This window comes from Candoia aspera, chromosome 1, assembly GCF_035149785.1.
Source record: "Candoia aspera isolate rCanAsp1 chromosome 1, rCanAsp1.hap2, whole genome shotgun sequence".
Classification (NCBI taxonomy): Eukaryota; Metazoa; Chordata; class Lepidosauria; order Squamata; family Boidae; genus Candoia; species Candoia aspera.
Window position 1 is genome coordinate 238,404,444 of NC_086153.1, and position 144,179 is coordinate 238,548,622.

A 144,179-nucleotide genomic window follows, 5' to 3' on the forward strand; every position below is an offset into this window, starting at 1 on the left:
CTCAGGCAGAAAAAAAGCAAGATTATAAGTGGGAAGGCAAGAGGAGAATTTGAGGAGTGCGGGGCCAAACAATGTAAAAGGGAACAATAAGAACGTATTTAAATATACCTGAAGCAGAAAATCAGTCTTTCAGCAGTATACAGGTAGTCCTTGTTTAGCAACTGCCTTGTTTAGCAACCGTTTACAGCTACGATGGTGGTGCAAAAGAAACTTTGTGATCAGTCCTCGCATTTATGACCTTCACAGGTGTGTAAAGCAAAAGAAAGCTGAAGTAAGATCATAAGTACAGTCATGGTTTTACTTAGTGACTGCTTTCCTTAATAACTGAATTGGTGGTCCCAACTGTGGTCACTAAACAAGGACTACCTGTAATTACAATCTTCACTAAAGGCTACTTCTTGCTAGACAATCCTTAAGTACCTGAAATCTATTGTATACCAGAGAAAGAAAATTCCCATTGTAGCCACAGGTTACATTAATCTCATTTGTACTAAAGCTCAAATTTTAAACAGAGGTTTGAATGAGTACACTGAAGCAAAAGCTGACCTGTCTTTACCTAATAAATAGAGTGAATAATATTAGTAAACATGTGAAAATAAGATCTAATTGTTTATATTGGATAGGTATCAATAAATAACTTGAATAGAAACCTGGGTATGCCCACGCGCACAGGCTTTTGCTCCATTATGGAAGAATTATCAAGTACAGATGGAACAAACAATGAAGTAAAGTTATTACTTTCTGAAGGCTGTTGGATGCATAATAGTGCATTAGAGAAACTATATAAAAAACTGAATAAAAAACAAGGGAGAAAAAAGAGAAGTAGTGAGTACTGCATGATTTTTTAAAAAATCTGTTTGATCACGTCCAATTCTCGGAGACTACTTGGACAAGTCTCTGCAAATTTTCTTGGCAAGATTTTTCAGAAGTGGTTCGCCATTGCCTCCTTCCTAGGGCTGAAAGAGAGTGACTGGCCCAGGATCACCCAGATGGCTTTGTGTCTAAGGCAGAACTAGAACTCAGGTCTCCCAGTTTCTAGCCTGATGCTTTAATCACTACACTAAACTGGGTCTCTTAACTGCATGAATAATAAAAACTAAATAGTATTGATTTGTTTAGGGTTTTATTTGCTTACAGAGATACTGCCTTCTAAAGAGCACAATATGGAAATCAATCACTGTTAGGTAAATGTGGCTTGATTAATATATTGCTGGCATATTAGAAAAACATTTAAATCTTCCAATCCAAGTAGCAAAAGCATAGTGTGCATGTGACACATTAGGAGAATGGAATTAATAACAAATATGTCCTTTTTCTTTATTTTGAAATTGTGGTTTGATAAGTAGAATGGCAAGGAAAGCTTTTCACTGCTTTAAGATAAATGCAACATTCTACTAACTCCAGCAGACCAAATCTGTTGAAGCTTTACAGACCCAATTTAAAAGTCAACAAACCTAGAGCACGTTTTCAGTTCTCATCTTTTTACTAGCTGATGAATGAGAACCATCTTTTGCTTGGCACTTTTCTCCACACTTGTTCTACGAATAAAAGTAATAAAATGCTTTCATTGGCTTTCAAAGCAATTCATCTAAGGTTCATACCAAGAAGACCTGGGTGGAGAGAGAGGCATTCAACAGGTCCTAATAGGTTGTGATTTAGAAGGCATCTGTTGAAGCCCACTGTCACCCAGGTCTTCTCTTAGGAATTTGGAGTAAATAGTTCCTAGTTTTCCATTCTTTTTCCCCTTCTTTTTACTGGATATATTTTTAAATTATTTTCATTATAAAACACTTTGTGAAGCCTCTTTAAATAGATAGTCTCTTTAAATAGAAAATGGTATAAAATACATTAAATAATAACAACAGTAATAACACATTCTGATAGCATTTGTGTAATAGATTTGATATGTATTGCTGATGCAAATGTCATTCATCATTCCATACATCCATGGAACAGAGTGTAATCTAAATACTGTATTTGCCAACATAGTAACTGCATAATATAGATTAAGCTGAAAAATAAGAAAGGCACGATAGCTCACTGGGTAAGCCATAATGTGGTGTTATTAGGTATTCTGCCTGTCATCCCTTTTGCCAGAAACAGAATCTACATTTACAAGGGAAAGATGGCAATTGATCTGTAGGAACAGCTCCTCCCTTTTTTCTGGAGATAGGAACATTCTGAATCCTTTTAAAATCAGGCAAAACTTCTTAAGCTATGGAGTGAGACAGAGAAAAAGAGAGACATGCCCCAGAGCTGCTGAATTAATTGAGTTTGGTGTGACTTAATTGAGTTTGCTAATTGAGTTTGGTGTGCCAGGAACCTAGGAGATGTCCAGGTAATTGAGACAGATGGAATATCTGTTTTAAGGGAATTCACATTCTGGAGTAATAGATAATAAGCTTAGACAGGAATCTGCATTAAGATTTATTTTAGTGTGTGGAGTTACCTTCTATCTTTATTTTGTTGTATAAATTATAGAATTGGGTGTTTAAAATTCAGTCCTTATCCATTCTACAAGCTGGGCATGAAAGTAATAATGTTACCTACTTGTAATCTGTAGTAATTTCTTGAACCCTTTCCAATCTGTTCTTTACAAAGAATTTAGCAGGAAGAACAAGCCTTTGTAGTAGACCAGCACCATCTTGTGGTCTACCCAGTGTATAACAGTTGCCCTTTGTATTTTTTCCTTTTTTTTTCCAACTGATTTTTAAGCTGTATCATTGTGACTGGAACAGCTCTGTTATTTAGCTCCTGACCTAGTCAGTGTTTGCCTTTTAAGATTTTAAAGTTAAAAAGATGTTTTATATTGTTTTCTTTAGTAAAGTTTGATTGTTTTTATATCTTATGAGATTGGTCTATTTCCCAAAGTGCGGAGGAAGGGCTGGCCTAGCTACACACCTTTAAGCTATACATTGTCCTGTTCGGACTAAGAGACAGCCAGGCAGATTACAAAAGGAAGTTCCTTATTTACAATTAACTATTTACAACAGATAAGAGTCCATAAGTTAGACAGTACAGTTCAATCAAGTCCACCCAGGCAGTGGAGGAAAACGAGGCAAGGCTGCAAGATCAGGAGTAGAAGGAGTTTGTGGCAACACAGCAAGGCAGAACTCATGGCAAGAATGAAGCTTGAAGTTTGACTGCAGGGTTCGGCAAGGAGACGAGGCCAGGCTTGGCGACAGAAGCAAGGCAAGATTCTGCTGGAGCTACAAGGCAAGGCTTGGATCTGGAGGCAAGGCTGGGCTCAGCTGGAGTGACAAGGCAAGACTCAGACCTGGAGACAAGGCTGGGCTCAGCTGGAACGTCATGTCCTGTTCAGACTATGAGATGGCCAGGCAGCCCTCTGTTTTACATACACTGGGATTAGGGAGGGAATGCTAGGTGAGGCACTCCTTGGAAGACGGATGGTGGTAGTGGGAATTATCAAGCTGCTATTCCAAGGCAGGAGGTTGGAACCAGGGTATGCAGAAGTAGAGAGTTTCTGGGACAGGAGGATTGAGACTTCCAGCCTTACTCCCTACCAACTCAGCCATGGAACTGTCCAAGGTTGGCTTAGTTCTGATTTACCTCAATGTCTAAACCTAGGTATTTAGTTTATAACTTGTGGTGTATGACTTAGGGTATGGTATACATTCAGCCACAGTAACCAGCTAAGAAAAACTACTGAGATAGCTAATTTAGATCTTCCAGTCCAGAAGATCTTCCTTCCGTTCTCTCCTCTACTACTTCCTAGCCTTCCATACAGGTGCCATTCTTTTCCAAAAACAATGCTTAGGGAAATTCATAGTGGATTTTGGACATGATTTGACTTGCTCCAAGAATTCTGCTAGAACTCCTGAAACACTTATTCTATTTTTATTTTATTTAAATAAAAATATAAACTGCCCAATAGCTGAAGCTCTCTGGGCAGTTTACAATAAAACACACTAAAAATACAATTTGGATAAAAACACATACAATAAAATAAAATAAAATGCACTATGAAAAACCATACAAATGAGGCAGCAGCATGGCAGTACTTGAAAATCTGAAACAACATGAATTTAAAATTTAAATTTAATTTAAAAGCCTGGGAAAACCAAAGGATCTTCACCTGGTGCCAAAATGATGCTAATGTGGGCAACCAGTCAAGTGTCTCTGGGCAGGGAATGCCATAAATGGGGTGCCACCACAGAAAAGGCTCTCTCCCTTTTATAGACCTACCTCACCTCCTTTGGCGGGGGGGTGGGGGGAGACCTGGCTTGGAAGAGGGCCTCATTAGAGGATCTTATGGTCTGGGTAGTTCCATACTGAAGAAGACACTCCTTCAGGTAACCTGGTCGCAAGACATTTAGGACTTTAAAGGTCAAAAACAGCACTTTGAATTGGGTCCAGAAACAGACTGGCAACAAGTATAGATGGCAAAGTACTAGCCTAATACGTTCCTACCAGTCAATCCCAGTGAGCAGTCTAATTGCTCTGTTTTGAGCTAACTAAAGTTTCCAGACTGTTTTCAAAGGCAGCCTCATGTACAACACAGTGCAATAACCCAACCAGGAAATTACCAGAGCATGAATAGCTGTGGTGAGGCTGTCTCTGTCCAGGTAAGGTTACAGTTGGTAAATCAGCCCAAATATGTTTAGTAATCAGTTGGAAGAGTCTGCCACTGCTTCTTCACATTCAGGCATGGCAGACAATTTGATTGCAACCTAACAAACAAACTGTGAGAAGTGCTAAGGAATGACAGTCTAAGCTCTATCCGCACTGCCACTAGGTTTCAGTGATACTGCAGCTTAACCGGAAATGAATTGGCTCAGCGCCTGAATACAACCAACGCTCTGGAATTACAGATACATGAAACTGACACAGAACGCTTGTGTGGAAGTACCAATCATTAACTGTGCTGAAGAACCTTGATTTTGAAGGGCTAAAATATCTTTGGCTCCTACTGTTAAATCAGTCATCCACAGCATATATACATTATGTAATAACCGATCAATTTCAAACTAAAAAATATTGAACTTTAGGGAAATGAAACATTATCCTTAATCAGCTTTTCATTGCCACATTATAAACTGATCCAAATCAGCAGATGCTTGGATTCCTTTTTCTTTGAACTCTAGGAAATAATTTCAGTACTTCCCCCTTAATTCTCTGCAAAATTAATCCCATAATTGCAAAATTCTACCCGAAGCATACTTTGCAGAATTAGCATTGATGAGATTTAACATCGATCTATACTTAATTATACTTATAATTAATATTTTATTTGTCTTTAGGGAAAGGACCCTGCAATATAATTGTACAGAAATGGGGTAACATGTGCGTGAATGGATATTAATGAATTCAGAGCTTTGGGGAGGCAAAAGTGGTGTGAAGAATTCCTCACATTTTTAAATTAACTCTTAAGTCCTAAAGAAAGTTTACATACACATCGATAGATGCTCACCAACATCTTGGATTTTGCCAAATGAATAATGTTATAGTATATAATGTTATAATGTTATAGTACATAAGTAATGACTATTTAGGTTGGGGGTTTTTTAACTCCAACCCTCCTGAAAAGCTAGCTATTGAAATGGCGGTTTTTTGGTGGGAACGTTCAATGGCTATGTGTCATGATCACCGTTGCGGTGGTTGTGACATCGCAACGGCTCGCATGACAATACAAGATTATGGGTCCCTGGCTGACAAGGCAAGGGCAATAAAGAAACACAAAAAGCAGTAATGGGTCTAAAGAAACAATGTAACGACCGAGGGCGGCAGCCCAGGAAGCGACAGTAAAAGGAAACTGACATGAAATTGATTAACAACCGAACAGGCGAGGTTCGGAAGGGCGCGCCCGGGCTTTCGAGGAATTAGGAGCCTGATCACCCGGCAATGGATCGTTACCGCACAGGAAGGCGATTGAGGCGATGCCCGGGGCGCAGGGGGCTGGACGACCTCTCACCTGGACGAACGGTTGGGACTCGTGGGGCGCACCTGAGGTAAAGTGGGGTGGAGTGCTGACCGGCGCGGGCTATTTAAATCCCGTTCCGGCGCGCTCCCCTCACTCTCAGCTTTCTAAGGGCATGCACTCTAGTCCTGAATAAAACCAGAACCTAAAGTCTACTCTAGCGTCTGAGTTTTTATTGGGTCTCAGGCAGAGCCTGACACTATGCAGCATTGTCTTGAAGCAGATAAATATCTTCCTCACTTTCCCTTCCTTATCTGTGGACGTGTAAACCCAGCTGCACCTAGTAGAACAGATCATATAAAGTAAGCGTACTTTCTCTCCTGGTTAGCTCCAAATGTAAGACCTCATTCCACGTATGCTTACAGAAGGATGATTGCTGGTGTAATCAATCCCAAAGAAATATCGTAACAGTGAAGGGAAAAAATAAAAGGGTTCCAAATAAAGGAAGGTAACAACCGGACCCTTGAATAAGGTACAGCGATTATGTGAAGTGATAGAGTACCATGCATTCATGGATAAAATATCTCCCTCCATCCTGATAATGCTTGCTGTAGAGTTGAAATCATATGGACACCAGAGAATTCAGTAAATGAACAAGTACAAGGAAATGTACACTGTGTCTGGGTCCAACCTAACCCATGGTTTGTTCAACCACAGTTTATTGAATATTTTTAACGTCCCTTCATTTTGTATTCTTTGTTTTATTTGGTTTTTTAATATCTTTCACTGTATTTATTGATTGTTTTTAGTTCTTCGTATGCCGCCCAAAGTCACTTGTTGGTGAGATGGGCGGCTATATAAAATTGAAAAATAAATAAATAAATGAACCAGAGTTAGCTGGGTTCACACAGTAAGCTAAACAAAAACTTAAGAAACCACAGTGTGTATGTCTTAGCAAGATATGGAAGCCCAATCAGTGTTCAGGTAATTAACTAAAGAAGAAAAGCATCCTTCATATGAATTAATTGCATTCAGATAAGGAAAATGGGTAATGATTGCCCTTGGCTACTAATGCAGAAGAAAAGTTGTCTGCAGATAGTACGTATTATAACGAAGACATAGTCCGCTAAAATATTTTTACAAAATGACTACCAAAATGATAGCTTTATCTAAACTTGGTGCTGTCCTAAACCTTTTTGCACGTTTGCCATGAAACACAGTCCTGGATGACATCATATTATTAATATTCCAGGGGAAGAAAAGGAATTTATCTCAATAGCCCTAATTTATCAGCTGAAGGGCCAGTGTCCTCCCCCATTCGTTTTGAGAATTCCACAGCTGAATGGCAGAAAAAGATTTTTTTCCCAACAGAGTTACTTTTGGGATGTTTTAGTGCAAGAACTTTAAAATGCCAGAAGGTATGTCTTGCATATGAGTGATATGTCAAATAATAGAATCATAATTACTGTTGTGTTCAAGAAACACTTGAGGAAAAGGAAGTCATAAGTCGGAGCATGTTGAAAAATAGTAAGGCTGCAGGTGTTGATAGTGCCACTAAAGAAATGTTAAAACATGGAAGGTTTACGTATTGAGTGGTTGTGTGACTTGCCTACCCTGTGTGAAACCTTCACCATGCAGGATGATTGTATAAGGGAACTGCAAAGGCATTCTTCCAAAGAGAAGTGTAAGTAAGAGTAAGTGCAAAATCCATAGAGGGATTAGTTTGCTAAATATGTCTAGGAAAGTATTTGGCAGAATTGTGATTAAAAGGTATGAGAAGTGACAACAAATAAAAGTACAAAGTGGTTTTATGTTGGGCAGAGGAGGTGCAAATCATAGTTTTGCTGTCTGACAGATGATTGAAAACTGTATGTATTTGATAAAATGTATTGCCCATTTGCTGATTTAGAGAAAGTCTATGATAAATCTCATAGGCATGAATTATGAAACGTCTTGTGAGAATATGATGATGTGTGGTTGCTGAATGTGATGAGTGATAATTGAGGGAAGTAATGCGTGTGTGATGTTACAAAACTTCAAAGGATCTTGTATGCTATGTTAGCCTACACCAGAGTGAATGTCCCATCAAACAAGCCAGGAGCACGATTGTTTTCTAAGTACCTGATTAGAACACATTCTGCAAATACCTCCCCCACACACACTTTATACTTAGCAAGAAGGAAAGGAAGGAAGGAAGGAAGGAAGGAAGGAAAGAAGGAAGGAAGGAAGGAAGGAAGGAAGGAAGGAAAGAAGGAAGGAAGGAAGGAAGGAAGGAAGGAAGGAAGGAAGGAAGGAAGGAAGGAAAGAAGGAAGGAAGGAAGGAAGGAAGGAAGGAAGGAAGGAAGGAAGGAAAGAAGGAAAGAAGGAAGGAAGGAAGGAAGGAAGGAAGGAAAGAAGGAAGGAAGGAAGGAAGGAAGGAAGGAAAGAAGGAAAGAAGAAAGGAAGGAAGGAAGGAAGGAAGGAAGGAAGGAAAGAAGGAAGGAAGGAAGGAAGGAAGGAAGGAAGGAAAGAAGGAAAGAAGGAAGGAAGGAAGGAAGGAAGGAAGGAAGGAAGGAAAGAAGGAAGGAAGGAAGGAAGGAAGGAAGGAAGGAAGGAAGGAAGGGTGTCCACACACCAAAATGGAGTTGGGAGATTTCAAAGAGCTCTTCATCCCAATGAAAGGGAGATGAATGTGAGTCTTTCTTTTTTTTAAAGATTTTATTAGAGTTTCAGAATACAAATAAAATACAAAGTATAGAAAAGATTGAGGACAGAACTAAAAGAAAAAAGACAAACTAAAAAGTGCAAAATAAGTAGAAAGAAATACAAAAGAAATGACTTCCAACCCTCTTCAACACAGATATAAACACAAATACATAATACATTAATTTCTTACTCTAAATCAAACCTTAATAAGCATTACTTCTATAAGCTATGAGCTTAATCATCAAAATCCAAAATCAAAACATTTTTTTTCAGATACAAGCAAAAAGTCCAGAAGCAGTTTCTACTCAGAAACAAATCCAGCCAAATTATTTTCTCTTATCAATTCTGTCAGGTTCACCATCTCTGCCGGTTCCATTAAAGTCACCATCCATTCTTCCACTGTGGGAAATTGTGTGTCCCTCCACCTTTGCGCATACAGAAGTCTTGCCACCGTTGTCATATATAAAAACAAATCTGAGTCTTCCAATACCATGTGTCCATCGTTGTCACAGCTTCTATGCTGGTTCTCACAATAAGTGTTAGTTTTCACACTTTGTACTGGCCTCACAGATTTCTTTCCTATTTCTTTGGTTCCTTTCTCAAGGAAATAAAGCTTTGTTTACTAATAGTACCCATGGAAGAAAGATATTTTCTTTAGCTTGCTTCTGATGATCAGCTCTGGATGGTGCCAGCTGATAGTTAAAGTTTGCATTCTTCAGCTCTTTCAATCTTCAGAAGGAGACATATAGAAAATCACAAATAAAAACGATATAGAGAATATAAAAAACATATATTTCACGTCAAGGAGCTAAATACTTAGCAAATAGTTCCACACTGAGCAGGGAATCAGACAAAAATGTGTGATATCTCCTCAGTTTTTAAATTTATAGATAATTCTATGAGGAACGCTTGAGATGATATTAAAGGGGTGTTGGTCTGGGACATCGGTGTGTGCACTTTTTTATGCAGACAACACTGTACTCTTGCTTGTTGACTGAGTGCTTGAATGATTTGTATAGAATGTTAAAGAGCATACAGGATACAACAAGAGGTATGAACTTGAAAATTAATATGTCAAAGACCAAAGTAGTTCTGTCAGGTACAGGGAAAATAGAGTGCAAATGGAAGTTATACATGAATGGCAAAAAAAACAAAAAACAAAAATTAAAAATTAAAATTAAAGCAAGTAGATGGATTTAAGTATCTTGGTACATTTCCCCTTGGTAAAAAGGAAATAGACAGAAAAATTTTAAGACATACTGTTGGTGGGAAAGTAGTAGATGGTACATGATCTGTTGTGAGGAATGTATGTCAAAAGAAGCAAAAATTGCTGTGCATATGAATGTGTATTCTTCCCATATTCTTATATGAAAGTGAGAGTTGGGTACGCCAGAAGAAACATAAACACAAATTGAATGCAGTAGAATGGATTACTTAAGAAGTATGTGTGATAAAATAAGAATAGATAGGGTCAAAAATGATCAGGTTATTAATGAATATGGACTGAATACAAGAGTGACCGGTATGAAAAGAACTATGCTAAGATGGTTTGGGCACACACAGCGAATGAGGAGTTAATCACTAAACCAATATATGAAGGAAGAATGGATAAGCTGAGAGAAGGGGAAGACTGGAAACATCCGAACTGGGTGGAATTGGTAAAATCTCAGAAGAAGAAGGGTAAGAAATTTAAAGAACAAAAAGCAACATTTGAAGTGGTATATGGGTGATGGAAGCAAGGGTGATTTGCAAGCATTAAAAGGTGTAAAGAAGATTAGTAAATGGTGTTGGTGTAAACTAGATTTAGTTAGATTTCCAATTCTTTTCTTTTATCTCTTGGCTTTAATTTCTTTCATTTAGAGCTTCTTTTAGCCTAAGAGTAGGACATAGTGCTGTACAACATCAATAAAAACAACGCAGTATCTAGAGACCGTTAAAATGATATAATAAAGCAGCCGCATTACTATATTTCTAAGGATCCTGGCCCACACTGGCTGCTGAAAGACCTCTGAAGTCCCATGAAGGCAACGTCATGGGAAAAGTAGTCCTTTAGTATCCTGATCTGATACCATAAAAGGCTGTTAACCCTAGAAACACAACACAAGGCTAGGCCATCTCTTTCATAACAAAGTCACCTGTATGAATATAGTGTGTGGGTGTGTCTTGCTACTATCTCTATGTTTATTGCTCCTATGATTATTATCAACAAGCTTGTTGGTGAGTCCTGGAACAATGACAGTTTCCAAGTTGTCTCCAGATATAGCACACCATCCAAACATAATGCAGCCAAGTGCGCATTGTTAGTTAGATTTGCAGAGTACAGCAGAAAGGCATTTACACATCCAGTCACAGTTTCAGCCATCAGCCAAGCTCTTCCACAGGATATGACATTCCACGCTTCCTCTTCCCTTCCCAACAGACACCAAATGATTGATTTTAATCCTCATTGGGGGAGGAGGGCACATTGTTTGCATTATTAGTTTTGACCCATTATTGTTTTTCTTCTGAAGATTTTTTAAAAGCCCTTTTCCTAGCAGAGATTAGATATGCTTCATTCAACCTTCAGTTGGGTTCAGTAGTTGGTCACATATTCAAACCATCTTTCTATGATATCTCCCAGTACTTGAAAATGTGTACCAGCTTTATGTCCAACTGAACGCCCAACTGTCATATTCAAATTGCACAGCGAGTGAAACAGAATAGCCAGCAGTCAGAGATAAGCATATTCTTTATCTCAATTAGTGTCACAGTGTACAGAATACATGGGATCGGGTGATGCTGGATGTGGGGAGGCTAAATAGTTACTGTACTGATTTAGCTGTTATAAGCCAGATGTTGTTACTGGCAAATTTGATTAGCTGAAGCAAATGCTTCAGCAGAAAGTAATCTATCTCCCTACAAATCTTTCCCAGCATTAAAGCAGGAGTGTAAGCAATATGATAAGCAACTAGGGGGTTTACAGGGCACAGTGCCATTTTCACACATTTGTAATTCATCATTGCAAATGCCCGTAACTGAGCTTTTTTATCTATATCCAGACCTGCACATATTGTTATGCTATCCAATTTCCTGTTCATTTTGTAAGCCCGGATCTTTTACAAGCAATCACTGAGTCAGTCTCCCAATCTCAAAACAGTATTTTATGAAAGGACCAACTGAGTTTGTGGTCACAGAACCCAGAAGCCTGAAAACCAAAAGATTTAATCATTTTAAAAGCCCACAATTTATGGCATAGGCCGGCCCATAAATCATGATTTATAAAGAACAGTGGCAGTGGATACATGTGCTAAAAGCAATGTGCTAAAAGCAAAAAAAAAAATGTTAGAACTTCTGGTATGGGAGCCCAACAATTCTGTTTGCAAATATGAGCAATATTAACCATGCTTGACAAATTCCAAAACAGCTGGGTAGGATGAAAGCTAGAATAGCCACTGAAACTTTTAGGGGTAGAATTATCGTGCTGCTTGCAGCCCGATTCCCCCACTCTATGACAAAAGGGAAAATAAATTATTGAAACTTATACTTCCAAACTATTTTAAATCGCAGATTGTTTACAGGTTCTCTTGACTAAATTGGTAAAGAACTTCTATAATATTTAATAATTATTTATAACAGCATTTTGATTGGTATTTGCTGATTTAGTATCTCTAAAATTGCTGTCCCTATATGCAGACTGTTTCTAAAGTTAGTATACAGTAAAGGATTATTCGACTTTTTAGTTTCTTGCCAAATATTTCTTAGATAATATTTTGCCTCATTTTGGCAATTTCTATTCATACATCAGCAACATTTAATTAAAAAATAGCAGGCCCTGGGGTTTTGGGGGGGAGGGGCAATAACTTTGATCAAAAATCATAGATGAGCAGAAATAGCTGTGGTAACTTTGCCTTGAGAAAAAGAACATCTGTACATGCTCAGAAAACACTCTTTTTTATTTATAGCACTTAAAATAAGTTTGATCTGTTTCATCTATTCAAGGATTATTGAACCACCGGGTGAGATCATCCATCACCCTGAAATTAGGTATCATCAGTATGCTGATGGGGGATCCATTCGTGGTAGGCAGCCCTGGGGTTGGTTGGCTCTCTCCACCTTTTAGTTTTTCTCTTTTAACTTTCTTGTATTTCTTGTTCTTATAATGGTTTTTATGACCTTTTATTTGTGAGCCACTCAGAGTCACTTCCATAGTGACTATATTAAATAAATAAGTAAGTAAATAAGTAAATAAAATATTACACATTTTTTGCTTTATCTTCTATTTATATTGAAGTTTAAAAGTATTGTCTCTTGAAATTGCTTAGATAAAAGCAAAGAACTTCTGTAAGTGTTGTTCCTAAATGCTCAGGAGATTGTGAATGATATGCACACACAATACAATAAATTCTTGTTATACTTAAAACACTGAATTAATAACATTAAAATATAATCACAGTTGTGGGGAAAAAATCAGTAATTCAGGTTTAAAATATTAGTAGAAAACTAATAAAAGATGGGTGAAAAACTAAAGAGACGGAAATTTTGATAGAAATTCAGCAATATATTCTATAACCAAAGACTCTGTGCTCCAAATCCGCACCTGTTTGCAACTGAATAGTCTGCTTTCTTAGTGATACCAAACTGATATTTTGCTAAATGTGCCAACTGCAGCTTGATTCTGGGTTCAGAATAATGTTTTTAAATATATGTTTGGGTTTTTAAAGATATGTCTGCAGTCTTTTGAGGAGGAATAGAGAGAAATAGAAGTTGCATAGAAACATAGAAACAGACGTTCTCTTCTATTAGAAGTTGCATATAACCACATCTGTTGCTGACATGTTTGATTTGTTGACGTTTTTTCATAGGACTTGTTTTAATGCATTTTGAGTATTCCAGGTAGTTTGCCTGATTTATATAATCCTTCTTAACAACTGGGTAAAGCTTTGTTCTAATGCCAGTCTGCAGTCACAAGAATGTTAACAGGCTTCTGAGAGAGAAAGGGAGGGAGGGAGGGAGGGAGGGAAACACTCATTCCTTCATCTCAGGCAGAATCAGGACTGGGGGAGGCATGACTTCTGTCACTGAAAGCAAAGGCAGATGAAGCAGCCCCTCTCCTGGATAGGAAAAAGCTTTGTTCTTTTAAAATCAGAGGTAGAACTCCAGGGAAACAGAGAAGGAAGTTGCTGAGTTTGAGCAGGATATACCATCTCCCCAACAACTCTGATAGATGGCTGGAATTACCCCCCAGAGGCTGGGGGAGGTCTGAGGGAAAGAAACAGAGGACTTTGGGGATTCAGGTTGCCTTTAAGAAAAGAAGGTGCCTTAAATTGTAATTTCTTCTATGTGTGCTTAAGTCCAGAACACTGCAGGTTGCATTCATCAGTTTGTACCTAAGGATGCTTCCTTTCTTTCAAATCTCTCATGATCATCATTTTCCCCCGAGAAATTCGCTGAATGCTGAAAAACTTAGAGCCTATGAGAATTGTAATAGATCAGTGCCACCTTGGGTGGTCTTTTGGATATTTTAATTTAACCAATTAGCCAGCTGCTGTATACTGTACATTTGGCAGCTCTGCACTTTAGATCCTGCAGCACTGCATGTTTATGTTTTTAACAACTTTTATCTGACTTTTAATTTTTCTTTCTTTTCTTTTCTTTTCCTCTTACTGGATTGGTCTGTCTGCTTAGGGAGGGAAGGAAGAATGGCTGATACCTCTAGTGACACACCTCAGTGTAATACAACCAGGAGGCAGTTCTATGCCAATGATTTCACTTTTACCTCCTTATTCACCAGAAAACCAACAGGGTGGCATCCCCTTGGAAGATAGGTGGTGACTTCAGAAACTACTATTCAGGATAGGGTGCAGGACCAGAGTGGGCAGATCCAGAAGGATTCTGGGAAAGGATGGATGAGGCCTCCAACCAGCTACCCTATGGCCTTAGCCCTGCTCACTCCATACTGATAGGAATGGAGTAAGTGGATGGCGGGGAGGGGGGGGCGCAATCCAGAGTAAAACAAAAAGGGGGAGGGAGAAAAATTGCTATTGGTGCCTGGAACACACAGGCAAGCCTCCTCCAGCTTCCTCCTTTATTCTTAATTTTCTTAATTAATTTTAGCAGAGAATATTGGAACTTGCACAAGCAACAGGTTTTTCCCCTAGCTTCCAGGTTTGCATTACTGTTAGAATGTGCAGCTCTCCTGCATGCTGTTGAGAAGTTGGAAGAGATCTTTACTTGTCAATATATTGGATTCTGAGACTGTTGTGCCAGGGGATGGGGCAGGCAGCCCAGGCACCACAGTGGGTACCACTGAACCACTTCAGCTCAGGAAATTGGAAATCAAAGCAGCTATCCAGAGATAAATAACATGAACAGAGTTGGAATTTTGGAAAGAAACCCTGAAAAATCGGAGCTGGAGAAAGAGGAGAAACTAAAGAGAATAGAACTGGAGCAAGTGGAAAGATTAAAAAAAAAACTAGAGCTGGAAGGAGTAGAAAAGGAGCATACTGTTCAGTTAGGAGACCGAGGAGGGAAAGATCTCTTTGGCAACCAATCCAATAGTTCCAGCAGCTCCCAGAGAAGGGTGTAAGTTTTCAGAATACGCGGAGGAAGGTGAGGATCCAGAGCACTTCCTGGAGAACTGTAAAAAAAAAACCTGCCATGGCTCCAAGGTGGGGACAAATCAGTCTACGTAATGATGGAGGACTGTCCATAAGCCATGCCATTTGGGAATGAGTTAGCAGAACACATATGAGAGACAATTCCACCAGGAGGGAAGGACTGAAAGTCAGCCAGAATGGACCTCCTGACCCTGACAGCAAAAGATCACCCAGAGCCCATCTTGAAAACACACCAGGAAGAGACCGCCAGGGCAGAGGAACCAGGTTCAGGCTCCAGGTGAATTGGGGAGGTGGAAGGGCTGGTGTCTGCTTCTATTACGATCCTCTTGCAGACAAAGGTAAGGACCAGCAAGTGGCCTTAAGCTTACTTCAGGAAGTTGCTTCACAAAGATGAGATTTCAACTGAGGATTTGCCATCACTGATTGATTTTGATTGATTAGGTGCCATCCCATCATTTTTAACTCATAGCGACCATGTAGATAGACTTTCTCCATGACTTTCTGTCCCTAACCTGGTCTTTCAGGTCTCTCAGCCGTGCACTCATCACCACTGTAACTGAGTCCATCCACCTGGCTGCTGCTCGTCCTCTTCTTCTCTTTCCTCCCACCTTTCCCAGCACTAGGGCCACCATGCCATATTCCTGGCCACTGCACTTATATTTGCTCATGCAAATGACGGAGGTTCACAATTCATAGGACTCTCAGGTGAATAATACCGCTGTATTTGTCAACAAACAGGGTTAGTGCTACTAATAGGTTGAGTGAGCCAAATGTGTCAGGCAGCAAATATAGGGGTAGGGGTTGGCAGGGGGTATTGTGGGAAGGGGAGGCTGATCTGCTTTTCTATCTGGAACACAGTGGGAATACTGTTAGTAGCAAAAATGTCCTGCCAACAAAAGAGGTGTTAAGTAAACCCATTCTTCAAAATAATAATTTGTCCATCCCCAAAACCATAAAAGGAGATGAAACAAACTCACATGCATATGCTTAAAATAAATTACTGTAATGATAATCCATCATCCCTAATCAGAAAATGGGTGGAAACCATGATCCCTGTGGTGCTACTTATAAGGAGGCATATTTTCTGTTTGTTTTGGCTGTAAAGTGATCTCTTTGGTTCCAATGTCCCTTCGATAATCAGGGGCTGATGATAAAGGCCTTCCATGCTTGACAAATGTGGCTTCAGTGGGGTTTTATTTTTAATTCACAAGCAATGACATCTTCATTAGATGTAATTTACAAGAGCAGGATACAAATTCTTGACTAAATAAAGATCCACATAAAATTAGTGATATTTGCATATAATTTTGTATAACCGAGTTAATGAACACAGGATGTTTATTTAAAATGACTTTCTATTCTCCTGATAGTTTTTAGGGTTAGGGTTTCAGAATATAATATTCTATTTGGTTTTTTTTAAAGATAATTGATAGCATTACTGAGTTAAGACAAACTACTCCAAACTGGAATATCCAGATTTTTTAAAGGAAAATTATTTGGGGAAAAAAGGTAATCTTCCTTTCAGGTACTATAAAGATATTTAGCCACAGTTTAAACAAAGCACAGCAAATTGAATTGATGTTAACATGGTAAGCTACAAATCAGAAGAATAGATGGGTTCGATATCATGCTGAGCCAAAATCAAGTAAACCACAATTTGGTTAGTGGACTCTGCAAACTAGAGCCATTCTCCAGTAATACTGAAAGCAAATTTTCTTCAGACATTATTGCTCCTCCCTTTAGGCACCAAATGTGTTGGTATCACAATTCTGTATGACACAGTGTCCTTTATCTCTCATTTCTCCTCAAGGCTGCATTATTGACCCCCGCCTAGAAGAGGCTGGAACCAAACACTGATTTTGAGGTCACCTAGAAACCAGTCAGACATCTTGTGTGTATGTACAGTGTGTGTGTGTGTGTGTGTATATATATAAATAAAAACAGCAGTTTAATAGGCCCATGATGATGAACTAAACTAAGGTCCCTTTTAAAAAGTAATACTTGATTTAGGCCTGTCACCTGATGAATCACTTAAAAGATAATGGTGATCATGAGTTATAATTAATTAAATCTACATATGAATAAAGCAATTATTCTGAGGGAAAAGGCATTTTGTCTTTGCTAGATGATGTGCAGGCTTGTCTGCGCAAGCACTATTCCCTCCTCATGTTCAAGGGTACTTTTTGAAGAGACCACAAGATTTGTGGTTACAGCACTTTTTTTTTTATCCATTCAATCATGTCTGATTCTGAGACTGCCTGGACAAGTCCCTGCAGTTTTCTTGGCAAGGTTTTTGGGAAGTTGTTCGTCATTGCTTCCTTCCTAGGGCTGACAAAGAGTGACTGGCCCAAGGTCACCCAGCTGGCTTCGTGCCTGCGACTAGAACTCGCTGCCTCTCGTCTCTAACCCGGTGCCTTCACCAAACTGGCTCTCACACAGCACTATCATTGGTTGCCTGAACGCCTTCAGCCCTATTCTGCCGCGCCTGGAAATAATTACCGCGATTCCGTCCAGGCAGCCTATCTGAACAAAACCCAAACCATGTTTCAGCCTGGACTATATTATAGGAAATTCTATTTCTCTATTGGGATGTGTCTGTATGTTATACCGAGTATGTGTCACTCTCTTCCTCCGATGGTCACTGCCTCGGTCAGTCACCGGACTGCCGTGTCCAAAGTTAATGGGCAGCAATGCCACATCGGCGCCACGCAATCGCTCCCCCGCAACTGGGAGGGGGCGGTGCGAAGCCTACTTTCGCCGCTCTTCCATCCCGAGAAAGAGTTGCCGAAGTCTAGGACACGCCCCAGTATAACCCGCCAGGGCCGGGCCAAAGGCTGCACCGCTTTCGAGGATGAGCGACGTCGAGTTTCCTAAAGAAAGGAAGTTATGGGTGGCAAATATTACTCTGTAGCGGACGTGCTCCCCCCCACCTTCGGTATTTTGGGGAAACAAATTCCAAAGCAGGAATGCTGCCTCTCTCTCTGTCCACGTGAACTTTAAACTTGGACCAGAGAGATCTATTTATTTTCGGGTTTTCTCTGCCTCGTTCCCTTTAGCAGCACCTGATCCGCCTTTCTGCTCGTTACCGCACCCGCGCGGCGTCAGAAGTCCTGCTCGGCGGCTACCACGTGGCGGGAGCTGTCAGCAGTCTCGCAGAACAATTGCCAGGCTTTGCTGGTTGGAAAGGCACCAGCTTCCTCGCTGTTTGGCGGGAGAGGCGCAGCCCTCCGTCCTGGAAGACTGTCCACGGAGCGCCACGAGCCTCCGTCTGCCCGAGTTGGGCTGCGGTGGGATCTCTGAGCGGCGGGAGGTGAATTTGGGCGCGGACTCACATCGGGCGCTGGGGCGACTCGAAGTCCGCAGGTCTCCCGATCGCCCGGTCTGCACCTCAGGGCGCGGCCGGCCCCACAGGCGGCGCGGCCGGGTCTTCCTGCTCCGCGGCGGAACTCTCTCCTCTCCCCCGCCCCGGCGCTCTAATCCGCTTACTTTCCTCTTGGAGGCGACCCACTTGTGGCTCCGTGCAAGGCTGGCGACCTGCCTGTGAGCAGAAGAGAGGACGCGGGAGAAGCCGGCAAGCCGCGCCAGCTCTCCTCTCTCCTTCTCCCCCCCGCCCCCCTTCGGCATGCAGAAGGCGGTCTCGGGTTGCCGTCTCTAGCACGCTTAACGCGCGGAGTAAGCTCCCTGGAACTCCATGGGCTTTACTTTGGATCGCGCTGGCCAAGGCTCGGTCCGCCCATGGAACTGGCGAGGGACGACCATTTAGCTTAAGACAACTTCGGGAGCCGCTCGGACTACTCGGGCGAAGGCCCCCACCCCCCGGCGGCGGGAGAAGAGCGGCTTGGTTGGTCGGGGCACGGGGGCTCGGCCGGGAGCGTGGCTGCCGCCGGCGCGGTCGCCCGGTTGTTTCGGAGATGGAGTGGGGCAGCCTGGGCGCTGGCGCTCGCCTGTCCGGCTGCGGGAAGAGGTGACTCTTTCGCCAGCAGAGTTCGACCGGGCCGCTGCTCTTCCCGGGCGAGGCGGGCGGCCGCTTTGGTCCGCCGCAGACAGTTCCCTGCGCGGAGAGGCGAGAAGGCGCCTGGACGGAGCGGGCCATGGGGGCCAACGGCACGGGAGACTTCTCCTCCAACCATACCTGTCCTCCTCCTGAGCGGGAGCCAGTCCGCAACTTCGCCGCGTTGGTCTTCGGAATCTTCCTCATCCTCTTCATCATCAGCGGGAACTTGCTGGTGTGCCTCAGCGTCTGCACGGAGAAAGCGCTGAAGACCACGACCAATTACTTCATCGTCAGCCTCGCCGTGGCCGACCTCCTTTTAGCCATCTTGGTGCTGCCTCTTTATGTCTATTCTGAGGTAAAGCCCCACAGCACCCTTCACTTCTTTGAGCTCTACCCGCTTTGCTTTTGGCGATGATGCCTTCATTTTATCTTAAGAGGTGAAGGTGTCCTCTCCCATTTGAGATACTTTTTAATGTCTGTTTATTGAGATTTAAGTGCCACTTTTGATATGGAAGAGTGATCTGATGCAATTTGTAGATAAACCTTGCATGGGAGAAAAAAATGAAGAAAACCCCAACGAGTTGTAACGAAACATTAAGTTTTGTAATGTTGTTGTAAGGTGGCAATTCCCCCCCGCCCCCATTTACTTGGTTGTAGACTCCATTGAATTTACTGGGACTTGGGGTAGTTGCATGCTTAGGGAAGGAAAGCCCTATCATTCATTGCAACTGGTCACCCAGAATTTAAACTCCAGGAAGGGCTAAGTTGCTGCCTTCCTTTAAAAGGTGGTGGCTATAATGTCTAAACTCATGTAATGCAAGTATTACCACAGTATTTGGCTACCTTTAGTCTGTACTACTACTTATTGGTCCCTGTGGTTTGCAGACAGGGCCACTGTGGGCTTTACAGTCTTTGTGATGTTTGGGATGCTGCACTCTCTAGGGACACTTGTAGCATTAAGGGACAATGAAGGGCCATCAGTGTTGCAGTCACTCCAGCCTTGATGGAGACTACAGTGTGTCCTTGTAAGGCTGGTTAGGCAGCTAGGCAGGGGACCAGCCCAGAGTGATGGTATTTCCAGATAAAGCTTTTCCCTTGCAAGTGCCTTGCCTCATTCATGATGTTTTACTGGGGTCTTCATCACTTCATTTTCCTTTTAGAACCCTCTTAGGTTTTCTCACTACCGCTTCCCTCTTTTATCTGTTTCCACTAAAAAGTTGCTAAAAAGATAGAGATGGAATAACTGAACAAATTATTTAATTGATATTGCCTCAAAGAACCCTGAACAGCCTGTATATAAGGACCTTTATATAATGGAAGTAGGTCTGTTATCCACGAAGCATCTCTGCAGTCCACATGAAATAGCAGGTTTTTTCAGGTAGTCCAGTTCTGCAGAAGAAACATTTGCAATTCTGCTGGATCCTTAATTTGTTTTTTTACAGTTTCTCCCTTACAGCCTCTCCACTATAGAGTATCTTTTTCTTAAGGTTATTAAGTACATTTGCGCTCTAAACTAGGACTACAGTTTGAAGGCACATAATAGATTCAGATCTCTTTGTCGAAGTTAAACAGGTTTGGGTTTGAATTGTGCCAGGAGCTTCGGACACTCAAGGGTGTGAGCTTGTTCAGCAGGAGAAGAAAGGTTGGATGCTTCTGGCATTCACTGAACTCTTGTGGGCTCCCAATGGCCAGGGTGAAGGAAGAGGAGTCAACCAGTGTGATTGTATTCATTGCTTGACCCTAACAAAGAATATGTGAAGAGAGTTACTCTCTTCTGGAGAATCAGGGTGATGGTCTGAAGAGTGTCAGTCCGAGACTGTAGAGATCCAGTTCAAAACTTCACTTGCTAAAGGAACTATGGGGATAATCTTTGGCCATCTCAGCTTCATCTCCCTCGTGCAGTGAAAATAACGTGGAGGGGTGTGTGTGAGGGTGCACGGCTCTGAACTCTTTGGAAGAAAGGCAGGATATAAGTGAAATCCAATAAATGTTGTCAGAACAACAATAGTTCAAATGTCCACAGAAATTAGTGTAGCAATGGTCTCTGGGATTATATGCACAAAGCCTTAACCTGATTCAGGAGGAGTCGTTTTACTGTTTTAACGGTCTTTCATTACAGTAACACTTTAGACAGCTATATTATGGTTGTCTTTTTAGATATGAGAAATGGAGGCTTAAAGGTTTGCCTTCAGTATTTTTAAGTGACCTTTGTATTTAGATGTCTTTGGGCCAGTTGCAGTGTTGCTTAAGCGCTAGTCAGTGTTAGCTAATCTTAAATAGCTCAACTGCAGTAATCCTTCCATAGCCTGTTGCAAAAGCTTCCATTAAGTAATTTGAAGAAACATGTTATGTGAATAGAGAAATAAACTAATGGGTCTTTAACCAAGATTAACATGCTGTATAATAGAAGTATGACTTGATCCCAAACCCGCTTACTCAAAAATAAATCCCACTCTGAGCGGTATACTAATAAAGGATGTGGCCTAAATTTTTCTTATGATGGAATGTAGATCTAATGGGAAACATCTGAATAATTCAGAAAAATGACAGGATTCTTAATGATAACTATCATTAATTCAGCTGGTTGATACATGAGAGGTTTACAGTAGCTGGAGACTAAGAATTCTTAAAGAAGCTGCAATAACAGCGGACTCTAGAATGTCTGGCAAACAAAACATGCCAGATACTACCTCTAGCTGTGGAAGATAGCTGTGTTCCAAAAGCTGAGCAGTTGTGGGCTATGTAAGGGAGCTTCAGAGATAAAAGATGTGGGTAGCTAGAATTAGTGACTGAGGGAAATATGGATACCTTTCCTTTTTGATGTTCATTTCAGAACTAACGATAATTTTGTCAGACTTCAAAGTAAGGTCTCTGTTTTCAGCTTCACTAAAAATATTGTTCGAAGTAGATGTGCCAGCCCTTCCTAGATCTGATTCAAAGTCATTTGAAGTTAATGGAAATCATGTGAGGGGAGCTAAATGTGGAGTAGATTGAATGTCAGGAATACGTATTAGAATGTGAATTAGAAACAGTGATGCGACATTCACTGCACCCTATTATTATCCATTATCTTAACAGGCTGTTATTAGATGAAAAAAAGCTCTCATGTTTCCAAGGGTACATCTCATTTAAAGAAGAAAAGAAGCCTGTTGAGCTAAAACATTATTCTGTGTATGTGTTAACGAACTCAGCTATTCTGTAATGATGTGGAGAACACGATCTCAGATTCCATTTAAATAAACCAAAAGATGCAGCGGCCTTTTGAGGTCCTGAAAGCGACATTGTACTTGTGTTTCAGGGAATTTGATTTTGACAAAAATATAGCTTTCTGCAGTTTCAAAGGCTAAAGAAAAATTGATCCAAGGGGTTTTGTCTACTGGGGTTAGAAGAACACACAATCTAGGCTTTATTATAGCAGTGCCTCTTGGAAACAATCAAGACATTGCCCCAGTTGTAAATGATATTTGCAAGACTCTGAAAACTGCAACTGCTAAGGTGGAATAAAATGAAATCAAATGCTCCTCTGTAACTTTCAGCCAAATCCAAATGCAATGCTGTACATTTAAAAACCAGCACAAGGGCCAGAAAGGATTTGCCAAAGGTTTAGGAGATTAGTGTGTCCTGGAAATGAAGAATCAACAGCAAACTGGAGTCTGGAAAAGACAGAAATGTGAACCATTTTGGTGGTTGTGAGTTTATGGCTATGCAGGCAAATTTGAGAGATGTCTGAACCATCTATGGCTCCCCCATCAGCATGCAACCCATCAGCCATGTCTTACTAGGTATTTGGTAGTTTTTCAGGTTTGCAGCCTTTGAATAGGGAGCATCATCAAAATGCCTACATTCAGTTCAGTGGATAAAAGTATACTGGCATATCTGTCCTCAAAAGTGCACCAGTACTTAAATGGCCAAAAGCAAGGTGTCATCAAGGAAGAGATGCAGTTGAGTTTTTCTTCTCTTAACCTTTAGAGAATTTTCTACTTGTGCTGTTGGAAACCTCAGTGCTCAAGTGATAGGATTCCATGTCCCAATGACAGCAACATCAGGTGACATGAAGGTCTGGTGGCTTCATTTAATGGGGGCAATAGTGAATACATTTACAAGAGTATTTGTGAAATAATAGATATCATCCTACACTCTTCAGAAAATACTTGCTTTTAATTCTGTACCAGAGGGCAAATCAAGGAGGGTTGATATTTTCTTTTCCAAGGAAAGAAAGAAATTCTGTTGGCAGTGCCTTCTCTAGTTAATGAGTGCTGGTTGTCTTCCCTTTGCCATGCGGATATTCCGGGAGGGGGTGGGGTACAGGATGCATCTTCCCAGTGGCTGGTGGTTTCCTGGCTGATGGTGGGTATGCTTCCCTTTGGTCTGCAATTTGAACTGAATGCTCTTTTTGACAGGGAGAGTTGTAGCTCTTTTTTCTCTGGCTGCTGGATGTGTCCAGAGTGGTCTCTTCCCTGCCCTTTATCTGGGATGCAGTTTAGCTTCTTTGGAGGAATTGACTCTTGTGCCCTCATGTGAATGTTCTCTCTTTAAGAGTAATTATACAACACTAGCAAGGTGTGCCTTTTTTCTGCTGCAATATTGTGTAATATCATGGATTTAAAAAGAACTTTCTGTTTTGAAACTTGTAGAGACACCTTCCTATCTATAGAGTGCATTTCTCATTTTCTGTGGCTTTGTTTTTAAATATAGATTTTGAATGTGACTGTCTCCTTTACAGGGCTGAGTTATTATGTATTATCCTTGAACAGAGCAGCACACTGGTATTGGGTAATTTAAAAGAGCGTTGTTTATATTTTTACTCATGCAGAATTGTAGCTTTCACAGGCATCAATGAGTATCATAAGCAACAATGCAACCCCACCAAGTTTATTTGGAAATATGTACCACTTTGTTCAGTGGATCTTACTCCCAGGTCAGTGAGCGATATGATATATGATTGCAGGCTTGATGGTCAAAATAACATATATTAAGTCAAGTGATAAATGCTCTGTTGTGTAGCACCCATTTCAGCAAGAGTGATACTAATGTTTAATCATCTTAGATGGATTTTCCCCCCCTCATCAGATTATCTGAGCTAGTAGATCCAGAATGTTAGCTTTTTATCACATTGCTGCACTAGATTTATTGAGCAGCTTCCTCACCAAATAAATCCAACCTGATACTGTAATTAAATTTTATTGGCTTGGTTTGAGTTTCTTGAAAGAGTAAGCTTAGATATACCCAGTCTGGAATAGATGGTGTGTGTGTGTGTGTGTGTGTGTGTGTGAGGGAGGGAGAGAGATTGAGAGAGAGAACAAACAAACAGTATTGGAATATTTCACCAGAGATAAAACATTCATTGATTGCCCCAGTTAATGTTGGTGTATATGTAAGGCCCACACTGAGAAGGCATTTGTGCATTGTGCAAATCACACTGCCTACAATGCAGTTACCATGGTTAAGAGATTGTTAGTATTAGCATTCAGCATATCCCAATTTCAGAATCTTTTAAAACTATATTATTTTCCTCTCATCTGTGAGAGCTAAAATATAGATTTTACATTGGGTACATCAGCTCTGTGCTTTTCTTAGATAACACTCCAGGTTTTAAATACAGAATATTGCTGGCATTACAATTCAGCTGGAAGGGTTGACAGCTTTTCTGGTATCCCCAAAGTCTCTTTTATTTCTTCATGCCAGAGTAGACAAATTCTACTGCAAGTAATTTAGAAAGAACAACATGGTATGATTTTCTCTATCTATTAAGATTCCAGTAGCAATTTTTATCATCTCTAGTGTGAGTTCTATTAGTATTGGATGAAAGGTGATGCCAGCAGGCAGTCAATTTAATATGATAGCCTTTTTCTTGCTAGGTTGCTACTGCCTATTAAGTCTGGGTTAACTACTTAGCAAGTTATTTTTAATACAGTTCATTAGGAAAAAGAGAAGAGTGAATCATCAGTGATTGGCTGAGCAATTCCCTTCTTGAGATTTTTTAAACTTTGCTTGCTAATAAGGGACCAATGTAATCGTCATTCATAGGGAAAGTTTGATGCACCCAGTGGTGGCTTACTGGTTTTGTGAAATAAAATACACTGTCATATATATATAACCCATCATATTTTATTCCTTTTTTCTCTATATAGTTTTTATATCACTCCATTTCTGGTAAATCCAAGTCACTGCAGTAACATTAGTTACCAGACAAGATTCCTACCAATAAAGAGTTCATCATCTTTTGATTTCATAGGTGTGCGATAGCAACACAGATGCAGAGGAGCTGGTGGTGTGGACTATAGAGACCCTGGATCTAAGTCAGAGAACCCTGAATCTGAATCCCCAGAGAATGCAGCTTTAGAGCTCAGTTCCAGTGAGAGCCAGACATAACTGTCTTCAAAGGCAACTAAGGAGACACAGTGGAGTGGAAGGTTTCAGGCCAAGGGACCCCTATTTAAGTTTCTGCACAGCTGAGAGGTAAAAAAGGCAAGGATATCTTTAAGTGGAGCTCAACTCCTGGGGATTGCATCTATGCCATTTTCTTGGTGGTGATACAGATCTGGTTTACAATTGCCGCCTTCTGGAATGTTTTTCAACTTTCCAGTCTAGCCAACAGCTTTGAGAATCCCGGGCAGTTCCCTATCCAGTTATAAACTAGGGATTAGCGTCAGAGATCAGCCACTTTCAAAAACCTTGGCTTAAACTGAATTCCTCGTTGAACTCTGAGCTCTGTCCAGGGTCCTGAAAGTTTCCTCTTCCTTCACATACGTGCATACAGTATTCCCCTCCTCTATTTCCAGGAATCCTTATCTTGACTGAGCATTGGCCATCCTCTCCTTCTGCCCTAGACTCTTGTTTGATTGCACCTCCCTGGCTTACATTACATTTGGACTATGCTTTGCCAGGATAGATTAATATTCCCCTTTGTCAATGTAAGAAAGTGGAGATGCTGTGTCCATAGTATATGTGTTAACTGTACCAATATTCATAGCAGGATTTTCCACTGTGATGCTCTCCAAATGGGTTGAACTTCAGTTTCTTCAGCTTCCCATTGCATGTAGCTGGGATAAAACCTACAGAATACAGAGCAAATTATAAAATAAAATTGCAAGAGGGAGGAATTTGAAACAGCATGGGCAGTTGACCATACTAAAAAAAATTTTAAGTACTGTAAAATAATTTTCTAGGAAATCCCCCTTCTTTCCCAGCTTAAATTCAGCTTTCCAGTTTAGTTTTATTCCCCACTGATTAGATGAAGCTAAACATATTAAATGATTTGCTAAGCATCAGAATATTTATGCAGCAAAATGGCTATACCCCCTGCTATTTAAGGGCTGATCTGGTAGAAAAGTTTGGAAATCTTAAATTTCATTTTAATTCTGGAGAATTCACTGTGAACAGACTTATCATGTCTTACACCTTTCATCCCCAAAATACTTTTAAGAGGCTCTCAACTTTCATTTAATTGAGCAGTTGAATCTAACAGTAAATAAAAGTTGAGAGTATAATAAGGGTATATGGATATTTTACCCTCATGCGATTTCAGCTGCATGAGATGGAGAGTGTGGCTCCACTCATTGTGGCCATCTGCTGCATCCCTGTAGGTTTGGTCTGGCCTCTGTCTATGCCATTGATGGGAAAGATCTAAAACTGGCATGAAATATAAATAATCATGAAAAAAGCTTCTGTTCATGAAACTCAGAATTACCTACTGGCTAAAAAGATGGGTTCCTGTAAAATTTATGTAGTTAAACCTCATCATCTGCAAAATGATGGTTACTATCTGCTCTATGATGTGTGATTCTTCAATAGAGTTCTCTGTTTCACACAGGATACATTTAACTAGTCACAACTGCTCTTGCCAGGTTGTGTCATGATAAAAAACTCTGAATTCTCTGTACTTGAACAGAGAGATTGGTAGCTATCAAGAGGAAAGGAAGTTAACGTAAGGCGTTATTCAGCATGCATCAGGCCATGTTTCTAATTATTCTTACTGTATTTGTTTATGCACATGAATGTCAGACATTAGCTTCCTTTTTAGGAGAAAATGAAGAGTTAAATAAATTTCTGAGTGGTTTTTATAACCCTCCGTTCGTTGTTAGTGCTCAAAACCACTTTCACCCAAGCTGCGTAAGTACTCTATTATCAGTTCCATAAAGACAGTAAATCCTCTCTGTCTGCTGTTAGGCTTTTTCCTTGGATGTATATTCTTAACTGAAACATAATGGGATATGTGTCCAGGGCTAGAGGAAGCTTAGAGGTGGTGTCCAGACAAATCATTTGCAAAAGTACCTGATGTAATTGAAAAGCTTGATTTGGGGGGATTCTACATTGTATGGGGACCCTGTGCATACTGTTCGCTCTCTGCTTCAGATACTCTAGTTTCTAAGGCAGGGACCCTGAACAGCTCATCTTCCTATCCCCCCCCCCCATTGGAATCACACATATGATATGAAGTAATTGGAAGAATCACTATGTCCTGCATACATACCTTCCTTGGAGGTGTATCTATATGGGAAACCTCTTTATTTTAGAATTAATCACCCTCCTGCTATAGAACAATGAAACTCATTCATTGTATGGTCTTTCTGATTTCTTACAAAAATGTTTTAAAGGACAAGTTTCTGTAGTGAAAACTTTAAAGAAGCAGGTGACACAGCAAAGAAAAACCCTTCAGCAGTGTTGGGAGATTTGCCTTGCATTAGCTGCACTAGGTTCTGTGAAGGTTTTCATTTGCAATGAGTGAGGACAGAATAAGTTGCTTGTGATCCAGAAGGTTTGGTTCCTCACTGAATATGTGTCTGCCTCTCCAAAAAGGACATGTAGCTTAGGATACAGCTTCCTTAAGCTAAGGACCACACTTGCCATTTCAGTGGGGTGGTCTAATCTGCACTCCTAAAGAATAGAACATCAATACAAAACTGAATTTGATTTAATTTAAGATACCTGTAAATTGAATTAAAATGAAACAATTTAATACAATTAGCGAGACTACTTCCCATATATTCCCTGTCCCTGTCCCACTTTTGAGATAGTTTGAGTAGGTGGTATAAACATTCTATAAATAAATAAATACATAAATACATAAACTACAATTGTAGCAATTTTAGAAGGGAGCCTGAAATATTACATGCAGCCCTGGGATCTCAGATCATTATCCTCTGATCTAAGGAAACATGCCATTATGGTTTGTATTTAAGGAATTGGTCTTCTATGTGAACAAGAGGCAATTCGTATTTAAAATGATAAATTATGCCATCTTCAGAAAATAGCTTTGTTCCTTTGCCCTGCGGTAGCTTTCTCCTCTGCAGTTTTTAAAAGTTGCTGGGTAAAAATTCCCAGGAAAATATGTGTAGTATATTATATTTCAGTTTCTACGATAGTTGGTCTCAGCTTTCTAACATCTGATTCAAAAGAAATGTCAAAGAATATTCACACTTTCTGACAGAACTGGTCCAATGACATACTGTACATCTCCAATAGATAAACTCACTGAAGATTAAACAAACATCATTGTTCATATGTTTTCTTGCTTTATTGTATATCTCCCTGCTCCAGTTATTAAACATACTGTATCCACAAGTCCATCACTGCCACCCAAGTTGACCTGTTTTGCTCACCTTTTCCTTAATGGGAGAATTTCAGAATAATCTTTTTATCTGATAAGATATGGTCAATAATATCCAAAATATGCCATGCAAGATTCATTTGGTTGAAACCCATGCGATTCAGTTATTGCACGTATTCATAGAATTGTGGACATGCAGTATTTATTTCGCATAATAGAAAATGCTAATAGTTATGTGTTTTTAATGATGTGGCACAATCCTGGTTAAAGCCTTAAACATGAAATCCATTAATTTATTCTTAAAACAGATTTTCATGCTCTAATCTCTCCCATTAAGGATACAATCAGGGCTGTAGACTGAAGGGCAGTTCATTTTAATACAGTCCAGCATGCTTCATAGATTCAGATTGCCATACCTGATCCCAGACGTGGGTGCATAACAGCAGAAGTCCCAAATAATAGTTCTGCCTATTCCGATGGTTACAGCTCTTCAGGGTTTCAGAAAGGAGACTTTCCCAGCCATAGGTCACCAGAGATTGAACCTGGGATTTTTTTTTCCTTTGCAAGGTATGTGCTCTATTAAGCTGCAGCTGTTCTTAAAGGCCTGTAGTTGGAACGTCCTGGAAGATGGAATTATGTTGCCTACATTACTTGGAACGTCAGAGGAAAATGCTTCATGCCATATTTATCTAGTCTTAATATTGCTGTATTCTAGATGTTTGTCATGCTAGTAATAACAAATTGGGCTATATAAAGTGGAAAATAGAGAGGCATTCCTGGCAGATGAAGGTACATAGCACATCAGAGGAAGAGCACGTGAAGGTGCCTCTAATCTTGTGTGTCTACTTGTTAGGGCCCGTGATGGTTTTGATGTGGGAGCAAAGTTGAGATATGGGTTTGTTGCATCTTTGTTGGAACACAGGAACCAGGCCTGATTTGCAACATGTTTTTAACATACCCAAAAGTATAATTTCAGGTATGCATGCTGTTTGGAACATACATAGGATTGAAGTTAAATTCACACTGTCTTGCTGAAAGTGACAGTGAGAAAACTAGATGAAGAACAGCTTCAATTTATCACCGAATGTTTCCTGGATATATACTGGGGCTACTTTCCATACTGTTTGTAAACTATTCTTGACTTTAGGACATTGTTAATGTTCCAGAGTATGGTATTAAAATTAGGACAATTGCTTGCACAAAACGCTTGTACTTCTTCAGACGATCTGTGACAGCTCCTGACCACCCTCCAGCCCCTGCCCAGTTCAGTTAACTTTTTGGAAGGGCATATGTTGCTGTTATAGTCTACAGATTTGATGGGCCACTTGTAGCCAGCATTGTTTATGCAAGGAGGAATTTGGATTTCAGGAAAGGTCTTTCTCATCACTCATCCCTGCTAGACAGAACAGGCAGGAGCCCATTTTTTGTTTCTGAGTAGGAATGATAGAATGGAGCAAAATGCAGGAGCAAAACTAGGGAAATACTTAATGCTGTGTAACGGAGTGTAGAATCTGAAAAGGCAGCTTGTACAGTTCGGCTCTTTCAGCAGATCCATTTGTCTTCATTTCTCTGTGGATGGGTTTTATTCAGGTATTGCCACCAAGAATGTTTGGACGGCCGTGAGATAGAAATGTGAAAAATTAATAAATATTAACACAATGATGTCTGCGCACCCAATAATCGTTCATAACACTGTTAAAAATTCTTGGAAATACATGCGTGAAAGGTGACTAGGCAGAACATCTGGGAATGAGAAAACAGCATGATATTTTACACTGCGGTAGGGAGAACGTCTAACCGTTCTCTAATTGCCAGCTTTAAATGCGGTAGGGATAACTACCTTTGAAGGGACTGCTCTTTGTGGCAGGAGGACCAATTTCAAAATACTATAATGTTCATAATGATCGCAACAATAATTTAAATATATAAACAAATCATCAGGACAGATGATAGAGATCAGCCCCTGGCATTTTTTTTTCCCTTCACCCAAACACACCTTGTTAGACGGCAGTTTTGCTATAAACTCCCCGGCTGGTAATCCTCTGACTGGAGAAGGACTGTTTTTCCCTTGTCCATCCTAAATCAGTTCTATGTATTCAGACTGAGTACACCAAAGGTTAAGAGAGTTTTCATGTGAGCAAACGAAGCCTCTTATCACTACAGTTGCTTTAAAAATCAAAATCATAGCACCAGTAAGAATGTCCGTGAAAGTCCAACATTTGGTTTCAAATTCCTGGAAGCTTCCTGACAGATGGAGAGAATCGTTGCACATTTCCAAAGCTCATATCCAAAATCTGTTTGAGTTGTGATTATAATGCAAATTTAAGTAGGTGTCCCCAGCATCCTATTGCATTGCTATCACATCTTGAAAAGAGGAAGGAATGTGCTAAGGAGATTGAAGAACACCCCACCCAAATTCTAAATACTGTAGCTCTCTGTCATCTTCTAATGCTGTAGGGAGCAAACTTCGCATCTCCAAGGCACCCTTTGCTCTGCCCTAGAATTGCTAAATATAAGTCTGGAGAGCCTGCCTGTAATTTTAAGAACTCTGCATATAAGGGTTGCTACCGTACCAGCTCCAGTGTCAAACATCCTTTCTCTCTGGGAGTTTCTGGGGCAGTTGAGTGGAGATGGTAGGAAAAGGCTGGCTTTGAATACTGTAGAACTTTTCCAAAATTGGGGCAGGAGAATGGACATTGCACACTTTTTTGAAGATGCAAAGGACTGCCTTCTGAGTCTGGGCTTTGGAATTTTGCTGCATTTTTTTGCCTCATGAAAAAGGAGCAGGAGAAGGAGAAGGAGAAGGAGAAGGAGGAGGAGGCCACCGCCACCTGGCAATTGGGACTGAGCGTGGTGTTCCTATCTAGAGTTGGAGACTGAGGACAAAACCTAATCTCAGAATGTCTATTATTGAATCGCCAGCACCTTTTTCCCAGTGGTAAAAGTATGAAGTGTTTAGAAGGAGTTTCAGTTTTGGATCTGGGGCAGAATGGACACTTTCCTCCCATGCTTTTTTTCTGACTTGCTGTCCCCAGAACTGATCATTACTTTGTGCCTGAAAGGATTCACACATCATTCTAAACTAAACTTGCTTAATAGTTGTTTGTTGAATAAGCCACAATTGGTGGGTTTCATATAACTAAACCATACATCATAGTTTATAAACCCCAGTAGCAGGATTAACAGCCCATTCAGACAAAACCAAACAAATCGAAGTATGGCAAAGCACAATGTGTAAAGCAAGCTATGTATGTTTGGAGGGGTTGCTACTGCAGGGACAGTTCAGTTCAGAAACTGATAGAAAACCCTAAATTTGCCAGCCGTAATCTGCTTCTATGCTATGAAACAAATTAGAGGAAAAATGTACAGAGGATACTTGATCTTGGATCTCCCAGATGCCTCTAATTTGTTCATTGAAGGGATATAATGAACATGTATCCTATAGACTAGTACCCTGTCTACATAGACACATCTGTATGATTTTCTTCCTGGTGTCTACATGGACACATCTATATGATTTTCTTGGCAACAAGATGAGCATGGCTTACTCTTGCCTTGCTCTAGTCCCCACTCCCTATCCCCTCCTGGTTTCCCATTCTAGTCTCTAGTCTTGGGATTTCCTTGTAATCTTCCACTGAAATATAAACTAGGCCTGGCATTTCTTTCAGATCATCCAAATTCAGCTAGGTGAGAGGATGTAACAATCTTTAATATTCAAGGGTAGTCATCCATATTACAACAGTAAAAGGGCAATATTAGACTGGATTGAATCCACAGTTGAACTATGGTTGCCAGCTCCCTTACTGACTATCAAAGCAATGTGATGCACGCAGCAAGCTTTTGTTTCTATCATGAACTCTGTATTAAGAAAAGAAACTTTTCCTCTGTTATTCTACTCCATCTGTCTTCAGCTGTCATCAATAATACAGGAGTAACAAAAAGTAGATGAATATCAGTATTGTGATATATATTCAAGGAACAACAAGCTTTATCATTTATTTTCTTTCTTACCATCTGACACATGATTTTTTTTTTCTTAGAGACATATGTAGGGAAACCTACACACATTCAGAGGCAAATAGCCTGATACCATATCTGACATTTACCAAAACAAATAACACATGGTCATTCTGTATTCCATCAAAAAGAGTTACGTCTAGCTCTTTGCATTGTGTGGGTGGGAGAACGAGGTGTAGGAATCTGGGCTTTGATTTCACTATAAATAGAACTTACTTTTGATATACAATAGTCTCTGGAATTCCTTTCTAATGGTCTTTTGACGTTTCTACTATAAATGTACTTGTCAAAAGTTCTTGGATTCTTATATGCCTGTTTAAATGTGTTCTATCCAGTCTGTCCTGAAAATGGCTGATTGTGCTAATGCAAGGGAATGAGTGACTGTTGCCAAAGCACCCTGCTCCATGAATGGCTGCCTCTGGCATGCTACTGAAGCTGGCTGAAGGTTTTCTTGGCCATGACTTCCATCTGCTGATCAAGTAGGAGATGCAAGTGCAAGAAAACACCAGATTGCAGACCTGCTTCTTCCAGGGGAACGTGATGCCTTCCAGTGATAGAACTAGCATAGAGCCAAATATTTCCAGACAGGCATAACATCTTGTTGGAATTTAATTTAAGCTGCCCAGTCAGGAAGGAGCTGAGCTAGTATAAAACAGGCCCTCAAATGCTCAACACTCACAAGCAGAATCAGAAGGGTCACACTCCTTCCATCCAAGTCCCACTGTAGGTTGCCACAAGTGTGGTCAATGCAGTTTTCATCCTATGTCCAGGTCTAAAACCTGCTAATTTACTTCACCCAGAATCCTCTGTTGTTGAGCCCCCATTTCCTTTTCAACAACCTTCCTAAGAATGGCAGATTGGAAACAGGGCTCAAGTTGTTCAACTCTGCTGGGTCAAGGGATGGCTTCTTCAGGAGGTGGCACACCACTAACTTTTTCAAGCACATATATAAAGTAAGACAGACATGGTGATAATATCCAATTCAGACACTGCTACTCCCTTAATGTGTTAAAAGGAAGAGCATGGCTGGCATGTGGCAATCAGATTTTCAGTCTGAGTTTGTACACTTCCCTATATTGGCATAGTCAACATTTATGGCATAGGGCTTTTTTATGGCTTTTTATTTGTTTTCATAGCAGCGTGAATTTCCAATTTCATTTTGCTTCTTTCTCCCTTACCCCATTTGCTGGTCTGATTCAAGCCATTGCCATGTGCAAAGTTTCTAAATGTAAATTCAGTTAACCATTTCATCACAATGGTATATTGTGCCTTCTCATTTTGCTGTGGGATACAAAACCGATGCAAAATGAATTTACTTTGCAGCGGCAGATTTCCTCGGGCATTAAAACTCCTCAATATGGGATGGCTGCAGATGATAAACAGATTATGCATGACCTAACCCATCCTCCTTATCCTGTTTTTCTCTGAAAAATCTGTTTTTCTCTACTGCTTTTATGCAATTGGACTATTGCAGCTTCTGTGCACTGCTGAATACAATGTGATTCAAAGCTGCAGTTTTATCTGTGTTATGTTTGGGAAGCTGCTAAAGGAAGGTGAGGTTCCATTTCTTTTAGCACTGTGAAACTAAAGAATTATGAAATTGGTTTCTCTGGTAAGAATGGGCTGTGCTCTTCACTAGAAGAATGGGAAAGCCTAACAATTTGGTGGGTAGGAAAATATACAGGCTTTTTTAGGTACATAACATATGAAGAAATGAAATGATGGTTTGAATCTGTGCACATTTGCACCCAGAATGTAGATTTTAAAAACATGGCAACAACTGTGATCTGCAACTGCAGAACAAGTTCTGAATTCCACCATGTGTGTTTCATGCTCATCTTCCAAATAAAGCACTCATGTATTGTATTGGTTGACATAGGTATGCCTACTGAGGAGCAATTGTGTTTTATGGCTTTCACATGAAATATTCTCCACTATAGAAATCTTTCCTAGGTAACAAGGATACAGGGACGCGGTGGCGCTGCGGGTTAAACCACTGAGCTGCTGAGCTTGCCAATCGGAAGGTCGGCAGTTCGAATCCGCGTGACGGGGTGAGCTCCCGTTGCTAGTCCCAGCTCCTGCCAACCTAGCAGTTCGAAAACATGCAAATGTGAGTAGATTAATAGGTACCGCTTCGGCGGGCAGTTAACAGCGTTCCATTCAGTCATGCTCTTCGGCTTTGAATGCCAGCTCTTCGGCTTTGAAACGGAGATGAGCACCGCCCCCTAGAGTCGGACACGACTAGACTTGATGTCAAGGGAAACCTTTACCTCTACCCAACAAGGATACAGGGCAGACATAAATAACACTTACTGGGAAACCATGCTTTGAAAACCAGGAGATACCCTCGGGGCTGGAGGCTCATCTCTCCACAGCAATTTCTGTTCATCCTATTTTTATAATAATTGTGAGGATTTTGTATTTTATGCACTGACAATAACTGTATTTAACAAAACTGCAGACTCTAAAACTCTGTGCATGTCATCCAGGAGACTGGAAAACAGAAATAATGAAACTCAGCTTGAATTGAGACAATAACTCTGGACCCAATGGCATATTAGCATTTTAAACAGGCAGAAAATAATATATAATTTAGCAAGAAAAGAAGTGTGAAGGTGCAAATAAAGTCACAAAATTCAATTAAGAGAACCAATTAAAGAGGCAAATGTAAGCCTATTGTGCTGGACTGAAATGATCAGGCATAGGTCAAGCTAGGGCCTATTTCTGTTTTACAAGTCTGGAAAATATTCTTGCTGAGTACTTTCCCAATATTGTTCAGTGCAAATGGATTGGCAGCCATGCAAATGAATTTTTAGGCATGTCATTATGAGAATTATGAAGGATAGTTGATTTGTTACTTGCTTTGAAAAAAGAAACAAGGGAAGGATCAAAATGAAAGATGTTCAGTCAAACGCATTGTTTCTTTCATATCCCTAGCCTTTCCTTTCTTTCTTTCTTTTCTAAATTCTTCAGAAGAGCAAGGCCAGGTTGTACACATTTTGTTTGCTTTGCATGTACTCAGGAGCGCAGGTTTCGTTGTACGAGGGCGGTACACAAGCATTTCTGTTGGGCTCTTCCATTAGACCCCAAAAGCACTGGGCTTAACTCCTGGGAACACACACAAACACAGAGCAATTTCACTTGCAAAAAGCTGGACTGTGTGCTTGTACATTACTACTGTGTCCTTAGGCTCCACTTGGTAGCAAAATGCTATTTAGTTGTTTGTTTGTTTGTTTGTTTGGAAAAAAAAAACTGCAAGAGAAGAGTCCTGGGAGTGCTGAGCCTATGATTTTTTTAGGGATAGGAAGTTATTTGATTAGTATGTCATTTCAACATTTGATTATTTAATAATGAGAAGCCTTTCACTAAACTTTCTTGTCAGGAGATGTTCAGGCTTAAAAGCTAATTCAAAAGGAGTTTGGTAGGCCATTTCCACTAGTGACTTGTAGCATGTCATTCAAACATCATTGCCAAATAATACTAACACATAAACAAGGATGTCTGTGGGAGAGGGATCGAAAAATCCAAGATGGCGGGCATGGTCAAAGTCTTACCCCTTTCTACGTCTGTGTGATGTTCATGCATGTAAAAAGGAGCAGGACTCTGATCATGCTTGTTATCTTGACTTTTATAAACTCCCTTGCCGACACTTCTGTGAGGATTAGATTTTTGTCACCTCAGCAGTGGCTAGATGATGCTAGTAGAGAAATGAGCTGTGTGTACTAAAAGCAGCAGCAACCAAATTCCGTGCCAAGGCAATGAGATTCTGTTTCTCTGAGTCACGGGGAGAAACAAGGAGACTAAGATTCTGCCTTTTGATATCTGAAAATGTGAGAAATTACTCACATCATGCTAAAATATGATTTCTTTAATTTTGATTTAACACATTGTGCAGACTGAACCATTTCAACTTATAAAAACCATACATTCCAAAATGTATGGTGTAGCTAATGGTGGCTTACTCAATAAATCATCCCTAAACGAAAGGAATAGCAAACCCTTTCATGAAGAAACTCAGCAAACGTATGAAGGGATAATGATAAATTCTTAAATTGAACTTAAAAGGTTGGTTGATATCAGAACAGATTATGTACAATTCCCCGTATTAGCACAGTCAGCATTTACAGTTCCTGCATCTGGCATGGATTTGCAATGTCACCTTTGCTCAATTTTCCCCTGCCCAGTTTCTAGCTTGTTAACAAAATCATCATAATTGTAACGACGATCAACTTATTTCAATCAGAAAATTACATAAACATATAATTAAAAAGAAAAACAACGGTATTCAGCTTTGTATCAGCCACTGCCTCATTTTCACTGCGGTAACTCAAAAGTTAATATGAGTGGTAAACAATTTTGTCTCTGAGGAAAGAAGGTTCACAACAATTATCTGTTCTTGCTGGGTAGTGTCACAGCAGGAATAAGACATAACAACCTGAATATCCCTGTGGAAGTTACAGTAGAGTACCACGTGATGAATTGTTTCTGTTGCTGGATCCACATTAGCTGGTTTGGTCATCTAGCAGGGTTTTGGAAGACCTCTCCGGTGAAGGTGCAGAGATAAGGATGCCATCACAACCATATGGCCTTATCCTCTCACTTTGCCATATGGCAGGAAGTTGATGCAAAACCCATTTCCCTGATGGCAGAGTTTACACGGGCATTACAGCCCATCAGTGTGATGGGGGTCTTCCTTAGGGAACAGATGAATACAGGCTTTGTTCACACAGTATGCCTGATTAACATTAGCAGCTGTATTCAGACAACACACTAAGCCTGATTAGTTTCAGCCTTGATTAGGTTTTGCATATGTGGCGTTGTATGTTGAACAAAGCCAGTCCATTTTGTTAGCCTGTGGTTCAGTGTATTATCTGAGCGTAGAAAAATTCAGCCACTAGACTAAATGTACTGTGTGAATGCAGCCGTGATCTAACACAGCTATCCTTACGGTGCTATTTTCTTTGAAAACTCTGTTCCTGTGCCTTTAAAAGGGACGTAAGTAGCATGGATACATCACTACAGCTGTTTGTCAGCACAGAGATAGAAGGATGGAAGAAAACACATTTGCTACCTTTCTTCCAATCAGGCAGATAGAAACAGGCTCAAATTGTGTTAGAAAAAAATATGCTAGCCTGAAATAGATTAGGTTTAGAAAGAGAGTATGCACTTTGGCCAAATTCAGAGATGTATTTGTCCACATGCAGAAACTTCTCAGAGGGGCTTCAGTCATGAGACAACACACCCCAAAATCTGTCTTTACTTACATAAAAACCTTTAGCTTTTGCTCTATATAAAACTTCTATATAAAAGTTATACAAAAACTTTTAGCTTTTGCTCTCGGATTATTAAGTATAGTACCTGGTGTTTCAACAAAGATTGACAATCAATCTGATTTTATATTCATCCAAATGGGAGAAATTAAGCACTGTGTGCTATAGTGGTTTTATGTATCACCTGCAACCCAGTAAAGCAGCCTTTTCAAATTGGAACTAAAATTGGAGGAAAGCTGGGTTAGTTTGTTTAAGTCTGTGACTCTTTCTCTGTTCCATTTTAAAACTCAGGTCCTGGTTCATCCAATCAGCTTTCTTTTCCTTTCTTTCCCTGCCTTCATTACTTTTTCTGTGGGGAAAAAAACCCTTGACAGATGAAGAGATCTGAAGACCTCGGCATATAAGATTGGTCCTAATAAGGTTATTGCCTGACTGTGACTTCTAATTCTTTTAACAATTATTTCCATAGTGAGATAAGGAAGAATAATCAAATACACACACACTTTGGTTTTAGCTTCATCACCAGATTTGATAGAAAACTGTGTGTTCGATCACATGCTTGTGCATTCTCTGCTAATGCTTAAGCCAGGAATTCTCAAACTTCGTAGTACTGAATTCCCTAAAAGATGAATGAATCTATTGTGATCCTCCATGAATCAAACTCATGGTTTCACTGGACTTAGGACTGAGTAAGAAATGAATACTGTACTTACTTTAATAATTGCATTTTAATCTGTATCATTGGGATTCCACTAACTGCCCAGAGTCAGGCAGCATATAAATTTAATATATTATAGTTGGTCGCACAGTCAGCCAGAAGCTGAGACTGGATTTGGCATTTTTGTCCACCTATCGAAGCTTTCCCAAGGACTTAAGATAGGCAGATGTTGTTTAATAATATTAAAGGTATTGTCGCAGGATGCAAGCCATTCCAAGTAAAGTTGCCTTTTGCAATTGACTGATTTATTATTATTATTACAGCCCACTGTGGCTTGCTCAAGTTGTCAGAACAAAGTAAGGAGCAAATTTTGACAGCTATTTACCTGTTCAAGTCTAATCAATATTTTTTTTTAGAAGAAAATGTGACCCCCCTTCCTCCTTAAGTTACTCCTGGCCTTCTGGGGAATCCCAATCCACAGTTGGATAATCTTCAGGCAGTTAATGGGGGAATATATGGGGGCATTCACCCTCTCCTAGCTTGATGCCCTCCGATCAGGTTGAAAGTTAAGGAATGATGAAGTTACAGTCTAAGGTATGAATAAGCCACCTCTCTTGACATCATTTCTGGGTGATATTTATAGCACCAACAGTGTGAAGATTAAATGATACTAGCACAGGGCTTTGTGATTTATTTTCTTCCTAGTATAATCCCAGATTTTACAACACGTAGAAGATCTATCAATACATATAACAGTGATTATAGAAGATTCTAAATGCTTTTATCCTATCAGGTAGTGATGCTTTGGTTCTTACTTTTGGTTATAGAGGTGTGCTGCAGTTGCTGCCAATAAAACCAAATGCTTCAGCTATCTCTGTACTGGGGACACTGGCTTTCTCTATTTTGTGTCTCTCTCTCCCAGAGATATCCTTCCAATTCTGAATCAAAGCACTTGACACCCACCGTGGCTCATAGTCCAAGAATAAAGTTGTTTTACACCTAGTAGTTACAAAATCACATCCTGGATATTTGCTTTGCAACTCCGGTGAGTGTAAAATGGGAGATTTTTTCCTGCTTCTTTCATCCATCTCTTTCCTCCCCTCATTTGTTTTGGTATGTAAGCCTCCTAGTGTAATGGAGAGCAGCAAAGAAGACTGAATGATTGTACTGAGAGGATTGTGTGGGAGGAGATGCAGCCATTTCACCCACCTCTACCATCTGACTGCTGGTTTTAAAGCTATGACCCTGAATGCCTGATTGCAACCCAACACTCTCTTGATAGCATCAGCCATTGAAGAGGATCTTCTCAAAGCAAAGTATCAGAGATGACCTGAGAATCCGTCTGGAATAGTAGCTAAAGAATAGAGCGGAGCACTTAAGTATGAGCTTTGGATGCATTCACTGGTTTTCCTTCAGTTCCAGGGAGGTGTTTGGTCCTTGAGCATGGTCCTGTGTGATGCCTTGATGACCATGGATGTTATGCTGTGCACTGCCTCCATTTTCAATCTCTGTGCAATCAGCGTGGATCGGTAAGAAACTCTGCTCATTATGCCTTTTAGATGCTAAGATTTTCCAACTCTCTTTAGTTCTAATACATACATACATACATACATATTTATTTAGTTAATCAGTTTATTAGCTGCCTCGGTCACTGAAGCAACTCTAAGCAGGTTCTTTAGAAGAGACAGAGGAAATATATCTTTAATGCTGCCATCCATAAAGACTGCTACCTTCTCATTTGTCATCTCTGAACCCTACTGTGTTGGACAATTTCCGTCCTGTCTCCCACCTCCCCTTTTTGTGGAAGGTGGTTGAGAAAGTGGTGGCATAACAACTCCAGAGGATTCTGGATGAAACAGATTATCTAGACCCCTTTCACTCAGGTTTCAGGCCAGGATTCAGGACAGAGACTGCATTGGTCGTGCTTATGGATGATCTCTGGCGGGAGCAGGATGGAGGGAGTGCATTCATCCTGGCTCTTCTGGACTTCTCAGCAGCTTTCGATACCATCGACCATGGTATCCTTTTGGGTCAGCTCAGGGAGTTGGGAGTGGGCAGCATGGTTTTGCGCTGGTTCACCTCCTTCCTCCAGGGCCAATCCCAATCGGTGGTGATAGGAGATGAGAGATCAGACCCTTGACCCCTCCTGTGTGGGGTTCCGCAGGGTTCGGTTCTCTCCCCTCTCCTATTTAATATCTACATGAAACTCTGGATGAGATCATCTGTCACCACGGGATGAGGTATCATCAATATGATGATGATACTCAGTTATATATCTCCATCCCAGGTGAGGTAAGTGATGCGGTGGCTGCCCTGTCTCAGTGCCTGGGGGCTGTGGGGGTCTGGATGGGGAACAACAGGCTTCAGCTGAGCCCTGGTAAGATGGAGTGGCTGTGGGTTGATGGCTCCTTTGTATCCGGGAAGTTATCATCCTTAGTTCTGGATGGGGTTGCATTGCCCCATTCAGACCCGATGCTTAACTTGGGGGTCGTTCTGGACTCACGACTCCTGCTCAAAGAGCAGGTGGCAGTCATGGCCAGAAGGGCCTTTGCATTACTCCATGTTGTGCGCCAGTTACGCCCTTTCCTGGATCGAAAAGCCCTCCAAACAGTCACTCACACCCTGGTCATCTCCCATATAAACTACAGCAATGTGCTGTACATGGGGCTACCCTTGAAGAGTATCCGGAAACTTCAGCTGGTCCAGAATGCGGCTGCACAGGCAGTTATCAGTGCCCCAAGATCGGCACATGTGACACCACTGCTGCGCGAGCTGCACTGGGTGCCAGTTTGCTTCCAGGTCCAATTCAAGGTGCTGGTTATGACCTTTAAAGCCCTACATGGCATGGGGCCAGGTTACCTGAGGGACCGTCTCATTGCCATAACATCAACCCATCCCACCCAGTCAGGCAGAGAGGGCGTGCTACAGACCCTGCCAGTAAGGGAATTCCACTTGGTGGGGTCCAGGAGGTGGGCCTTCTCTGCAGTAGCCCCTGCCCTCTGGAACATTCTGCCCCTGGAAGTGAGGCAGGCCCCTTCACTCCTGGCCTTCTGGAGGAATTTGAAGACCTGGTTCTGCTGCCTCGCCTGGTGTGGAAGGAGCAATGGTTCTTCCTGGGGGTGGCTGGTACCATAGATCCCTCCCTAATAAATGAGATCCTTGCTCCTTGGGTTTTGTATGTATTTATCATTATTTATTGGCTGTTTATACTGTAACTTATATTTTTATGATTTTAATTGTGGATTTTATTGTAAACTGCCCAGAGTCCCCCTTTTGGGGGGAGATGGGCGGTGTTAGAAATTTGAGAAATAAATAAATAAATGTCTTCAGCATCAGTAGTAGGTGTGAACAGATCAATCAGTATCTACTCTGTGTAAGTTTACTATGTATTTGTTTTGTACATTCTGGCCTTAACAAAAATGTATTTCTTTTTCTAATCAACATCCGTATTTTTTCCGATTTTCTCTTCAGTTGTATATCTGAACATCCATTTCTCCAGCAGATGTATGTGGGACCTTATATTTAAACCAAAGTGAATTGTAAAATTCAAAGTTTGCAGTCTGAAGAATATCTGTTGTTCTATTACTCATTTTTGTTTATGATATACAATTTAGGTCTATTGAGTGAAAATGTAGAGAGAACAATACTCTCCCTCACACACCTAATCCTTCCTTTATCAAGGCAAACTTTCTGTGGCCTATAAAGTGATATTCGATTCAGAAGAAGCAACTCAGACATGATCAACATCCTACTCACTAACAGAAGCTGAAGGACTAACTCTTCCAACCACTGAAATTTGGGATTTTCTTAGTGGCCAGACCTCAGGGCCTACCACATAAAGGCAAGAGGGATATTCAGAAACCCCAGGAAACACAGGTGGCTTGTTGGCTGCATGTTGCTTCTGACTATTTTTGTTTTATCCTATGCAGTCCCTGGGAGCCCCATCTACTTTTCCACATTGCCCAGCTAATCAGACAAAGCTGCCTCTATTCCTAGAAAATCTGAAGATCACTGCTAATGTTTTCCTGCTGTCACTGTTGAGCAAAGAAGGGGCAAAGAACAAAAACTTTGTTTAGCTGAAGGAATAGAGTAAGCTCTCTTACTCATGTCAGCCAAAGGGAGTTGTGGTCATAGCTCTCAAAGATGGTTGCTTTCAGCCAATTCTGAAAATGGTTTTGAATTAAAACTAGGAATGCTGCAGTGGCAATTCTTTTTTTCCATGGCTGCCAACCAAGGAACTGCTGATCTGCACTGACATTTTAAATAGAGGGGCTATCCTGTTTAAGTGGGAAATTCAGCCTGTCTTCCTCATCCATCTGCGTTTTTGTTAGACCTGCACTTGGAGTTAGAGTAACTCATGTGTAGGGTTTGCTTTGCCCAAGGCAAGGGGTAAGTTGAGGATTAATGGCCTTTGTGTTTTCAAACTTGTAGGGAGGAACACAGAATTTTTTTTGGTCTCTGAATGCTTGGGGTAACCCTATTAATTCACTAATGCATTCCTTCCGCAGAGTCTGTCTTGAGATTGATTTTAATCTTGCAGACCTCATGGTCTGAAATATCTGGCTTAACTTTTGGATTCTGTTGCTTCTTACACCTCATCTATTTTTTGTTACAACTTCTCTGATGAAGAGTTCTCGGGAACTCAGAAACTTGTGCCCATTTCAATTTGTCTTTATAAAAGACATCTAGATTATCACAGCTGATCTCAGAAAGCAGAGAAAAGTTTGCCCTAGTTAGTAGTTGAATCAGAGAATTCCAGGAAATCCCTGTAGACTAGACTGGAAAGATGAAAGCATACTTTGGAAGAAGTTGATGACAAACCACTTCTATTTTGTTGCCAAGAAAGCCATACAGAGACATGTTCTTGACAAAATCAAGAGTTGAGTTTGACTTAAACAAGACTTTACTTTGGGCTACCTTATCCGAGTTTCAAAAATTCAGATGACCTCTAGATGAAGTGAAAGTGTTTTCACTTTGCTGATATCTATTGGTCATTCTGCATATAGATATAATGCCCCCCCTTTACCTTTAATAAAGATATTGCCCATCTACCAATCAGATATTCATTTGTGGTACAGTAGATAAAAGTACTGACAGCCATGTCAATCAATCAAAACCTCTTCTGAAATTATTCTTCTACATGCTAAAAAATTTCCTGCACTGGGTAGGATCATGCATTGCCTCTGCACTTTATACCACCATCTGCTCCATTGTCCCCAAATTTCACATCTTAAATGTTAGCTCTGAAACAGTGCTGATGATATGCACAGATGCTTTTAAATTATTTTGCATATATAACAGTGAGTCTGCATTAAGGAAGAAGAGCACTGGCTTTGACTAGCAGAAAGTTTACTGTGCATTTGAAAGAAATGACTTTACCCTGATATTGGGAACTACTGATATTATTCACAGTTTCACCTGGCTGCACAAAAAAGCCATTCAGCTGATAGCAATATTTGCTGCATTTGAATTGATAAAGATAAAGCAAGATGTAAGACCACAGATTCTGAATGGAAATTGCAATATAAAGTAGAAAATTTAGACATATTTAATGGACAGAAATTTAGAGATTACCATTTACTTGCTGATTTCTAACCAACACGTCTTAATCTCACCAGGTCAGATTTTCTTTTATTAGCTCAGAGTTTACAAGTACTGTACCATGTCAAAGTGTTTAAGATAATGCAGATGTAATATATAAAAATAATGAATCGCTAGATACTTTTTTTCCTCGTCCAAGAAAATGGCAAATCCAGCTTCATTCTTCCTAATTCTGTCTTGTAAAGAATATGCAATCGTACGGAATACTTGAATATGTTGATTGTCAGAGCCCACCACCTAATACTGGCACTCTCTGCTGACTTTTATAAATGCAAATATATATAATTAATAAATGAGGTTGAGACTATTAAATTAGAACCCATTTTCTTCTGGAGAGGTCCAGTTCTTAGAATGTCTTTGTCAGTTTAGTTGCAACTGTCTTTTACCTATAGTATGGCTTGACTGAAGGGAGAGAAGAGGTATCATGGAGCTGCTCATGAGGGGAAAAAGTGTTCCATTCAGCAGGCAAAGGTAATTGGATGAGCAAAGAACTTATGCAGGGAAACACTGATATATCAGAGTGGAGAAACAGGGAGGGGGAAAAGAATCTGTTGTGTTTGCCTTGTGGTGGTGTAGTCATGCAATAATGCTGCATTTCCTAAATAATTAATGGCAGCATGAGAGAAAGAATGGGAATTTCAACCCCGTAAATATTTGGAACACCATATATTGCCCAGGTCCATCAGATAGTCTTCCAGTTTGTTCAGATTTACCCTCATGGAGTAAATTGGTTCCACAAGGAACCCCGTGGTCACACCCTGTTTTCTGTTATCCAGGTTCATTGCTGTCTCCATCCCCCTGAACTATAATCGACGACAGATTGACCTGCGCCAACTGATCCTCCTCTCCACCACCTGGATCCTTGCTTTTGCAGTGGCATCCCCAGTTATCTTTGGCCTCAACAATGTTCCAGACCGGGAGCCATCTTTGTGCCGTCTGGAGGATCACAATTACATTGTGTATTCCTCCATCTGTTCCTTCTTCATCCCTTGTCCTGTCATGCTGGTCCTCTACTGTGGCATGTTCCAAGGACTTAGGCGCTGGGAGGAGGCCCGGAAAGCCAAGCTGAAGAGTAGTATTTATTTGGGCAATAGGCGGCTGTATTGTCCACCACCTGTCATTGAGAGGAACCAGGAGGATATCAAGGCAGAGGAACTCGACCTCTATGCCTGCTCCGATTGCTCTTTTCCCAGGGATTACAAGAACAGTGGCATTCAAACTGTGTCCTACCCACACATCAAATATGCACCAAATGGAGGACTCAGAAGGAAACCAGCTAAAATCAATGGCAGGGAAAGGAAGGCCATGAAGGTGCTTCCAGTTGTGGTTGGTGAGTGTAAAACATTAAGTGGTTTTCAGGGTTGTAAACCACCAGACAGTTCAATACCAGATCCAGACAGCTGTAAAACTTGAATATTAAAAGAAACGGGATACAGCCATGCATAGAGACGTTTGGCATTCTGATAAATACAGCGTGACACAGAAACTGCCTTTTTTATTCCTCATTTTGTGTCTCTTAATTGCAGTTTGGTGGCTGGCTACAGAGATGCCCCGAAAGGATGGAATGAGTGTTGCATATCTCTGTACAGTTGGACTGTTGAGCGCCAGCTTTCTTTCTAAAAGACCCTGTGCCTTTAATAGCCATGTGGCAGGCAGAATCTGAACAGTTACATCCTATTCCACTATCACATTCTCACACTAAGAAAAGTGACACTGTAGTTTTACTACAGCTTCATAATGGGTTGGAGGGATTGGAGAATGAAAATGGTGCCATGCAGAAATTATCTGTATTTAGTAAGAAGAAGTCCAGCACAATCTTGCCTCTTTTGGGGGACCTATAGAATGAGGCAAAAATATTCTTCAGAACAGGAATAGGAAGAATGGTTTGGCAGTGAGTGTGAGGCTATTGCAGTCACTATATGATCATGGGTTGAATTATGTATTCATGGAAATGGGTCTTCTGAGATTTATTTTTAATGCACCAGAGCAGCTGCAAAGGAATGTAGTAAACAGACATGAGGGAGTACAAAAATGACAAGCAGGGGCTTTCCGATGACATTTCAGATTTTGCTCAAGCCTAGTTTGGCCACCGTGAGAACCGACTGCTGGACTAGACGGGCCAGGGGTCTGATCCAGCAGGGCACTGCTTGTGCTCCTATGCTCTTATGTACCAGAAGTCTAGACTTCCTCATTTCAGTAGCTCTTACTGGAGGGGACTACTGCAATGTTCACTTTCTTGAAATAAGGGTGCAGCTAGCTCATAAAAGACACCCTGGCAACCAACATTTTCTGCTCCAGTAGACAGTGTCAAGCCCAAGAGAGACCCTCAAACTGTGGATGTTTTCCTTTAGGAGGAGTGAACACAAACCCACCCACAGTTGCTCAGACATCTCGATCCAGATAAGCAGTTTTTCCCACCCCAAGTTCTTTTGCTAGATGCCTAGTTGGTCTGATTAGTTAAGCAGTCCTTCCCTAATTTATTGCTGCTTTGAGGATAATCTGAATAAAAAGACAGCAGGATTTTCCCCCCAAGTAGCTGTTTCAGACATTCTAGTTGTGCTTAATTTCATGCATGATTCATTCCCTCTGGGATCTATCCAGATTTACCCTTCAGGTTTTGGCACACTATTCTCAGGGAAAAAAGAGAGGTATCAGGGATCTCAACCCTGTATAATATTCTGCTTATGGCTTGATTGTGCCATTCAAGCTACACAGAGATTTCAAGCTGCATTGAGGAGCAGCAGAGCAGCTGGGCTTTTTATCTACTAACAATGGACAAAGGAAAAAAAAATGAACTTCAGATCCTTCTCTCTCTCTCTTTCTCTCTTTTTTTAAGATAAAAGTGCAGAAAAATGAATCATGTTAATTTGGACATTTGTATAACTGATTTTGTGCTATAACATCTTATACTCAGCATATTTCAGATTTCTGTAAATGCCGAATAGGCACCAGAAAACAGATTCCATTCATTTCAGTAGGATCTGCAACATCTTAAAATCTACCCAGAGAATTGTATTTACCTAACTCACCTAACTATTTTATTTGTTTAAATTGTTTGAATTGCCAAACCCTCCTTTTATCAGCTAACCACAGACCAAACAAAAGTTCAGGATTCTGTTTGCATAAAGGAGCACACAGAATATCTGGACAACCAACAGAGAGTATTTGTTTAGTTATCCACTCCACAACAGTTTCCAATTTTCTCTCCATTGCCATCTAGTGGTAGTCTGGATTTATTCAGCTGAGATATTGTCAGCCACATTCATCTCAATGAAAGGACAGTGTTGTAAATGGAAAAGGGCATCTGCTGCATGTGAAAATGCCATTTTAGTTTGGGACTTTAGCAATGGAGCTTCTTACAAGAATTTACTTTCCATAATCAGAAAGCAGGCGAGGTTTTACAGATCTGGGGCTGTGATGCTGAAGGAGGAAGTTGGTATAAGAAGCATTACAAGAAGTAGATGCTCTTGCTGTTTTCTTCAGTGCTCCACACCAAGGGCTGTGAACAGAGCTGCCTCTGCAGATGGGTCAGTGGCCAAAGTGCCTCCTCAGTGCTGACAGCACAATCTTTCCATTGTAACAAAAGCCTGGATAGGCCACTTCTGGTGTGGATAGGAGCACATTCAGCTTGTCTCTGCATCTTAATAAAAAGGTAGTACTTAAAATTAGATGTCATATTAACCATTTCACAGCTAAGTATTAGCAAGATTAAAGGTTTAGACTTCAGCTCCTTACAAACATTTCCATGCCAGATCCCCCAAAGTAGCCCTTTGCAGAGATTGCATTTGAAAAATGTGCTGCTGTCTTCCCTGGATATGCCATTTAGGGCTTGCAGTAATCCAGATTCAAAAGGGAAAGATGTTCAGAGTGCACTTGGATGAATACAGGTGTTGAGGGTAGGGAAGCGGAACATACATTATAATGCAAAAACTGTGACTTACGTAATTGAATCAAACATTGGGCACAAGTATGCAAGGGTAGAGTTTGCCTGTGTGCGTGTGTTGTCAATTTGATTTAATCCCAGGTTGCCTATGTATACATGCATGTTGCATTCCTTGGTAATTCCATAAAGAAGCAACCATGTGATCCCAGGAAAAGATGTGTTTGATTTAAGAAAGTGTTTAGAAGTACAACATGTGTGTCCATGCAGGCTGCAAATCACCTTTCTGCCTTGACTCCATATTACTGCAAGATATATCATATCAGATTTTATTTTTCCATGTTGAGAACTTGGTCTGCATCTTTCTTGAACCAGCAACACAGTAATTCTCCGTTCATCTAGCTACAGAGACAGAGATTTAAAAAGGGAAATACCATGAAAACCAAGATTCAGTTTAAGGCCAAATCCTCCACGCACATACTCAAAGTTCACTGTGTCCTTTATCCAGCAGGAACAGAGGATTCCCACCTAATTAAACAAAAGAAAATTAAGAAGAAAACAAATAAGTTTTAAGAGGGGCTTTGCTGAGCTCTTTGTAAATTGAGCGATGTGCTTGCTACTGCAGATTTCAAAATGATTTGTGCTGTTTCTTACAAAGTGCTCTCAATGCAAGAGCCTCCCACTGCTTTGCAACTGTCCTGCCTGGGAGGAAAGTCCATTTTCAAGCAAGGCCAGCCTCTTCCTTTGTTATCCTCTTGTCATGCCCCATAGCAGCTACGGAAAGAGAACCTGGCAGCGTTTCTTGAATGCTCAAGAACCAAGATCTCTATGAGATCTTACACAGACTTGGGACTTCCCCTGGGATTGCAGGCACAACATTAGGTGCATAACAGGGAAGTTATCTGCTGATTTGGGGCATCCCTAAGGCCTTTAGAAATTAAACAGAAAAAAAACAATTTTTAGAGACAAAATGCTTCCCTCCCCACAAACTGCCCATTGAAGACTGAGCATGCTCAAAAAGTGAAGCAAAAATGGTTGGGGACAGAAGGTATGATGAAGAGCAAGCAAGAGTTATCGAGAGTGGAAGAGACCCATAGATGCACATTCCATCCATTCCCTTGCCAGCCAACACCCACCTGCTTACTCACTTTAGCCAGTCACCTACCTGAGAAGAGGTAACTTTATTACCTCCTTATTGTGAGGCCTCTCTGCTGCTCATATGTTTCCATTTAATGATGATGTGTTTAATCTAGCCCATATGTTGACTATCCTGGTTTTAACTCTGAAGTCCCCTTCAAAGCAAAGTATGGTTAAACCAAGAGGAATCTCTAAGTATATTCTGCATTTTTGGGTTCCAGAAATAGTTTCTAGTAGCCCAGGTTGGCAAGATGTTCCATGCCTGGCAATTTGCAGAAGATCTGACCAACAATCTTGCGTGCCTAGTTTCAGCTTTTGCAGAAAGATCTGTTTCCTATATATATCCAGCAAGGTAAATGCAGGTGCTACTGGAGCCTGCAATAGACAGTGTTTACACACCAACTGCTCTGTTATCTTCCTGACCACAGAATCCCTAATGTGCTAGTGCAGCAATTAATATTATGTTGATGGATATGGAAGTATCCATTTTAAAATATATATATTATGCATTCCAAGGGACCCTGAGTATGTACAAACCTATATAGGGCTTTGTTTGCTGATGTTTTACTCAGCCAATGCTACACTTAAACTAGGTACCAGATACAGCAAGAATGGGGAGGTTAAATATATTTCAGAGTTAGCATTCTTAAATGCGAAGAATTCAGGCAGATCAGAAATGGCAGCCTCACATTATTAAAAGGTAACCTCAGTGAAGTTTTTTTCCTCTTCTTTTTTTTTTAAATGTATATGCTACTGTTCAGAAGAAACAGGTTGACTTCCTCATATCTGAAGCACATTTACTTTTGAAAAAATAAGACATACAGGACACAGGGAAATAGCTAGCTCACTTTTTTTTTCCCCTCTCTCTCTCTTTCAAAGGTGCTTTCCTTTTCTGTTGGACTCCTTTCTTTGTGGTGCACACAACCAGAGCTCTCTGTGACTCCTGTATCATTTCCGGCGAAGTAACCAGCATTGTCACATGGCTGGGCTATGTCAACAGCGCCCTGAACCCTATCATCTACACAATCTTCAACACTGAGTTTAGGAATTACTTCCGCAAAGTTTTGCACATCTTCTGCTAACCCTGCTGGATTCTTCATCTAGAGCTGAACCCAGAAGATAGGAGAGTATATTGCACAGTGCAAAGAGCCAGACAAATTATTGTCTTTGCATAGTTTAATAAAGCTTTATTTCTTACTACATTGTTGTGTGCTTCAGTTTTTTTGCTTGATAAAAAAGTTATCTAATTTAATTACTTTTTGGACAGCAGTTTCTTCCTATTTGGTGACAATGCCAAAATGGCCTGAAACCAATGCATTATGTTCGTGGTACTTCATGATAATCTTCTAGGTTGACTGAGAAAAAGACTCCAGTTGGGGTTTGCCATCTGTCCTCCATTCAAGCAGAACATTTATTTAGAGAAGCATTTGTGATGGTTGCCCCACAATTACGGCAGCATCTTTCCCCAGAGAAATGTAGAAGTATCTTTTGGGTGATGCTGTGAGACTTTATACTTGTTTTGATGGCTTTGATAGAGTGTAGGGATTTTTTTTCCCACTTGTAAAAATAATTAACCACCAGACAATGTTTAGTGCCTGCAATCTTTTGCAATGGATGTGATGGGCTAGAAGCTGAGAAAACACAGATAGGCCTGGAGAAACAACCATGCTTGTCATAGCTATAACAGTCTTTGCATTTCACCAGCACAGAGTGCTAGCCTATGCCAAAGGCAATGGATAAGATGCATAATCAATTTGATCAAGCTCTATATACCATGGGATCAGAAAACCATTATTATGATGAGCAGAATTTAGTCTGATAAAAGCATCCCAACTATATGCATATGTTTGCTCACTCTCTAGTCCTGGTCATACACAAGAATTAATAACCTTGAATTGTATTGAAGATGGTTACTGATCTGGGAGAGGAATTTAATTTTCCCCCTTTTCCAAAATTCTCCAGAAAAAGCTATGATAGACTATCAGCAATTGAATTGAATTTCCTGATACACCATATTCTGTCCCATTTCTTTGCTGTTCTGTTGAGGATCCCTCTCTTCACACAGGCAATTTTTTAAAACTGCTTTGGATCTTATGAAAATTCTGAAAACACAAGATATATTTAGGCAACTGCATGTTTTAATGAGCGATCCCTCTTATAACAATCTAGTCCAAATACTTAGATATAAAAAAGAGTTTATCTGGGAATTAAGGAGGAACAAACAAGAAGTCCCACACAGAAGATTCTAAATTAAAGTGAATATAATTAAAGTAGTTAATGTGTTACCTATTTGAGTAGGATCATAGGTTTGAGGATATACGCAGAATTTCTTTCATATGGGATGATTTGAGAGAGAGCAGATTGGCCTCCTGCTTAGATGCTAATAGTATTCATTTCTGTTTCTCTTCATTTTGAGAACAATGGAAATGGAAATAAATGACCATGAACCTCTTAGGAGAGGCTGACCAGACTGCGGTTTTGCCAAATTGAGCTGTGCCATCTCCTCCATTTTTCAATATAGCTAGCAAATCAGAGCATTAGCAAGTAGCATTTGTAAGCTGCCCAGAGTTACTTTTAGAGTGAAATTTAATACATAAAAATAAATAAATAAAATAGAAAAATAATAAATAGATAAGTAGCTGAACCCACCTCAGTGGCCCTGCAGCTCAGTGCTAAAGAAACTGGAGAAGCTACTGCGTGTAGCCTTACAACTGTGTTTACTGGGGGGGAAAGAAACACGAGCTCTGGTCTATTTATCTTCCCAACATGGGGCCACCATACCAGATGCTTTAGAGGTCCCTGTTGAGATACCAGCATATAGGGTTGGTCACCATCTAGTTGGGAAGGGCTCAGGTGAGCAGCATGATGGGGATGCGGTTCTGCTGCTGCACCTACAGTGGTTTTTTTGGCACTCTTGATCCGGGCAAACAAATGTTGGTCAAGTGCAGAGGGGTTTTATATTAAGAGGGGCTCTGCTGAGCTCTGACGCCATCGAGGGATATGCTTGCTATTGCAGATTTCAAAATGATTTATGCTGTTTCCTACGAAGTGCTTTCAATGCAATTGTCATGAGCAATGATGGTGAGCAGGAGGGGGCCCATATCCAGGGGGGAAAACGCATGCGTAGTAGCGAGAATTTGAGCAGCCATTCAAAGAGACACAGAACAGGCCCGCCTTGACTTTTGGGGTTTATCTGTATGGGTTTTCTCACGCTTCTTCAGTTTGGTAGGATTTTCTGTCTAATGTAGCACTAATAAAACACTAGAGAACTATTCCTCGTCTCGGCGTGGTTCCTGCTTGTTAGGACAGCAATAGCCTCTTGCTGCTTGCTGTCCTGTAGGAGCTACAGGAAGAGAACCTGGCAGCATTTCTTGAATGCTCGTACAGATGTAGGACATCAACCGGGGTTGCATGCATAACATGAGATGCATATCAGGGAAGTTATCTGCTGATCTGGGGTATCCCTAAGGCCTGTAGAAATCTAAAAACAAAACAAAACAAAAACTTTTTTTAGAGACAAAATCTCTCTCTCCCCCCACCCTAACTGCCCTTTGAAGACTGACCATGCTCAGAAAGTGAAGTGAACATGGCTGGGGACAGTGGGAACATTTAAGAGCAAGTGAGAATTACTGAGAGAGGAAGAGACACTTAGATGCACTTTTGACCCACTATTTTGCCAGCCAGCACCACCACCTTGTTTTTCTTAACCAGCTCCTACTCTTAAAACACACACACACACACACATAACTGCAGAAAGCTGAAAGCTGCACTAGAAAATTGACACGTAGTGGTGGAGTTTTTAGGTATATCCTTCTCAAAAGTTCTTAATTTTTCTGTTAAAGTTTGTCTTCCCAAAGTTGAAGGATATTCCCAGGGTGAAAAGCAGAGCTTTCTGTCTGTGTGCATGTGTGTGGTGGTGGTGCTACCTGATAGTTGGGCTGCAACTATCTGGATGACCATTAGATGTCAGCAAAGTGTTAAAATTTTCTGTATCTCTTTGCTCACATCTATTAGTTGCCTGAACTTTTGCAGTCCAGATCCGGTAGCTAAAAGATCACTTTTAACAAAAGCACCAAAGTTAAGGAAAGAATGAAGATATTTCTTTCTCTTCATGTTGGTTACCTGAGGTAGCTTGCAGAATTCCCAACAGCATTTTCAAGAGAAAAAAAAAATCAAGAGAAAAGAAATGACACCCCACTTCATGTACATGGTCTTCTTTTATATTCTTTTCAGATTGCCAATATCCATCCTGAATTGCATGGCCTCAAAGGCCCCAAACTGAGCACCAGAATGGGAAGCTACCCTAGGGGAGGAGGAGATATTTGCAAGAGCAAGCTGAAGGTGAAGGTTTCCTACTTCTCTTGAGTCCCTATCAAGGATAACCTAGAGAAATAACAATCATCAATTTCATTAGACTTTGATTCCACCCAGATGTATTTTCCCTCCTTCCTGTTTGCTCCTTTTCTATAGCTAAATGCAGCTGGTGTAATATCCTAAGCATGTCACTGTGTAACCAGAACACTGCAACAGGAGCAACTTTCTGCTGTGTGGCAAAGTGTCTAGTTCTTTTTAGGAATTAAAGAAAAGTATCACTCATCCATTCTCATCCACACATACCTATAACATTCATGGAAATCTAATGATATGAATCTGCAAGATCCGGATCAAGAGTTACTGTTTCCATATCAATACCACTTTAAAATAGAGCCCTGATTTGATCCATGTTGGGTTTCATGGCTTTTTTCCTCCTGCAGGAACTATGGACTTAAAATGGAGAGGATGATGTGTTGGCAATACTGGGAGAAGAGCTTAATCTGGCTCAAACCCTGCAGTTTGTACAAAATAATTCTGTAATACTTGGTGTCCCACTCAACTTGTGCTAAATGCTTATCTACCCATTGCCCTATCACTCTCATTTGAAGTAGAACAGTTTTTGAGCTGCCCAGCACACTGGCCTCTCATCACGAAGCGTCTTCCTGCAAGAAAGAGAAGAGGCACAGGTAGCACAACACTCAAGGTAACCGACGTGGCTGTGCAGGCTTAGTACTAGGATGCAGCATGATGCCCTTTTAGAGAAGTCCAGGAAGGACAAAACCCCAAACAGCTAATTCTCATGAATTAAACCAAACTAGTGAAATAGCATTAGATCATAACCCAGAAACCACATTGACCATTTTGACACAACATGCTAAGCTAAATCAGAAAAATCACATTATTCGCTCAGTGCCTGAGAACTTTCATAAATCTCAGTCCCATTCACTAGCCAGCCCTTGGTGATTCCTGCTCTTTGTCTGCTTCTTTCATACCATAGAAGCATTGTTTATTAGCACTCTTCGATGGGTTCCTTCTGCTAAGAAACAATATATCAAAAGACAGCCTTCAATAACAAAGTTATTTCTTGCACGGAAAAGAAATTGGACCCTTGAGGGACTGGTATTGCCACATTAATCCTAAAAGATGTTAGGAAGCTCCTATATATTTTGTTCAAGATAGCCTGGGGTTGAAATAAGAGGGCCTGTTCCAGTTTGGCAAAGGTCTGCATTGAAGCCTGTCCATGATTGAAACTTAGGCAAAATATGTCTTGGGCAAAACTGTAACACTTCCAATGCAGGGAATAATAGTTTACTGCCTTCTTTTTTCACTCTTAACCTGTAGAAGGGGCAGCTATATTTGCTTATTGTAGGTAACAACACTCCCCGGCACCATACATTTCCCTAAATGAAAGGGAATGCACTCTTTGGCTATTATTTAACATGATGAGATGAGCTATTTCATTACTCTCAATATTTTCAGTTTGAAAGTGGGTTACTTTGGGCATCCCTGGGAAAAATCTTCTTATCCATTTTGATAATGCATTAAAGCACAACTGAAAATGTATATTTAAGTTACATTTACAAAATCCACCATGAATAATCTTACTACATTTACCAAAATTGCACTGAAACAAGTCTCACCATACCTCAGTTTGAATGTTTGCCTGGGTAGCCACTTAGAGCGATTTTATTTAGCTGTGTTATTGTTTAGATCTAATACACAAAGACATGATCAATTTATAAACACGTTTCTATGTCAGGCTAGAAAACAAAACAGCACCAATATCTCTCTAAAGTTTTTTTTCTTATACTTGGGCTAAAACCAGTGCTTTTTTAATCTATTGTGATTTTAACACTCAAGAAGTGCTATTTTCAAATTAATCTTCTTGCTAGGATGTAAGGTTCTCTCTCCTCAAGTGAGATGCTGAGGAAATACACAGTTGCACCTTTGCCTTTATTTTTGGCAGCACAAACAGAAAGCTGTAAACTCAGTGCAAATAACGTTTAATGATTTGATCACCAAGTTCCACTGAGTTCCAGAAAGTTGTCTGAGGTAATTTTTTTTCTTTTCATCTATCAACTCAGAAGTATGAAAATCCAAATTATAAGAAAACACAGCCATACCATTCTGCACTGTTCTTCCAAGAGCATAACAGGCACCTTAGAGGACTGATTTCCTCTTCTACAGCACCTCCCCCAAATATGTTCTAGAGAATTGATGGACCCTCTGGAACAAGAGCTGGGACATAAGGGAGGTGCAGAAAAAAAAAGGGGGGGGGAAACATTCATATGATGTTGGATGGAAATCACTGTCTTGGTTCAATCAGTTTACCACATATGATTTTTTTAAAAATTGCTTAAGCATCATCAGATTAGTGTTAACTCTTAACAACTGCATAAACAAACTTTCTCCAGGATGATTATTCCCAACTTTGCCCTTCAGATCTGCCAATTGTGTCCCATCACCACTGTAATTGAGTCCACTCATCTCACTGGTTGTCCTCTTCTCTTTCCTTCCACCTATCCCAACTTTATGGATTTTTCAAGAGAGGTGGTTCTTCACATGTATCACACAATATGATAATTTCAGCTTGATCATTTGTACCTTGAGTGAGAACTCTGGATTGATTTGTTCTATGATCCATTTGTTTGTTTTCTTAGCTATCTAGTTTTCAAGAGTCTTCTCCAACACCAACGTTCAAAAGCATCAATACTTTTTCTATCCTGGCTCTGATTTACCAATATATCACAGCGTATTTAGTCTTCTGCAATGAACTGTGACTTAATGACATATCCTCAGTGGTATGTGACTGACAAATAAGTACGATTTTTGCTGCTTAACCTCCAATATAAATGAGGGCAAGTCCTACAATTTCATGGGATCGCAGGCAATTCACTAATATTAAAACTGCTATTCACACTACAGCTTTGTGTTGTGATAAATGGTTGAGAAGGTCTAGCAGAATAACAGGACTGTAGTTTGAAGTCTACATGGTTCAGGAGTGTGGACCTGTTAGTGTAATTATTTAATAGTTCCAGTAGGTAACAGCATCTATCTGACCTTGGTTGATCTTGAAAAAACAAAGCAGGGTCATGCTACATAGATGGGTAAGTAAAGGTAAAGGTTTCCCTTGATGTAAAGTCCAGTCGTGTCCGACTCTAGGGGGCGGTGCTCATCTCCGTTTCTAAGCCTTAGAGCCGGCGTTGTCCGTAGACATTTTCCGGGTCATGTGCCCAGCATGACGACATGGAATGCCGTTACCTTCCCGCCGAAGCGGTACCTATTGATCTACTCACATTTGCATGTTTTCGAATTGCTAGGTGAGCAGGAGCTGGGACTAGCAACGGGAGCTCACCCCGCCATGTGGTTTCGAACCGCCGACCTTCCGATCGGCAGCCCAGCAGTTTAACCTGCAGCGCCATCACGTCCCATAGATGGGAGACCACCGCAAAATCTGAGGGTAGAAAGGGATCTAAAGAAATATTGAAAGAAGGCAAGGACAAAACACTTCTGCATGTTTGCCAAGGAAACCATATGGGTATGTCCATGTAGTCTTCAGGTGCTGAACTCAACAAGGGAGATTTTACCTTTGAATCTTCCTGGAAGACCTTCAAATCTTACTATCAGATAGTTATTCCCTATATGCATTCAAATGTTCCACATTTATATTTACACTCAGTGTAACAACTACAAAAGGTTCATGATACTTCCAACACTGTCTATACTATGCAAAATTTTCACTGTATTGGAGAACTTTTAGAGAAAGCTCCTAAATAACACAACAACAAAAATTAAATCATCAATAGAATCAGATTCCGTATGTATTCTAGGTAAGATTTAAAAGACATCAGGTAACTAAATTTACTGAAAAAGATGGAATGGCTTCAAATTTGAACAGGAATCACAAAGACTTTTTGCTGTTACAATTTTTATTCAAACCTCATCCTTAGAAGGATGCAGACTCAGAAGCTGCTTTAAATAACATTTTCAAAATACTTCAAAGAATCCCCATCATCCATCAGAGCAGTGGGAGGCAGCCATTTAACATGCCCATTTGCTTTGCAGAGGCTTTGTAGAGAACCCTGTAAAGATCGCCCAACTTCCAGAGTTCCCTAAAAACAGTGGAGCTCCTTGATGCTCTTGTGACCATAAGCTTTAATTTTTTGCTTTGTTAGAGAAGGTTCACACGTTGGCCCGCAACGCATAAGTAATACTATGCCTTCATCATCTTGATGAGTGCAGGATTTTATTTGTTTATTTTGCTTTATTTTATTTTAATCACAGCACTTCACAGAAGAATTGCTGGTCCAGCCAGTCTGCTGCACACACAATCCATGGAAATGGAAGAAAGAAGGCTTTTAGACAATAACTTTTTCAATCCCATTATCCGTATCATGATCTTCTTCTGTCTGAACAGTTACTGTGGCTGATTGCCCACACATATGCTGATGGTCTTTCCAATCCTGAAAATGAGCAGCAAAAAAACAGACTGTGAATTGGAAGCAATTATTGAGTGAAATAAAACTACAGTAACACAGAACAGGGACCAGGAATGCTACTATTACACAATGTAATGGTCTGTGGGAACGACCTTGAGGGACAGGGCAACAAGACGCAGCCAAGGGAACAGTCGGAGAAAAGGCAGCTTAGCCTGCAGCAGGAATGTGGGTGGGGCAAGAGCCTCAGAAGAGACCCCCCCTATTTGGGGGGGGCTGTAAAGGGGACAAGGGGAGAGAAGTACTTTCAGGCTTGCAAGGTTCCATTAATGTAACCTTAAAATAAGGTAGAATTAGCTCATCTGGTCATGTTTCCTGTCTGGTCTACCTAGTAAGGCTGACATCAATTTTCAAGTCTGAAAGTACTTCTCTCCACCCCCCCCCCACCCCCACGGGAGGGTCTCTTCCGAACCTCTTGCCCCACCCACAATCCTGCTGTGGGCTAAGCTACCTGCTCTGACCATTCCCTTGGCTGCGTCTCATTGCCCTGTCTCCCAAGGTCACTCCTACATACCATTACACACAATGACCCTCACATACTTGCACTCAAAGTAATTCCTCAGCTCACTTAGAAACTGGGTGCTAAAACCTTGGTATGTTCCATCTTCCTTAAATATATATCGTAGACAAGTTGAAAAAAGGAGAAAGCATGAACGCCTAATAAAATTATCCAGCTAAAAGCAGAAATTTATTAAACTCCAAAACCAAATTACACAAAAGTTGTAAATGGCAGCAAACCATAATATTCCTGTATTGAAGTACCAAATTAAAAAGACCCATGTTTCTAAAAGTGTTTTTCTTTTGTACCAAAAGGTGAAAACCCAAAGGAATAAAACAAGGGAAACGCTCCACAGTGGGATGGCATCCTTCCTTTTTTTTTAGATGGGAAAGTAGCCCTTCTTCCTTGGTTTAGTCTAGGGCTACAAGGTCTGGCCTGCAAAACCCAAACCACCCCTAGATGGGATCAGAAATTGGGGTTTTCTGCAGCTCTTTGCTATCATCCACTTGTTGACTGGATTTTTGCAGCTCTGATCCCTAGTGTAATCATCAGTGGTTGCTCCAAAGTACTAGATCATACATGGGCATTTGCTTCTTCAGCTCTGCAGGACAACTGTACTTCAAATGCATAAGAAGTGTGATACCTTCCGTTGACAGAACGTTGAGCAGTAATTGACTTTATGGCAACCAGTGCATTCATTCATTGCCTCCCGGCCACAGTTTACACAGGATTGCTGTGAGATTGCATGCAAAGAATAGAAGTCAATAGGAAGTAAAAGGATGTTGCACATGAAATATCATAAAGAAAAGAGGTCATGCATAATTTCTGCAGCCCATGTCCTGGTACAATTCTACTAATACAGAAACTGAGCCCTCTTAAATAGGCTTATTAAAATAGGCTCTCTAACTTCCTTCAAGAACCAAAGGCAGCCCAAATTTATACTGATAATATGAAGTACAAAAATTCATATGTTTGTCAGACTCTGGAGAGTATCTATTTGTATTACTGTATGTCTCTAACTATAATGGTTGCAGAAAACTGAGATGACCGGACAAATTGCAGTGGACAGAAAACTCAACCAAAAATAGTGAATGTGTTATCTATCCATTCTCATGTTTTCTCAGCATGATATATAATTTTCTCCCACACACTTGGGATTTCTAGGGCTCTTGACTGCCACTAATCTATGCAGAAAAACAAGAATTTTTAAAATAGTAATCTTATTAATGATTACAATTACAATGATAAAAACTAATACAAACTAAAAAAGAAAAGAAAAGAAAGCAGGTGAAGAAAAGAAAAAGCAAATAGAAAAAAATAGAAAGAAAAAATAAGAATATAGTAAAGAAAAAGAAAAGAAATATATAAAGAAATGACTTCCCCCTTCATCACAAGTATAAACAATTTCAGTAACTTATCACCTTCTCTTAAAATACAACAAATGATCTCTTCTTCCCACTTCCCATCTCTTATTTATAAACAAATCCTTAAAAACTTCATCATTTCAGTCCTGATCAGCAAAAGTCCATTAAGGGTTAACAGAGAACAACATGTCTATTTTAACCTTGATGAAATAAACCAACTTTATACTCCTTCCTTTTACTTTTCACAATCTTGATCTTTAGTCCCTTCAAATAATGTCCTAGAACTTGATTTCTTTTCATTTTTTCTTTGTCCCTTCTGACAAAATTCTTCAAAGCTTTAACAAGTCTCTTTTGTAAATCCAATATAGGAGAATTATCCAGGTCACTCTCTTGGTTTGTATATCCTTTTTAATTATTAACACATCAGCTGGTTTCTTTTGTATGTCCAGTGTAACATTTTTTTCCATGTCATTCTTGTAGCCTGTCATTTTAAAATCCACTTTCAAATCAGTCTCAATCTTGACAGGTAAAACTTGTTCCTCTTCCATAACATGTTTTAAACACAGTCTATCTATAGAGGCAGACATTCTTAAAATTAACTTCCTGGTCCATTGTTCAAAAATACCCTTCAATATGTCCAATGTTAAAATATTTTGCTCCATTCTGTATTAGTAAGTCAAATTTAAGTATTCTTCTCCTTTAATTGTAATCATTAGTTCCTTCTAGTTCCCTCTGTTGTCCAACCTTCGAAGTCCCATCCTATCATGTTTTTTTAAAAAGAATTCAAAACAAAAGCATTTTCCCATGGGAAGGATTCTTATAATTCATTCCAAAATCTTATTTCAAATCCATCTGGAGCCTTAGTCCATTTGTAAGTTTCCAGAATCAAAGTTCTAATCATCCTTTTGTTGTTTGTTCAAAAAAACAATTTTTTAAAAGTCTTCAAAGTTGTATTTAAAAATTCTTTCACTAAGGATTGAAGGAAACTCACCTGATGTTTTCAGACTTGTTGATCCAAAGCTTCCTAATAGCTGAAAAGCAGTTAACAAGCAATTTCTGAAAGTGATTAGAAAAGGAAGTATGCAAACCCAGTGTCCTTTTAAAGGTGCTGATCATGATTTGAGCAAGATGGCTATTCCCTCATCAACCAGAGCTCTAAATCTGCCGGAGACCGCTGTCTTGCGGTCTCCTTGTGAGGAGCAACTGTCTGGAGCACTTGTGGGTGATCTCAAGTCCTATCCTTATCTGAGGAGGGTGTCCTAACAGCCAGGAACCACGCTGAGACAAGGAGTAGGTCTCTAGTGTTTTATTACTGCTACATAACAGGAATCCTAACAAACTGAAGAAGCGTGGGAAAACCCAGACATATAAACCCCAAAGACTAAGGCGGGCCCGATCTGTGTCTCTTTGAATGGCCACCTAATTCCTCAGTACTACGCATGCGCTTTACAGCCTGGATGGGAGCCCCCTGCTCGCCATCCTCACTCATGACATCACCCTCCCCTCCAGATTTACATTCCATTTCAGCCCCCTCCCTTCCAGAGTTCCTTCCTCCCTCCAGAGTCTCATGAGAGTCCATCTCCCCCTCCAAGCTCCCATGGGAACTGGGCAACAATGGAAAGTCTTCAAAGGAAAACTCCTCCACGGACAACTCAGTGCTGCTCTCCAGGTCTGATAACGCGTCTGGCCCAGGTGGCTGCTGCTGGAAAATAGCTAGATAATTAGAAGAGTCGTCCCCCCTCCCCCCTGGGAAATGCACGCCTGAGGTGGAGGGCTGCGCCCCCCCCCCTCTGTAACTGGAGTCAAGGCTTCAGACGGGGGTGGAAGGTGCAAACTTACGAATTCCTCTGCCTGCTCATCCAAGTGAGGAATCTCTGGTAGAGTGTGAGGCTTGGGTTTGTGAGGGAAAAGCTGATGGAATCGATGAACCAGTGCTGGAGCATGTACATCTCTGGCATTCTCCCACGTGCGCTCTTCCTCAGGGTACCCTTTCCAGTGTATGAAATATTGGATGCCCCTTCCCCTCCTCCTAGAGTCCAGAATGTCCTCAACTTCATATTCCTCCTCCTCCTCCACAATTACTGGAGGCGGGGGGGGGGGCAATTGCAATCGTAAGGCACTTGGGGGAGGGTCTTTGGCTAGCAATGATCTGTGAAACACTGGATGGACTTTCACGGATGCTGGCAGCTTTAAACGATAAGCCACTGAATTTATCTGCTGTACCACAGTGAAAGGGCCCACAAACTTAGGAGTCCAATTTCTTGGAGGGTCTGGTAGAGTTCAAAAACTTGGTAGAGAGCCACACTCTGTCTCCTACTGCAATTGCTGGCCCCTCTTGTCTGTGAGCATCTGCAGCTCTCTTGTAAGCACTCTTGGCCCTGTTCAGCTGCTCCTTTAACAACTCCTGTGCGGCTTGTTGCTCTTTAAGAAAATCAGCCGTGGCTGGAACAGTTCCCTGCTGGGAGGAGGTGGGCAACACCCGAGGGTTAACCCCGTAGAGTGCCTGGAAAGGGGACATCTTGGTAGAGGCCTGTACAGAATTATTATATGTAAATCCTGCCATGGGGAGTAGGGCTGGCCAATTGTCTTGCTGAAAAGTGGTGTAACACCTGAGATACTGCTGTAACCATTGGTTAATTTTCTTGGCTTGCCCGTTACTAGCAGGATGATGCGATGATGACAGGTGGATCTGGACCCCTAATGACTGGAAAAGGGCCCTCCAGAACCTGGAAGTGAACTGTGGGCCTCTGTCACTCACCAACTGATTCACCATGCCTCTATACCTAAAAACATGGTCCATGAACAACTGCGCTGTGGCTGGTGCAGATGGGAGGCCCTTGCAAGGAATAAAATGCGCCATTTTTGTGAAAAGGTCCACCACCACTAGTATGGAAGTCAGCTCCTGGACTGGGGGTAAATCAGTGATGAAATCCATGGAGATTGTATCCCAAGGCCTACTGGGGGTGGGTAGGGGTTGCAAGAGTCCTGTGGGCTTCCCTGGGAGAGGCTTGGCTCGTCTGCAGGTGTGACAAGAAGCAATGTAACCCTTTATGTCTGCAGTCATCTTAGGCCACCAGTAGTCTCTCAGAGCTCTATGGAGAGTTTTGAAAACACCTCCGTGGCCTGCCGTTTGATGGTCATGGCAAAGTCTCAGTACTTCTTCCCTCAATGAAGGGGGAATATATAATCGCCCACTATGCCAGAGGATTCCTGCCTCCACATTGAATGGGTGGGCAGTGTCTTGCGGGTCCCTCTGGAGGTCATCCATCCTGGCCCTGGCATACGGGTCCTGTTGCTGCTGAGCTCTGACTCTTGTAAATGGGACCTCTGCTTGTCTGCCTGCTGCTAAAATCTCTGTTTGGTTCCCCCTCATAGACTGATCAAAGTTGTGAGGTTGTAATATAGTAGCCTGTACCTCCTGGTGAGTGGCGGGGGTTGCCTGAAAGGATTGAGACAGGGCATCTGCCAAGCAGTTTTGAGCCCCGGGCACATAAGAAATAACAAAATTGAAACAGGAGAAAAACTGGCTCCACCTGATTTGGCGTGGGGTGAGGGATCTGGTGTTTTGTAGAAGCTGTAAATTCTTGTGATCGGTGCAAACTTTCACAGGAAAGGTCGCACCTTCTAGCCAGTGCCTCCACTCTTGGAATGCTGCTTTAATTGCCAGCAACTCCTTGTTAAAAACATCATAGTTTCTCTCTGCTGGTGATAGTATGCGTGAAAAAAAGGCACATGGAAGTAATGTATTCTTGGTTTTGTTTGTATATTGCAATAACACTGCCCCAATGGCAATATCGGAAGCATCTGAATGCATTATGAATTGCTTCGTGGGATCAGGGTGTCTTAACAGCGGCTGGGATGCAAAGCGTTGCTTAAATTCTTGGAAGGCTGCTTGCTCTCTCTTCCCCCAAATGAATTTTGATCCTTTCTTCAAAAGCTGTGTGAGGGGTCTAGCCCTGTCACTAAAGTTTTTTATGAACCTCCTGTAGAAATTGCAAAATCCTAGATATCTTTGTACTTCTTTAACATTTCGGGGAGGTGGCCAAGAGGGAATTGCCTGGACCTTAGAAGGATCCATGGATATGCCTTCTGTTGATATTTTATAGCCCAGGAAATGTAATTCAGTTAAATCAAAGGCACACTTCTCTAGCTTGGCGAATAGCTTGTTCTCTCTCAGTCTTTGCAAGACATTACGTACATGGGTTACATGAGTTGTAGCATCCTCAGAGAAAATTAATATGTCATCTAGATAAATGACCAGATACTTATCTAGTAAATCAGAGAAAATTTGATTCATAAATCTGGAAAATATGGCTCCTGCATTAGACAATCCAAAGGGCAAAACAAGGTACTCAAATTTACCAAACCTGGTGTTGAAGGCAGTCAGATATTCGTGCCCCTCTTTCATCCGGATCAGATTGTACGCATTCCTGAGATCCAACCTGGTAAAAATGCGTGCTTTCTGTAATCGATCCAGCAAATCAGAGATTAAAGGCAGTGGATAAGTTTCTTTTTTTGTTTGTTTATTAAAAAACTGAAATCGTGGACCACTCTCATGGGTGTCTCCTGGGTTGCAGGTGCCAACGGGTCAGGCTTCTTTGGTACGAAGAAGGTAGGAGCAGACGCTGGGGAAGTAGATGGTCGGATGAACCCCTTTTGGAGATTAGAATCCAAGTAATCCTTTAAGGTGGCTAACTCCTTGGGGGACATGGGATATTGTTTCCTTGCTGGAATCCTGGCTACTGGTATCAACTCAATGGTGCAATCACAGTCCCTATGGGGGGTAGTGCTGTGGCCTCTTGTTCACTGAAAACGTCTGCGAAATCTGCATACTTGGCTGGCAACTAGACCCCCCCTGCCTCCGTGACTGCGTTCGTTGCTGGAGAGCGGAGAGCGGCTTGAATCTTGTGGTGCTGGCATTCCTTAGCTGGGAAGGAGATTGCTCCCGTAGCCCAGTTTAGCAATGGGTTGTGGATCCTCAGCCAAGGCGTGCCTAGGATTACAGGCACATTAAGCAATGCAGTAACATAAAGCTGGATCCACTCAGTGTGGTCTCCCGTTGTCAGTTGCACCGGTTCTGTGAACCTTCTAATCGGCCCTGCCTTGAGGGGCTGGCCATCAATGGTCTCCACTTCTATGGGACATGGCAATTCTATGGTTGGGATGTTGAGGTCTTGTATGGTCTGCACATCAATAAAATTGGTTGAAGCTCCGGAATCCACGAGGGCCTCTAGCTTGACCTGGTGCTCTGGGTTGATGTGCAGTATTACTGGTAAGTAGTAAAAGGATTGCCTGGAATCCTCGGAATGAGCCCTCCTTAATTGATTGATGGTCTCCCTGCTGAGCTCTGTGGAGGGAGACCGACGGAGTTTCCCTGGTTGGAAGCAGAGGCGGAGATGGCTCTTGTTTCAGCTGCTTGCCCTGGGGGTCTTACTGAAGCTGCTTGGCTTCTCGCTGGGCAAGCTCTCACCATGTGCCCCTGGGCTCCGCAGTGAAAACAGAGGGCTCTCTCTCTCTCCTTCTCTGCCTCTCAGCCTTGGAAATAAGCCTCCTGCTCGCCCCAATCTGCATCGGCTCCTCTGGTCCTGAGTGAGTGGATGCCACGGAGAGAGCTGGAAATCCTGGAAGCGCTCTGAGGGCCCTGTTTCTCCCCAGCTGCATCTGTCTGAGCTCTTCTAGCCTGGCATCTATGACCACAGACAACTGATATAAGGTTTCTAGGTTAGCTGGTGTTCCCTGGCGCACTAATTCATTCTTAATCTCTTCATCCAGCCCCTGTTTGAATTGGTCTTTTAATGCACTCTCATTTCAGTCCAGATCTCCTACTAACAACCTGAAATCAGCAATGTAGATTCCCACCCTCTTGTTACCTTGCTTGAGCCTCCGAATTTGCTGGCTGGCAGTGACCTCTCTGATTGGGTCATCAAAGTGTGCTCGGAAACTTGCCAAAAAGTTCTGGTAGTCGTTGAGAATCGGGTCGTTGTTCTCCACCATGGGAATAGCCCATTTGGCTGCTGGTCCCTTTAGCAGACTTAGGATGAAGGTGACTCTGGTTCTGTCTGTGGGAAACTCTGCCGGTCTGCTGTTGAAAAACATAGTGCACTGTGTGAGAAAGGTTCTCAACTGTCCTGCTTCTCCTCCAAACTTCTCTGGTAGACTGCCCTGGGATCTCAAGACTACTGGCGGAGCTGCTGCTGCTGGCGCCGGTTGTGGGTTAATCAGAGCTGGTTGTTGTAACTGCTGTAGCATGGCAGCTTGTAATGTGTTGACCTGTAGATCTACCTGTTGTTGGTGTTGTTGCAGGGCTGCTGCCAATTGTTGGATGGCGAGCCGAAATTCTTGGTTTTCTGAAGACATTTCCAAATGTCTCCCCTTTAAATTATTTGTTCCTCCCTCTTTCGATGGGAGTAGGAGTTTGTTAGGATTGATGTCCTAACAGCCAGGAACCACGCTGAGACAAGGAGTAGGTCTCTAGTGTTTTATTACTGCTACATAACAGAGAATCCTAACAAACTGAAGAAGCGTGGGAAAACCCAGACTTATAAACCCCAAAGACTAAGGCGGGCCCGATCTGTGTCTCTTTGAATGGCCACCTAATTCCTCAGTACTATGCATGCGCTTTACAGCCTGGATGGGAGCCCCCTGCTCACCATCCTCACTCATGACAGAGGGATTATGAAGAGCTGGTCTACTTGCTGGCTCTTCATTCTGCTGTAATCATCAGCTCCACTTTTAGTGGAGCTGTCTTCAGTTTGCCATTTCTTCCCCGGAAGTCCCAAGAATTGAGATTGCACAGTGCAGAGTTCTTACCACTAGACCGTAAAAAGGCCATCCTTTTTTATCCAAATGGACAGGAGAAAATTAAAAATGGTCATATTATATACGATAAACATATATCAGGAAAATAAATATGTATGATAAATATATATCAAGAAAATAAATATGTTACAATTGAATGTGAATACTAGTACTACTTGACTCACACTGGGGCAGAAACAAGAGTCTACAAAAGAGTAGGCAACCTGACATTTCTCTAGAAGTTTTATGCTTAGAACATGTTAGCAGGAGAGATGTATCAAAGTATCATAATTCTGAATTGTTAATAACACAAGGTGGAGTAGTGGAGAGAGAATGAAATATGGAACAGCATTAGATTAAGGAACTGGCCTCAAGAAAAGCCAGACCTACATTTTTTAAGTTTACATGATTAACACCATCAATCCCTTATATTCAGACCACAGGTTTAATGTGATAGGAAACCTCGGGAATTTGAAAAAGTATCATTTTGTGTTTGTACTTCTAACCTCTCTGTTTGAATAGCTCATTCAAAACAGAAGAGGAAGAGGAGGAGGAAGATGGATTCAAAGCTCAATTAGCTTGCAACTCCTATCATTACTTAGGTATGATTGATGTCTCTGGTACAAGGTGAACACAGGAAGGGATTGTGAATAAATTGCCCTGCTGCAAAAGCATTAGTGAGGCTATATGTAGTCCAGAGAGAAGTACTTGGTTTCAGGCTCAACTGATTCACACCGATTAACACCTACTTTGTTTGCACCTTCTGCCAATAAATTCTCTGCAAAGCTGAAATACAACAAATGTCACAGAACTCTCTCTTTTCAGTGGCTGTATGCAAAGCTGAGCCTCAGGGATGCAACCCAAAAAGAACTTGTCATGACACTCATAAAGAGCTTGGTAAGCAGAGAAAGACAAAAGGACTAGTGGAAACGGAGAACCAAAAATAGCTGTGAAGCAGGAGACCTGAGACCAGATTAACTCTTCCTCTAAGGAATTTAGGATGAATACTCAAAAAAACCCCAGCCTTTTCCTCCATGTAGCTACTGCCAAAAGAAGCACTCAGGAGCATGGTAGCCAAGTTTCAGGGAAGAAGGTTGTGTGAAAATAGTTGCTCACCCAAAATCCCTGGTTCTGGATGGGATCCCTCACATGTTACAGAAAGCAAAGACTACCTGATTTTTGGAGCCCATCATGGGAAAATCCAAACTACCACCAAACCTAATGGATAATTTTATAATTTAACTAGCACAGAGGAAATCATATCCCAAAGCTATCACACATCACAGAGAATGCCCACGTTTGTTTATTCAATTTATATGGCCATCTCAAAAAAATTGACTCAACACAAAACAGGCAATCAGCAGCCAAGATAAAAACAACAACAACAACAACAAACTAATTCATAGGCTCCAATAAACACTTAAACCCCAAGCCCGGGAACCCAGCTATGTCTCAGGGCCTTGCAAAGAGCCAACGTGATCAGGGACAATCCGATCTCTGGGGGCAGGGGGAGGTCTTCCACAAGCCAGGCACTGCAACAGAAAAGGCTTTCTTCCTGGGTCCTGCTGAGTGGCATTCTTTTATAATAGATGGGACTCGTAACATGCTTCTGCTGCTGGGTCTGATGGGGTGGGTAGACATAATTGGGGAGAGGCAGTCCTGCAAATAACCTGGCCCCATGCCATGGAGAACTTCATAGGTAACCACCAGCACACTGAATTAAACTCAGAAGCATATTGACAACCAATGCAGCTCACAGAGTATGAAGTACATGTGCACATGAAGTAACATGTGCAGATTGAGAAGTACCCATAACAGTCTGTCCTGCTGCATTTTGTACCAACCGCAACCTGCTCCCACCAGCCTGTTGGGGTACCACCTCCTACCCAACTTGAGGGCAATTTAGGGCACTGCCCACCCCCAGGTTCTCCCCCAGGGAATGCCCCCAAAGCAACCAGATGGTAAAAGAAGATTGCCCTCTACCAATGCCAAAAACCCAGTCCATAAACTTCCAGTCTTCATCTACCAGCTATTAATGTAAAGACCACAAGGGCAGATCAGAAGCAAATCACAATAATGGCCACCATGCTGGCTTCTCCAAGGCTCGGGGCTAAAGGAAGGTGACAAAATGGCTGCCAATCCCTTGTGGGAGCTAAGTTGCAGTCTCAGGAATCAGGCCAACTTAGGCACACCACCGTTGGCACGCTCAAGCTCACATTGCCATTAGCCTGCCGCACTGAGCAAACCATTGTTCAGTACCACAAAAAGAATATGGTGGTAGCTTGATAGTCCTTAGATATCATTCAGATCCAATCTTTGGGCTTACCTTAATAATAATTTCGGTTTTTCCATCGACATCTTCTGTATGCTGAAATAACTGACTCTGATACTGCAGAAATTGAAAGACATCATAAATTTCTCTTTATAAGTACCTCATGCTGCTCTTGGGTGTATAGTTATATGACAGTTTTCTATTGAAAATATGGGTGTGTGGGGTGGTTGTGTGCATGAACATGTCTGAGGAAGCATTTATAATTTTATTTAGTTTAAGTAAATTAAGGAGTGTACACCATTAAAGACATACCAAAATTACACATTATCTATTTATCTTTCAAGTAGGAAAGAAATGTTTAGGTTTGAGATAAAAGAAAGCACTGCACATATTCCAGCTACTTCTCAAATGTTCCTTTTTTATCGTGCTTCTATTTATCATGCTTCTTTTTTTATCGTGCTTCTTTGTTTTGCAAAGAAACAAAAACCCACAGCTGGAAATTGCACATCTATAGCTTTGCTAGTCCTGAAGGAGAAGGCTATTTGCCCAGAGAAGATACGGTTTGCAAGTGATATCCTCCTTCCTTGCCCCAACACTTATGTCTGCTCCCATTTAAATCCCCACATCTCTATAGCATCAAGAACTCCTGCTGTTATCTTTGCTTGGTTTGTTATCTACAGACTAGCTCAATTTGGTTTTGGTCCTGTTAAGAGAGTGTCATTATACTGAAGAGATTTGCATTCTAATGGCAAAAGTGCTTTACAAAATTTCACATGGTCATTTTTTCTGAGCTCAAACACCTTCCTCTCCCATTTTCATAGAAATAGAAAACAGTTGGAAGAGGCCACAAGGATCATTTAGTCCAACCCTTAGACCATCCATGAAAGGTGGCTGTCCAACCCCTTCTTAAATACATCCAGAGAGGGAGAACCCACAACTTTCATAGGGAGACTGTTCTACTGTTGTACAGATTTAACCACTACGCAGTTTTTCCTTATAATTAACAAAATCCAGGTAGCTGCAACTCTTACACATTAACCCATTTAAGCAATCCAACATCCATTCAAACCACTACATACATACCCTCTTTAGTGATGAATACATGTAACAAATCTGCAGTGTAGGAATGCCTGGAGCATTTTAAACTGAGGAAAACAACTCTGTTAACCAGGGCTAAAAAAAACATTGTCAAATGTATCATCACCAAATCCAAAAGTCAACATTACATTCAACCCCAGCATAAGATGTTAAACATCCTAAGGACAGTTGGAAAATGATCAAAAGTAGGTTATCCAACTGTAGATTCTAATACATAAGCAATTGGGTTTAATTCTAGATCTTATAACCAGACAAATAACTATTGTCACCTGAATCCCTTTTACACTCTATCACTCCAGAGTTGCAGGAGGCAAGAAGAAAAGCACAGAAATTTTGCTTTTCTTTTTTCCTATTGTAAACAGTATCTTCTTTTGAAAAGATTAGCTCCTTGTTGGACAGATTTTTGTGATCCACTCCAATGGATCTGGAAGGTTTAGTTTTAGAGTTTACTTGTGCAATAGGTGATGCTTCAGGAAATTACATGCTCAGAGGGCACACCTGAAGATTACTGGAGACCTCACATTCCTACGCTTCTTTTCACATGAATGCCTATCCATATTCAGTGAAAGGAGTTCAGGAATAAGAGAATGATTTTGAATATGATATCCAGGCCCTCATTAGAGTTATCCATTGTCAAAGTTATGTGGTTATTCAAAAATGTTCACATGGTGTATCTAGGGACTGCATCTCCTTAGATAGATGTGGCATTCTATCTTGATTTTTGTTGCTAGAATATTGCAAATACTTGACATGGGACTACTGCAAGTTACCCAGGTCTTATTGACTGGGAATACTGCAGTCACAGTATTCCCAAGCCCTTTCTTGGTAAGTTTAGTGGTCAATGCCATTAAACATCAATTCATTTGCATGCTCTGATCATACAACTCAGACATTGACCTCTCCCCAATGCAGTGGTATCTACTCATTCAACACAGGAACACAACATCCCTGACTGAATGCCCCCGCTCCCATCCCAGATACAAGCCACTGGCAAATGGAAGCCAGCTATCAACAGGATTTGTATTTGCACTCAGCTGGTTGCTCACTGACTTTCTGTCATTTAGCCCCAAATTCTAATCTCAGATCTAAACTGTGACTACAACATAGTTTATGGATGCAAGTGCTTTCTGTGACATTCAGAAAGAGCATATTCTCCAGATCTGGGGACAAACTGCTTATCTCCTGGCATGACAACAGGGACATGCTGGAAATAAGCCTCATCCTGTAATGGTACATGGACATCTGATTATAAACATTTTGATTTGATTATAAACGTTTTGATTATAGGAGAGAATAAACTGAGAAAACACCAACACATTGGCCTAATTTAAACACTGAAGAAAACATAGGGTGGAGCCATTTCCAAAGCTGAGTACTTGGAAAACATGGATTACACCAGCTGGAAAAACGAACGTGAAGTGTGAAAGAGGACAACTGCCCCACTTGGAAAGATGGAGCCAGCAAACAAATAATCGAGGTAATGTAATGACTGATGGCTATCTCTAAGGACAGATACAACTACCAAACATTTTTTAAGCAAGCAGAATCAAGACTGATAGCATCACATTTTTAGCAAGCAGCCAACTTAAATCTGCAAATGGCCATGTAAAGTGCCGGTAGCTGTTGTTTCTTCAGTGGTATATCAGTCACATTTAGTGCCAAATTGGGGGCAAACTGCTGGATTCCAGCCCTATACTATGCTAAACTCCTTGCATTGAACCCCATAAAAGTTGCCCATCCTGACTTAAATGAAGATGGAGCCTTGTACTAATTCAAACATATCAACAGCAGGAGGTGATATTTATTTTTATATCCAAAACTACATATTAAAAAGCATCTCAGCACAGGTTTATTTTTTTTCCTGCAAAATGTACAAACTTAATTCTGGGATACAGTTAAAATTGCTTAATGCATTACAGAAGACACATGAGTGTTTTTAAAGAGAAGTGTTTTGTACAAAATAAGGAGCCCCAAGCAGTCTTGTAAGCTGTAACGTGCACATCATTTAGAATTTATATGTGCTTCCATCACAAAGTGCAGTTGAGCAGATACACGTAATGACATCCTAAGTGCAATACATGAGCCAGCCCAAACCGCACAATACCTAGGTGCCTTTAGGACTTAGATTCTCATCCATCTTATGCATTTGACATTATAGAACTAAGACAAAGGAAGAACAGAGTTTGAAATAAATGGCTTAAAAAAAGGATCTATGTGAGAAAGATACATATTTTGACAGAGCAATTTTAAAAACCTTTTCAGTTTATAGCTATGCAAATACTATTTGTCATCGCTTATGATTCTGACTCAAGGCAAAAATAAGATTTAGATGCCAGGGGAAATTTCTTTGCAAAATACTTTCCATTCCAGATGACATAACACACAAAAATCCAAGAATGCTGACATCAGAATCTGCAATGGCAGGTATAACTGGCTATAAAAGCCAACAAACTGACACACTCCAGTAAAGGATTTTTCATTCAAACTATTAGACAAAGCTCTCTGAATGAAAAGCAAATTGACACTATAGAAAACAACAAGAAATTTTCAGCACCCATATTTAGTTCTGACCATAGCATATCTAATGTTTAGTTTCATTTACGTCCGAGGAATAGTTCTTAAATTTTATTAAATGGCTAGAGACTAATCTGAAGATACAGTATTCCCAGCTGCCTCCATTCTCAAATACTATTAAAGAAAGTCCTTAAATAATTGTCAGATTTAATTCTTACTCAAACACCTAAATACGGTAAAAGAGCAACCAAGTGAAGCAACTAACTGAGCTGTAAAACAGCGAGCTTAAGGCAACATACATTGTGAGCATATGTTCTTAGGACTGCCTCTGAAGAATTCGAGGAGGAGGAGGAGGAAATGATGTCTAGTCAAGGGAGGCCACAGAATCACCTGGCATCACTCAGGGAGGAAGTAAAACATCTCACCTACTGAGGGACAGCTGGTGAAAAACAGCTGTTGAAATCCATGACTCCTCCTTCCCCGGTCCTAGAAAGCACAGACAATGAAGCCTCCAGGAATTAAGGCAGAGAGACCACTTGAGGTCAAGAGTTGGCAGAAGCAGGGCTCCCCAGATGATTCATCAAGAAGCACTGGGAGAGATGCCCAGCTTGGTGGGTATAAGCAGGCTTACTGTTCATTCCCAGCATTGCTTGTAACTGAATCCTTTGCTCTGGGCCTTGCCTGACCACTCTGGGAATTCCTGGCTGTGCATCTGAATTCTGGATGGCCCTTGACTTTGCTGCTTTATTGCTCCTTTAACTCATTGCCATTTGGAAAACCTGGTATTGATCCAACTACAGATACAGCCCATGTTCTTAGTAAGGTAGTTTTCTTCTCTGCTTCCCTCCTGTCTCAAGTCTAGACCTGACACTGCCCAGCCTATGGAATTCATAACTGTGCTGCTATAAACAGAATAAAAATCATGATTTTTTAACATTTTTCATGTTAGAGAACTGCAGATATTTTCTTATTTGCAATTAGCTGGCAATCCCAATTCTATTGGGTATTAATGTATAAAGTCTTCCAGCATTTAGGATCATAGCATCTGAAGAGACTTCTCTTCCTGTAAGTTCCCATCAGTAGCCTAAGATCATCTTTGGAAGACCTACTCTGGATATTCTCCCATGGTGAGGTGCAGTGAAGGGGCTTTCACTAATGAGACAGGCCTGGAAGCTTCTCCACTCTCTTCTGAGTGACAGACATTTTTATTCTACCAGGAGTTTTAGCAACGTGTTGTTTTATTTGCTCTGATATTTTAATTTCCTTACTACAGTACTGCTTTTATTCCTTGTTATTATCCACCTTCCTGTTGATTTTACTTTGGATCTTTTATATAAAAGCTTAATTATTTAAATGTTATCATAAACCATTTTGGAGATGTTTAATTGGCAAGTGGCATATAAATGGTATAAATAAATAAATAAATCTCCATATGCTTCTATTATACGTTGTAGAAGAGCTTTTGCTGTCCCTTCAAACTCCCTCTCAGATCTGAAAATATTCCTCCTCGAACATAAATCCTAGCAGCTCCAATTATTTAGATTACGTGGGCCTGAATGCAGTGGAAGAAACCCAACACATTCTTTTAAAATTTATATTGCAGATCAGAAATGATACTATCCAATCGAAAATCAGTGCACAGTTATACTATGAAATTCACTAATTGAGACCAAAGCAATGGCTACATCCATACCATCACTACACCATACATTGAGCTGGGGGTTCTTTTTTTTCTCTCTCTGCTTTTAACAATTACTAAGCAGCATGGATAATCTTAAAGGGTCAGCAGAATTTTGCTGACCAGGTGGTTATAAAGATATTTGGGGCTAGAATGAATTCATTTCTTGAAACACTATTACCTCTTTCCTTTCCACATCAGCTTGAAGTTTCGCTTGAGACACAGCAGCTTCTCTGTAGGAAGAGCTGGCCTGCTTAGCTTGTTCGATCAGCGTCTTCAACTGCCGAGCTGTGTTGAGCAGCGAATTGACAGTTTCCTCAAGGTAAAGCCAGTTCCGTTGTTCTGTCATTTCAAGTCCATTCATCACAGAAGAGGAGATAGTCTTAGTGGGGGTAGCAGGTGGCACCGCCAGGGCAGGGAGTGAGGTCAACACTGAAAATAAACCCACAGAATGAGATCAGTCCACCAGCAATTCTGCCGGAAGCTGGCTAGATCCATCAGCTTTTGCCTCTGCCCTAGCTGTCACCCACAGCCATTCAGTTTGGCTGTGGTAGAGAGCCAGGCAGCAGACCAACAGTACCTTCAGTTCAGTTCAGTTCAGAAATCAGTAATTTAGGTTGCCTCCACTGCGTGCTTCATCATGGTAAAGGACTGACAATTTATGGTTGCATTACAGATGACCAATACAAGAACACTTGAATATTTGGGGTTTTGAATTGTTACCTCTTTAACGCAGGAGCTCTTTTTATTAAACCAGGAATTGGGAAGCTAAAGAGCAAGATGTACAGTATATGTTTTTAATAAATAATTAAAGTTAGAGTGAAGCAAACTGTAGAGCAAGCAGACTGTAACAATTGCAGTGGACCCTACCAACAGTTTAGAATAACAAACCAGCTTTCTGGGCTAATGAAACCCAGCTCCTGAAGGGAGTGCAGCAATACGCATTTTGTAGCGCTAAGACTTCCTGCACATTCAGTGATTCCTTTCAATCTTTACAAGTCCACTTCTTCCAGGGTTTCCACAAAGTCAACATTTGTGGGACATACCAAATGAATGCAGAATCTTTCTTTCAGGAAAGCATGTGGTACCTGAAAGGCAAGACGGGGCAGTCTGAGAGGCAGTCCTTCCTCTCTGGACTGCAGGGGCATGACCAGTGATATTATGATGTCACCAGAGTGGGTGGGGCTGACATTTCAGACCCTTTCGGGGATGGTTCATGCAGAGGCTTAAGAGCAACCCATTCTGCTCTTTGCATATTTCCAAAATTGCCCACCTCTTTTTGGAAGGTTCGGGGTTCTAAAAGGTATAGATGCTTTAAGCTTCAGCAAAGCTTAGGGCAACCATTTCAACCATTAAAATCTTCCACTCACCCCAAATTTAAATTGTACACAAAACAGTTGCCCTTCTATATTATGGGGTGGTGGGAACCCCATATTAGGGGACCATATGAAAGGAGGGGGGTTAATTTAATAGCACTTTTTTGAGGTTTGTTGCATGCTACATCCTTTGAGTATGGTGAGGGCAGAAAGTTTTCAGACTGCAACCTATGTGTCAGAGAAACAATATTTAGAGGCATATATATATATATATATATATATATATATATATATAAGCATATTATTTATATATATATATATATAAGCATATTATTTATATATATATATATATATATATCATATTATTTATATATTTATATATATATATATATATAAGCATATTATATATATATATATATATATATAAGCATATTATATATATATATATATATATATAAGCATATTATTTTTATATATATATATATATATATATATGTATAACATATTATACACACACACACACACACACAAACATACATACACACAGTACGTGTGTGTGTGTGTGTGTACAAAATGTATTTAGAGGCATAGAGAGCCAGTTTGGTCTAGTGGTTAAGGTGCTGGGCTAGAAACCAGGAGACTGAGAATTCTAGTCCTGCTTCAGGAATGAAGGCCGGCTGTGTGACTGTGGGCCAGTCGCTCTCTCTCAGCCCAACTCACCTCACAGGGTTGCTGTTGTGGGGAAAATAGGAGAAAGGAGTATTAGGTATGTTTGCTGCCTTGAGTTTTTTATAAAAATAATAAAGGAGGGATAGAAAATAAATAAAATAAATATGCTAACAAATATCCCTAGTTCCTCAAAATCCTTTTAAAATCCCACTATGGTCATGATTGAAACCTTAGAAAAACCAATATGCCAAAGATATTTCTGTTTCCCTATGTCAGCCCTCCCAGGTAAACCAGACAGGAAACATAATGAGATGAGCTAATTCTACTTTATTGTAAGGCTACATTAACAAAATCCTACAAGTCTGAAAGTACAAATCTCCTGCCCTCCCTATTTACCACCTGAGCAGTTAGGATGGGTTCTTCCTAAGTTTCTTTCTCCGGCTGTTACTCTGTTGCGGACTCCTTTCTCTTTTATCTGATCATTCCCTAGATGCATCTCTTTCCCCTGTCTTCCAAGGTCACCCTCACATTCCATCACACTGTATGCTACTTTAAATATGGAATTATGAGTACTTATTTACCAGATATTACACTTGCAACATTTAAAGTAAAATAAATTGCAAGGATGGTGATCAACGTTTATAACCCCCCCCCCTTTATTAAGTTTGCAAATAAAAAGAGATATTTGTGCAACAGGACTTATAAGGATTTAATATAAATTAGGAAAATATGTCTTCCTTCCACAAGTGTATTTTTGCAGAAAAGGGAGATTTTTAGTTAACTGCCTTCTCTACTCAGTGTGGAGCAGCATCTGGTATTTGATTATTTAGTCTTTCTTGACATATTTATACCTTTTTTTTTAGTGAAGATCAACTTTATTCTTCTATTTTTATTTTTCTTCTATCTTTAAAAGACCCATAGACTAATCAAGCATGTACACAGAAGGGAATGAAAAAGGAAGATGTAAGAGTTTACTTAGGTAGTAGGAGCTGGATATTCATGCAGCAGAATAATACAGCAGCACCCAACTAGAGATCCTAATGTTATGTGGACATGAGAACTGCCAAGAGAGAACACAAAATTGGACATACAACTACATGGAGCACGAAGCTTATATTTCTTTGCGAGATTTTTGAATAATATCTCATATTAAAGGCCTGTGATCTCTCACAGAATATTAAACTGAGCAAATTTGGTCCCCTCCAGATGCATTAGACCAGGGTTTCTCAACCAGGGTTCCATGGAACCTTAGGGTTCTGCAAGAGGTCACTAGGGGTTCCCTGGGAGATCATGACTTATTTAAAAAATTATTTCAAATTCGGGCTTCACATTAAAGAGGTAATTTTCATTTTTTATTTTCAGTTTAAAAACACTGTTAATGCATATATACAGGGCTCCACATGAAATGAATATAATAATTTTGTGACTTCTGGCCTATATTTGAGCCTGAATGTGCAGGGGTTCCCCAAGGCCTGAAAAATATTTCAAGGGTTCCTCCAGGATCAAAAGGTTGAGAAAGGCTGCATTAGACAATACTCCCTTTGTTCCCAGATACCATAATTGGTGACAAATGAAAAAGCATAACATGCCAAGTTGGATTTTAAGAGAGAGACTTAATTAAAACAAAACAAAATTATTACAACTTTCTTCAACAATATGTCCCCAGAAAGTTGCTATGTTCTAACTCTATAATCATTAGCTTAGGTGATCTGGTTGCAGTCCAACAGCATTTGGTGATTCAACCGTTCTATCGTTGAGTAATCCTGTTAGCCAGAATTAAGATGCAGCTTGAAATGGAGTGCTCTGTGCCAGCAATTTCTTTCATTGGAGTGTTGAAAAAATCTGCTTCTGTGAAATGAGTATCTTCCTACTAATTTCACAGGAGACTAGAAAATAACCATTCCAATAACCAACTCCATACAGAAGTATGTGGAAAGTCCAAAAATGTTCTCTAAGGCTGCACAGTTAAACCAAAACTAAAGACGGAGTGATGCTTTAATAGTAATTGGTACAATGAGTGTCCCTAGTTGGAATCCTCAATTATCAGAGACACAGTTTTCTAAGTAATACACTGTATGTAGATGAAGAACAGAAGCAGAGATCAGATATGTTCAATGAAGGGACTGTATTAGGCAGGCCTTTATGCAATTCTACATTTACTGAAAGTCTTTTCCAAGTATGGTATAACTAATACCTTCATGATACCTCTGTGTGAAGTTTTAATGTAAAGTTACTATGGTAGCACACACATGTACAGTACATACCCAGGGAAAACATTCATTCAGAGTGTTGTACTAGTGCAAGGCAAACACATGCCAAGAGCAGAAATTCTGGAGCTGTATTAAGAGATTTTTTTTTGGTTACACCCATTACTCTGCCCTAATTACACTGACCACATCAGACCAAATGCTGTGTTTTGTAGCTGAAATAATAACAGTAATAACAATAATAACAATAATAATAATAATAATAATAATAATAATAAATGTAAGATCACAACAGGTCGATGTTCTTCCTTCACTCAAAAATCAATACAATATAGAATTAATAACCCTTTAATATGAGGAATATGATTTTGTTGATGCAGCCTTACAGGCCTAAAAGTTGGCTCTATGATATGCTCAGGTAAACTTAGCCCCAATTCTTTGCCAAATGAGTTGGCTGTCTCTATCTCTTTAGCCAGCAATTCATCTGTAAACCAAGCAGCTAGATTGGGGGTGGGGTGGGAGGGATCAGAGCTATGACCTATATATTCCCAGGAACTTTCTGCCCATTCAAGAGAGCTCCATAACTTTTCAGAGTAGGCTAAATTAATAGCCTCCATCCTGAGGGAGTTGAAAGCTACTGCATCTGTACCCAAGCTGGTAACTGCCCTACCACTACCACTACCTGGTTATAATTCTTCAAATCTCCAAATCCTCAATCATCTGGCCTGTGTAGAACGGTTCGAACATTAGCCCAGCACTTGGATTGGGTCACTGACAGTGCTGCATTCATATCCAAGGTTATTTTCATCCCCCCACCTGTAATTCCCACTCCTTTCCTCCCATGTGAGGACATCAGCAGCATGTCAGAGGAAAAGTGATTTACTATTTCCCCAAAATATGACTGTATTTACTCCCATGCAGAAAAACACTGAAATTATATGCCTTGTTAATAATGTGGGGATTAGACAAGAGAAGTCTTACCAATTTTGGGATGAGAAGTTGGCAGTGCTGCTTCTGGGAATGCTGAGATCTGACAACTGTCTTGATAACTTGGATAGTGAGGCTCTGGATGACTGACCTGACAAGGTTGCTGCTGAATGTTTGTATCTTGTACTATTGAGAAGAGAGTAAAGTCAGAGTCTAAAGAAATTGGCTTGGATGTTCACACCAAAAGTAAGAAGACATTAAGGAAAACGGGACAGTTCTTGAAAAAGAAATATTGTTTCCTGCAAAATCAAACTATGCTGAAGTTCCTGCATTTACTGTTTCAATCGAAATACCTTTCAGCTTCAATATAAATGATTAAAAGTAGAATTATGGAAATTGACATTCTCGAAATTAGAGTACCTACGAGATGGCCAGAAATCCAATTATGTTATAATACATAAACCCTCCCCAACACTGGATTATCTGAGTAATTTAAAAACAGTATTTGTAGTACTTATCCTTAGGCAAAACAATGTGTCAAGGATTGCAGACTTCTATGTATTGGTAAGAAGTTTGCCCCTTATTCTCTTCTATAATTTTTAAAAACACCTTAAATAAAAACTTCCTAATAATGTTTAAATCCATATTTTGCAGCTGTTTAAAAGATGTTTACATTTTGCATGTAATGCATTTTATTAAGTGTGCCCACTTTGGTGGACTTTTTGCATACAACTTTCTTGAACGGTCTTGAGCCATTCTTAATAAACAAGAAAAAGGTAAAATAATTAAAATTGCTGCTAGTTGTCCACTTAGTTCACATAGTATCTCTTCCCAGTGATGGGTATTGTGAACCGCCCAGAGTCCCTCCTTGTTGGGGAGATGGGCAGTGATAAATTTGATTGATAGATAAATAAATAAATAAATGTGTAGTCCTGTACAAACTGTGCTCAATGATTTTAATACTGTTTGTTTATTTTAAAATGGATGTGTCATCTTTCGAACATTTTTCCCAAGATGGTAACAGTTTAAAACTGGAACCCACAAAGTGAATTACAAGCAAGAGCTAAAAATGTAACAACAAGCAGTGATATTTTTTATGTAGCAACAAGAAATGTAACAGGTATAAAACTAAGTTATTTAAGGATCTTCTGCAACTAATAAAACTGTTAACATATTAACAATTTTTGAAGAATAAAAAAAAGCTTTTCCTGCTGCTGAAAAGCTAAATACTCTCTCTGGGAGAGACTATGGGGAAGGGGGGATCCTAATATTTTTAACTGTGGTATGTCTAATTGGAGGCTTACATGACAACTTGCTTCTCCCATCAACATAGAAGAAACTGTGCTGTCAATTTTCAGCAATCATAACTAGGACTCCAGGGACTCCAAAAAAAGAATTGGGGCTGTAGATTGCCCATCTGTCCTGAACCATGAAAGTCTTTATAGAATAATATCAAAACCTTGAATTGAGACTGAGAACAGTCTGGGAAGCAATTAAGACAATGTGGCACTGGCATAATATGATCATAATATGTATTTCCAGGAAACGGTCTTGCTGCCTTATTTTATACTAAGAGAAGTTCTTGGATTTTTCCTCAAGGGCAGCCTTATACAAAAAACACTGCAATGATTAAGGCAAGAGGTTACCTGTATATAGATTTCTGAAGTTAAGCTATTTTTGTCCAAGTAGAACCACACCTGGGGCATCTGCCCAAGCTTTGGGCCAAAGAAAACAACTGAGTCTCTAACAACAAAGATAACACTCGAATGGACAGAAAAACAGTCCATTATCATGATTGTCGGGATTCACCTTTGGTTTATTTATTTTATTCACCTTTAAGTTTATCCAGCCCATAAGAAAAAAACTAGATGAAAATGTGAAGAAAAAGCAGAGGGCTGGACCAGTGAGCAGCCACATTTCAGTTCACATGAGAAGATGAAGACAAGGAGTGGAGGCACTACAGCAGCAGCTGTTAGACAAAGTAACTCCACCCAAGGAAAAGAATTAAAGGAAGCAAGCCCAGTAGATGAGAGTGGCAACCAGAAACAAGGTATGTCAGCTTTAGGCCTGTTTGCAGAGGCAGCGCTTTCTGAGCCCTCAGGACAAGGAAAGGATCTGCAGAACAAGTAAAAAGAATAGTGGATCAGTGAAGAATGAAGTAGATGCAATGTGCCCTGCAATGAAACAAAAAGGAGCCATGGGAGAGAGAAACGGAAACAAATACATACTGACTGGATTAACAGGCATATGAATTAACTGAGAAAGGAAGAATACTGCAGATGATTGAAGAGGTATCCAAACAACATCCGCAGAAGATGTTTAATTAGAGGTCCCTGTCTGAGTTTTCTGGATGATAAGCTGCTGATATGAAATGGATTGCACCTCACAAAGATTTGTAAAAAAGTGTTCAGCCAAAGCTGAGTGAGCTTAATTGGGAGGACTTTAAATTAAATCTTACGAGGGCAAGAGATTAAACCCTGAAGTAATATGTAAAGATTAATTCTTGTGTTCTCTAGAAGGAGGTGAGAGTGAAGCCTTAATGGGGCCTATTAAACTCAATAGCAAAATCAGGAAGAACATTGGCTCATAAAGTTCATGGCCTTTATTGTTCATATACTAATGCTCATAATATAGGAAATAAATAAAATGAACTTAAATGTTTAGTACAGGAAGGCAACTGAGGTTTAATAGCTATAATGGAGACCTGGTGGGATGATTCCCACCATGGAAATAAAGCAGCTGAAGGATATCATTTGTTCAAAAGGAACAGAAACAATGAAAAGGGAGGAGGAGGAGGAGGAGCACTTTATGTTGCAAGTATCCAGATCTGCTCAGAAATCCAAGTAAATTAACTTGGTGATAGCACTTCAGCTAAAATAATGGAAGAAGCAAATAAAAGCAATACTGTAATAATGTCTATTATCCTTGCCCAACCAAGGAAAAAATACAGATGCTGCTTTACAAAAGCAAATTGCAAATCTTTCTGCTGTGAAGTAGCAGAGAAGGGGGACTTTAATTATCCCAAAATCTGTCTGAGAGACAAACTCCATTGAGTATGGTCCTTCCAGGAAGTTCCTGACATATCTTACTAAAAACTTTATCCTTCAGTGGGTGGAGCAGGGCAGAGAGGAGCAGCTTTCTTTGACTTGATACTAATCATTCAAGAAGACATAGCCAAGTAAGCAGCAGCAGCAGCAGCAACTCTGGGTGAAAGTGATCATATTATGCTTAAGTTCTTAAATAAAATTAAGCTGAGGGTATTTTAATGCAAATCCTGGACTTTAAAAAAAAGTGGCTTTTAATAAACTCAGACAGTAATAAGTAGGATTCCATGACAGGAGAAATTAATTAGAAAAGGACCTCAGAATGGGTAGGAATTCTTAAAAACAAGATATCAAAAGCACAGTGGCAAAGAATTCAAATAGGTGAAAAAAATAAGACAATACAAGTTTAACAAAGTTCTGAAAACAAAAAAGAACACATACAGATATTCTTTTGGATGTCAAGATTGACAAATCACAAAGAAAGATACATTCAAATAGCCCAGAACTGTAGAGCTGGTGTAGGGAAAGTAAAAGCTCAGAACATATGAAATTACAAACAACAAAAAGAGTTTCTGCAAGAAAAGGAAAAGAACCTGCTCAACGAAATTGGCAAAATGCTAACATAATAAAGAAAAGGCATAGCTAGCCTCCTATTTTGATTCAATCTTTTTCAACAAAAAAGTATGCAGAGCAATAAAAATTGTGAAGAGCAAATGAAGGGGCAGGATTGAAGCTTGGGACTGATAGATTTATGACTTATTTACTTTGAATGTGTTAGAATGTCCAGACCTGACGAATTGTAACTTAAAGTACTGAAGGATTTGCCAGTGGCTGACCTGAACCATTATATATATTTGATAAGTCCCAGAGAACAAGTAGAAAATCACTTAACTGGAGAAGGGCAAATTCTGTCCATATATTCAAAATGGAGAAAAAGGAGAATCCAGACATCTACATACCAGTCAACCAGACATTGATATATGGAGGATTCTAGAACAACTCATAAAGCAATGGATCAGTAACCACCTCAGAACAAGGTGATAATTACGAGGTCAACATGAATTTGCAAAGGACAAGTTTGGTCTGATTATCCATTATCTCATTTTTATAACTGGGTTTATTTCCTTTGTAGGTTATAGGTATGCTATAGATACAGTATATGTTGATTTCAGCAAAACATTTCACAAAATACCATACAACATTCTGGGCAGTAAGGTAGTGAAATGTTGGCTGAACAGCATAACAATTAAGTGGATATATAAAAAGCATACTCAGCCGGTGCTCATCAGCATTTCCCCATCAACTGGTACAAGGCACTGAGTGGGGTTCCACAAGGTTCTATCTTGGGCTCTTTATCTTTCAGTAATTGTATTAATGATTTGGATGGGAAGATTAATATTTATTCGATTTGCAGGTGTCACAAAATGGGGAGGGAAAGCTAACCTCAAATTCAGAACTAAAGTTCAAAACAATCTTGATAGGTTACAGAAATGGGTTGAGAATAAGATCGTGAAATTTAAGAGGCACGTGCAAAATTAAGCACCAAGAAACAGAAATGAATGCATAGATTTAGAATGTGGGATACCTGGTTTGGTAATAATATTTGTGGAACAGATCTTGAAGTAGTAGTTGATTACAAACTGAATATGGGTTAGCAATGTGAAGTGGCTGGAGAAAAAAAAGCAAAAGGCAATTTCATACAATTTCCAAATCATGGGAAGTAATCAACCAATTTTTTCCCTTTGTTTAGACCCTACCTCTAAGGTGGGCTCAAAACAGGAAAACACTTCAGTGAGGTTTCAAAAAACTGGAATAAGTTCAGAAAAGAACAGTGAGGATGACATAGAAATCCTATGAAGAGAGACTGAAGGATCTAGAGATGTTCAGGCTTGAAAAGAGTAAACATTCTTCACGAAGCTAAAAGGTATCACACAGAAGAAAGCCAAGGCATGTTCTCTGCCACTTTGTGTAAAGGATACAGAATAAAGGATTTAAGCTACAAAAAGGCAGATTCCAACTGAATCTTAGGAAAATCTTCCTGACAGTAGGAGCATCGGTGAAACCAATTACCTACAAAGTTTGGGGGACTCTCCTTCCTTGGATGTGTCTAAGCAAAAGCTGCATAGCCATCTCTCTAGGTGGTCTTGATTTAGACTCCTGCCTTGAGCAGAGGGTTGGACTCAATAGCTTAAATGGCCCCTTCCATAGTATGATTTTGTGATTTATTCCTGAGGCTGGGCATTGATTAAAGCAACTGTGACATCTGCTTTACACTGCAATCCTATACACCTGTATCTGGGAATAAATCTCACTGAAGTCATCAGTAGAACTTTCTATTCCTATGCTGTTAGTCAACTTAACTTCTATCTTCTTTCATCCCTGCCCTCTTCCTCCTTCTAAAATGTAGTTTTAAAGAAGTATCCCTATCCCAAATAGGTGTGATTTGTCTTACCAGTGGCACCAGTAAAAACATCACCCTGGGATGGACTTTCTGAGATAATAGCTGTGGCCTCCACAGCTGCTGTACGATCAAAGGTCAAAGTGCCGGAAGTCGTAATCTGTCCTGAAGGAGTCACAGTGACTAAAAAACGATGGAAACATTTTCAGAATTAAGTAGAATGCTAATACCCATGTGATCATGGCATCTCCCCATTTTTATTTCTAACCTGCAGAAACCACCCCACTGAGCTTATAAATATATCTTTCTGAAAATAAACATGCTTCTTCTCTGAGTGAAAGAAACTGATACAGATCAGGGCAAATTAATGAGGCTAAAAACTTCCCAGTTCCATAGGCCAAAAAGACAGCTCATGATGAAAAAATCTCACATTTTAGAAGATGGAAAGCAAACATTAAAAGGTTTTAAATAATATTTGCAAATATTTCCTTGATGTTTTTACTCAAATTATAACCACCAGCTAGTTAAATGAAGACCAAACACGGATTAAGGGTACCAAAAGGGAAACTTGGGATGGTTTGCCATTAGACTGAATGACAAAGGTGGAAGGGAGGAAAGGCTGTTTCCTACAAAATGTACAATGATCATTGAATATTTCAATTTTTTGAAACTGATTTTTTTGTCACCTTAGAAATAATAATAAATATGAAATGACAGTTAGGATTCATTTGTGAGTACTCCATGGAGCCCTTACATGTAGTGGCAGCAGTTCCAGGAAGCAGGGTGATATTTTTGGGGGAATCCTTCTTCACTGGAGTTGTAGGTAATTCATTCTCTTTTTTCCTTCTTTTATAGGGGACAAACAGTCTTACAGGACCACTCTGATAAAGAGAAAGCAACTATTGTCAGAATATGGCAGTAGTTCTTTCTGGAGATAGAATAAATGTTTCTTTTACTAGTTGACGTAACCTAAACCTTGTACAAATTGCCTCACCAAATGAAAGAAGATTGATCTCCTTCTTCACACAATGAATATAACACAATGAATTTCTGTGTTTCGGACAAAGAACTCCAGGCCAAAGCCACTCAGTCCTATTGTCTTCCGTCCACAATCCTGCTACGCAGCAAAGCAGGGTCCCACGCAAATATGAAACCCTTTCATTATAAATAATATTACCAGGCAGCTCATTTCTCAGAGTTCAGTTGCTACTGCTGTTATGCCTTACATGAGAAAATTCAGTAATATTCTCAAAAAGAGGACAGCTCTGATAACATATTTCAGACTATTTTCATTTCACGTTATAGTGCACATTCTTTAAAGGAACACAAAGTTAGTGAAGTCCAAGCATTTTAAGGCCCAGTGTTTCTCCAGGAGTAGTTCTTCATGTACCAACTCTGAACTTTTCCCAATGGGCTACTTTCAAATGTGGTGGACTACAACTACCCTCACTGCTTGCTCTGGGTCTGATGGCTACTGCAAGTCAATAAAGTATGAAATACTGTATGCTGACTGTCTGCAATTGGCAAGAAGTGCAGTCTAGTAGATCTGGAGTGCATCTGGTTGGGGAAGAGGTACACTTTACTGAAAAAGCAGCTTTTGTCTTTTAGTGCTTCTACGCTGTGGAGCCAACTTTCTCTTGAGATTCCTGTCTGCCTATACCTAGTAATCTTTACAATAGTGGCCAAACGCCATGCCAAATATTTATTGCTGCCACTTCTCTGCCACTTTAATCAGAAAAACTACAAGGGACAGAGCCTTTCTAGAGTGGCACCCCCTTCTTGGAACGCTCTTCCTGGAGAGATTCAAGTGGCACCCACATTGACATCATTTTGGTGCCAAACGAAGAGCTTTTTATTTTCCCAGGCTTTTTAATTGTATTTTAATTCATACTGTTTTAGATTTTGGCAACTGCCTTGCTGCTGCCTAGTTCGCATGGTGTCTTTATTTTGCATTTTATTTGATTTACTGGATGTGTTTTAATTCAAATTGTACTTTTTCTTTTCTTTTTACGTGTTTATTATAAACTGCCTATAAACTGGCTATTGGTCTGTTTAAAAATGTTAATGAATAAATAAATCTAATCACAAAAAAACGTAAGCAATGCAAATCCCATAATCAATAACATTATAACAGAATTCCCAATACCCATAGCAACAATCTCTCCTCCCACTACGAACGTAATTCTCCTTTACCCCCAAGCCTGCAAAGGCTCTGCAGAATAATCAGATCTTCACTGAATTCCAAAAGTAGCAAGGGAAGGAGCCAATCTCATGGAGGGGCCGGGGAGGGGGAAGTGTGCTGTTCAGGAGGAGGGAGGTTCCCAAAGAAAATGCTTGTTTCCGAGTGCCCTCTCACCACACCTCAAACTTTTAGATAAACTATTCTATTGTATGTTTGTTGTTTTAATTGATTATTTTATTGTAAACTGCCCAGAGTCCCACAATGGGAGGAGATGGGCGGGGACAAATTAAATAAATAAAATAAAATAAAATAAACTCCACATATTTATAATACATTTTTAAAGAGAAATGGATTTATATTGTTAATAACCTGCTACCATAACTAAGTAGATTCAGTAATATTTGTTTTACCTAAAAGCCTGCTCCTGCAATAATCACAGGAGTATACCAATCAGAAATGGTGATGTGACCCTATTTCTTTCCTTGCTGCCTTTCCCTCTCCAACAAGGGACCTTTCAGCCCACGGCATTTACAAATCTTCTCGGTATGATAACCAGCACCTAGCAGTTCAGCACATCATCAGGTAATCCAAGCAGCAGCTGTAGACTCACCAGACTCATGTCATCACAACAAGCAGCACAAGTGCATGAGGCTGCGTGGGGATTTAATATTCCATCCTGAATTGAGGGAAAAGAGCAATATTAGGCTGGAAAAATGGACAGCCATCTAGCATTAGCCCAAGGAAGCCCTTCCCTATTTCTCCAAGCACTGAGAGCTTGGCTGGCACACTGCTTTAAAGCAAAACTAACCAACCAATCTAGCATCCTCTCTTGTGGTCCTGCCCCCTCCCCCTCAGCAACACCTCTGCCATGCTTCTTTACAGCAGACACTGCTCCAGATGTTGTAGAACCACCAGTAATGCAAACAGTGGGCAGTCTAAAGAACAACAGACAATGTATGAAATGGTATATGACTGTGGTGAAAACAAGGCAGGACAGGGAAGGATGATATTACTACAAACTAGTTAGATTTCCTTTTCTCTTATCTCCCACTTTTAATATGTTTTGCTCATTAATTCTTCCTCTTTTCCTGCATTTTGCATAATGCTGCTTACCCCATAAAGGAATAACATGCTGGGTATTTATGTATGCATATGCAAACAGGGCATTCTACAAAGGTTTATTGTGTTTCGACTACTTCTCCAACTCCCACACATACTTTCTGGTAAGATTTTTCCCAGGTAAGACCTTGCCTGGAGATCTCCTTCATTTTCAAGAAAGAGTATGTTGTATAAACTTAAGTACAAATAGAGTACGCGATGAGACTTTTTCAAGTGTTACCATCCATGTGCACTTATTTAGGAATCAATCCCACTGAATTCAGCAGTACTTATTTCAGGATAAATTTGCCCCAGAATTCTTAAAACTCTATAACTTACTTAAGTATGCTGTGCATACTTTTTCATACATATCTGAGAGTAGAAAGAAAAAGATGCTGTCTTACATGAATGAGGCATTGTATTGGCCTCCCGGCATATCGGATACTTCTTTTCCAGTCTTTGCTACTGGCTCTTCCAGCCATAGCTTCAAATTCAGTGGGGCTGTACCAGTTGTCCCCCTGCTTAATGCAACGACCTCGGCCACCTAGTACAGGACAGAATAAAGAAATAACTCCTGCTTAGTAATTGTTTTATACAAATGAGGCTCAGAGGAGTCTGCAAAAAGGTTTCTCCACAAGTTGCAGACTAATCATTCTCTTCCCACTCAAAAGAAAAAGAGAGAGAGAGAGAAGTGTTCCCAACATAAACACGCTTAGTGGTGACACAAATGGGAGTATTCACTTTCACACTGATGCAAATGTCAATTCTCCTTCCCTTCCCATTCACAGCTAACCACAACAACACTGAGGTGAACAACATGCAGTCTATAGAAGAATCTTCTCTGGGCCATTCATCCACTTTTAAATTGCTAATAGTGTTAATGGTTTGGCCTGCTATGAATGAATGGACTTGATATGGGACATTTATCATGTCATGTCGGAAAGTGGGCAAATAGCTAAAATTTGGGTGGCTTGATGCATATAACAGATTATATCCAAGGCAGTATTTCCCACCTTTACTCTCAGAACAGCCCAAGATGTTATCTGGATGGGATTTTGGAGGACACAGGAGCAGTGAATAGAGGCAGGAAATTCTCTTTAAACTATATTCTACATTTGCATTGCTATCAATTTAAAAGCAGATTCTTTCACAGCTCTGGGATTGACTATGTTCCAAATTTATGGAGAAATATCCTGGATATTGGGGAACTTCACTCTCTGACAAAACTCAATGTTTACTCTTAGGTCTAAGAAAAAATACTGAAGGATTCTTAATCATCCACACAGATTAGAAAAATATCGGATGAAATCCCTTACCTGAACCAAGTCGGTTTTTGTACAGTATGCCACTGATATTTCGGCATCGCACAGGCAGTTCATTATCGTATACTGAAGGGTCCCAGTTATATTTTGTTCCAACTTTTTCTTGGCCAGAAGTTAACTGAGTAGCGGGGGACTGAGGTCCTTCAGATTAAAGGAAAGGAAACAAAGTCTAACACACAGTTTCCATTTCTGCATTTCCTTTAGAAAGGCAAAACCTTGATCCTCAAAAGGATAGGTAGCCAATAAAACCAAAGAGAACAACTTATTCCTTCAATGTTAAAAGAAGAAAAATGAATATTAAATCTTCTCCAAACAACAGATCAGTTATCTGATTTTTGAAATATGGATACCATGTAGGAAGGATTTACACTGTCATTATCTGCCATAATCTTACCATTCCTCCCAGGAGACAATAGCACTGATGAAAGAAATAACTGCATCCTACAAATTCCATGTCATTTCCATACCTCAGCCATTGCTACAGCAACACAGGATGCCTATTCATTTATTTACTTACTTACAAGGCTTATGGGCCACTCCAGTTAACCAACTCTGAGCAGCATACAATTTCCCAGTATGTAATTGAGATTAAAAACAAATATAAACAAACTAAAAATAACGCTATATATTACAATCACATAAAACTGGGAGATGTATTGAAAATAAAAAACAATCCATCATCTGGAGGGATAGTCATAATGACCCAGCCTCCCTGGCTTGATGAAACAGCCAAGTTTTCATCAATTTCCTAAAGACCAGGAGGGAGGGGGCTGATTACATGACAGAAGGATACTATTCCAGAAGTGGGGGGGGGCAATGACTGAAATATATTGCTTGTATAATATACAAACTGGCCTGACTTTGCTTATCCCACTACATTGCATCAGCTAATGAATAGGATGGATGCTTTTGTGTCTTACAGCTTCCATATCATGACATAGAAAATACTGAGATACTATCATAACAGGCAATGAGAAACGTGAACTACAGGACTTCTGAGTGAGGCACGGCAAACTGAAGACTTCTCTGCGAAAGCGGAGCCAACAACCACAGCAAAGACCGAAGAACCGGTGAGTAGACCAGTTCTTTGGAACCTCTCCAGACAAGGAGGACAGGAGATTGCACACATGTACTCTGGAAAGCTGATCCTCATGAGGAGACTGCAGGAGAGTAGTCTTCTGCGGGTTTGAGAGCCGGGAGACAAAGGGATCAGCCATCTTGCTCACAACCGCGGCAGAACCTTTTAAAGGATACTCAGTTCTCAAGTCTCACTCTCTAATCACTTTCTGAACCCTAACCATCTTAAAGCTCTTAGAGACCTTCAGAACAACAAAACTGAAAAGTTGCCAGGTGAGTATATCTTCAGCTCTGAACAAAACAAAAATTAATTACAAGCTAAAGAACTTAAAGAATTTGAAATAAACTGCAAAAAACTAAAAAAGATTTTGATCTAAGAAATTTATAAATGGATTGACAGCCCAGTTAAATTTGGAATATTGACTTTTACTTTTATTTATTTATTTATTTATTTTATTTATTCAATATGTATGGCCACCCATCTCAAACCTGGGCAGCTTACTATAAGATTTTGGAATTAACTAAAGAAAATAGTTTCTCATGTAAACCAGATTTATTTTGGCTATCTTGGCTATTGTAAGTCATAACAAAGATAAATAACTTTATGATTTTAGAAACTGGACACTAGAGGGGACTAAATATTCTAAGTAGAAGGGGAAAAATACAACCTGTTCTTGGTATTGGCTAGTAATGGAACTTACAAAATGACACAAAACATCATAACATTAGAAATATTAAAGGAGATTTTTGAAGAATAGAGCCAGAAATCAGTAGCTACAATATCAACAGTTTCAGTAATGATGTCTGACTCTATGGATAGGCTATGTCCAAAAGATGTTAATGAGGGAATGACAGATGTGGAGCAAATTTTGTCTGACAAGAAAGAGAAAGTACCAAAAGTGGAACTACAAATGACAGGCCAAGAGAATGATTTGGAAAAGGATGCTTTATTGGATATACAAAAAAACCTGGCTGAAGTTTTAAAAATTAAAGGGGAAATACAAATGACAAACCAAGAGAATGACCTGGAAAATGTTTTCTTATTGGATCTATAAAAGAGGCTTGTTAAACCCTTGAAGAAGTCTGTGTGATGGGATAAAGAAGAATTGTAGAGAAATCAAATCCTACAACAATATTTGAATGAACTAAAGATTAAGACTGTTAGAAGCAAAAGGAAGGAATATATAGTTGGTTTATTTGATCAAGGTTAAAATAAGACTCATTTTTGCAAACCTTTATGGACTTTTTGCTGACACCTGGGTTGAAAAGTTGATGTTTTATGGATTTGTTTATAGATAAGGGATGGATATGGGATGAAGAGATATCTGTTTGTAACCGTATAGGAGGTGAAGAGTTACTAAATTTGTCTATACTTGTTGTAATGAAGGTTGGAAGTCACTATTTCTTTTCTTTATCATATTCTTTCTCTTCTTTCTTTTTCTTCTTTCTTGGATTTTTTCTTCTTTCTAACTATTCTAGTTTCTTTAAGTTTAGTTTGTATTAGTTTTACTATTGTAATCAAAATCCTTAATAAAAACGAGAGAGAGAGAGAGAGAGAGAGGGAAACTTGAACTACAAATAAGAGAGGAATTTGAATTATTTCTTTCCAGGTCATTATTCCAACATACATGAACTAACATTACATCTTTAAAACATTACATGGAAATCCAACTGTTTCATAGTTTCTTCAATTACATTGCTGACAGTCATAAATACAATTACTTTTTTGAATTTTATTAAAATTGTTAATATATATATATATATATATATATATATATATATATAACAAAAATAAAAGGGTTGCATTGTTCAAGGGTTTCATAGATCGTTTAAGAAATAAAAAAGCAAGGAGTTATATTCCCAAAATTGAAAACCGTCAGGAAAAACTAAATGATATTTGTGTATAAATGGAGCAATCGCCAATGCATTAATGGATTCTCCTCCTGCCTGCAGCCCTACTTCATGCTACCAAAATCTGTTGCAGGAGATTATATTTACCAAAATTAGCCAGAGAGCTTCCCAGATGCCCAATCCCACATTGCTGGTCCTCACTTTCCTGTAATAGCAATCAGTTCTTAGTTAATTTAATGGCAAGAAATGAAAATTAAGGCATGACATTTAAAAAAGAGATTACAGGACTCTCCCGTCTCACCCAAGCAAATCTGAAAAGGGATGGAATGAAAAACAAGAGGTTCTATTAACCAAATGTTAGTTTGCTGATGCAATATCGAAAAAAACTCAGTTATGCATTTATGTTTCTAGAGGACATTTTAAAAAGGTCTCCCACCTCAAATTTTACCTGTAGTAAGAGGTGCAGATGGCCCTTTCAGACCAGCACTCTCTACAATGGTGCCATCTGTGTGAACCACGATCAGAGTGGCTTTTTCAGCATTCAAGCTGTCCCCAATCTGAAGAGCTGTTCTTCCAGACTGCAGAAGAAATAAAGAACTTTAGCTAATATAACTTACTGAAAGGCTTGGATTTTTATGTTTCTTAACATAAAAGATTCCTGACAAATTCCCATAGAAATATCAAGAGCATAAGAGGAACAATCAAATCCCTCTCTTCCATATTTAAGTGTATGGAGACCTGAGACTCCAATCCCAGAATCCTGCTGTGTTAATACAGATTGAGGTCCATGTAGAATTACAGGGTTAGAATCAGTGATTCAGAGCACTGAGTCCATTCCACTGCTTGGTGCACGAATCCAGGGGCTAACTTGCCTCCATCTGAACATACGCAGTGAAGGAGAGCTCAGCACCTTCCTCTGACACATTCCTAAACTGTTCTTACTGTTTTTTCCCCTAATATTCAAATAGAATGTGTCTTCCTGTAACTTTCTATAATTTACTAATTCCAGATTTTGAAACAATAGAGAACAGGTCTTGACCTATTTTCTCAGATACTTGAAAAGTGCTAACCTATGTCTTCTCAAGTCATCTTTTTTCAACAATAAACAAACCAACTCTCCTTAGTCTCGCTTCGTAAGCACTGTTTCTAGCCCTCCCTTCATTCCTGTTGACCTTCTTTGCGCTTATTCCAAATTGCCTGAATGTTTATTGAAGTCTGGTGCTTAGAACTGGAATTACACTCAAGGTGAGGTTTCAGCAGTACAGAGTACAATGAAATGATTAATTCCTAGACTCTGGAAAACTTATTTATGTCTTTATTTTTATACGACCACACAGTCTTCTATCAATATCCCCTCAAATTGCATTTGTCTTTTTAGGAGCTGCCACATAACCACTGATTCGTATTCAGCTTAAAAACAATTTCAGTTAAAAAATCTTTTTCACTTATATTGTTACCAAGGTAGGTACCTGGATTTGATTTTTTTTCCTAAGTACATTTAGGAAGATTTTATTTCCCAATGGAGAACTTTGCAGTTACCCATATTAAATTCCTTTCTGTTATTTTCAATCTGTTTCTGTAACCTATTACAATCATTCTGAATTTTGTTTTTGAATTCTAGATTAGGTAACCCACAAATTTTTATCATCTGCAAATCTGATAAATGTTCCCTCCAGCTTTTCTCCTTCCTTGATGAAAATGATTAAGAATATTGGGCATAGGATCAACACCTATAGCACCCCATTTGATACATTAGTCCAGTTTCATAAGGAACCATTAATGAGCACTCTCTGGATACAGTTATCAAGACAACTGCAAATACGCTTAATAGACATACTTAACTAGTTTACTAATCTAATATCACAGAGTAGTTATTAAATACTTAATTCTTAAGTACTGGGAGTTCCAGTACTCCCATAATCTATTAAATAAATTATATGATTTTAAAAATGAAATAAGATTACTCTGGCAAGACTTGTTCATGATAAAGCCATGCTGACTTCTAATAATCATTGTTTTCAAAATGCTTATAGATAGGTTGCGTTATGATTTGCTTTAGAATCTTCCCAGATATTGATGCCAGACTGACTGGTCTGTGGTTCTGTCTTCCTTTTATTCCCCTTTTGAAGATAACGATAATTGCCTTTCTCCAGTCAAGTGGCACTTCACCAATTCTATAGCATTTCTCAGAGACAGTAGACATGAGTTTAGCCAAAACTGATATACATGGATTCGATTCCTTGAACTCATTTAAGGTCTGAAGATATTCATTACATTATGTAGTAAAGACTAAGTCATATTGAAATACAACTGCCCTTGCAAGCTCTATTTATTATTATTATTTTAGTCATGCCATACTATTCATGCCCATGGCATTTTATACAGAATCAGGCAAAAGCTCCTTGCCTCAGGAGATTTAGTAATCTAGACCCTGACAGTACAAAACACAATCTCTATGTTGACTAATGTTTAGTTCTGTGCCAGCCAGAGGAAAGGGTCCCAATGAAACCAATGGTATCAACAGAACCAGATATACCACAAGTAGTATAATATAAAATTAAGGCAGTTTTATACATTTATTAGCAATTGGGTGCACCTCTCTGCTAAGTGACACTGCTGAAATTTGCCTCCATTTAACTGGAGATACAGTATTTAATTCCTTTATGGGCAAACAACAATAAAGAAAATGACACAAGATGTTAACCCATGTTTAACTGAACTGCAGTTAACTGAGTTAACCATTCCCCTGGATTCATACAACACAATGAATTGCAAACTAGCCAACCTAGTTAATGGCTAGACTACTATGTTGTGCAAATCCAGACATATTTATTCTGCTCATCCTCAAAACATCACTAACTCAAATCTGTGCAGTTTGATTACATAATGAACCTTCATAGCTACAACACACATTTAAATTAGATACTTTCTACCACAAAGGAAATACTGAATATGCAAAAATAAATATTGTAAGATTAACTAAACCTGACCTTACCAATACATGTCCTGAGATAGATGCTGCATTTGCCACAGAAGTAGTGAATACATTGTCTGCAGAGGCACCCACATTGGCTACTGTTACTGTGGTCACTTCTGTAAAACATGACCCAAATAAATTTTTCTGTGATATCCTCCTTAGAACTGCCAAAATCCAAGAAGCAAAATATGCACATGTTCTGCTAAATAAGACATTTGTAGAATGAGATCTTGGTTCTCTCCTAAGAGTACAATTTTCATATCTACGTATCAGTCTCCAATGTTTATATAAATATCAGCTTTATTAACAGAGCTCCCAGGGATCATGTGCCAAACGTAAGGGGGAAAAGGAATCCTTGTCCCTAATTATAATCTGAGAACCTTATTTTAGCTGATTTTTGTAGAGATCAATAATTATTGGGTGAGGTTTTAATGTGTATTATTTAATCTGCCTGCTTTTGCTCTTGGATATTTTAATCAGTCCCAATATCTTTCATTATAGCATCTTAAAATGCAAATGGGCAAAGCTAGAATAATTGTTGGTTGTTATTCACCAAGTACCCCAACTAAATTACTGATTCAGATGCGGGCATCAAAAATTCAACAGGTCATTTTCCTCTGACTAAGGCACTGTGATGGAGAAATGCTAGATTTCTGCCTGTCAGACCGTCGTGAATGATATCAGTCTTGTCGGGGATAAGAAACAGCGCAACTAAAGTAATGCAGACATGACGGTGGCACTTTCTGCACTTTCTTGACGTCACGGATGATGTACTCATGTATATATATATTACCGCATGATGGGGTACTATGGGTAGGTGAAGAAGATCCAAACAGTTTCCACTCAAAGTGGAAACGCTTGAAGGTAGTACTCGCGTGATGGACCATTCAAACAAGCGAATGATCACCACACAACCCACAATCACGACCCGCGCTCAATGACCGGCGGGTGGTGAGCTTGTGCGCATGCGCGCCGACCTGCAAAAGCAGTGGCTGCAGCGGCCTCGTCGGCACTCGGGAGGGACTCGGTCCCCATCTCGATGTGTTCGGCATCTGCCGCCATTACGGTGACAGCCGTCACCTCCTCTTCCTCTTGTGGCTCCGCCTCCGAGCCGGGCACCTCTCCTCGGTGTTCGTGCTGCTGCTCGGATCCTTCTGCGGCCGCGGCAGCTGCCGCTGCTGCAGCCACTGCAGCAGCGGCAGCTACCGCCGCCGCCTCGGCCAAACCTAGTTGCTTCGCGGCCGAGTCCGAGTCCTCCATCCGAAGACACCTTAGCGAAGGGGGGGGGTGTATCCTGCGAGGTTAGCCGAACACGTCCGAATGAGAGTTATTCTCCGATCTCGCCCGAACTCCTCTTTAAGAATCCCGAATAGGGAAACGAACGGCCCAATGTCTTCTCCGATCTTATCCGAATATCGTCGATGACGGGTCTTCCCGAATCCGTCCTGTAACCCGCTTCGGTCTCACCCGAGTGATCCCGATCGGAGCCGACTTCTCCCGATACACCGAAAGTCCATATTGAGGCGATCTAGAGCGGGACCGGAAGCTCGCGAAAGTACCCGAATAGGTCGCGGTTACTCATCGACCTACGGCCGTTGCCGAAGAGGCCCGAGTCTTTCCGGCTATGACCGAATTGAGATGGGAGGCAAAGGTCCGAAGAAGAGCGAAGGCTTCGTCTCCCTCTCACAATGTGGGCCCACCGGCGGTGTCCGAGGGGGCCCGAATAGCTCCGAAGACGCGAGCAATAAAGGAGATCGTGGAGTTCCGCTCGCGCGAAACCCGCCGAACGGCAATCCGCCCATGAAACCCTCGGAGGCTGCGCAAGGGTTGTCGGGATGCTGGAGGAATTGGGGCGGGGAGGGGATTGAGGATGAGAAAGTATGGCGGCAGCCAGGCAAGGTGAGCGGAGTTGCTTTGAAGCAACGTTGCCTCAAGTTTTGAGAAGCGAGTTAAGACGAGGAAAAGGGAGGCTTAGAGGAATCGTGGACGCTGTTGGCGGTATCTCGCCGGTCGTTAGGTTGCAGCCTGGCCTGGCTACCAGTGGGTTACCTTGACAACAGTGAAACAACTGCCTATTTGGCTTTCAAGCAAGTTCTGCGTTAAAGAGAACTTGCTTCTAAGTCAATAGGGACGTGATTGCACCATGTTTACGCTGGAGTAGTTAGTATTTATCCATGCAACGGTAAATAAAACTGGAATGGTGAGCCGGTATCGCAGGATTGAATGGCGCCCCGCCATACCGGTCGCTTTCACCCCCATGGGTAACTACCTTCTTTGTAGACTAGGAAGCGGACGAAGGGGAGTTTCTCCGTGGAGAATGCAGTCATGTGACTGCCCTACAGGGCAATGGAGGCACAGATTAGCCGTCTGGTTTATTTCTGTGACATTCTGTGTTGTCTGTGGAAATTGTGAGGAGTGCTTGCTTACTAACCACTCGTTCAGTGACAGTTTGAACTTACGATGGCACTGAAAAATGAGACTTAGGACCAATCTTTGAAGTTGTGGCCATTGCAGGGTCCTCACAGTCACATGATCACGATTCAGGCGCTTGGCAACCAGTGCACATTTATGATAGTTGCAGCAACCTGCAGTCACATGATTGCCATTAGGGACCTTCACTGCTGGCTTCCAACAAGCACAGTAAATGGGGAAGCCTGCAGGGAGTTGTGGTCACGTGATGTTGCGCTTAATGACAATGCCACTTAGTGATGGAGTTGCTGGTCCCAATTGCAGTGAGTAAATGACGACTACCTGTAATGCAAAAGAAATGGACATTTTCCCAGTCTGATGTGATGAGACCCAAAGTGTTGTAGCCCTTTGCTGTAAATTCCTCATGGCATCCAGCTCAGGTGTTTGCTTATTCATTCACCTCTCTCAGCCTAACCTTCCTCACGAGATCGTCATCTGCAGGAAATAAGAGAACTAGCCAGAACTCGGGATGAAAGAGAATAAGGAATAAGTAAAGAATATGGGACATTTTAATATTTTTTCTTAGAAAGATCTAGTTTTGTCTGTGTGAAACACATTTCTGCACTAGCTTAATCATGAAACAGCTTTTTTCTTTTATACCATTTCAGAACTATCAAAATGGCCACACAAGTCAGACTGCAGTATTATTTACTTACTTACTTACTTATTGCTCACATTTATATGGCTACCCATCTCACACAAGGTGACTTCATGGTTTCCTGTGAGTAAATCCCATTAACTTCAGTGAGGTGCTCTTGCTGCTTTCATTAAGAGAACATTACTGTTAACATGGCAATTGGACGTATTTTTAAGCATTTTGGGGTTAATAGTTAATACTAGTAATAATATAATTTATTAAAATTGTATGCCACCCAACAATACTCAAAATTGTATGCCACTCTCAATGACTCTGGGCAGCTCACAACAATCAAAGAAATCAATAAAACATAAAACAGACATATTACAAGACATATTCCAACAATAAAGTCTATAGTCAGATCCTTTCCCCCTAAAACAAGTAAGCATGCTATATGTGGTCCCATGACTCAGTTTTGCAGTCCTCAGAGGCCTCTGGGATAATAAAAATTAGAAGAGGCAACAACATTGCAGTTTTCATTAGCACATTTTTCAGAACACAATAGTTCTGAAACAGCTCCATTTTTCAGAAGAGTTTTAAAATAGCTCCACCCTTTCTAGTGGTATCACTACTATCATCTGTGCAGCCTAAAACACTGAAGTACTGCCATTAACTGCAAAAAGTTGCTCACCCATGCCCTAAAATAATTTAGCATTAATTGAACTACAGTTAATAATAAGATTAGTATTTGTTTTTGATTTATATCCCACCATTCGGGATCTCGAGGTGTCCTATTTATGAAGGTTTATTTTCTTCCAGTATGATTTTCTGTTAAATGCTGTACAGTGCTATACTAGAAAGAGAGTGTGATCTAACAAAGGTGTTGTGTTTTATAGAAGGCAACTGATGGTCAATGATACTGTCATCTGGAGAGGATATTTGTCAAATGCTTTAATCTGCATTTTCCAGTATATTATACATTTAATTTATTTTGTAGCTTTAATGAATACTTTACAGAAACTAATTGTTCCACTTCAGTCAGAGAATTTGGAGCAGGTTCAGAATGGGCAATAAGGATGAACAGAGAACTAGAAAATAAATCTTATGATAAGAATCAAAATGCTGGGTAAGTCTGACCTTGAGAAAAGACAGCTAAAAGGTGTTATCATAGCAATTTTCAAATATCTGAAAAGATGGGTCAGCGCCTATTTTTCATTCCAGAGGGCAGGATGCTGAATAATGGATTTAAGTTAGAGAAAGGCAGATTACAAATGAACATTGGAGGGGGGGGGGAAAGACTTTCTGAGAATAAGGGCAATTTGACAGTGGTGGAGCCAATTACTCAGAAAGGTGGTAGGCTCACCTTATATTTGTAGTCTAATAGAGGTTAGACAGTTACTCTGCAGAGATGCTTTAATTTGGATTCCTGCACTGAGGAAGGGATTGGATTGCCTAAACGGCCTCTTCCAATCTGTGGTTTTCTGGTTTTCTGATTTTCTGATTTAGTACTAATTGGCTATCACTCACTTTTATAGTCATGTTGTTAAACTATCAGTGTTATCTTCTAGAAGGTGAAACTTGCACCTTAAACTTGTACCTGGGCTGAAATAATTAGCAAACTAAGAAATCATTCCATGGTTAATTCACTAGAGGGAGACAGAGCTACTCTATGTAACTGAATTGAATAAAACTCTCAGACTTGTATATACAGTCCACTTTCCCTTCAACTCTGAGCAGAAAGATACAGATGCTATGTCATGTGCCTGGGTACAGGGTTATTCTATGCATATGTACAGGGAAAAATACCACATTGGATATACACTGTGTAAAAATAGAGAAATTCCCCCTCTCCAAGAGGGGTGTGTGGAGGTCATGTAAAACCCCACATATATGGGGTCATGACATAAGGTAACATCTGTATCTCTCTGTTCTAAGAGATAACTCCTAAAGCTAATGCACTCTATATAGTCATCTAAAGTGTAACAGTCTGTGAGTTCAATTCCCAATAGCTTGAATGCCATAGAATAATACCTGGCTACTCATACCTGAGGACTCCCAGTAAGTGATGAAACTGGCCACACAGTGCTTCTGGCAGTCCATGCAACTTGAATAAAGGTAGTCAAGCAACTTGAATAAAGGTAGTCAAGTCCAACTTATAGTACAAATATAAACATGTTCTTGACAAGATTTAAATAAACCTAAAATTCATAAGTTCTCATTGTGTTGCATAACTTACTTCTTTCATTGTTTTCTGATCAGAATTTTGGGCTACATTTTCTTAACTGCCTACAGCTGAGTAGCTCATCCCAGAAATAAATCTATCTAATAGCTTCATAAATTTACTTAATACTGTATTTAGGATTATAGCTCTAAACTGAAAACATGTGCAGAAGATTCTGCAAGTAATTTTGAATTAAGATATTATCAAAAGGGACAGGGGTGCTGCAGCATTGAAGCAAGTTGTGCCATGCTCTGAATTAAGTTTTACCACAGCTGAGTACTATAGGACAATATTCCTTTCTCAAAACAACTAGAAGAATTTCTGTGCACTACTTTTTGTAACTTTTTGGCCTTAAAAGTATAATTTTTGGTAATTATTTTATTTTTGTCTTGTGTACAGGGAGATCATCATCTGTTGTATCCTTTTTCTTTTATCCAGCAAGCCAAATAAATTTTATTTCATCACACCTATGGTTTTCAAATGTGCTTTAGGGAATGTTGGTATCCTCTTAGTGGTTTATGATGGTTCTTTGTTGGAAAATGAGTAATAGTGGATAAGCTTCTTCTGATGTGCAAATGCAGGAGATTGTTAGGTATATCTTGTAGCATCTTTCCTGTTCACATGATCTTGCATGAATGGCCTGGGGTACCAATCATAAACTTCTGCAATCCACATGAGTTCCATGACAGTCTTGTTGATGTGATTACTTCCCAAAACTTAGAAATATAAGAACTGTTGTTATATGTCATTATCCTCTAATAAGTTTAGTTTCCAAAGTCTTAATAATGTTTAAAGAGATGCTATGCAAATTGAACATGTTATTGATTATAGGCACTAAGATATGATTGACTTGTATACTGAAAAACCAAGAAATGGAATACGCAGAATAATAATATTTTAAGGAGGCAACTGTGAGATAGAAGTAATGCAACTTGCAAAAAAATCCCCCCCAAAAGCATTTGAGATATAATCTTCAGCTATTTTCTTCTAGTGCAATCTCATTTTCATTTTCGTTCCTCTTCTGTTTTGTAAACTAGAATATATCTGTTACCAGTAGGTTTTAAAATCTCTAATTGAAAAGGCATTATCCCTTTAAGTAAAATAGAAACAAAATTAATATCTACATAACAAACAATAATATACAAAATCCTTTCTAACCTAAGTAGGTGTGGTTAGCTTCGTTTTCTTCAAGAAAAGTTTGGCTTTCAGCAATTTACGTGTTCCAGCAAGAATACTGCAAATATTTCTTCAGTGCAAGACTGTCGCAAATGCAAGGGAAATCATACCAATTATTTAACTGTTGCTGTTTTTTGAAAGGCTGATTGCCAGATTTATCATGGAATTGTAGATTTATAATATTAGAACAAATAAAAACTACCAGATGTGTGCTTTTCAGTTGTAATTCTGATAGCGAGCCAGTTCGGTGTAGTGGTTAAGGTGCTGGGCTAGAAACCAGGAGACAGTGAGTTCTAGGTGTTCCTTAGCCAGGAAGGCTGGTTGGGGAACTTTGGGCCAGTCACTCTCTCCCAACCTACCCACAGGGTGGTGGTTGTGGGGAAAATAGGAGGCAGAAGTATTAGGTATGTTCACTGCCTTGAGTTTTTTTTTAATATATATATAAATATATATGGGATAAAAGGTGGGATAAAAATAGTATTGTTATTGCTATTATTATTTATATATTTGTTTGTGACCTGTTTATCAGGATACAGTTTCTCTCATGGCGGCTTATACATATAATATTACAGTACATGAATAGAATCACAGTAATTTAAATTGTAGTGTCAGGACTCTTTCTACAAAACAGTTGGTGGTAGATGGTCCTGTGCAGGAAAGGATTTATGCTGATAAGTATGAGTGTGCATATTTATCTTCAGCGTGCTTGGTATTACAAGCACTGTTTTTTTCTTTGCATAATCAATAATATTATTTATTTATTACTAGGATTTCTATGCCACTCCATTCCAAGCAGCTTTGAACAATATACAACATAAAAGAAAATTAAAAACAACAAGGACAAATCACAGTAGTAGTGCCATCCACTTGGACAAGTCCCTACTTAATACTCCCCCAAGTGCGCTATCGAATAGCCACATTTTCATAGCACCGTGGAAACAGGGGGGAGATGATGGTCCAGATATACAAGGGCAAACTCTTCTACAGGAGAGGAGCCACTATTGAGAAGATCTGACCACAAGATCTCTGCAGATAAAACCCTGTTGACAATGGCGCCCTCAGGAGGCCTTCTCTCCTTCATCTCACTAGATGGGGAGATTTCAGAGCAATCCTTCTTGAAGAATCCAAGCCCTGAATCATGTAGGATTTTAGAAACGTAACTAGCACACTGAATTGTGCCCAGAAGCTGGCTGGTGTTGATGCCAGCTTCTGGGCACAAGGTGTTACATGGGTTAATATACAGTAAGCGTTCCCCTAACTATCTGGATAGCTGTGTGCTGAACCAGTTTAAGCTTTTGGACACTTTTCAAAGGCAGCCCCGCATACAGCAAATTGTAGTAGTCTTAACTATAAGGTAACAAGGGCATGAGTGACTGCATATTGCATCCTTATGCAGGAAAAGATGCAACTGCACAAATGCTGTTCTGATCACTGTTTCTATCTGCTGCTCAGTCAAGAGCTGCATGTCTAGGAGAACCACCAAAATTGTGAACCAGCTCTGTATGGGGGAGTATGATTGCATCCAGAGCTATAGGTGTACAATCTCTGGATTCAGAAGACTAGGACCCACAGCTACTCTATCCTACTGAGTCTGTTCCTCTCCATCCAGACCTTTAGTTTCCTCTAGACATCCATAACATCTGGCTAACTGTCTGAGGAGTCCCAATAAGGACAAAACTAGTCATGTTATGCCTCCTTGTGGTCAATGTAACTGAAAATACCACACAGGATATACACTGTGTAAAAATAGAGAAATCCCCCCCTCTCCCAGAAGTGTGGAAGTCATGTAAAGCCACATACCTGGGGTCATGACATAATGTAACCTCGGGAAGAGCTTAATGGAAATATTAATTAAATTTAATTAATTAAAATGTACCATTTTAGTAGTGCTTCTAGATAATTCCTTCCTGGAACTGCTGAGTCCCAGAACCTGGATTCTTCCTAATGCTAATGCACTCCATATAGGCATCTAAAGTGTGAAAGTTAGTGAGTTTAGTTCCCGATAGATGGCATGAACCCCAGAGAATAACATCTCATCTGGCTATCCGCATCTGAGGAACCCCCAAAGAGACAAGACTGGTCACGCGGTGCCTCCTGGTGGTCTGTGTAATTGAAGTTCAGAAACAATTTTCAGGCCTTTGTAGATAAAAAAAGATTCCAAACATTTAAGATGCGATGAGAGCAGAGAGCAAGCCAGCACAGTGTATCCCTAAAGGGTAGAAAGGATGCAACTATACCCTCAAAGAAGACAAAGAGACAAAGCATGGTAGTTGGTGATTCAGTACCAAGAGTTAAAGCAAATGTCTCCTGAAAGTGTTCTGTTTGCCACAAGCAAGGATTAGTGACATGACAGAACAATTTCTAAGACTTACCAAGTCAACTGGCAGGCATCCCTTCCTGCTGATACAGGTGGAGACAAAAGATACTATAACTGTATTACCTGCAGACTAAAATTCTTGGAAGGAAAACCAAGACCATGGGGACTCAGGTTGTATTCTTATCCATCTTTCCAATCCATCAGTAAGAACAAAAAAAGGAAAGTCAGTTACTGGTTATGCAAATGATATAATTCTGGGATTGTAGTCTGAATTATTATGATGGCCTGCTGACACAAGAGGGATTGCATCTCAAGGATTTAAAAGGTTTGTAAGCCAAAGAATCATAGACTTTTTATTAGAAGGATTTTAAACTGAATCCCATGGAAGGTGGAAACTCTGAAGGACCTTAGATAAAGACTTGTGCACTATAAAATGTGGGAATCCTGCTGAAATGGGGCCTTGCTGAAAAATCAGAAAGAGCATTGCTTCATAAAGTTCATGATGCTCATTGTCTATCTAATGCTCAGAGTGTGAGAAATAAACAACATGAGCAATTTGTAGAGAAAACAAAATATAATTTAACAGATGTAACAGAAACCTGATGGGATTATTCCCATGGATGGAAGATAGAAACTGAAGAACATAGTTCAAATGGAATATAAACAATAGAAATAGAGGAGGTATTGCACTGTATGTTCAAAGATACTCATCCATGTTCAGAAAACCAAACGAATGTATTTGGCAGTGCCATAAAACAGCATCTGGGAAAATATAAGTAAATTAACAAAGCAGTACTGTTGTGTCTATCATCTACCTTGCTAAAAAAATGTAGATGGTAATTTTCAATAGCGAATCGCAGATTTTTCAAGGAAGCATGCATTCATAATGATAGGGGACTTCAATTACACTGGCATCAGTTGGAAGACAAAATTTGCCAAACATGGCCTAAGAAATTCCTGATGTGTATTCCTAACAACTTTCTCCTTCAATGCATGGAAGATACAAGAAGATTGGCTAGCCTTAACCTGATACTAATCAATAGGGTAGACTTAGATGAGGGACTGGATGAAGCAAGAACATTGGGAAATGTGATCATACAAGATTAGATTTCTTGATTTTTAGACTTCAAAAAAGCATGTTTTTTGGAAACACTTGCTAGTTTGCACTGTGATTTGAAGTGGAGGCAATGTTTAACTTTCAGAATCTTTAGAGGAGACACAGTTCTTGGAAATAATACCATCTGTGCTATTTCTCCTAACTTTGTGGAAGGAACAGGATAGAGAAATACTTCTCTATATGGAATCAGAGACTCTCTTATGATATTTTACTGGCTATTAATAGAGTATGTAATTAGTGGACTCTTATATGTGGGTCAGTAGTCTGAAATAAATTATAGTTGCACAGACCATTAGTTGATTTTCTGTCCTAATTCACATTTTGCACTATACCGTAATGTGATTAATTTGGTTTTTCTCTTTTCTAACCTCAGACATTATCATTTGTAAATTATAGTTTATAGCTTATTGTGTTGTACAAATACAGCTAATTATGATTTATTCAGTAAACCATGGTTAAGCAAATTGTGGCTTAGTGCAGTGTGTGAACCAGTCTGTTATATGCCCAATGGCTGAGCACATGCATTTACACCAAAAGTTCCCAATTCAGTCTCTAGCTGGAAGGATTTCATATAATGGGTAGGAAAGTGCTTACACAAAATCATGACTGGATATAAAAAATAACTAAAGGAAATGTAATGTTTTAAAGTATTCTGAAATGCAATTTTGGAATAGCTGGATGGTGATACAGCAGGAGCACTAGATCTATCCTGAAAGCAGCCATCCTTCAAAAATGACCACTTTTTTTTAGACTGGATACTGAAATAGGGGAGTTTAGCTGAATTGCCTATGGCTTCTAGTTAACTGAAGTGCAGTTACCTCACTTTGGTATTCTTATCCAAGGCTAAGTTTACTATCAATCTTTGGAAATTGAATACTGATTTAACTTTAATTTATACTACCACTAGATACGCTGAATGTCACTGCAGGTTTACATTATATAATGCTGAATTATGTTCCAGCATAAACAAAGTGTGAAAAAAATATGATCATAAATAATTTTCCTTGACAGAAGCTGCCAGCTATCATCTGTTCCCTTACAGATCCTTTTCTATTTAGATGGAATGTATTATATATTTTATTTTTTAACAGCACTTCTAATGATTATTTATAAAAGTAAGTTGATTAAAATAGACAGTTAAGAGATGGTTGTACTGATACCTGACAGCATGATATAACTTGATTCCCCCCCACCCCTTTATACTTTACTTATTGTCAGGTCAAGTTTTCATTTATCCAAATAATCTGTTGACTCTTGATCTCGTATTGCTGTTCTTTATGGCACTTCTAGAAGCTACCCGCCTGTACTTTGGTAAGCATTATGTAATTTACAATCACCATTTAATATTGATCTGTATGTAAAAATATGAGTCCAATTGTACGATTCAAGACAACTAGCCAATTATCTGATGAGCCCTTTAAACATTTTACTGTTAAACATTAAAAGACTAACCAATCTGTTTGAGTGAAAGTGCAAACGAGATTTTAATATGAAAATAAGACTTTTCACTGGCCAATCCAGCTGTTTCACGCATATTAGCTCAGAAAAAGTTCAGTGGGGCTTACTCAGTATCAGCTGTTTAAGCAGCCATAGAATAAAATGCACAGCTTAAATTATCCTCTTCCTTAGAAAAGCAGGGTGATTGCAAGAGTTTCTCCTGTAGTATTCTAGACCGGGTCATTAGTCACAAAGGCTGTTCCTAACACACTGCTGTATAAAAGATAGTAGCTATATAGCTTACAGTGAGCTGGTGCACCATAGACCAGAGGCTTTTTGACTGGCGTTGAGCCTGGCGAGGCAGGAGAGTACAGTGAACTGCTAGCAGTTTCTTCTGCTCCATCTTAAGGCCTGTCTAGATACGTAGCCAGATAAAACACTGTTCACTTCATCAATACCTCCTTAGCGTTAGATACCAATGCAGCTGTTGACGGAAGAACACAACTCCAGTCATAAGAACGTTCTGAGCAGAATGCTACTTAGTAGTACTCCAGCAGTATTAAAACTTTGGATCCAGCCAAATATTTTGCCTTTTTATAATTTTAACTTTATTAGAGTTCAGTTTCTATTAAAGACTGCGCTTTAAGTGACACACACACCCTCCCGGGACATATTAAATTACTGTTCCGGTTTGGGGTTCTACTCTTATGGACTAACAGATTCGTAAATGCCATCAGGTACACTTACATCATTTTTTTTCCTACTAGGTACTAAAGGCAACTTGACAGAAGAGGAAGCTCCCCTTGGGATCAGTCTGGGGATCACCGTTGGCAGTGTGATTCTATCAGTCTACTTTCTAGTGTGGCAAACTTACATCCTGAGAGCAGATGTCATTATTAATGTTGTGCTGCTTATTGCATATGGACTTGAAGGAATTCTGCAAATCATAGCAATTGCTGCTTTTGTCAGCTAAGTCATGTTGATGCTTGTGTACGTGTATTTTCTGTGTTTTCTTCCAACAGAAGCAACGTTTTAAAATTATAGGAAGGAGATGTTCTGACAATTCTGTTCCTCGTGACATACCAAAGTTTCACAAGACCTTTGTAAAATAGGCTCTGCTGGCCCATTTTCAGCACAGCATATTTACTGTAATTACCTATGCTTGCAGTGAAAGTTTGCAGGTTTGTGGCAAACAAGCTGTTTTTCAAGGGGAAAAAAATTCTTTAAATACACAGGTAAATGCAGTAGATATAATACCAGGAACCCACACGTTTTACTCAGACTTAATATCTTAAAACGAGCTAGCCTTGGGCTCAAATTTTTGTGGCAAATATATATTTTCCTGATATAACTGAACCAGGCCAACAAATGATAGTTAGCCTACAATTAGAATCATCATATTTTCTCATTTTGATTTGCAAGGTGTAGCATAAAGAGAAAAGATTTGATGTTACATCAGAATCTGCCAAATCATAGACAAAAGTTACATATTACACTAAAATATAAAGTGGTTTCTTTGCTTTTCACATAGTATGATGTGAGATATTTCAAAAGCCATGGTTTGTTTATTTGTCCAATTTACATAGCTGCCCATCTCACAATAAGCAATTCTGGGCAGTGTACAACTCTTAGCCCTACTCACCTCACAGGGTTGTTGTTGTGGGGAAAATAGGAGGAGGAAGGAGTATTAAGTATGTTCCCTGCCTTGAGTTATTTGTAAAAATAATAAAAGGCAGGATAAAAAATAAAAATAAATCACCTAAAAACAGTTATCATTACTATTATTAAAAACATTAAACCTATAAAAAACAGAGCTAAGACAAAGAAATAGTGGGCAAAGGGATGTTAATAATAAGGCAGCCACCTCACTAGTTCACCAGTCCCTGGGATCGCCAGGCCTGATGGCACAAGCAGGTCTTGAGGGACCTGTGGAAGATCAGAAGTGATGGAGCCAGCCTCACCTGAGGGGGGAGAATATTCCACAATGCAGACGCCACAGCAGAAAAGGCCCACTGTCTCAGGCCTGCCAAATGTAGCTCCCTCGACGACCGAACCTGTAACAGCCCTCTCTGCTGGATCTGGTGGGACAGGCAGATGTAATCGGGGAGAGGCAGTCTGTCAAGTAATCCGGTATAATGTAGTTTATAATGTAATTTAGTATGTGAATCCTGCCAGTAAAGACTCATTCAGTACATTGCAGTTTTAAAAAGGTGTAGTGTGCTCCGCTGACCCATCCATAATTTAAAATATGTTAGCATTCTTGTTTGTATAATTTTCAGTTATCAGAATAACACATTTCAAAGTTTCATTTCCAGAATATTAGATCGTAGATTATGTCATTTTACAAGTCCTATAGAATACCTTATTTTATACTGGAATAATTCAGGTAATTTTTCAACATGTTTCCCTCATTTTTGCCTTCAAAATATCTGAAATATAAGCACTGAATTCTATTATTTAGTTTGAATATAGTTAAGAGCATTTCCAATGATTTTATCAATTCCTGCTTCTTGTAATCCTAAGGAAAAGTGAGATATAAATTAATTTTCTGGGAAGTTCAGTATGAATTGTTTTTCCCGTTATCTTTATGTATGTTAATTTGCAACACTTCAGTTTTCTTCTGTAAATACTTGTTTTGTGCTTTTTTCCAAGGAAACATCAGTAATGTTTTACAGATATATAGATTTGATGTGACTTGTTTTTTCTCCCAAAACTTCTATCTTTATATTTTTATATCTATTTTTATAAATATTTCAGAGAATAAACAAACTGCAGTATAAGATACATATAAGCATAATTTTGTGTGTCTTTTATTGTTCTTCTGATAACAGAATGGCAACTGAATGTAGATTAAGTCCATCTTGTCTATGCTAAATACTAAGGAGTACTTTTACATAATGGAAGAATCTTAGCATTGGGCAAAAGTCACAGCTGTGATCATTTTGGAATCAAAAATTTCATGCATAAAGTTTAGTGAATCCTATAGTTTTTAATCCCTATAATTATTTCAACTCTGGTTGTAGACATTTGTCATTTTTGCAGGGCTGTCCCACTAGAAGTGCCATGTATCCATGTGTTAGGACCAGAGGTAGAGGGAGTGAAGTTCAGGATTTTGTAAGGATTATTATGGAGAATGCCTAACACATACGATTATTTCTGACATTTCAGAACAATGCAGCAGGAATGTTCAGTTAATTAGAATGAGTACTAGTTAAATCAGAATGAGCCAAACTTTGGAAACAATTAAGAGAGAAATGGCATATCATTTTATAATTACACCTACCAACCCAACAATTGTGAATTGTACTCGATTATATTTTGCAGACCCAGTGAATTTTGGCATATGTTCAAATGCATTTTTGCATAAACATTTTTCATTACGATCAATCGCATTTACTGTCATGGAAAAATTCAACAGATTGCTAATGTGATCTGTTGATTACTCAAAACCATTTAAAAATGGTTAGCACAATATATCATTCCAGCCATTGTGTTTTACTTCTGTATGAGTTAGGGAAGTAAACTGAGTGACTGAGTAAACTGAGTTAGTGACTAAGTTACTCCCCTAGGCACATTTTAGGGGTTAGCAAACTAGCAAACTGAAGCTGCATGCAATTTTCAAAACATTCCTTGATTGGGTGGAACCAAAATCTCCCCACTTCTTTTTTTCATCTCTGAGAAGGATTGCTCGACATTTTATCCCTTAAAACTCTAAACCCTCAAAAAGCAGACCAATTTTTGTGTAATTATCTGTACAAAACATAAAGCAGTATCTTGAGAAAATAGCTCAGAAATCAATGTCAAGGGCATAAATGATATTACCAAAGAGACATGCAGAGCACTTCATAGATGTTTTAATGCAGACTTCATCAACCATCCCCCTGGTACCCTGCAGATGTTTTGGGACTGCAATTCCCAGTCAAATGTGAAAATTGTAGTAGGTACCAGATTGGAAAATTTGGTTTACATTGCTAAGCATATTAAAGCTGCTGTATCAAAGTGAAATACTGTAGCCCTAAATAATTTTAACTGAGCCATGGAGTAGATTGCCCAAATATTTCTATGCTATGCCTCACCTGCTGAAGTATTTGTGTGCATAAACATGAATTGTCATGGTGAAGTCACAAAGAATAATTGCTAAACATGCTAACATTTTAAAGTGTCTAATTAAAAAGCCAAGCCCTTCTGGAACAGGATGAGCAAGTTTAAATTAAAGCTGCATTAAAAGTAAAAAAGCATGTGCTTTTTAGATGTCAAGATCATGTTTTGGGTGGTGTTTCCTTCAAGGAAAAAAACTTGTTTTGCACGCAGCTTGGTTTTACTGCCATCAGCTTAATTTAAAAATTTGCTATAAAGGAAAAAAAAATGAGGTGTGCTGCACAGATAAAGCTACGTTATTTTAGACTATTTTGTTGCTTCCAAGCCAAACAAAAACCAAGGGAAATGAAATCAAAATAAAGTACTGGGATTTTATAAGATGCAGTAAGCAAGTTTCTGTCCACAACACAGTAAGTTATTGGTGCTTAAGGCAACTTAAGGGAGGACTCTCTTCATCTCAGTAATAAGCTCTGTGGGCTTTGAAAAGTCTTAATGTGCAGAAAATAAGGTCACACAGAAATCTGCCTACACAGATATAATTTCTGTGTTTAAAAGTCATAGATAATGCAACATACACAAGCTTATTCTGGAATTAGTAGGAATCTGCCAGCTATAGCTCTTCCAACTCTTATTAGAGTTATTTAAAAATGAGTAGAATATTGCAGATTGATTCATCTGTGACATTATATGTTAGTATAAATAACTCTGTTCTACCTACAAATCTGATTTGGGGAGAGTAAGCACATGCCTAGAATTAAAAGATTTCAGTCCATTCTTTCAGGGTCCTCACTGCTAGGGTTGGGCTGTAAATCCCCAAAGTGTACTCTGGGCACTATATTAAATAGGCATCTCCTTTCCCGTACTTTGGTGGAGCCACCATTCATTTTGGGTACAATCCCATGAAAAAAGGAAAAGTTAAGAAGTTGTGACTTAAATCTATAGAAGGCTTGTTTTGGCGAAGTCTTGCACAGATAGAGTTGTTCTGCCAGACATCTTTTTAAAAGATGTTATACCTTACTCCTGGATGCTGAATTTCCATGAGTTCATTGCATGATGCATTTTGAAACTTCTTGAAGGCTGCAACTATATAGACTGGATCCATCCCACTGGTTTTCTAACATGATATGAATATATCCATCTAGGTATTTTAATAATTTATTTGATTTGTATTAATTCCCCCAAAATTGCATTATAAACTCAGCTGGAAATACATATAAACACACATGATAAAATCACAATGCTGTAAGCTAAACACCAGATTTTACAAGCAGCCCATGTAGTTATCTTAAATAAATAATGAATGAGAACTTACAATAAAAGAATGAAAAAGTCAACACTTCTTCGCAGGACAGAGTGCTTTTCATCTTGTTAAATCAATTATTTCAAGCCGTTTTGTCAGTACAATGCAAATGAGGATGGAGGCAGGTTCAATGGAAGAAACCATGTTTCAGTCATGAAATCTGCAAGTTCCTCTAATCAAGTACCACCTGTTCTTTCTCCTGTTGATTAATAGTCTGCAAATCCCCTCCTGCACTGAAATCCTGTGGGTCCCTTGTACATCCAGATCTACCATTGCATCCTTGAGAAATCTATCAATTCAACATGTTCTGACCATATCCAATCAGCTCTTGCAAATTAAAAAGACTCTGGAGGGACTGCAAGAACAATTCATACAATATGTGCTGTTGGTATCAACAAGTCATGGTAGGGCACATGATGTGCATTTGGATAACACAATCCTTGAAATCATTCAACTTACCTTCCTTCCTTCTTTCCTGGAACAACTTAACTATGTTCAGAGCAGCAGTTTGTCTTCATAACGAAAATTAAATTGGTTTCTAATTTGCAAGAACCAACTGCCACTTAGTGAAGAGGGGCACATGCCATTGCTAGCATAGTCAAGCTCTGTCTAACCCTTTGGCAATTTTTTAGTGCCCCCATCACCAAGGAAAAACAGCACCACTTCATAATAGCACCATCACAAAAAAATGTATGTACAAGCCTTCAATTTCAAACCACAGCACCTTTCTAAGTGGCAAATTGGAGAAAGGTCTGGATCTGGAAGTCCCACAGGATCTTAGCCCAGTCATTCTCCATGACCTTCTGTGGAATCTCCCATCTGGACTTGGGAGGGTCTAGCCCATACACTGTGCAGATCTTCCTGTATGCAATGCCAGCTACTTGGTTGTGCCATTCAGTGTATGCTGTTCCTGCCTGCATCTTACACCCTGCCACTATGTTTTGGACATGTGTTAGACTCTCTCTGAGGCCTCTCTGCAAAGTCTGCACCTCGGGTCCTATCTAGTGTGGTAGACCCCTGCTTCTATGGATCTGGTGCTTAGTGCCTGTTCTTGTGCTGCCATGATCAGTGCCTCAGTGCTGTCTTTTAGTCCAGCTCTTTCCAGCCACTGGTAGGATCTCCCAGTGTCAGCCACCTCAGCTATCTGTCGATGGTACATCCCATGCAGGGTCTCGTCTTGCCACAGCACTTCCTCTGCTTGGTCTTCCTTCCATGTTTGCTGCTGCCTCAGGCATTCTCTCAGCAGCTCATCTTTGGGTGCCATCTTACTGACTACTCCTGGATGCTTTGGGTTTCATCCAGGACAGTGGCTTTGACACTTACCAGACCCCTCGCACCCTCTTTCCAGCTGGTGTATGGTCTCTGGGTGTTGGACTTGAGGTGGAAACCTCTATACATTGTAAGGAGCTTCCATGTTCTCCTTTGGCCAATTCACTATATCAGCAGGGTATCTGATGATTGGCAGGGCGTACATGTTGATGGGTATGGATCTTGTTCTTCCCATTGAGCTGGCTCTTCAGGACCTGTCTTGTCCTTTGGTGGTATTTGGATGTTGCTGTCTTCTTTACCTCCTCATTGTGGTTCCCATGTGACTGTGGGATACCAAGGTACTTGTAGCTGTATGTCTGCTATGTAGCCTGCTAGTAGTTCGACCCCATCAGTCTTGAGTACCTTCCCTCTCTTTACTACCATCCAACCACACTTCTCTAGTCCAAATGACATCCCAATGGCCTTATTGTAGATCTGTGTCAGGTGGATCAGTAAGTCAAGGTCTCATTCACTCTTAGCATACAGCTTGATGTCATCCATGTAGAGGAGGTAGCTAATGCTAGTTGCACTCTTGAACTTGTATCTGTATTGAGTCTTTGTGATTATCTGGCTGAGAGAGTTCAAGCCTATACAGAACAGCAGCAGGGACAGTGCATCACCTTGGTATATGCCACACTCGATGGCCACTTGTGTGAGCTGTCTTGAGTTGACTTCCAGTGTTGTCTTCCACTGAGTTCTTGAGGAAGGTCCTTAGTGTCCTGTTGACTTTGTATAGCACCAGGCATTCACAGATCTATGTGTGTGGCATTGAGTCTTAGGCTTTCCTGTAGTCAATCCAGGCTGTGCTCAGATTTGTCTGCCTAGACCTTGAGTCTCGGGTGACTGCTCAAGCTTCTGGTGTTTTGAGCTCCTGGTGTTGTTCCCAATGCCCTTCTGAGCGGTGCTCATGTACTGGTCCATATGGCCCTGTAGCTTTGCAGCTATGATGCCTGATAGGACTTTCCATGTTGTGGGGAGGCATGTTATTGGCCAGTAGTTGGATGGTGCTGTTCCCTTGTGGGGGTCTTTCATGATCAGCACTGTTCCTTGTGTTAGCCAGACTGGGTGGGGGCCTGATGCTAGCAGCTGGTTCATCTGTGGTGCCAGGCGTTCATGCACTGCTGTTAGTTTCTTTAGCCAGTAGGTGTGAATCATGTCCAGGCCAGGTGCTGTCCAGCTTTTCATGTTCTTGACCCACTATTGGTTGTCTGCTACTGTGATGGTGACTGGTTCCTGTTTTGGGAGATTGCTGTAGTCTGCTCTCAGGTCCTGCAGCCACTTTGCAATGGGTTTTCTTCTTTTTCTCCCATATGTTCTTCCAGTACTGTTCAGTTTCTGCTGTTGCTGGCTCTGCTGTTACTGTGTTGTAGCACTGCAGTTGGGAGTACACTGTGGATGGTCCTTTGGAGAACAGAACATTTATCTTCTTGGCTTCTGCTTCTCTAGTGTATCTCCTTAGCCTGGTAGCCAGTGCTGTGAGCCTTTGTTTAGCAGTCTCTACAGCGTCAGATGGAGTCAGGTCCTTGGTTTTTTTTTTTTCAGTAGCTGAGTCTTATCCTTAATCTTCATACCTTTCTGTAGTTCCACCAGTTGGCTAACTTCTCTCTGAGTTGCCTTGATCTTATCCTCCAACCTCATTTTCCAGGGGGGCTATGTACTGCTGTTCTTCTTCACTGTGTAGCCAAGCATCTCCAGGATTACAGCGGCTGTAGCGTATACCAGTTCATTGGTTTCTGTTATGGTGGTAGTAGGGATTGTCGTGAGGGCTCTGTTGGCATGTTCTAGCATACTAGCTGATGGTACTTCTCCTCTGAGCCTTGGTAATTGGTCTCAAGGGTTGACTGTAGCTAGTTTATCCATGATCTGATGCCTCATATCAGCTGCTAAGCTCTGTAATGGTGGGTGTGGCAATGATGTTCCAGCTTCAGGTGTTGGTTGCACCTCCAGTTGTTCTTTCGGGTCTTCTTGAGTCCAGGATGTAATGTGTAGTTGGTCTATCTCAAGTTGTGAGAGCAGCTTCCTCTTCACTATGTTCATGTGTTGGGCAACAAGCTGTTTCTCAGTGTGGATACAGGTCCTCTGCCCATGCATAGTTCCCTCATACATTCATATATCCCCTCTCATTAGGTCTGCTGTTGTAGTACATTCCATCAATTCCAGGTTCTCTCGTCTTGTCCATGTATGGTTTGTTCCAATAGCCCACATCATCAGATTGTCCCAGTTCCCCAAAATCTGGCACAGACCTTGTTAATCCAGGTGACGTCCAAGCTGGCATGACGTAGTCTGAGTCATATTTGAGGTAGGTAGGTGAAGTGTTGGGGGGGGGTCTTTGCCCAAGGACCCCTTAGTACCAGCTGGGATCCAAACCCTAGTCTCCCATGTTAAAGGGCAGCACTCTAACCACTATGCTATCCAGCCACTATATTTTTAGAAAGATTTTTTTTAAGACAGATAAAAACTAATATAAAGTAAGAAAAAGAAATCAAAGAGAAAGCTAAAAGTGCAAGAAAGGGGGAAAAAACTAAAAAATAGAAAAGGAAGAAAAAAGATACAGAGAAGTAGCTTTCACTCTTTTTTACAGCAGGTATAAGTACAATTATAAATTTACCTCCTACTCTATGGTTACAACATAACTCTCTTCTTTCTATAATCTATCCTGTCTAATTATCAAAACCATAAATCATAAGCATTTTTTTCTGTTTCACGCAAAAAGTCCATAAGGGGTTTCCAGTCAGCAATAAAAGATGCATCAGGATGTTAACAAAGTTAACATCTGGATCAGCAATTCCTGGTGGCAGAAGATAATCAGCAGGTAGGCCACTCATAAATGAAGTCACTGAGGGTGTGAGTTCAACTTCGTGTTTTCTTGACACCAATACGAAAGGTTTTCCGAATTCCCAGTAGCGTTTAATCTACACCCTGGTATCCCTACATATCTCCCATCTAAACACTAATGAGGCTGACTCTGCCCAGCGTACGGGCCTAGAAAAGCAGCTACCCTACAGTATTAAACTAGCAATCGCAAGGCCGCTGATTCGGAGAAATTAGCGGCGTCAGTTTCAGCCGGTCCTCCTCCTCAGCAAACATGCCTAGACTTGGGCTGTAACTTTCTCCACCGCCTCCAACTCCGGGCCAAGCCAAAGCCCACTGGAGTGAAAGGCAGCCTTGTTTCCGCTTCCATCGGAACCGCACTGGGTTCTCCTCCTCCTCATCTCAGGCCCTCGCAAGGCAGAGGCTCCACAGGCCAGAACTAAGCGGTGCAGCGAGCCCTTGGGAGCCCAGGATCGGGGGCAAGGCCGGGAAACGATGCCCCTCGGGAGCAGCCTTGGCATCCTACCACCTAGCCCGGGAGCCGCCTTTCACGGCAGTCTCAGGCTCGCGCCAGCGTTTCCAGCCCACTACTGCCGGGGCTAGTGGGGCGGGGACGTCTGCTTCGCACGGACAGCAGAAAGGTCTGGCGGGAGGGAGAGCTCAGCTCCCCGAGGGGCGTCCTGGTTCCCCCCCCCCGCCCCCGCCAGAAGAAGTTTCCCCAAGAACAAGAAGGGCAAGAAAAGGTGGCGCAGACAGGCAATCGCTCCCCCCCGCCCCGAAATCTCGGCGAAGACGGACGGGACCCAAAAGCGGAGGCCAGCCCAGCCCTTGGCAGCGCCGCGCCAGAGTCACCAGAGCTCCCAGGCCGGCCTCCCAGAGACAGGGAGTAACCTGTACCTGCGGCCGCGGCTCCTCCTCCTCCCTCCCCGCCCCTTTCCCTTGCTGGGCGAAGGAAGCCGCCTTTCCACCTGCTCCCGGCGACTCTTGGTCGTCTGGACGCGGAGAAAAGCGGAGAAGCGAGCGGCGCCGCGAAAGGAGGGGGGCGGCGGCGGCGGCGGCGGCGACCCTGCTATTCTCACACTTCTAGCAGAGGAGGAGGCGGGAAAGGGGGCCGAAAAATGGCAGGACTCTGGACCGCCTAAAGAGGACGAGGGAATCGCGAGCGGGAAAAGTATTACAAGGACCCGGCGAAGCGGGAGGGTCCGGCTGACCCTACGGAGGTGAGTGCTGTAGTTGCCTCCCCGAGAAACTCTCGGAAGACCGTTTCGCGCTGTTTTTGCCTGGAAAAGGGAGCGCTGCTGCTGAAACTCAGCCTTGGAAGAAGTTAAATATAGAAAATAAGGGGAAAGGGCAGCATTTTCTCACTGTTGTTTGTGTGGCATAACCCATCCTTGCCTTCATGCTAAAGATCCAGGACAGAATGTTTCCTGAGCAGGGGAACGCGCTGCCTTCGTAAAGAAAGTCTCGATATTTTATTTTCAGTTTTTATGCAACTATAAAGCTTTGCCAATTCAGTCGGGATTTCTACGAATTTGGTCGCAGTTTTTCTGTCAAATGCCCTTCCAGTATCCAGTTCATAACAATGGGACAACTTGAGTTTTGTGAAACCTGTTTTTCTGAACTTCATAGTTACCCTTTGACTGGGTGGGGATGGTGTACATGCATTTCAATCGCAAATATTGCAATAGATACTTCACTCCCCCCTTTCCCCCCTCCCCCCAAGAAATTAGAATAAAGTTTTCTTAAATGTTTCTGACATGAAATCCTGGGAATTAATCACTATATCATCAGACAAATAGAGCAGTTGGCCATAATTGTTCCTTGACTTTCATTAGGATAATTTGATAAAATGTTTAACAGCAGGATTTCTCACCCATATTGAATGACTGCCTAGAAATATGAATAGAGGACCAGAGATTTCTTTTCTCAGCCACAAATTACAAGCTTACTATGAGGACAGCTAGTATTATTATGCATTTTGTATCTTGGAATTAGATACAAATGTCATATGAAAGAGCAGGACACTTTTATAAATTATGATCTTAGCCTTGACAGGCTGCTCATTATACACTTTAGCAAAGTCATGCCATGTATACAGGTGGATGGCTGTTAGCAAATCATATGGATATGGATATTTCTGCCCAGGTACAAAAGGGAGAAGTAAAAGGGAGACATTGTCTGTATAGTAGCCTTTCACCAAACCATAAACAATCAAACCAGTCTGTATCTGTGCATTCAAGAACATAGCTAAATATCAAATCTTCTGGTCTGAAATGTCTAAGCATCCTGAATATCTGAATTTTCTAAATATCGCCCTGTATTTTCATGTGAGTATGCTGCCAAGTAAACAAACATTACGCATATCAAAACTTTCAGGTTTTCCAAAATGTTCTGCTGTGTTAACGGGATCTAGTTCTTTGATTGTCTAGAGAAAAGAATGGCCCATTTAGAAGTCCTGCCTGATTGCTATTTTTGGTTAAAAGGATCTGTTATGAAACAAGAGGTTGGAATATATTAGCATAGCTGTGGAAGAATATAGAAAAAGTCAGGATGGTCTGTATGCTAAGCAAAATAAAAGCAAAATGAGGGCTGATTCATTTTCTACTACTACAATATGGCAGCTGATTTTCCATCCTTCCTTGCATACTGTTTTACTAAAGTTTTAAAGCCAGAATTGTATGGTGGGATACAGAGAACGCATCTAATTGTAGCACAATTGGAAGGCATGAAATACAAGAAGTCCATATCTATGATTGGTCCTGTTCCAAACATAATTGTGGCAGTATAAAACTACATTTAAAAAGCTTCAAGGAAAGCATTTCTCATGCTACTTTAATAATGCTTAACAACCCTTTTGCACCTGATGTGTGATCCAGCCTTTCCTTCCACTTCACAAGATGATTTAAAAAATGGCTTTCTGGTTAGTTATACATGCAAAATGGGAATTTACTGCTTGTGTTCCAAATCTTGTATCAGGATTCAAACTGTTCTAGATTTGGTAGGCCTTTAAAAATATATTTTATATTGAAAAGAAATTATGCGGTCATACTAAATAGGATTCTAGTTTGTGATAAACACTGTAAGTCACTAGAGCAATTTTTATCAGCTGAGCCCAATAGCAGGCCTCCACCCTGATACCAGCATGAACCGCCAAGTCATGAGGATTGTTTAGGTTTCAGATCCAGCATCGGAGCCTTTTGTCAGATTAAAATATGATCAGGAAGCCAGAGCAGCCCAGAGGGGGAAGTCTGTATTGTATTCAAACCTTTGCTTATTGGGGATTTTAGCAAAAGTGAACTCTTACTCAGCTTTGTTTGATAGCTTTGATATCTGTATCATTTTTTGAAATGATATTTTTACTTCAGTACTATGACTCTGGGTTGCAGCTTTAAGAAAACGTCAAGTAATCTTGTGGTTTATAACAACAACATAGTGGGTGAAGTATTTCTGGAGAATGGAATTTAAGTGAATTCATATGGAATGAGTAACAGCACAGCCTGCCTGTCATGCACCTGCCAGTGTGTTCTGTGATAGCTACACATTTTGCTATGCCTCCATCTTGCTGTAGAAAAGGGATGATGTTGTCATGTGATGCCTCAGTACTCTTAGGATAATTCCAACAGAATGCTCCTAGTCCACCATTCAGAGCTCCTTGCTTGCAAACTAGAAGTGAACTTACAGTAAACCATCTCCACATCAGGGATCAAACTACTTGGTGGATGTGTGCTTCTTGCTCCGTTCTACCAACTCAGCAGGCATGACAGAGCTATGTGGGCAGTATGGTTTCCTCCCCTTTACCTTTCCTCCCCTTCAGTGGTCAACCCACACATTTTTCTGGCACTACATATCTGTAGCTCTAATCACAACACGGAGCAACAGGCCTAAAACTAAACTTAATTTCAAACACCCATGATTAAGAATTGCTATAACTACTCTCAGTTTCGCCTGAGAATGTCTGATCTATAACCAAGTCTAACCTGAGGCTTGATAGCCTCATTTTCTTGGGCCCTGAGATGAAAAGTAGGTAGCAAGCAGTAATGAGAAGATGGAAAGTGCCACACAATATATTGTCCTTTTTCAGGGACAAATTACACTTATTTTTACCTACACCTAAAAAGGGATTGGACAGATTCACCCATAGCACTAAGCCATAATTCTGCCTGTTTGATTTTGGTGAGCTGAATGAGTCCTGCCAATAGTGGCTTATTCAATAAAACAAAGTAAAATAAATCTTGGCTTAGCATAGTGTGTGAACCCAGCCAGTATGTTGCTATTCCATTTTTTCCCTTCCTTGGTGGATATTCTGCAAAAAGAAGAAAGGCAGAACAAGTGATGAAAAGAAGGAAATGATAGCACTATCGAAAACCTGCATATATGTTATGTCTGGCAACTGGACATTAAGAGATTCATCTCAAAGCATCCCTTTGGACTCCTTTCCAGATATTGTGCAAAATATAACTAGCATAGAGTGGGATAGTGATTGCAGGCTTGAAACCAGGATTAAATGGACTGAAAATGACATAAGATGATTTCAGTGCCACAATAGTTTGCTACCCCTCCTCCTTACCCCCTTTGTAGCATATGGAATTTATTTTTATGGTTGTAAAACTTGGTTGGGTATCAGCAACACTGGCTGCTATATTTGTGTCCCAGGATATTTGCTCAGATACAAGAACAATAAGCCCAATTTGCAGCAAAGCTACAGAACCAATAACAACTCATGCTATCTTATCACCCTGCTTGCAGTCTTTATTTGAAATGCATCAGGGCATCAGACTCTATCCAAGTGATTATTCCTGAAGGCTGAAAGGAATGTTGTTCTCACAACAGAAACAAATACAGGTGATTAATCTCAGGAATGGTCAAAGTAGATTCATGTTATGAACAGTTTCCTTATTACCACAAGCCATAACATGTATAAGACTTCCCGGGCATCCAGCAGTTTCTCTTCTGGAGAACATTTGCTGAACCTGGGAAATTTATCAGAGCCCAAACAGAGGAAGGCAGTTCTACTGAGCATTTGCTGTTGGCAGTATCTTCTGCCCAACTGTGACAAGGTTCATAATTATACCAGGTCTGATCTATTCTTTGGTTTGCAGAACAAGCCATACTTGGCTGGTTTCACATGTGCTAAACCACAACCCTGGTTTTCAACCTATAATAGTTGAGTTTATGCAGCTCACTATGCCCAGATCAAGCAAATCATATTTTGGCTTAGTGCAACTTGTGAACCCAGTCTGGGCCTGGTTCAATAAAACTAAGTCCAGTAGCTTTTACAAAGAGTAAAATCCTCCAATTAAGCTGTTAATAGAATATCAAAAGAAACAGCAGGATTGAGGTAGATGAAGAATAGCACTGTGAAAAGAAAAGGGAAGTATCTTCTTGGAACTTGCAGCTTCTGGTTCTGTTCTGTTCAGCCTCATGGCCACATGAGCAATGGAGCCAGACATTTGGACTGCAGTAAGGTTGTCCATTCCTTTGTTTTTTAATAAGAGGTGGCAATCGTTTAGTGAATTTTCTGGTCTGAAGCTGTATAGAAGGGGGAGTGTGAGTGTGTGCCTTCCAGTCACTTTTTTTACTCCCAGTGACTGCCTGGACTAGTCCCTGCAGTTTTCTTGTCAAGGTTTTTTGGAAGTGGTTTGCCATTTCATGCTTCCTGGTGCTGAGAGTGACAGGCCCAAGGCCACTCTGCTGGCTTCGTGCCTAAGGCAGGACTAGAACTCATGGTCTCCGGGTTTCTAGCCTGATGCCTTAACCACTACACCAAACTGGCTCTCATATAGAAGTTAGGAAGCTAAATTTGTCCAAGAGATATACACGAGTTAGTTCCAACTTTGATAACTCTGTCAGACTTGAGTCTGATTCTGAAAGACTGCATGGGGATTTTACATTGCCCCTCAATGGGAAGCTGCAATGGGAAGCAGTAAGCAGAAAGATGGTTGTATTTGCAGGAATTCCTATCTTTGGACCTGAGCTTCAACCAATTGCAGTGTAGCAGTTAGTAGATATGAATGTTGATCTCTGTATCATGAAAGTCTTGATAATAGCTTTCTGCATATTAGATCTCCATTACTGGCTTGTCCAGGAGCAGACATGGCCAGTTAACTAATTTAGCTGCCTTATTCAAGCTGTTGATCAGATAAAGCAATATTCAGAGCTGAAGGGTGGAATTCTTCCTTGCCAGGTGAATAAAAGGAGTGGATTGGCCAAGCCTGGTCATTCAGATAACAGTTGTAGGTTGGGAAGCAGACAAGGCAGGCCAGAGGATGAGGGGGATAGTGTTCAAGTCAGCCTTCTCAGGTCTAACATTTCATCTAGTTAAAAAGAGGTGATCCAGGATGCACTGAGTGAAGGCTCCATAAAGGTCAGCTGATTAGTAGCTTATTTATTTAGTGATTTCACCAGGGCAATAGTGAAAAGTTGAGGAAGTAGAATAATTGTACTACTTTCTTGGCTGGGTTATGAGAGATTCCGATGCTGCAGGGACAGCAATGCTCCAGTCAAAACTAAGATCTGATCCAATTTTTTTTAAGGCAATAAATTTCCAGAGAAAAATAAAGTCTATAGAGACTGATAGAGCAGTTATTATTGGTTTGGTGTTGTATGGTACAAGTACTAAGCATACTAGAACAAAGTGGCAGCAGCAAACCCTTTGCAAGCAAAGGCAACTTGGAATTGAACTCAAAGAAAGAAGAAGCTACAGTAACCCAATCTGAAATGTTTTTCAGTGTCTGGAGCCTCCCCAAACCCTATGAAGTTCTAAACCATAATGCACTTTATTTGGTGGGCTTAGTAACCGTGAGAACCCTGTAACTGTGGCATATAAACCATGGTTTATGGCTTATTGTTTTGTGAGGTTGTTCACTCTGACTTGTTCAAAAAACTATGATCAAAATAAACTCTCGTTGTGCAGTATGACGCCGGCATAAAAAAGAAGCTGTTGTAGTATTTCATGTTCCCACTGTGTGCAGCTGTTGCAGATAAACATTCATTCAAAGATGAAGTTTCGTCTAGTGGTGAAGGTGCTGGGCTAGAAACCAGGAGACTGAGAGTTCTAGTCCCGCCTTAGGCATGAAAGCTGGCTGGTGACCTTGGGCCAGTCTCTCTCTCTCAGCCCAACTCACCTCACAGGGTTGTTGCTGGGGGGAAAATAGGAGGAGGAAGGAGTATGAGGTATGTTCCCCACCTTGAGTTACTTATAAAAAAATAATAAAGGCGGGATAGTAAATAAATAAATAAATAAGACCCCTCTCTGAGTGAGGAATGCTGGGCTACGGCATTCAGTCAGAGCTGATAGGAGCTGTAGTTAAGGCATCTGGAGGTACCAGTTTGGGAAAGGCTGCCCCTTGAGCTCGCATTCATGTTTACTCAAGTTCTCTGGAGGATGGCAAGAGGAGAACCTGATTTTGAGATCAAAGTGCATCCGCTGGCATAACTGAAGAATTCTTGATAGCTGAGGTCAGTTGCCAGAACAGCAATAGAAGGTGAGTGTCCTAATCTTTATGGCATGTGACGCACAACTTATACAATGATCAATCAGCAAAGCAGGAAAAGCTGGTTGCCCGCAATAAGTGCTTGTCCTGTGTGAAGAGTGAATCACAGAGATGACTGAGGGTTATTTTGAAGATGTTTTATTAGGAATGTCATTCACACAGAGGACCTACCTATAGAGGAGTTGTCATGCAGAGATTGGAACTTGTTGTCTTTGTAACACAAGCATATCTTGCTTTATGTCAGATATGGGTTTTACCCAGTTATAGCAAAGATGTAATTCTTGCAAACTGTGTGTTTCGTTGGCATACTGAGATTGTTACTTCCATTGCCCTTTATGTAAACAAAGAAGGCTGTTGGCGTTGCGAACCCAACCTCTGGTAGAAGGTAGGAAAGAAGAAATGCTCAAGAGTTTCACTCATTAACTTAGAAACTAAGTAGGGTTGGGACTGGCTTATACTTTACTACAGTCCTGTACCCACATTCCTGGGTGTAAATCCAATGGATCTCAGAGTTCCTTGGGTCTTGGTGGCTTTTCTGCATTGCACAGACTCCCCTGTGAAAAGTGGCTGGAAGCAGACTTAAGGAATTCTTTTCCAGATTTCAGCCCCTTCCTTGGAATTGGACATAGTGATGGCCTGTTGTGTTTACCACTGCCCCAGTTAGTGGATTCACCTCTGTCTTTATTCCCCTTGATAAAACACCACCACCATTTCTTCTGTGACTTGGGCTCCAAGGGGGAAGTGGCAGAATTCTTGTCAATTTCACCTGCTGGTGTATGTGTCTTTTAAGAAAGGATCCTCCTTTCACTGTTTCATCAATGAACTTTTCACTATTGCCCTGGTGAAATCATTTAAATAAATAAGTAAATACATAAAATCGTGGAAGGCAGGAACTGGAGGAGAGAGAACGTTCTGGCCATACTGCCTAATATCCAATAGTGGAATGTTTTGAGGGATTTATTCAAATATTAACCTGCGGTTATATTTACTCAGTTGTCCTGTCTTCAATGTTATGTTTTGCTACTCTGTATTGCCACTATTTTGTGTTGAAGCATAAACTGCTTTGAGATATTTTTAGAAGAAAAGGAATATATGAGCATTTTAAGTAAGAAAGAAAATAGTTTATGAGGGGGTCAATATGTTGTAGAAAAAACTACCAAAAATAATTTGTGGATTTATGTATTATGCTAAGAAACAGTTTTTTTTTAAAGTAGCGCTGGTGAATAAGCCACAATTGGGTGGATTTCTACATCACAGTAAGCCAGGAACATGCAGCGTCCATTGCCTTGCGGGCCACACTGGAGTGTTTGTGTCATGTCAAGGACTCTGTGCCCAAACTGGGTGGGCTCATCTGCACTAAGCAATGTAAATTAGTTATAATAAATCACATTATTGCTACCATGAAATATGTACCTTCCTCACTGTTTTCTATGTAGTATAATTATCAGAAGGGAAGCATTTTGGATAAGAAAAGTCATGAAATTTACACTCCAATTATGCGTGGTGATCTTACTATGTATAATCCAAGCATACTGAATAATAAGTATTACTGAATTAACCACAGTTTACAGATAGTACAATATGGTAAGCCATAAATCTTAATTTATAAGTCATTGTGTCTGGAGTTCCACAACATGCTAAACCGGAACCAAACAATCACACTGAAGCATTGTATAATGTTTATACCCAGTCACTGAGTTCAGTGATGTTTCGATCTGTGGTTTGTACATTCCTGTTTTATGGTTTAGCAAATATGTGAGCCCAGACCATAATGGCATATGCCAGAAACCATACCTAAAGAAAATTTAATTTAGGCTGGATTTAAACATAAAGCTATGACTGTTAGCCAATCTTTTTGGATTGTTCTTGAGGACATGCCTGCCGGAGACAATATGATGACACACTGCTGTTGGTAAAATCAGAAAAGGAAAAGCTTGTGCACTTCAGGTTGTTACACCAGTCTGGATTGTATAAATTTGGATTAAATTAGAACATTGCATGGTGTGTGTTTCTTTAGAAAAGCTATCACCTGTTCTTTTTAAGTACCCACTCTGTTGCCACCAAAATTAATGATGTGTGTCATGGGAAATTTTCTCCCAAATGATGGTTTTCTTGAATTTTTTGGAGTCTGCCTTTGTCACCCCACCCATCCTGTAATTATGCTCAGTCTCAGAATGGAGCTGTTCTTACACTTCTTTGGCCCTTGCAGCTGTGAGGGTTGCCTATGATCTGCAGTGGCTAGGTGCAGCTAGTTAGAACTTTAGCACCCTCAGTTTGACTTTGGGAAGTTAAAATCAAGACAAATAATTGCTTCCATGTTTTTTTGAACTAGATTTTCCTGAGAAGTGTAAGTTTGGAGTTGAGGCAGATTTTGTCTTAACAAGAATGGACCACACATATTTAAAATGAGGCATTTGTGAGTTGAATGAAATGTTGGAGAGTGGTTGTTATGAGATGGGCGGTAAAGAAATATGAAAAATAAATAAAAATAAAGCAGCTAGCGAAGGTGTAGTTCTGTTCTATTCCAGAAAACTAAATGGCCTGAATCTTTATTTCTTACAGTTGCTAGTCCAAGTATGTTACCACTAAATGTACTCTTATCACTGCTTACACAGAAGCTGAACTGATCAATCTAGAAACAAATATGTCATTTGTTGAGTCATGTATCTGTTCAAGGATGCCTAAGTCAACCCACCCAACCTAGAGTCCTGCAGATGTGGATTTACAACTCCTATGTAATCCAACACATTTAGACGGCACCAGGTTGGGAAAAAGCTGGCTTTCGCAGTCCCTGGGACTCGTTTTTACACCTCAAGTTGAGATGGAATGGATCTGAGTTAGATGGAACTTAAGGGCAGCATTTCAGAAGGCTTTGGTTATTGAAGTACAAAATGCTAGAGGTTTGCAGAATTGATCATAATCCCTCTGGTATCTGTTACCAAAACATTTTCTCCATGAAGTTAATTATAGAATATGGCCTTTTATATAATAACATTGAATCATCTGTTTTTACATGCATGCTTTGACTAATATATTTAGGAGAGAACAGCTTTCATTCCCCATGCCATGCCTCATATGTATTTCAGGTCTGAAATGTTTCTTACCTGTTGGGGAAATTGCACTATTATTGTTATTATCTGAATAAGTAACTTGACAGTTCTTATGAATAGAATTGTTCTGCAATTCTATTCATATGTATCACTGACTACAATAGGACTTCTCCCAGGTAAGTGAGTATAGGCGTACGAGACTGCAGTCAGAATTTAATGAAGCCCACGAGAAGGTGGCTTTTGTACAGGACTATGGATTTTGTCATTGCATGCAAACTTCATATGCAGAGAGAGTGAGAATGGGGTGTACCAGACATACTTGCCTTCTTGCTCATTACCTTCAAACCGTATAAGGACCACACTGATCCCTGTAGTAAAAACAAAGGATTAGGGTGTTTGTGGGGATTAGTTTGGGTGGCATTAGCCAAATCAAGGCTTGCTGTGCAAAAATATGCAAAGATAAAAAAAAAACAGATATTGCCTGGTTCTCTGCAATAATTAGGCAAGATTAATTTTAGGAGCATTATTCATGGAGATTCAGTAGAGCAACCAGATCTTCAGGGAAATGCCTTCTAGATTTACTCCAGTGCTTCCCTGTGAAATCAAATCAGAATATTGTTTTATTTTACAGCACATGAGATAAGATTTAATGTTCAGTTTGCAGATGAAGGCCACTTTTCACCAACCGCTAACTAGAAGCCATATAACATACTGTAGCTGACTAATAATCATTAGCATTTTTCTCCTTGCTCTCAGCGCCAAGCTCAATGATCTGTAGAAACTAAGAAGCATAGTAACTAGTTCACTGTTCCCTCTAAATGTTTTGGGACGATACTCATGTTTTGGGACGACAGCTCTCAGAATTTTTCTTGAAAGGCTAAGCAGGCTCAGACCTAATTGGTATTTCAGGGAGAGACCATCAGAAAATGCCAGGGCTGTAGATTAGATTGGAAGTCAAAAATATATTCTGAAAATGACAACTTCCTTATTGTTGCTAAAAAGATTACACGGATGTGTTGGTGAAGGCTTCAGAAGTCAAGTTTAACTTGAAGGAGAATTATTTTATTGTGACGAGGCACGGGGTGTGTGAATAACAGAATAATACACGCCCTTCCATTTAGACTTCCCATGTGATTCTGTGTACTGTTCAAAAACAAACAGTCTGATAACACAGCTATGTTTCCTGTAACAGTGCTGTGAAGAATGACAGTCATGCTCAGTGATACCTATATATTCCTTTAGTGTGAATGTCCTATGAATACAATTATTTTCACTGCATGTTCCCAACATCACAAAGGGGGACCAAGTCACATTTGCATTTTAATTAAAAACTTCCTTTAGTTCAAGGATTGGAAACCTATGATCTGCCAGTACAGAGCCAGATGGTGTTGAATTGCAACGCCCAGGATTCCCCTTTATTGGCTGTGCTGACTGGACCTGTTGAAATCTGTAATTCAATCAGTAATGTTCATGGAGTTCCAGGTTCAGGGAATTCCAGGTTTCTAACTGAAGCAGGTCCTGAAGAAATTAAGTGTGGTAAGGAATAATTGTTGAAGTAACATAATTGAAGCCATTAGTGGACTGCTAGACCACTGAATGGAGCAGAGCTTAATGCAGTGGAGAAACTCTGCACAGAAAAAGAATATTACCTTAAATAGCTTTAATGAACACATTAGAGGAATACAGGTTATAAATCTTGCACACTCAGCCCTCCCAAGCATAAAGAATCACATGCTTAGACAAAGTAAGTTTAAAAGTAAAAAGAGTCTTACTGATTTTATTCTTGGTTCAGTTACATCCATCTTTGGTGAAAAAATGAAGATTTGTTGTTTTTTCTGTTCTCTACTCTTAGCTCTCATAGCTGCTAAGAGCTGTGTGCAGAAAATGGGAAAAATCCTTCTTTAGGGCCCAAGCATGTGGCCCTAATGGAGGGAGAGAGAGCAGCATACTTGCTGCCTCCTCAGTTGGTAGAAGAAGGAGGAAGAGAGAGAGAGGGAGTGGCAAGAAACAGTGGCAAGGCTTGGATCTGGAGACAAGGCTGGACTGGAGTGTCTAAGCAAGCCTTGAATTTGGAGACAAGACTGGACTGGACTGGAGCGTCTAGGCAAGGCTGAGATCGGAGGCAAGGCTGGACTGGACTGGAACGTCTAAGCAAGCCTTGAATTTGGAGACAAGACTGGACTGGACTGGAGCGTCTAGGCAAGGCTGAGATCAGAGGCAAGGCTGGGCTGGACTGGAGTGTCTAAGCAAGCCTTGAATTTGGAGACAAGACTGGACTGGACTGGAGCGTCTAGGCAAGGCTGAGATCGGAGACAAGGCTGGACTGGACTGGAGCATCTAAGCAAGCCTTGAATTTGGAGACAAGGCTGGACTGGACTGGACTGGAGCGTCTAGGCAAGGCTGAGATCGGAGGCAAGACTGGACTGGACTGGACTGGAGTGTCTAGGCAAGGCTTGAATCTAGAGACAAGGCTGGACTGGACTGGACTGGACTGGAGTGTCTAGGCAAGGCTGAGATCAGAGGCAAGGCTGAGATCTGGAGGCATGCCAGGATCACGCTGGAGCAACGCAGCGAGATTTGGAGCTGGACATGAGGCTGTGCTCAGCAGAGGCGGCAAGGAGAGGCTCGACTGGAGCAACTTGTGCAGGAAGCAGGCCTGCAATGGCAGAAGGTGCTGGCTGTGGTTTCACGCTGGCTACAGGCAAGGCTTCTGACGCTGGTAAGGACTCTTCCACAGGTACTGTGAGCTCAAAGGATCGGTTGTCTCTGGCAGCTTGCTCTTGGTGCACCTGCCTTTTTATTTGCTCCTTTTTGTGCCGTTTTCCTTTAGCAGCCAATCAGGCTTCTTTCTCTTTCGCGCACTTCTCTGCTTTCCTCTCTCTAGCACTGATTGGAGGCTTCAAATCTCCTTCCGGAGTTTGTCCAATCAGCGTCTGCGATTTCTCCCACTCTGCTGAGTCACTTCTCAGTTTTGATTCTTCAAGTCCTTCCTGTAAAGTTTCATTTTCCCCTTCTGACTCCAAATACGTTTCATTTTTGGGGTCAGAAGCAGGCTCAAACCTCACAGGTTCTCAGAACCAGCAGGGAAGAAATTGTAAGAGAAAGAGCGATTAACAACACTGCCTCCTTTCTCTTTCCACCAGTGGTCTGAAAATCTTCCACAAACAGAAAGAGGCTGTCTGTGGAAGGGACATTAATATTATAACTGTTAATTGGATACTAAATGTGTGGCTATTAATATAAGTATAAATAACTAGTGCTTGCATACTTGGACCTTAAGTATAATACATTAGATTCTGCCAGATTATGTAATATGCAAAATGCTTTCTTTTGAAAGAGGGAGGCCAGCATTCTGTAAAAGAAAACATGCAGCTTTCAAAATGATCTTCAAAAAGTGCAGCTTTCAAAATGATCTTCGTTTCCCAGAATATCTTTGTGCCCTGAATAAGCAGCAGAAGAGTTTACAGAAAATAAAAAAATTGTGGCTGGCTACAGGGCTTCATGTTGAAGGGTATTCAGCCTGATGGAAAAATAAAAAATAAACATAAGCTGGAGGCCTAGCAAGCAAGGAGTGAGGGTGGGGGAGAAGGAGTGGAAGAGAACATTGAGCAGGACAAGTTACAGCAACAAGCTTGTCTTTGAGGATATGTCTGTTAATGCCTTTATTCTAACCTGATGGGTGCTAGATAGGAGGGAGAGAGCCAGTTTGGTGTAGTGGTTAAGGCATCAAGCTGGAAACTGGGAGACCTGAGTTCTAGTCCCACCTTAGGCGAAAAGCCAACTGGGTGATCTTGGGCCAGTCACTCTCTCTTCAGTCCCAGCAAGGAGGCAATGGCAAAACACTTCTGAAAACCCTTGCCAAGAAAACTGCAGGGACTTGTCCAGGCAGTCTCCGAGAATCGGACATGATTGAATGGATTTAAAAAAAAAGATACTAGGGAAAGGGAGTCTGGGGGAAAATGTGGCCATGGGTTTTTGCTTGCTTGCCTTTGCTACGGGTAGTTGTTTCTCCTGCACTTATGTGCTTCTTTGAGCATCACCAGCTTGCCTTCTGAGAGATGGGTATTTTTAACATACAGTGAAGCTTTGGGGTTCAGACTGCCATCTCTTAACTTGTCTTCTCCAGTCTGCCTTCTGTGGAATGAGCAGAAGATTGCAGATCCAGAAGAGCGTTTTTATGTTTTGCATCACATAACTCTCCCCCTGCCTGTACTTACATTTTGGGTGAGGGGTTTTTGTTGTTGTTTTAGCTCTACCAGTTTATCTATTGGGAAATGAGTGTCTTATGATTGGCAGGACACATGATCATGAATTCCTGATCCCTGGCAACTATTTGGTGAGACCATCCAAACGTTCTCATAATACTGAATGTTCTTATCAACCCAAAGAGGTTGGCACGCCTTCTGACACCAAATGAATGGAAGGAAATCCTCACGTGCTCTTCATGATAATTGACTTAGTTAACTCTGAGTAATGTCTTGATGAAAGGTGAAATGTTTTTACGAACAAGTAGTAGCCTGGGTCCTAGCTTTTGCTTGGTTCCCCCAAAGAGTTTCCATTTTCAGAGGGAGAGTTTAACTTACAGAAGGGATCCTACTGAGAAGAGAAAGAACCCTTTGTAAGTGAAAAAGTCCTTATAGGAATAGAAGTTACTTTTGTTTCTGGACTTAAAAATTGGGATTCAAGCTATTGATAGGAATGCACCCTTTTTCTAGACACTTGACCTTTGAGAGGCATGCGGTGGACTGTACCTCATAAATGAAATTTGATTTCATTTACGTTAAACTAAAATGAGGTACAATTAATATAATTACTTGTGAGTCATGTATTTAATACTTTACTGACACATTAAAAATACGTTTTCTTAACAACTTTGACAGGGCTCTGCAGGTCATACCTAAGCTTTTGAGGACTAGGTGGCCTTGATCCTTGAGCTGGACATTTCTGGATCATGAGATTGATTGCCCTGTATGATCCTTGCAAGGAAGGCCACTTTTCAAGTCTTGATTTTCTACTCTTTCAACTATTGCAAACTTGGTTGTGTTTGTTTATATTTAGGCACACATAAATCCATTGTTTCTAATGCAATCTCTGTCCCTTCAGTTTGAAAGACAGGAAATTTACACACCAACCCATTTTTCTCTTTTCCAGGAGCTGCACAGTACCACCAAGTGCTATGGGTGGGGAAGCAAGGAAGGGAGGCTGAGTTAGCTGTACAACTACACCCTTCTTTAAAAAAACATTTTTTTGCAGTGATTAAAAGTGTATGCGGCTGCTCTGGGTGGGTTATTCCAGCCTGACTGCATGTTTCCTATTAAAAAAAATCCTTCCCAGGCTTCGCCCTTGCTTAGCATGAGCTCCTAGGATTTTCTTTGGTTGTGGCTTCGAACAAGGGTTATCATACTTCTGTGTTGATTTGGCAAATGATATGTGTATATGTTGTGCTTCCTTTTCTTTTTAAGGGTGTCCATTAAAATGCATAAAGGAGAAGAAAACCTCCAGGGGCAAAGGATTTTTAAAGCTCAGTTTGCTTTTGAAAAATCCTTCTTCAGGATCTGAGTGCCCTCAAATGACCAGGCTAGAAATGTGGGATGTGTAGCAGTAGCCTTCCCTAACATGGATACCCACAAAGGTGTAGACTTCATGTCCTGGAGTTTCCCGGCCAATGTAGCTTTTGCTGAGAATTGCAGACATACATTCCTCACAGGCAAGAGTGGGTAAAGGTATACGTAACATAGTTTGCCACTGAGTGTACATTTAGTACATATTAACAAGGTATATTGAAGGAGAGATTACATTTTGCTGGTTGTCTTACCATATAATATAATACAACATCTCCGCTTAAATATACTTTGAAGATACATTTTTTTCCAAAATACTGGACTTTAAAATACATATTTTGCACTTGAAGATCTTCCCCTCTTTTTTACTTTTTGATGATATTCTTTTTTCTGGTTATTTTATCAGTAAAAGGGAGGAAAAAAGCATCACCTTGTGAACATACATCTTACGAATTTTAGATATACTGAACTGTACCTCAAATACTTCTTTCCATTCCCTGTTGATAACCTGATTTGTGTCTTCCAGTAAGCCATAGTTTTTAAATCATGGTTTGTTGAATAAAGCACAGTTGGCAAGGTCTACACATCACACTGTGCCATGAACAATGTTCTATTCTGTATGGTGGGTAGGTTCACACAAGACACTGAGCCAAAGTCCAACAAACCATATTATGGCTTAACATGATGTTTGTGATTTCATTTTGTTTTTGAAACTAAGCAGTAAGATTCTGCATTTATTGAAGTATAAATCCCGTTTCACCACAGTAGGATGTAGATAGCTGGAGCAGGATGACCACCACTGTATTTTGGTTGCTGTTCTCGGCCTGCAAGCTTTAGTAATTCCATGGACTATTGTTCCTAGATGTAGAGAAGTCCGTGAGAAAAATATAACCCTGTTGTTTTGCCCCATCTTATTTAAGTTACAGCATACTGTACACGATTATCCGCAGGGGGGCAGTGGGGTCAAAAAGTCAAGATGGCTGCAGTGGCAATGTGATTTAAACCTCCATCTTGATTTTTTTGCCCCTTCCTCAGTGGATGACCCAGTACTATAGCAAAGGAATGGGACTCTAGGCAATTTTGTTGATCTCTAGGCAATTTGCAGCAGACTGGCAAGGATTGCCCACATTCCTAATTATGTATCATTAACAACACAATTTCTCCTGTTTACTTTAATCAGGTGGCAACAATGTGTAACCTGTGGGCTGTGTGTGTCATGTCAGCCCCCCTCTTGTAGTGCACAAAGCCCCCAAGAGTCAATAGAGTCAAAAATAGGGTCATTTTATTTTTATTTCTGAGTGTTTGGGAGGCTTTAAAAAGGTGCTTGAAGACCTCTGGAGATACTGAGCACCATTTCTCCCATTAGAAACTCTGAACAAGCTCCAAAATTGGAGTCTGGCCTCCTCTACTCTTGGAGTGCAGCCATTGGCATGGCACCCAAAGTGCTGGGTGGCCTTAAAGCTGACAGAAGATGCGCATCTTCACATTAACTTGTATTGCTGAGAGGAGCACTTGTGATAAACACAGCCTTTTTTTTGTGTAGAAAGAACAGGAGATCGTTTTGCCTCTAATGCCTAAAACAAATGTCTGGTCTCAGAACAGAAGCATTTACAGCATCTACTTAATAGCTTTGGGGATTTTTTTTAAAAGGGTCCAGATTTGCTGCTATGAAAGCTTTTCCATTCAGAAGCCCTTTCTGCACTCTTAATTTTATGGCATTGTGGTGTCAGTTGTCTCAATTAATGTAGCTAGGGCATTTTTAAAAGAAGGAGGATGTACTTAGAAGCTAGTCTTCAAAGTATAAGCTAAAAGATTTCAATGTTTATTTACAGTGAAATTCATCCGGGTGAAAACTGTCCTTTACAAGCTTTTGGAAAGAAAGAAAAAAAGACAATACACTGGAAAAGTGTGGCCGTCTTTCATGTGTTTTGGGCTTCCCAGAACATCTCTTACCCAGAAGTTCTACAAAGCTCACTGGTGAATTGGTTCATAGTGAACCATTGGTCTATGGCATTTAAACCCTACCTACAGTACTTACAGACTGAAACAAGTTTTTAGCATTTTGGAAATCGAATTTCATTTGCATACAAGCTGGCCTGAGGCGGGACTGACTGGGGTGGGGAATTCTGGGAATTGAAGTCCACACATCTTAAAGTTGCCAAGGTTGAGAAACACTGGTCTGGAGAACAAAGTCAGCCTGAGAAAAGTGAAGGGTCCAAGGGCTTTTATATGATTAAGTTTTCCTGAAAATGTTATGTTTGTTAAAGTAAAATAGACATATTCTGCTGCATTTCCTTCTGAAGAAATGAAAATATTGTTTTTCATATTATAATTACATTTAAAACAGCAGACCAGTGTTCATTTTGTGATAGAAGATCATCATTATAAAAAACTCTCAGAAAATGTAAATAGAAAAGGGGTTATAGCTTTCCCATTATACAGTGCACATGGTTTTGATTACCTTGGTCCTAGAAATGAAATATTTTCCTGAAAGAGTAAGAATTTGCAGAGGTCTTGGGGAAAAACACTTTACAATTTCACATGGTTTGGCTTGAAATAAGCTATTGTGGTGAATTTTCTTCGTTATATCTGATGGCCCCAAGCAAGTTTTGAAATCAGTGTAAGAGTAGCCACCTGTATCAAACAAGGCATGGCTCCTGGGTTGTGTTTTGCTGTGAGACACAAATTGCAATATGTTTTTCTTGTACAGTAACTACAGCCTCTGATAGAAGCTTGATGTGTAATTGGGGAATTGGATAACATTCGTGATGACAGTGAAAAGAAACGAGCTCATTAATGTTTACAAGGATAACTACCAATGACAAGCTTGTTGTAGTTACATCACCTTTTGTAATAGATGGAATGATAACTGAGTACAAAACTACAGGAAGATGTAAAACTTTTCTGTAATGCTTATAGTGTTAATGAGCATAGAGATAAAACTACCACTAAAGGTAACATCTTCATTTGCTTAGCCACCAGGTTTATTTTTTAAAAAAAATTAGCTAAAGTACCTGCAATATGTCAGATAATATAATATTGTACAGATAGTATAATATTGTACAGCAAGGATAGGCCCTCAAATTATTAAATATTACAAAAAGTTTGGTTAGATTAAAATCATTTCATGAATAGTAGAAGACCAGGAATTTGCTGACTGAAGTACACTGCTTGAGTACTCAGCAAGATGGACACAACTTCAATGTAAACAGGAATATTCTTCTGCATTAATTTCCCTTTTAATGCATGTTTATATCTGGACTACAGTAAACCTCCCTTTACTTTTCATTTTCTTTGCTTGGGTTACACATGCCCCTCCCCCACAGCATCAACTGTGAGACTTCACTTTGCATTCCTTCATCCTTATTATCAAGAGAGTCACTCTTTTGTTTGGCATACGTGTTTTGTCTAATAAATATTTTGAATGCTTTTTGTGTGGGGTTTCCTCCTTAATGTGAGTAGTGTGGAGCCTAATTGTTTACTGATTGTTACATAACTTGCCTTGGAACCCAACAGATGTGAGTAGTTTAGACCAGCGTTTCTCAACCTTAACAACCCTAAGATGTGTAGACTTCAACTCCCAGAATATCCCAACCCCATGCTGGCTGGGGAATCTTGGGAGCTGAAGCCCACACATCTTAGAGTTGCTAAGGTTGAGAAACACTGGTTTAGACTGAGGTGTGGTTAGATGAGAGTTAACCAAACTTTCAAATTAGCAACATGGAATGCACCACATTCACTCCCAGAGAACTTCATTTTCTAGTTACACAAACATGGAAAGAGGGATGGGCCTAGTGATGTTGTGCAGGAACTAAATTCTATGTATTCAAATTGCTTTACTAGTTAAATATATCCTATTGGGAAGGGGCATTTGATGACCTTTCTTCCAGATGAAGGACTATAGATTCCCCAGATTCTTTCCATTCTTTGCAGCTTCACAACAGCTTTTTTTCAGTTTTTTTAAACTTTTCCTTTAGAAGTACATTTAATTTTGCAATGTGTAGACATAAAGAAGAATATATTTGAGAATGTTGCAACAAGATCAGGAGAAATAAAGAAAGGTGTGTTGTTATAAGTTGTGGGTTCTTTCCACAGTTGGCTTTAGTGCCACTTCTGGATGGATGCCATGTGCCCGCATTTACATGACATGGTCTTCCTTGGGCAGCTGAGCCGATTTTCGTCCATCATGCTTCTCCAAATCTCAAATGGTGAAAGGGAGACAGCTTTCCACTTCGCAGGAACTTGTGCCAATGCTATCTTTTGCTCTGTGGTTCTCCCCTCTCCAGATGGTTACAGTGCCCTTGCACTGACCTCTGTTTGGAGTTTTTTGAAGCTAGTTTGATTCTCTCTCTCTTTTTCTTTGTATTCTTTTTTATGGTCATGATGTTATGCAACAAAGCAAGGATGGGGTCCTGGCCAGAAGTTGTTTTCCGTACTTCCTCATTGGTCAGCTGGTGATGAGGATGCTGGTCAGCATTGGCTCTTCTCTGAATGGATGCAGTAAATACAATCACAGGCTCTTGTGACAAGACTTCTTGGGGTTTAAGGGGTGGGGCAGTGGCCATGTGGAAAAGCCCTTAGTATAGCATAGATTTTCTCATAGGATGGCTAGACTAAAATAGGGGTCCAATGAAAACTGGATACGTATGCTGTCTTTGATCGCTTGAAACAATTCAAGAAGAGAAACTGAATCAGAGTTCAAATACAGAGTCTGTTGGCAATTTCAAGAATATTTGTTATGTAGAAAATGCATTGCGTAATTCAGTTGCCCAAAGCTGAACAACATTCACATATAAAAACAATTGGACTCACCCATGTTATATTTGGGCATGATGAATTCTGCACTGTTCTCTGGAATATAGCTAGTATTTGGATTCCCCCTTGTCTTTCTTCTTTTGTCTAAGCCAGCTCATACTTAAAACAACCCCATCTACTATATGAAAATACTGAGGGAGTTAGGGGTTCAACCAGAGCAAAATATTATTAGACCTACTATATAACAGGTTTAGCCTAGTATGATGAGTTCTAGTCTTTTTGTAGACCATCTGGATAAAGGTTGTGGGTCACAATCTGAGAATAAAAAGAAAAAAAATATTAAGGGCCTTCCCACACTTGCATGTTGCCAAGGCATGTTCTTACTGTAGTTAGATGCAAGTGTGGGGAGGCCCTTAATATACTTTTTTCTTTTTAATCTCAGATTGTGACCCACAACCTTTATCCAGATGGTCTACAGAAAGACTAGAACTAATGGCTAGGCATAATGAATTCTGCACTGTTCTCTGGAATATAGCTATATGGGTTTAATACTCTTCTGGAGGCACTCTAAACCTGCTACCAAAACCAGCTCACCAGACAGCTGATCGGTAGCCAGGGGAGCTATGCTATCTCCTGTTTTACTGCACAGCTCCTCTGTGCACCTTTGCAGTGGGCTGGTTTTGACAGCAGATTAAGGTTGTACTGCCAGGTCTTGAGGGAGCTGGCCCTTTCAATTGATGGCCATGCTTTCTGCTTTGACCCACACAGTAAAGTAGGAGAGGCCAGTCAGCCACCTGTTGAAACTTACCCCATCCTCCATCGCTGTCTTGATCGGCATATCATTTCCTGTTGGCTGTAATGTTCAGAAAGTAGGAGGACACCAAAGCCAGAGGGTTTTACCAACTGCTTTGCTTATCTGCTCGGTGTATGTGAAATCAGGACACTAGCTTTTGTCAGCAAGCCAAAGTACAGGCTATAAATCCATGGTAGAGGTTGACCTTGGAGATAGCAAATTTTTATACGAGTATAGCTTTCTGCCAGGATGGGTACATCACACTTTAACTCAGCAGTGGGGCAAGCTCTTATGAGGCTATCCTGAAATTACAAATGCCTGGGTTGAGTTTAAATTCAGTGGTCAGGACTCAGCCGGCAGTACAGTATAATACCAGTCAAAGTGAATATTTGTAGCTCAGGGTTGAACTGTGGAGTCCTTCGCAATGAACACGTTGCCTCGTCTGGCAATGAAACATCTGCAAGAAAACAACAAGGCTCCAAGAGCACCAAGGACTCCACAGTACAGTATAGGACATTTCTGCATAAATGCTTAAAAGTTGTTCTGCAAGGAATCTTTATGCATACCTATTTAGTTGGCATGTTTCCTGGTATTAAAGTTATTCACCTACAGCAACGAATTTCAGATTCATAGGGTTAGGAATTCACCAAAGAACTCTGAATTAAAATTTGATTGTGTGTGCAAACCAAATTAGTATGGGGTGAAAATACAATTCAGTGGACAAACTTAGGATCTTGGCTATCAAGAGGAAGCCACATACTTTGTGTTTTTAGGTCAGCTGCAGAAAGGTTTTGTTTTGTTTTTTACTTTTTCACTCCATTCTTTCCCCTCATTTATAATTCTTGAGTAAGGCCTGTCTTACTTCATTAGTCAAAAGTCCAACATTCAAATCTGCATTACATTGGCCATGTGGAAAAAAAAAATTGAAATTGTTTTCCAAACTCTTTCTGCTTTATTCTCAGCCAGGCTGGGAAACATTTTTTTTCCCCAAGCAAAAAGCCATAACTCATGCTGTAGCACCATCCCCGTTAGGCATTTCTTCAATAAAACCTTTTCATTCCAGAGAGTTACAGTGAGCTTTTATGTGAAGATGTTTGTGTACTTTTTCTAAGACAGCCTTCCAAAAAAAATCTACCAATAAGGGGTACCTCCTTTTTTGGACTGCTCTGCTTTATAGCACTGGATTACCAAACTCATGAGAAGGTGCACCTCCCCGTTTTTCTCCTTGGAAGCTAAACCTTGCCAGCAGTACTGATGTTAAGAAGGGTTCCTTGTAAAAACTTGCAGTCAGTTGCTGAAAGTTGGTTGCCCTTCAGTGAATGGCTCCTTCTGTTTTTGGAAGGACTGAGATCCAATTAAAGTTCCTGCTAAAGGAAGGTGATTTTTATTGATTTTACTTTCTGGCTGCAGGTCCCTTATACCGCCTCACACACTGTTTGAGAACTCACACATGGCTTGAGACGACTTCTCAGCCTTTCAGAGCATATTTTTAAGTCTGCAGAGGGAAGGAATTTGTTTACACTGCTTTCTTGATGTTTGGAAACTTTTAAAAAAGGAATTTTTGAATGAAAATCTGAGAGCCATCAACTGGAAGTGGAAGAAAAGCTATGATCCTGGTGCTCAAAAGGGATCAAGATTCTGATGAAATAATTGTTATCTTTGTTCAGTTTTTGCATTGAAAAAAAATGCAATCCATAATTTTCCTAAGAGAAACGCAATGTTCTTATCCTAATTTTTCTTAACTTCAGCAATATACATCTGCAATCATTTTGTTTCTATGGCTGTTAAACAATTGGAAGTCATAAATCTGACACTGGCTCCTGTTCACTCAAAAATCTACCAATAAATCCAGATTTACCACCTGTTCATCCCAGGAACAGAGACAGTAACACAGAAGAGACTCAATAAAATAAAATGGAAGACAGTGTTATAGTGCATAATAGCTTATTTCCAAAATGCATCATAACTGTATCTGAATCTGCCAGGAAGAATTTTGTTGTTTATTCATTTAGTCGCTTCCGACTCTTCGTGACTTCATGGACCAGCCCACGCCAGAGCTTCCTGTCGGTCGTCAACACCCCCAGCTCCCCCAGGGACGAATCCATCACCTCTAGAATATCATCTATCCATCTTGCCCTTGGTCTGCCCCTCTTCCTTTTGCCTTCCACTCTCCCTAGCATCAGCATCTTCTCCAGGGTGTCCTGTCTTCTCATTATGTGGCCAACGTATTTCAGTTTTGCCTTTAATATCATTCACTCAAGTGAGCAGTCTGGCTTTATTTCCTGGAGGATGGACTGGTTTGATCTTCTTGCAGTCCAAGGCACTCTCAGAATTTTCCTCCAACACCACAGTTCCAAAGCATCTATCTTCCTTCTCTCAGCCTTCCTTATGGTCCAGCTCTCGCAGCCATATGTTACTCCTGGGAACACCATTGCTTTAACTAAGCGGACCTTTGTTGTCAGCATGATGTCTATGCTCTTAACTCTTTTATCGAGATTTGTCATTGCTCTTCTCCCAAGGATTAAGCGTCTTCTGATTTCCTGACTGCAGTCAGCATCTGCAGTAATCTTCACACCTAGAAATACAAAGTCTTTCACTGCTTTTACATTTTCTCCTTCTATTTGCCAGTTATCAATCAAGCGGATTGCCATAATGGTTTTTTTGAGGTTTAGCTGCAAGCCAGCTTTTGCACTTTCTTCTTTCACCTTCATCATAAGGCTCCTCAGTTCCTCTTCGCTTTCAGCCATCAAAGTGGTATCATCTGCATATCTGAGATTGTTAATGTTTCTTCCAGCGATTTTAACTCCAGCCTTGGATTCCTCAAGCCCAGCTTGTCGCATGATGTGTTCTGCCTACAAGTTGAATAGGTAGGGTGAGAGTAAACAACCCTGCCGTACTCCTTTCCCAATCTTAAACCAGTCCGTTGTTCCGTGGTCTGTTCTTACTGTTGCTACTTGGTCGTTATACGGATTTCTCAGGAGGCATACAAGATGACTTGTTATCCCCATACCACTAAGAACTTGCCACAATTTGTTATGGTCCGCACAGTCAAAGGCTTTAGAATAGTCAATAAAACAGAAATAGATGTTTTTCTGAAACTCCCTGGCTTGTTCCATTATCCAGCAGATATTGGCAATTTGGTTCCTAGTTCCTCTGCCTTTTCTAAACCCAGCTTGCACATCTGGCAATTCCCGATCCATGAATTGCTGAATTCTACCTTGCAGGATCTTGAGCATTACCTTACTGGCATGTGAAATGAGTGCCACTGTTCGATAGTTTGAACATTCTTTAGTGTTTCCCTTTTTTGGTATGGGGATATAAGTTGATTTTTTCCAATGATGGCCATTCTTGTGTTTTCCAAATTTGCTGGCATATAGCATGCATTACCTTGACAGCATCATCTCACAAGATTTTGAACAGTTCAGCTGGGATGCCGTCATCTCCTGCTGCCTTGTTATTAGCAATGCTTCTTAAGGCCCATTCAACCTCACTCTTCAGGATGTCTGGTTCTAGCTCACTGACCACACCATCAAAGCTATCCCCGATATTGTTATCCTTCCTATACAGGTCTTCTGTATATTCTTGCCACCTTTTCTTGATCTCTTCTTCTTCTGTTAGGTCCTTGCCATCTTTGTTTTTGCTCATGCGCATTTTTGCCTGGAATTTGCCTCCGATGTTTCTAATTTTCTGGAAGAGGTCTCTTGTCCTTCCTATTTTATTCTCTTCTTCCACTTCTGTGCATTGCTTGTTTAAAAATAATTCCTTATCTCTTCTGGCTAACCTCTGGAATTTTGCATTTAATTGGGCATATCTCCCCCTATCACTGTTGCCTTTTGCTTTCCTTCTTTCTTGGGCTACTTCTAGTGTCTCAGCAGACAGCCATTTTGCCTTCTTGGTTTTCTCTTTCTTTGGGATGTATTTTGTTGCCGCCTCCTGAACAATGTTGCGAACTTCTGTCCATAGTTCTTCCGGGACCCTACCTACTAAGTCCAGTCCCTTAAATCTGTTCTTCACCTCCACTGCATATTCCTTAGGAATATTAGTGAGCTCATATCTAGCTGATCTGTGGGTCTTCCCTAATCTCTTTAGTCTGATCCTAAATTGTGCAAGAAGACGTTCGTGATCTGAACTACAGTCAGCTCCAGGTCTTGTTTTTACCGACTGTATAGATGTCCACCACCTTTGGCTGCAAAGGATGTAGTCAATCTGATTTCGGTGTTGTCCATCTGGGGAAGTCCATGTATAAAGCCGTCTCTTAGGTTGTTGGAAGAGAGTGTTCGTTATGCAGAGTGAGTTGTCTTGGCAAAATTCTATCAGCCTATGTCCTGCTTCGTTTTGTTCTCCCAGGCCATGCTTACCTGTAATTCCAGGTGTCATTTGACTGCCCACCTTAGCATTCCAGTCTCCTGTGATGAAAATAACATCTCTTTTAGGCGTGCTGTCCAGTAGGTGCTGCAGATCCTCATAGAACTGCTCTACTTCAGCTTCTTCAGCATCTGTGGTTGGGGCGTATATTTGGATCACTGTGATGTTAGATGGCTTGCCCTGAATTCGAATTGAGATCATTCTGTCGTTTTTTGGATTGTATCCAAGCACTGCTTTAGCCACTTGACTATTAATTATGAAGGCTACTCCATTTCTTCTGTGGTCCTCTTGTCCACAGTAGTAGATGTGGTGGTCATTTGATGTGAAGTGGCCCATTTCAGTCCATTTCAGTTCACTGATGCCCAAAATGTCTATCTTTAATCTTAACATCTCACCAATAACCACATCCCATTTGCCCTGGCTCATACATCTTACATTCCAGGTTCCAACGGTGTGTTGATCCTTAGAACATCGGATTCGCCGTTCACCACCAGCACCATCGGCCGCTAGCCGTCCTTTCGGCTTTGAGCTAGCTGCGTCATCACGTCTGGGGCTGGTTGAACTCATCCTCTGTTCCTCCCCAGTAGCATTTTGACCATCTTCCGACCTGGGGGTCTCATCTTCCGATGGTATACTGATATATCTCTGGTTGTACTGATCCATTTAGTTTTCACGGCAAGAATACTGGGGTGGGTTGCCATTACCTTCCCCAGGGATCGCATTTAGTCTGACCTCTCTGTCATGACCTTCCCGTCTTGGGTGGCCCTTCACAGTTTAGCTCATGGCATCATTGAGGTGCTCAAGCTCCAGCACCACGACAAGGTAACAATCCTTTGCTGAAGGCCAGGCAAAAATAAACATACAGATATATGAGACATTAGGTAAGCCCAAGTTTTGAGGAAGAGGGATTCAGATAGCTTGTGAAACCTGAATAGAGTTATTACTGAGCTTCAGTTATGGGCTGCAATCCTGTACTTGCTCAGTATAAGTCCCATTGAACTAAAGTGCATAAATGTGCATCTAGTAGTATATGATTGCACTGCAAAAATAATTGCCTTCTACCAAATCCAGTATCTATTTTTTTATAACCACTTATTTGGGAGTGAACATTATTAAAATCAAAATGCTTACTTTGAGTAGGTGTGTGTATTGGTGTGTGCTGTCAAAAGGACTTCCTTTTTAAACTTAAATGTTTGAAAAGGGGTAACTTTCAGCTTTTTTTTTTTTTTGGCTTGGTGGAGTATATGAGTTTTCTTTTCGCTTGACTTGACACCAACTCAGGGCATCATCATACACAGAATTTCTGTTGCCCCCTAATAAATTCTGAACCCTGTGATCCCACATTGGTGTTTCTGTGAGCGGATAAGTCCGTTCACTTCCTCATCAGCTGCAGTGCAAGAGGAACCCCTCTGAAGCCACTTTGTAGCCAGAAAAACAAATGCCTGTCAAGCGGTGAGGCAGTCTGTTTTCCCCTTTGGTGGGAATTCTCACCTCATCCTACTTCCTGTCTCCTCAGCTCTCCCTGCTTCCTGCAGTTTTCCTCCCTGCAGCTGGAGTGGGCCCTAAATTCAGCACAGCAAAAGCCCCTTTTGCTTGGCAACCGTATTTCATAGCAACTGCTCAGGTTGTTTAGTATCACCAAGTACCATGTTCGCTGCAATATGAAATCATTACTCATTGGACATGGATAAGGGAGCAAGAGGCTGTCTGATGCTGGTTTTTGTAGTCTCCTACTGGTCACATAATCAGTTCATGCCATGCATCAGGGTCAGCTGCTGAAATGACAGATATGGATCAGCTTTCCCCTGTTGATGAGGTTTTGCAAAGAGAAACTGGTAGCTGTATGGAAGAGATCTTGCTGGATTGCTTTGTCCATTTATGAAGGACAAACTGTATCCAGTCAGGAACGCTTTATGACTGAGCACAGTGCAGCAAAGCAGGGGAAGCCAAGTTTATACTTGTCC

At 40.4% G+C, this 144,179-nt stretch overlaps 3 protein-coding genes across 3 annotated transcripts; 2 read left to right on the forward strand and 1 right to left on the reverse strand.

Moving 5' to 3' along the window:
• The first annotated feature begins 19,246 nt into the window (after nt 1-19,246).
• On the forward strand, nt 19,247-50,365 carry DRD4 (dopamine receptor D4). Its single transcript, XM_063292945.1, has 4 exons — nt 19,247-19,508; nt 40,065-40,177; nt 45,026-45,579; nt 50,146-50,365. The coding sequence occupies exons 1-4, from the start codon at nt 19,251-19,253 to the stop codon at nt 50,346-50,348; spliced, it is 1,128 nt and encodes a 375-aa protein (XP_063149015.1). The 5' UTR covers nt 19,247-19,250; the 3' UTR covers nt 50,349-50,365.
• A 7,126-nt stretch (nt 50,366-57,491) lies between these two features.
• On the reverse strand, nt 57,492-96,627 carry DEAF1 (DEAF1 transcription factor). Its single transcript, XM_063289290.1, has 13 exons — nt 96,345-96,627; nt 95,386-95,483; nt 92,839-92,968; nt 89,457-89,603; nt 88,545-88,684; nt 87,653-87,718; nt 85,615-85,741; nt 84,915-85,043; nt 79,473-79,604; nt 74,481-74,731; nt 69,064-69,126; nt 59,219-59,308; nt 57,492-58,043 (listed from the first exon to the last, which is right to left on the reverse strand). The coding sequence occupies exons 1-13, from the start codon at nt 96,625-96,627 to the stop codon at nt 57,939-57,941; spliced, it is 1,761 nt and encodes a 586-aa protein (XP_063145360.1). The 3' UTR covers nt 57,492-57,938.
• A 546-nt stretch (nt 96,628-97,173) lies between these two features.
• On the forward strand, nt 97,174-109,478 carry TMEM80 (transmembrane protein 80). Its single transcript, XM_063289291.1, has 5 exons — nt 97,174-97,266; nt 101,034-101,050; nt 106,266-106,359; nt 106,463-106,555; nt 107,449-109,478. The coding sequence occupies exons 1-5, from the start codon at nt 97,248-97,250 to the stop codon at nt 107,652-107,654; spliced, it is 429 nt and encodes a 142-aa protein (XP_063145361.1). The 5' UTR covers nt 97,174-97,247; the 3' UTR covers nt 107,655-109,478.
• The last annotated feature ends 34,701 nt before the right edge of the window (nt 109,479-144,179 follow it).

Excerpts from the sequence above, each read along its gene's own strand:
- DRD4 (XM_063292945.1), top strand. The coding sequence starts at position 19,251 with ATGGGGGCCAACGGCACGGGAGACTTCTCCTCCAACCATACCTGTCCT. Across the intron at positions 40,178-45,025 it reads TGTGCAATCAGCGTGGATCG|GTTCATTGCTGTCTCCATCC; the intron begins GTAAGAAACTCT and ends TCTGTTATCCAG. Across the intron at positions 45,580-50,145 it reads GGTGCTTCCAGTTGTGGTTG|GTGCTTTCCTTTTCTGTTGG; the intron begins GTGAGTGTAAAA and ends TCTCTTTCAAAG.
- DEAF1 (XM_063289290.1), bottom strand. The coding sequence starts at position 96,627 with ATGGAGGACTCGGACTCGGCCGCGAAGCAACTAGGTTTGGCCGAGGCG. Across the intron at positions 88,685-89,456 it reads CAAAAACCGACTTGGTTCAG|GTGGCCGAGGTCGTTGCATT; the intron begins GTAAGGGATTTC and ends GTCCTGTACTAG. Across the intron at positions 85,044-85,614 it reads TGGAACTGCTGCCACTACAT|TCACTGTGACTCCTTCAGGA; the intron begins GTAAGGGCTCCA and ends ATCGTTTTTTAG.
- TMEM80 (XM_063289291.1), top strand. Across the intron at positions 106,360-106,462 it reads TCTAATGATTATTTATAAAA|GTCAAGTTTTCATTTATCCA; the intron begins GTAAGTTGATTA and ends ACTTATTGTCAG. Across the intron at positions 106,556-107,448 it reads AGCTACCCGCCTGTACTTTG|GTACTAAAGGCAACTTGACA; the intron begins GTAAGCATTATG and ends TTTTCCTACTAG.